The sequence below is a fragment of the Calonectris borealis genome, chromosome 3, assembly GCF_964195595.1.
Source record: "Calonectris borealis chromosome 3, bCalBor7.hap1.2, whole genome shotgun sequence".
In the NCBI taxonomy this organism is placed as follows: domain Eukaryota; kingdom Metazoa; phylum Chordata; class Aves; order Procellariiformes; family Procellariidae; genus Calonectris; species Calonectris borealis.
This window is the reverse complement of record NC_134314.1, coordinates 22,460,211-22,604,389: the sequence shown is the minus strand read 5'-3', so window position 1 is coordinate 22,604,389 and position 144,179 is coordinate 22,460,211. Positions and strand designations below refer to the sequence as shown.

The window sequence follows — 144,179 nt, the reverse complement described above, 5'->3', positions numbered from 1 at the left end:
TTTCCTGGCGTACTGAAGTAAAGTGATCCTGCCTGAACTCCTTAGCTCCATTTCCTCTTGAGAATTAATTTAGGATTTCAATTTTATATTTCGTGCAATGAATCAGTTTCTCTGCAGCTATATCTGAGAGAAGTATCGTGCCTTTTATTTTTAGATGAATTAAAATCAATTTATTGTGATTAGTGCTTCTCATTTTCTGAACTTCCTGCTTTCTCAGCTAACAACAATTAGTTTGCTAAGAATACCCAAGTGTTAGAGAGCAAAGTGCATAAAGCACTGATGTAGAGTCAAATTCTGCTTTCATTCATCTCACTCTACAGCCTTTTTTTATTCTGATTTCAAGACTCTGGCTCCAGTCATGCACCTGTTTGACTCAAGCTGGAGGATCTGACATGGCATTAGCCTCCTCACCACAGTTTGTCAAAGAAAAAGTGGCTGAGTGGGATTTTGCGTGTTCTGTAGGAACCTTCCACCCACCAGTGTCTCCTGCAGCAGAAATCTCCCCTATCCTGCTGAGGCCTTCCCCAGGGAGCTATTTCAGGGGGAGCAATTTCATTTGGTGCATACTGAGATTCTTGGTTTACTTTTCTAAGCTAACCCATATATGCATATTTAGCACAACTCTATTTAAAGGAATTGTTATTGACAGATGAATTTAATTCCTTTCTGTGCCCATTTACATGTGCCCCATGAAATGGTCTACCAGAGGGACTTCAAGTCACTGCTGATGGCACTGAATGAACCCCTTAGGCTCCTACAGTTAATGCCACTGCACTGGTGGACATGTGGATCCCAGTTCAATCAATGGGCTGTAAGATGGTACAAAGGTCTGTAACCATGCAGTGAGTTGTCAAAATAGGGCTTTTGTGCTTAAAAATATGTTAAGGGCAGAAGGGTAGTGTCTGAATTTACACTAATCACAGACCCCCCTTGACCACTTTACCTCGTTCGCCAGGGTATTATCTGAGTCATCATGTTGTTTTCAAGGCAAGATCAGCTTGCAAGACTGAACCTTTTCCTGTTTTATACTCCCAGGAAGATATCTTAATGCATATTAATTTTAATGTGAGGCATCGTCTTACTTTTTTAATTTGATCAATTTCATTTTTTCTTCTTTTACCTGAGTAGGTTTTTAACGGCTTTTAGGAAACGATGCCTAGATTTGCTGTCTGTGTTCTCTCCAAACATCTGTGTTAACAGTGGACAGATTGTACTTTTACAAACCATTTCTGTCTCCTTTTCCTCACCAGAGCAAAGACTTTGCCAAATATTGTTCCTATTTTTCCAACCTCATCTTGAAAAATGTGTTTCTTCCTATTTATCCTTACTGCCAAAATGAATTCTCAGCTTGAACGCTGCAGTCTCTTTCTTATACTTCATGCCTACTCATCTGAGTTCCATCAAAGCCTTCATTCTCTGCACCTCTAACACCGTCTCCTGCCTTGAAATGTTGCTCTGGCTTCCAGCCTCCACGGAGCTCATTTCTTGTCATCTCAAGTCTTGCTGTACTGTGTTAAGCTTTCAGACGTGATTGCTATTCACAGCATAGCTTGGGTTGAGAGCCAAACCAGCACTTAGGCAGCTTTCAGATACCTAAATTACAAGCTGTGAACCACAAATCTCTTTTCCTCTCCCACCCTTCCCCTCTACTTGAAAGCCCCTACTCCTGAAGACCCCTAAAAGATGACCGTGTAGCATCCAGAGACTCATTACTCTTCTCCAGTTCTTAAAGTGCCCTGAACTGCCCCATCTCAGCAGCTCCATGCCTAATCTTTGGACCATCCCCCAGTGCAGATATTCTCCTATATAATTTCTTTGGGAGGCCCCACACAGACAGAATTGGGCCCCTAGGCAAATACTTGGATGAAAGGGTGAGGGGATGTGTCCTCTTCTTAGTATCATTAAGTGACTCCCAAACTTTTCTGCCACAACCTCACTTCCAGTTGCAGTTTATGACCCAGCTGCTTGCCTCGGAGATGGGAGGGCTGATGTTTTCCAACACCTGAGATGGCTCACATCAGCACCCACCACTTCCCGAGATGTGTCCTAACCACAGCCCTAGGTTAGGGAGTCTTGTGCTAGCTCTATCCTCTGCCCTGTGCAATTTGTGCTCTTCACTGGGGAGTGATAACAGTTTTCACCATGAAGAGGAGCAACCCTGTTTTCTACACCCTAACCAGATACTTAGGGAACTCTCGTTGGAGGTCAGAGAGGTGGGCTTGACCCTGCTTATTTGACCTCCACTCCTAGTGAAAAGGGGAGGGGAGAGACTGAATCTTTTATTCACTGGTCGTGGTTTAAGCCATTAAACCAATATCTAAATATGGGATTCCATACTTTTCAGACTGCTGGAACAGTCCCCATACTCTACGGCAATCCATACTACCTTCAGGGGTCAGATATCACACCACCCAACTTGCTGTTACCTACCTCCTTCCCTGAATCTACACCTTCACCCCGATTTCAGCATTGACAAATTCTGCTTTGTTTCAACTGATGTGATTTAGGGAGTGGGAAGGATGAATGGCTTTTATTTCACATTAAACTGGCATTTCGCAAAGGGATATGGCTGGATTCCATTTCCATTATCTAGTTTGGTCATTATCTGACATTTCAGATGGAACTGATTTATTGAAATTATATTACCTCAGCACTCAGTGGTTACTCACTGCCTTCAATGGGAAATTGTTCAGATAATCCATTGGGACGTCATTTAAAAGGACTGTCTAGAGTACTCCTGCAAGTAAAGCAAGCAGGATTGGATCAGCATGGATAATGGCACCAAATGGGAGGCAAAGTTTTGTTGAAAAGGGTTGAAAAAGTAACAATTTATTTGAGAGGATTATCAGAAACAAACTGCAGTGTTCTTGAAACTAATCCTATTGATTCCCCCTTCTTTAGATCTTTACTATTTTCGCTATATCAGGCAAGTTGGAGGAATAAAAATGTGCTTCAGGTTCAGTTCATTCTTATTACTTGACTTATCTGTATTCTTCAGTCTCACATAGAGAAGTTAATCTTTTATTTATCTGAAGAATATTTTATATGTATTATCCCATAACAGCCTTTTCTACCACTGCAATAGTGTAAGTTCTATTGGCAATTGCTTTATGAACATACTAGCCTCATTTTTAAAAATGTAATTGCAAAAATATGGTCTGGGTTCAGACTCGATACTCAACTTCTCAATCAGAGGGCAATTAGGTTTTTTTAACAGTTTTTTAATGAAGATATTTGAGAAGGGGTAAAATTAAACCAGGAGGAATTTCAGAAGTAGTATTGCAAAAGAGGCTCTCCTACAGTAATGCAGAAGGTAACTACCGAGCGGAGACATCTGTAAATACCTAAAATGGGAACCAGCAGAAACAGTTTCAGTCTTCATGCCTACTCAGTGCAGTATGCTATTGAGCTAATTGAGAACATCTAAATGTAACTTTGCACTTAAGAGATCCTTACAATCACCTTTTAGTCCTTCTCTATTTTCAAACTTCATAAAGAAAGTGAAATCCATACATCTTAAAAGCTTAACTTTGATGGTCACAACTTGCACAGGGACTGTCTAAGCTTTAAAAACACATGCATCTGCATAAGCATTTCTCACCCTTTTCATATTAAGGTTTAGAGTGTTTGTGGCATTTTTTTTTTTTTGTCTACTCATTTTTAAGAGAGACCTAATTTTCTTATATCCATTATAGAAATTTAAAAATTCTATCAGTGATGTTAATCACAAGCCTATAAAATCTACATGTAGTCTGGGTGAGGTTTTTGTGAAAAATAGTATGAAGCTCACATTCAGATACTGTCTTTGGTTTATTAATAGTGTTAGATTGATAACACAATTTGAAAACCTTTATACAACCCCTCATTTGTCTTCTGGAGGCCACTTTGCATCACATCACACCAGGTGAGAAATGTTGCCGTAAGCTGACCAAAACTATTAGCTCTGGAAAAACTGGTCAATGGTATGCAGGAGCATTGTAATGGTTCCTTTTTGGCCTTAAAATGTAAGAAATGTACAGTCAAAGACCGTTCAAGGAAAGCTTAGCAGGAAACTCTGTATTGGTCTGCAGTGAGAAGAGAGAAGAAGAAACTTTTAATTTTGCAAAGTTCCAAATTGCTGAACCAGGCCAATTACTGTTAATAACACTTCATCTGAAAGTGGGTCTTAAAAAAATGTTTTCTTGTCCCCGAAGAAAAATCATGGTTTTAGAAGAAATAATTATATTGAGGTTTGTGATTACAACCATTAAAACTGCGTATTTATGAAGCAGAATAGTTGCCTTGTTATATGCTAGTAAAGTAGACTGTACTAAAATAACGGCACATCTTGTTGTAAATGAAAAAGTGGCTGCTGGCTTCATCAGTTTCCCCAGCTTCTCATTGAATCTCCCTTGGAGATAACACCTAGGTGTATCAAGATGTGTGCACTGTAGCCGCTGCTACTACAACAGCACTGAAGAGTCAATATGCTCCAAGCTAGTGTTTAGCTACTAGGGGAGGCACTGAAAATAATTCCGACCTCACTAAGGCCCCGCTGAGCTGAAGCAGAGGATGCCAGTGGTGAGGACCAGTGGTGCTGACTACGCCTGGAGGGGCTGGTGGCAAAGGGCTGTGGGGCTTTAATCTTCAGCACAAAGTGATCTTAACTGTCTTACATGCAGTTACCCGCTGTGAAGGAGCCTCCCTTTAATGGGAAGGAGAAGTTCTCTGGTGGGAGAGACTTTGGAGAAACCCTGCCAGGCAGGACATCTAGGGCAGGTAGGGGCATGGGTCTGGGAAGGAGAGGTGTGAGCAGGGGCCTGGGAAACCCTGGCTTAAGAGGATTGGGAGCTGTGTGCTTTTGGGCTAGGAGCCTGTGATTTGGGATGAAATTGAAGTTTCTAGCACAGTAGGGGAGGGAGCAAGGGATGCAGTGTGATAAAAGAGTTTAAGAACTCGCCATGAGACAGGTACCCCTAACGAGGAATACAAATGGTAAGCAAAGGTATAAACCACCAAAACATTTCTCTTCCTTGCCTCTAGCCCCCATCCTCTTTTTCTGGTGTCTGGCATATGGAAGTCCTGTTTTCAAAAGCTTAAATGCCCTTGGCATAAGGGGTGAACTGATCCTTATGATGCCCCTTAACTTCCAAAACCTTTTGATGATATTCCTCTCAAGTGACTCTTAGACATAATACGTTCATACTGGCTTAGAGGGAAGATCAGGTTTTTAACTAGCTAAGGATAAGAGTAAATGCTTAGATCACAACCATGAGCAGAAGCCTCTGAAGATCAGTGTCAGACTTTGTGCTGTTCAACATGTTCAGAATTAGCCCGGTATAAAGGCATTACTAGTGAGGTGAAGGTCTGCAGTGGATGCAAAATTATTCAGGGGGTTTAAAATTAAAGCTGAATGCAGAATGCTACTGAAGAAGTTCACAATATTAAAGACTAAATTGCAGTCTAAACGACAATGAAATTGGGAATTCACTTGGGGAAAAATATCCATAACTGTACACGCATAGTGATGGCTTCTAAATGAAGTTTTGGAGCTGTTGTGGCTAGTTCTCCTGAGACATCAGTCCAGTGCTTAGCTGTGATTGCAAAGGCACAATGCCTGTGAGGCACTATTAGAAAAGAATGAATCGGAGAACGTAATCATGGCACTTCTCATCGTGAATTCTTTACGCATTTCTTGTCACGCTATCTCAAGAAGAATATGGCAGAACTAGGCTCATCTACCTGCTAGATGACCTTCACCATTCATTTGTTCTGAACATAAGTGTCCGAATACTTGGGAGGCTACTGCTTCCCTTGTGCAGAAAGAAATTAGCTCTTCCATCACTGTCTTTGTTGGAGGAGCAGAAGCCATCCCACCTTGCCTCTTAGCTGGAAAGCTAAGGGTTGTTCACATTAAGGCAAACTTGCAGTCTGAAATAGATAAAGCTTGAAGTGGAAAGTCCACTCAGAGTTTGGGAAGTTATATTAACAGCAAGAATAGATTTCCTCAGAGATTTTGTGTGATACCAGGGCTACTAGTGTTGGTTAGTACTTCTTCTAGTTGGTTAGTACTACATCTAAGCAGTACAGTTTGTACTGGCAGCTGTGCTGGTTAGGGCAACGGGCAGCGACCTTGAAGTTGGTTCTTTCTCAACGTGTTTTTTTGCTCTGGCCAAAGGTGATATCTGTTACGCTCCCTTTGCCACCTTTGGGGACATCATAGGTTTAGCAATGACATAGCTTAACTATCTTGCATTCATGAATCTCTTTTTCTGAAGCTGGCAAATGACTTGAAGATGGCCACCGGGATGACAGCATCTGAATTCCTTTTAAAAAGTTTCAGGACAATGCAACCCTGAGATCTCGGTGGCCGCAGTCCTCTTAGGACTCTCTCTTCTCCTCACACCACCAATGACCTCTTCCCAGGTCACTTCTCCCTCCCCTGAATGCGAGGTGGGCACCACTGCTCCATAAATCTTATCGAAGCCAAGCAGCAGGACAATTTCTGTTGGTCCGGGGGTTGCCCTAGAGGAAATAATTAACATAAGAACATCTGTAGAGGAAGCAATCCACATGAAAGGCAAAGTATATTTTTCTAGGTTTTCTGCTTCTTTAATTTTAGTTTTGGTAGTCACCTATCAAATGTGATACTCGAATTCAGTAAATTCCTGCCTATACAGAAAAGCGTCAGTAAAATTTGCAAAATATTTATTTTAAGAACTTCAAAAAGTGAAAACAGAAAGTATGAAGTATTTTTAAAGTTTGGAATTTCAAGATCAGCATGAACTGTGCAGGGAGAACAGGACTGTCTAAAATGAAATATATGGACAGGCATGTTCATAGCTGGGTAACCCAAACCTAAAAGCCCATATGAAAATGTAAGACTGTGTGGTTTGTGGGTGAAATAACATAAGAATATCCATAAAGGAAAAATTCTGAATTACTCTTTCTTCTGGCCAATCCCAGGAAAACAAGGATAGGCTACAAATTACCCCCACAATAAATATGGTTCTTACAGGTGATTGACCATACTAAATAATTCCTTTGGAGATAAGTTTGAAGGGTAAAGATACAGTATCAAGTTGGAATATGGTTTTAGAAAGATTGGGAAGTCGGTCATCCATGGCAAGCTTATCTCCCTGTTTGTACATGCAGTTGAAGTGGTAACAATTCTTGTAATTCTATCTTAGGTTTTCTGATATTTTATAGCTTTCTTAAACCTCAGCTACGGAAGTCACAGGATCATGAAAAAAACCAACATTCATTAAAAACCAGAAATGTTTAAGACTTATGCCTTAAGAGAAAAGCCAGAAGGTATGACCAAAATATGCTCTAAAAATAGCAGAAAGAGAACAAACAGACAGCCACAACCTCCTAGTTAAATTGATCATACTTGGTTTTTTTTTTTCAGTGGATGGCTTAACTTTTGAAACTTTGGGGCTGGCAAAAGTCCAAAAGGATAACTTTTTAAACAAAAATCAAGTTTACCTGACTGACCGAGTAGCAGAAACTTCCACCAGACCGGAACCAACTTGTATAAAACTGATTCCTTATCTTGTACTGGATGCATGAATTGCATGGCAGAAAATGTATTGCACATGTCAGAACAATGTTTAGGGAAAAGCTACTGACTGAACATCAGATTTCCTAATGGTAGTTGGACCAAAAGTAATCTAAGTATCACCATATCATGGCTGAATTAATGGAAATCTCTCCGTGATACTAGAATGCATAACCTACTGTTTGCAATGTTTAAAGTAAGTTGAATGAACACAATTCACCCTTGGTCAAAATTCTTGGAAGCCTGTATAATTACAGTCGAGGTGATTTGGTTCACCAGGAACACTAAATGACATAAAATGTAATTACTACACCCGGCTATATTGTATGCAGCATATGCCTTCTATTTGGTATGTGTAAAAGAAAATTGGCCTCCAAAAGGCCAACTTTAAATGCGAACAAGGTATGGTGATTTCACTGTAGAAAGCTCTTGCACTGGCCAGTGCAGTATGAATAATATCTCAAGAAGTTTTGCAACCAGATATGACTCTAACTCCTCTCTTGGGTCTAGGTTTCTACCTCTTCTCTTGTATCTTGTGACCATGTATTATGGATACTCTTCGTGTTATAAACAAGCTCCCTTTTACAATTTTTGGTGTTGGGACTTCTGAATATCAAAAAAAGGCATTGCTTGGATAGGATATATTCAGGGTGGGGAAACTAGTCCTTGCCAAATGCTGACTACGCTTTTCAAAAACACTTTTAGGCCAAACATTAACCACAATTGTTTATCCAATAATAATGTGAAAAAAAGCACGTACTCACATGTCTTGGAAAATGAAGTCATGGGTTGAATTCAGGCCCTAAGGCCACAGGTTTTTTTACCCTTGTCATACTTCAAATTTAGTTGGGATTTTGTATCAAGCATATATTTTAGCAGACGGAAATTAGAAGCCTAAATGCCACTTTTGAAGCAAGTTCAGTGGTTATGAACCTTAGATGGATACTCTCTGAATTCACTATAGACATAGGCAATAAGATTCTAGTGTGCAAATGTAAATGAAGCTTTGTTTCCATAGCTATATATCTGTCTTATTTGAAACTATAAAAATATGAAAAGGCTAAATGCAAGCTAGTTTGTTCCTAGAAGCCAGTCCTGACCAGAAAGACAGGATTTAGGTTACTGTATGGCCCTATATTCACTAGCTAGTACTCATTTTAAGAGGACACTTTGGGAAAATATTGCCTGTATTTGTTTTTCTTCTAACCTTGTTTTTTGTCTTAGTTTGGTTTTCTTCTTTCTTTTTATTGTCTGCAAGGCAGACTCCATGTTGTTCAATATGCATGAAATGGTATGGAACAAAGATACCAGAAATCACAGTGAAGAACAAACTATTACATTTGCTTGCAATGCAAAAAAAATATATCCCTTAAAAAAAAAAAGTTAAAGTTTGTAAGTTGGGATTTACTTTGCATGTTACTGATAAAGAATAAGTCAGTGGTACTTGCCCGCCTACCATATGAGAAAAAAAAATAAAACAAAATAAAATCTCTAGGGCACAAAGTATGTGATATAGCCACTATAGCTGAAACACACTATGGAATAAAAAGGAATTGCAGATTGTGAGCCCTTTGTCATTTTTAAATTTGCTGACATTTAATTATTTGCTGCAATCAGTCTTCCGTTACATGAGTTAAGGGGATTGCACATATTGGTGTAAACGTTCTGCCTATAAGGTCATAAAGACTGAGCTGTTTTCCTCAGGACGGTTTGATGGGGGCTGAGCAGTTCTTAGGATGCCTCACCCCGTGCAATGTGCTAATGGGAAACTGAAGGGTGTTAGCATCTCCCCAAAGCAAAAAAGAAAAATTCAATCATTCTTGGCAATGCTCCAAGATGGTCTCCTTTCAAATTAATCTGTGCCATTCTTCAGTCTCATTAGGAATGAGGGACTCGCTGATTCCTGTCAATGTTAATATCACAGAGGGAGAAATAGCTTCTCCATAAAAAGCAGAAGAAATTACTGCAACAGAAATATTTGAGGCCAAACACTGCACTTAGTTACTCTTTGGTAAGGTTATTACAGAGTAGTGCTGATAAATGATATGCGGAAAATGGCTGATCTTGGTTAAATAATGCTGGCCTGATTCTCAGTGCTGCAGAGTGATTTTCAGCTGTGGGTATTTAATACTTCTGCAAAGGAACGTCCCAGGTCTCCATAGTATCCTTTCATTTGGAGTTGTATTTTTTTTTCTTACATTATATCATACGCTTTTTCTTCCAAATTCTCTTTTCCTTTGAAGTTTGTTATATGGAAAAAATAAAGCTGCTTAATGAAATTTTTATTACGTTGGTGCACTTTGCATGGTGAATTTGGGATTGAAAGACAAATCTGATTTGTCACTGTAGTAATCAGATGTAAAGGCAGTACATTGCTGTGCCTTTGATCCCAGATCATCAGCAGTCTCAAAGCGGCATGGCTGATCTTGCCTATAGAAAGATAGTTTTGATTTGCGCACTTGGAGTCCAGCATTAAACACTCTGCCACACATGCAGTGAAATTACAGCACTGACAGTGCCTGGCTGTAGAAAAAGAGGAAAGGTAATAGTTGTAAAGGATAAGGCGTGGGGGTTTGGTGGGGTTTTGATTTTGTTTTTTTAATGAGGGAACTATTTAAAACTCTAGGTTTTGCACAGTGTTTTAACGTGACGATTTAATAAGGCTTTAGTAACATGGAGTCAAACTGAAAAGAAAGGCAGCTACTATAGATAGAAGCCCACTGTATTTAAAATGGATTTTCTTTGGATTGAAATTGGGTTTTCTCTTTAAATATAGAGGTGGTGTCAAGTTGTTACGAGATTTGCAGTGGAATGTGGAAACAATTTAAATTTGCAATTATTTGAAATCATTCATTAAATCATAGAATTCCTAGGCTTGAAAAGGACTGGAGGAGATCATCTAGTCTATCCCCCTCTCCTCATGGATATCTCTGTCAAGCCACCTCTAACCATGCAGGCTCCACAAACCTCCACCTAATCAGTGCTTCACTACTCTGATGATTAGAAAAAAAAATTCCTAATGGTAAACTTGAATTTTTCCTGCTGCAACTTCAGCATGTTATTGCTTGCCCAGGTCATTGTGAGCATGGAGAACAGATTCTTCCCTTCTTTGCAACAGTTTTTTATATCTTCTCTTCTCATCCCAAGCAGCCCATCTTTTTTCATAGGGCAGAGGTTTCCAGACTTTTCATCATTCTCACTGCTTTTCTCTAGACCATCTCCAAGGAGGGCATACCACCAAGCACAGCAGTCTAACTTTAAACACAGTATTCCACATGGGGCCTTAATGCACGCTGAATCTTTTGGAGGCTAACCTCCTGTTCAAAGAGGAGCTTGCTTCTCCTGCAATGGCAAGACACCAGTCTCAGCCTGTGAGCTGCTGAAGCCTCTGCTCTGTTTTTGCAGGACTGCTACATAGCAACACGTTGCCTCGCCTGTATGTGTGGAGCTGGTTATTTCTGCCTCAGATCAGGACCTGAAATTTGTCTTCAGGGTTTATACAAACACTTTCCAGGATGTGTTACAGGTCCCCGAGGTCGGATGCTCGGTTCACAGGTAGCATGATTCCCAAAGCCACAGAGGTTTGGAAATTGCTTTTTGAAACAAACTCATCAAAAATGTTGGCGAGGGGCAGAAAGGAGGCAATGACAAAAATGTGTAACAACACAGACTTGTGCTTCTGCCTTTATTCAGTTGAAATGTCAAAAGTCCTCCCTGAAATATTACTCAGGTCCAACAGTAGCTCCTCGTCCCTGGTGATTTTTCACACATACCTCAGCACAAGGTGTAAACATAGCATTTTGTCTTACTCTGAACATGCTTAAGTGGAGTGTTTACTATAAGGTAACATAGGAAACAATATTGGTGCTAAAATAACGCAACATTAGCAGTAGTTTGGCTTGTATGGGCAACCATTGCAAGCATCTTCTGCAATCACAGTTTTCGTTAGGTTAATGGGAAATGAGATGCCAAGGGAACTCCGTAAGAGGCAGAAATGACCTGGGGCTTTCTGTGAGCAAAAAGTCAGAAAACCAGGTTGATTGCTATTAGCCAAGAGATATGATTTTCCCTTCTTTGCCTGATTTACAATCATCTTATCATATCCACTTATATAATATAGACTAAGATAATTTTATATTACTATTTAAGATAATGAAAAGAAGGTCCAGTGCTGACTTTGCAGCTGTGTTCATGTGATTATTCTTATCTGTAGATACTACAAACCCATAAAGTTACCTAAGTGGGGCAAGATTTTCTGCCCTAATAGCACTCTATTTATAACCCACCCTTAATTTTGTGGTTTTTTTTTCTTCTTACTTTTATGCTTGCTTTCATTAAATATCTATACAATAATTGACTGCATACATTTTTTATCATTATATTATATGCATTTTATATGCCATAACTATATTGCATTGTTCTTTAGTTTTTCATTGTACTGCATATTTAAAATATGAAATACAATTTATTTTATGTACTACCAGGAAAACTTTTTGGGACAGATTTCTTGAATCTTTTGCATCCTAAATTATGTGCAGGAGATCAACAAAAGGAGATGGAATGAAAGAACAAGGTCTGAACTTGTTCAGTGTTACAAAATAAATACAATTTTTTTAGTAAGTAGAAGACTAAGGAGTTCTGGGGAGGAGTAGAAAGTTTCCACCCATATTCAAGTGGCTGTGACTGGCTATTGTCAGAGAACTGGATGTAAACGTGCCAGAGTGACAACTGCAAATACCTGGTGATCTTTTCAAACCACTCTCCAGGAGTTGGCAGCGTTCACCAGCTGGCAAGTGCATCTCAGGTTTCTCACATAATCTCATTTTTCAAATGTGTACACACAACTAATTTTAGGTAATCTCCTTCACAAACATAAATGTATGCTGGAGACTTAAGAATTTCACTTCTCTGCTCTGGAGCTTTCCTTGCCTGCCCAAACTCAAAACTCAGGTCTTTTCAGATTTCCTGGGAATAAATCAGTACAGGTGTCAAAATCAGTACAGCCCATCGCACATGCTCCTCTGCGCATGCCTTCCTCCCTTAGTCATTGGGAACTCATCTTCCCTATCATACAGGCCCATAACACCGATTTTCTTCCACGACTTTGGATCCATATGTTTATATAAGCTTGTCCCTGAATTTTTGTGACTCTGTCTGCATCTGTAAGATAGATACTTCTATCCATCTATGCAGAAAAGATTTTCATTCAGGTTCCTACTATACCTCAACCATCGCAACGTCATCTCTAAGACCTTAGTGACACATTGGCTCTTCTATAGCCTTCCTCACTCAGCCAAAAATGACAGTCTCCATCACCTGCTTTTTATGTTTTTAAAGCAAACACTAACTTTCTTTCTCCTGTGATGCCTCCATCCCACCTTACCAAGACTCCCTAGAAACACCCTCAAACTTGCCCTGTTGCTCATTAGATGCCTCATGAGTGTTGCCTCAGGGACAAAGAGGTGAGCTGTCAGTATTAACAGCGGCAGATCATCTGCAGATGCGGTGCTGAGACCTTGAAGACCTCAGAGCTTATTGGGTCAAATTGGCTTTTTGCCCTCTGTAGAGCACATAGAGCACATGAGTCCAGTTTTGTGACTGGGTTCTTAGGCACTATTACAGTACAAAAAATAACAACTATTAATAATTAGTGTCCCAAGGGAATGATGGCATGAGAGCTGTAGAACAGAGTCATGCTTTGTGTGTGCTTTTGCAGTGCTGATGTTTACAGTAAATCCACACCTATGTATGTGAGTAGCTTTGATTTCCTATGACTCACCCCATGCCTGCTTCTTCCCAGCCATTTGTTGTATTGTTTTATTTCCATTTGGTACAGAAATAATACAAGAACTATATTAAATTGCTCTAATTTTGTCCGCCTAGACCCAGACTTGTCAGAGACAAACTAAATGCTTTGCTCCAGCAGCGCCAAATAAGCACAACCAGAGGTAGCTGAATTGCCGGTGAAGGATAAGGAAGAAAAGTTAAAGGAGAGCTAAACTTGTGCCATCCCAGTATGCTGAACAGAGCACTTAAGTAGTCAAGTAGTCAAGACAGTATAAGTTCAGGTATGATTTAATGCACTGTACAGAAAGTTGCCAGATGTCCTGACCTTGAGAATAAATCCTCAGACTTCTTTTTTTCTCTGGCAGTGAAGGCAGTGGTGTTTGACTAAGAGGGAGCCTGTAGCAGCAACAGCAACACCTACCTGGATTTGCTGGTGGAGCATGTGTCTGGTTTACAGCCTCTCTTCTGTAAGCACAAACCCCATGAGAGTTTTTTTGTTGCTTTTCTTTCTTACTTTAAATGTAGCCTCTTCTCACTTTCCATTTTAAACGGAACCTCTTTTCCACTTGGGAGGGTTTTTTATGTTTGCAAGTATTTTTCATTTTTATAAGGAAAAAGCCACTTGACTAACACATTTCATGCTATAAAGATCATTCCTTTTTGGGCTGCTTTGGGAGTCGAAGGAAATGCTAGATGTCGATAAGTGTAGATGATACCAGGGTATAGCATAGTTTATAGTATTGCAATGTAAAGGCAGATGATAAAAAATATCACGTGTCACATCTAACTGAAAATCTTCCCCATAGGCCTACTGTTTGTCAAAGGCAGACTCTTAACTAAAATTCTTGGTATGAAAGGGAGTTCTCTGTAGAGAATATACAGAAAATATACAGATACAATTCCACAGAGAATGTAATTAAAAGAGGAGGGCATAACAAGCTTTTTAAAAAAGAAACGTTACCAGGAAAGACCAAGGATTAACCACTGGATAAAAGTGTTGAAAACACACTTGAAAAAGAAACTAATAATTGACCATTCATGGCTATGCATAGCCCTTACACTTCCAAGCAAGGAAAAGCTTTAAAAGTTTAATCAACATTTTAAATAATTCAGACATTCCCTCCTCTATTTTATGTATTCCCTGTTTGGAGAGCAGGAGGAGACAGTATCTCCAGAGCTATAGGAGTAACAGCGCCAAGCCACAGCCTCACAAACAGCAGTGCAGTTACCCACACTGCTGATTTTTCAGAACAGTCTCTGATATAATTTTGGTCTGGATCAACCAGAAATCTTCTAAATTATTTTCAGGAGTGGTTGGGGTGTTATCACAGGCTGGGTGGTGATACCAAATGGCAGCTTGCATGCACTTGCAGTGCTTTGGAGAGAGCAGAAAGTATGAGCATGGGCTGCTCCGTACTGGTTGGCTTCAGTGCTGGAGCGTGGTCCCAGCATCTTTAATTGAGTCATGTTGGGACAGGGTAGAAAGCACTGTCATATAACACCACCAACTTACTTAATTTTAAAAAGTAGTGTGCTTACTGAGATGTTTCCTGTAATGCGTTACATCCAAAGTGTTGTTTCAGAAATAGGTAAAGAGGTGAAAAAATGCTACATTATGATGGTGATACTCATCAGGCAGCCACGGCATTGGAGAGACTGTGTAGATCTCACCTGAACTTGTTTCACGTGGTAAGAATGGGCCATCTCCCATGGCCACCATCCCAGGAAACTAAGACAAAACCTCAGACTATATTTAAAACCGAACACAGCTGCTGGGAAGGGCCATGGCTGGTGGCACCGACTGCTGCTCCCCACCACTCTCAGCCCTTGTGGGCTCTTATGGGACCGGGCACCTCTGGGAAGGAAAAGAAGGGCATGAGGTGTGGGTAAGCTGCAGCGGAAAAGTAATTTCATACAAGAAAAAGAAAGGGAGGGATTTTCAGAAGCACTGAAGGAACAGGAGTTTTCCTTCTCCATTGAAAAACTGCTGGATCAGGCTCTAAGTCACCTCCAGAAGGAGATGCAAACCACCTGGCAGGTCTGATGGAGCTCAGGAGCAAACCCAGCCATCCCCTAACATTGGTGCTTGAGCAGTTTGTCATACTCTAACTTTCCTAATTTTCAATATGCAATTATTTCACCACTGAAATGGAAGGCATAAATAAAAAAAAACAAAATTGAAAGCTATAATTTTCCAACTGGAAGAAATACATCGTGTCTCCAGAGTGAAGTGCTCGTCTGGTGCAAAACGTCTTGGTTCATATTTAAACCAGCCGTGGTATTTAGTGACATCTAGGGACTATCTTCGAGTATTACATTTTCTGGAAACGACATGTATCTCCATGTGTCTCCAAGCAGCAACCAGAGGCTTGAACTCTAAACTATTACTTCCAGCTGTGGTGGTAAATACTGAAGTCTGTGGATAGACATTTCCATCTTTGCAGTGACTGAGAAATGCAATTCTAAAGCTAAAACTGCTACCAGAATTTGGAACTGCACGGGCATGCTGCTGGGCTAAAAATTCATATCCAAGTATTTACTTACGGTGCATCCCTATGGAGAGTCGCTATTGCCTTACCTTTCAGTTCAGAAACCAAAACTACTAAATGCAATGGTCTCGAGACGTTTACATTTATTCCTGTAGTAAATAATAATTGTTATTTATTTTGTTATATGAATTAGATGTTATTAACTTGGAAACCATTGTTACATTAAATACTGCTAGTGCAAGACTGTAAGGACTAATCAGCATTCAATCTATATTAAACCTACACAACATTTATTTAAAAATGCTCAGTATTTTTAAGAGTGGGACTCTGTTCCTATGGGCAAAATAAAGACCCGTAACCCTTAGATTTAACCCCAGTGCTACTGGTGATTTTGCTATATGACTGCAAGGATGTCGTTTAATCTTTTTTTCCTAATGCTGCTCTCATTGGCACTGATGTCAGGGAACAGAAGCCAGCCAAGTGTGCTCTGAGGAGAGCTGGATGGCTAACTGCTCAAATCCTGCAGTTCTGCAAGCCTGAGCCGAGTGTCCCCGGGTTGGTGTCGGTGGTGGCATCTGACCCTTGGTGGCCGTGGGTGGCCAGGCCACCCCTGTGAGCAGTGTCCCAACCCGGCTGTGCGCAATGGCCCAGCCTCCAGCAGGTTTGCCCTGGGCTGCGCTCACCCCTCTGCAAGGCGCCGCGGGCAGGGGGAGACTTACTTACTCCATAGGTAGTAAATATAAGGTGATGCAGGCAGAGGGTGCTTGATCACATTTTAGAGTATATCTAAGTTATGAAATAACTTAAAGCATTATTGGTTAAGAAACAAGATTCTTGTTCATGAATTTCTCATTTGTATTCAACAACTGTAAGCAAATAAACATCAGTTTCTTCTTAACCGGCATTTCTCCTCTTTCAATCGCACTTTGGAGAGTTGGGGAAGCTGCTTTTAATTCAATTTACTCTTCGAGTCCCCTGCTGTTGGTATTTCCAGGCATCAGCCACTCGGGATGTTACTGCTGAGCTGGAGGACCAGGTCTGAACGTCACGTTACCTCCAGCCTCGTACCTCACCGCCAGCTACTCCTGACGGCATGGGAGGAGTTACAACGGGTATTTCAGGGCACGAGGGAAGGGCGAGCAGCATGCTGCTTACCCTGGGTGGTGGGGGGGCTCCTGGGGGTCCTGGCTGTGCTTGGCACAGGAGTGCAGCAGAAGCAGGTCATGGGCAGCACACATGTCAGGGACCACCAGTGCCTTCCTTAAACAGACCGCTGTGGGAGCCAACATGAACAGAGTGCATTCTTCACAAGGTATGTCCCAAACTAAAATGCCTCTACTAAAAACTGCTCCTTTTCCCCCACCCAAACCAGCTTGGGATTACAGAAATGAATGCAAAAACAGAGACCTTCGGCCATACCTTTCTGCACAAAAATTATTCTGGAGATTTAGCTCTCATAACAGGATTCTTTCAAACTCAGGATTACTTTGCTAAGAAGCCAGCTGTGCTGTAAATGCAAACATGTCCATGCTCGGAGGCAGGCCCTGTGTGTGGGAGAAACACCAGGGTGGACTGAACACCAGGATGGTGGTGGCATTGTGGCACCTTGCACTGCCACGATAATTGTATTGCCAGCACCCGCAATCCCTGGTAACCGTACCAGATGCTGTTCCTGCTAGGAAGTTTACTAGTTAAATAGAATGAATGACTAGAAGAGGCATGAGAGCACCTTGTAGTCTAAGGTCTCGGATAGGTTCTACATAACATCACCAGAGCCCATATCTATCTCCCTTTCCATATTTAGTGAGGGGTGTCAGAGCATTTCAGCGGTTCTCATCTATCTCAGCTGTGGAAGTCTCCTTCAGAACATGATTTAGGTATTTGGTGGGCAGCCTTTCCTCTGGCTGTTAAGGGAACTCAGGCGAGATGATGTGTAGGCCTTGTACCTTGCTCTACAAAAAAATGGCATGAATTTTGACCTACATCTCTGGCGTGGCAATCTCAGTAACCAGCTCTGCTGACAGTTCATTTCTCAGTAAGACATTATATACTGGGAGTAGTGGAGGATGACATGCTTACTTGTTTATTTGCTTTATTTTTAAACTCAGACATGTTTTTTAAATGTTGCCTGTAACACTATGCTGCTGGGAGGGATCCCAGTGCCTTTCATTCCTTGAGGTTTTCGGGTTCATGGTTACTCTGCTGGTCTCTGGAAAACATTTACTGCACATGCTTATGACCTGGGAGCCATTCATGCTATTACATATTGCTGATTAAATAACCCTGTTCCATTTTGAATTTCGTATTGCACATCTTCCCAGGGATACTCCGGCATTCAGTGCACACCAGGCAGGCCACGATGATGCTGCCCACTCCTGGACCGTTTAGCTCCTGGACCGCTCAGCTAAGCAGCAGTTACTCCATGGATCCGGGCAGTTGTGCATCCCTTTTGTGCTCCTGCTGCTCCACCAACAGCCCTACCAAGAGAACGGCTGGCTCCCGCTCCACATGGATGCGGCTCCCGCACCTTCCCGAGCAAAGCAGCTTGTGCCTGGTTGACCTTGGATGGAGGCGGAGAGGGCATGAAGCTGCCGGCACCACGTGCCCTTGCCCTGCTGTTCAGCGGTCACTTGAGGTTCCAGTTCTTCTCACTTCTGCCATCTGCTTCATATAGACTTTTCTCATGTTAATTACTAACCTACTTATTTGCTTATGAATAGGATAAATTATGTTTCTCCCTGGAGAAATCAAGTGCTCCCAATCTGAGGTTTCTTCAGAGACAAACCTGTGCCCAGGCTAGACAGAAATAATTGCCTTTGCCCCCGTGTAATGACAAAGAGATAAGCAATCTCTGCAGCCTGGCAGTTTAGTGAATCTATCTTCTCTTTCAAATGGCTGGATTAGAGGCTTTGTGCTCCCAGGCTCTGGAATAGTTTCCATCTCTCAGAGAATACAAACAATTGCTAAGAACAAACCATGCTATCACAGTTGTCATATATTTCTTGGTTGACTTATCAGCAATAACTTATCTATTATCCAAGGTTTATTGTTTTGGCACCTTTGGGAAACATACATGAAGCACAATGAATATAAATCATGTTGCATTTTGACAGTATCTTAAGATTTATGGAAAACCTAAAGAGAAAACAGAACCATTTTGTATGTGGAAAGGATGGGAAAATTATTGATTCAAAAAACACTTAGAATGGTCGGTCTGGTAAGATAATATGAACATAAGTTTAACTTCAGATCCATGGAATAATGCCAGTAACCTGAAAATAGTAAAGGATTTTTAAGCAGCTTCACTGAAGTCAATGGGGGGCATGGAGGGAAACGTTTTTGATTTCCAAAGTCACAGGCAGACTGACAGAGAATGCTTTGGAAAATCCTGCCTGAAATTCATGCCGTTTATAACATGCTAACAGTCACAAGAAGTCTTTTCTATTTGATTTTCAAGGAAAAATGTTTGCCGCCAGAACAGGGGGAACAGCTGAAATACAGGGAAGCCTGATTACACCCATGAATCTGTGTTCGACCCAGAGATCCTGAAGCTATAATGCCACTGCCATTTTCCCTGAAAAATATTTGAATTTTAGTCTCTCTTCTACAGACTCTTTGTTTCCTCCTGGGTCCTATAATACACCTCTAATCATTACGGTGATTCCCAGAGCATGGAAGTGAGTGACCTAATTCCTTATAAACTTTCTTCAGCCCATCTAAGTCCTAGGCAAAGATTTCAGCTTCGAATCAGATAGAATATACCTTGTGGCAGAAGTAGCTGCTTCTGTTGCCCCAACGCAACGAGGACAAGTTGACTGTCAGTCCTGCCCCTGGCTGTCAGTCCTGCCCCTGGCTGCTCGCTCAGCTAAAAGCGTTGGTCTCATGACATCCATCTCTGATAGCAGCACAGATCTGCATCCTCAAAAAGACACATCTTATCTTTACCTTGCTGCTCCAGTAAGATGGCACCTAGAATACCAGGTTGGTACATTTTGATGAATTAAAGTTTGATTCCAACTGAAAAATGCCATTGTGATAAAACCTGGATGGTTTGAAACAAATTAAATTGCTTTGGGTTGGATTAATGCCTACTCTGAGCAAAAGTGTTTTTTTTTTTTAAATATGCCAGTATTTCCATCTCCAAATTAGTAATTATATTAGGCTGGCCATAAACTTTCATCAACCTATATTTTAGAGGTCAGCCACTAAATCAAGTTATTAATTATGAACATAGACATAATTCTTAGTTTCTAAAATAGTGACAAAGTAATTAGAATTCAAAAAAAGAAGCAAAATGAAGAGAGCTTGATGAGGAGATTCCTAGAAAAACTAAACCAGAAGAAACAAATGTCTTAACCAGGTGATTATCACAGAAAAACACAAAACTAATGCTCCTTTGGACAGAGATGATGATTGAGGGTTTATTTAATGCACTATGCAACCAGATCTTTGATCATCGGTGACAGAAGGTACAAAAGTTTTCATTGCCTATAAAGGACAGTCTTAAACATCAAACATCACTTTGTCTACTCAATGACAGTTCTGTTTACAAGATTATTCCCATTATTTCCACTATTTTACAATCCTTAGGTATTATAGGAACTAACACCTAGGCTTATCTAGGCTCCCTTTCTCACGAAAGATTGGACCAGATGGTCTTTCAAGATTCCTTCCAACCTGGACTGTTCTGTGGTTCTATGATTTTATGAAAATATTTGTTTTCTTTTTTTTCTTCTACTTTAAGAGGTCTGTTTTATATGTACTGTTAAAATATTGAAATTCCTCAAAAAATTGCAAAGATTCTGGTTGTATGGCAGTCTGCAAACCTCTACACAGGTGAAAAAAACAAGAAATGCTTGGGATAAATGACCCTTTTTTGGGTCTGAGGTAGAAGTGACCAGAAAAGGTCAAGAACAGAATAAGAAAGGCTGAGAACAGAACAACTGCTCTGAGTTTAATTTAATTATTTTAATGAATTAGACAATTTGAAAAAAAGGAGTAGAATGGTAGAGGATTTTACAAGAGGACAGATGATGAAGTCATTAGTCCTAGTGGAATAAAAGGAGAGAAAAACATTGGTGGAAGAGAAAGTTTAATAGGAAGAAGTTTTTCTATTGTCTATAAAACAAGTGGAATTCTGAATTTCTTTTTTTTTTTTTGAAGGGGAATGGGGCTAAGAGCTCGAGGTCAAAGTGTCTGTTTTATGAAAAATACTCTCCCAATGCTAACCTGATGTTTATGTACATTAGTGAGGGTGTGTTCACCCTGTTGTATACAGCTTGGTTAGTTTTGTCCTCATAGCACCATTCTCTATTTGATACCTGGATGAAGCACATCACATTCAGAAAAGGACCAGTGAACTGTCTATACATTTCTTTAGCTCTGTTGGCAAGGGACACTTACTGTGATGGCTGTAGAGTGGTGTTGACTGGTTATAGGAATTAACAGGCATCATTTGGCATATCAAAGATAGCACCTCTTCCTACAGATCTTGCCTTTCCTCTGTTTTCAGACTGCTAGGGCTGTTACAATACAAAAAAACAAAATGAGAATAAGATATTTAGTGTTTTATCTTAGAGAGAGCAAACCCAAATATTTTCAGATACAGCCACCAACTTTTGGTCCTTCTGCCTCACACAGGCAAAACTAAATGGGATTTCACCTATGTATTAGACTTCTTTAGCTTTTGGCATAGTTACACCAAACTCTGGGAGCTTTCCAGCTTGCTTTACAGCTTGAAATGCAGTTACAGGACTTTCTCCTCATTCAGTTCACCTTGTTCACAGCAGAAGCAGCACAACTGGGAATCTTCCTTTAAGAGGCTGCCACACTTTGCTGGTGGTCACTAAAGCTCAGAAAGGTGCTTTAGGGGTGGTACAGTGGGGAAAAACTGCTTTAGTCTTTAGATCAGACTGATAGTCTTGTCCACTGGAATCGTTTCTGTACCATCTCCACTGAAGTCAAAGGTCAAAGGTAGGCATTAATGTTTGAACGGTGCCTGTGTTTGTTAAGCGCCTATCATAGTTGGCCCCTGCATCTTAAACTGAGGTCATTAGATACACACACACACACACAGAGTGCTTCCATCTAGCTCCGGCTGTATGTGTTCGCTGCACCTCAGCTCCTTACTGCATAAAGAGCTCAGGTATGTGTGGCAAAGTTGTGTTGGCTGACTACACCTTATTTCTGTCCCCCCATCCTAGAAAGTGTGTTGCAGGTGCCACGTAGTGCCATCTCCAGCCATTCACTCCCTTCTTTTCTTCACCCAACTCACCGCAGCCATTGAGACCTTGGAGAAAAGAAAATGGATGGCATTAGGCTGCCTTTGCCAGCGTTGTCAGCACCATCAGCGTCCCACTGTGTCATCAAGGCATTGCAAAGGATACAGGAGGAGCCAGGATCTGACCTTACACATTTGGTTTGTTCTTAGGGAATAAAATACTTAAAGTAATAAAAAAGCAAACCTTAATCTAAGACAACCCCATACATTCTCTCATTGGTTTAGGGGGAAAACATATTTGTAACCCTTTTCATCAACAATTTTAGCTATAACAACTGCATGGCTATTCATTAATAGCATTGTTTCAGGGTAGGCACTTCTGACACAAACACTGTCCATTTGCTTGTTAATCTTATCAGAAAAGCCTCTCTGTGATGCAAACACTGTAATTTTTAAGTAGTTGAAACCTTTTACTTACCTATGCCTGCACGAAGCATTTTTTTCAGTCTTTTTCGCACCTTGACTTCCATTAAACTATGGTCTCAATTAATTCTCCTTAATTTTAGGCTATTAACTGAATTAAGAGCTTGAGACACAGTGAGGCCGCTAAAATTACCCTCTAGAGATGTCCATTTCCCTGTGCAGCCATGGAGGGGACTCGGATGCCTCAGTCACAAGCCCAAGCAAAGCTGCATGGCTCTGGCTTAATACTGAAGTTACAGGGGAGGAAGGGATAGGGGTCGGGGTATTCTCCCTCTTCTACAACAGAATTTTTCCTTTGAGACTCTTGATTAACTCTGCAGTTGATAGCAGACAGTGTTTCCCTTCTTTAGACAATTAAAGTAATAGATTTCATGTGGCTGCGGAGGAGCAACTGATACATAACTATTTGTTTTCCTTCATTACCTTTCTAAAACATGGAGTCCCCATCCCTGCTAGAAAAGAACAGGGAATGGGGAGGAAGGGGGGAAATTTAAGTGGAAAGGGGATTCGAAAGACTTTTTATATTCATTGTAACTTGATGCTCTTCAGATTAAATAAAAGAGTTGATAGGGCTACAATCTAGTGTTGAGTGTGTTTGCATACCAGGCTGGAAACTTGCAACCTTCATTCAGGCTATGAATCAGATTGCGAAAGCTGATGTTCACATAACTAAACATTCTCCAAGCCAAATGCCATCTGTGGCTGCTGCCTGCCTCAGCTTGCTGTTCTGGAGAGGATATTCATAGCACTGACCCCAGGAGGGGCTTGGGGGAAGATACTCCCCAGCAGCTGAGGAATAGCAATATAAGAACTTCATGGCATGAAATGCAATGTTGGTGCCTTAGCCCTCTGAAAGGAGGGAACAATGGTGAATTTCTGTAATGTTGGGTCCATTACCTTCTTCCTCTGTGGCCTGCATTTCCCCCCACTTATAAAAATGATCTGAGAATGGAATAGCAGCAGAGCATTACCTTGGCTTGCCTTCTGGGATGGGAAGATTTCGGTCTCCTTGCCCAGAATCTCACATTCTGGGTGTAGTGTAAGCAGTGCCTACAGTGCCCTCTGCGCTCAGGAGCTGTTGGCAAAGCATCATCAGAAATATGTGGCATTCAAGCATGTGATACAAGCTCTCAAACATGGTCGTGATGCTTTGGTGCTCCTCTGTGTCTGTTGTTCCTGCCTTTTTGTTCACATTCCTTGTTCTTGTCGAGGGGGCAGGATGCAGGAACTCAGGCTGCAGCTAAATACCTGAACTACGCTTTAAACTGAGGTCATTTGAATCAGAGCTAGATAAACAAACTAGCTGAGGCTGCTAATACGTCCTGTAAATGTTTGTTTATTTACTGCATTCCAGTGGTGTGGCTTACACACTATCAAATCTACTTTTGTCAAAGAAAACCATTCTCCTCTGCACCGAGAGTCTGGAAGCCAAGTTTCTGTCTGGAACAACCTTGAGGGGCCGATTATAAATCCAGAAATACAGGTTTATGAAGGAAAAGCAGAGTGTCTCAATGCCCTACATACAAATGGGGATTGCTACATTGCCTTAAAAAGCAGAAACACAACACAAAACAAAATCCTCTAGAAGATGTTAATGATAAGTTTTTAATCTGTTATCTTTGAAGTTGTTCTTTTCCTTAAATGAAAAGGAGTGAAGGAGATCCCACTATCTTACTGGGTATCAAGCTTACCTGTCTGAAAACTATTCATAAAACCTGTGTTAGGGTTTACACATCCTTACAAGTGTAACTATTTTTCTCCCAAAAGCGCAGTCTTTGGGTAGCAATCTCATATGATTTCCTGAGATGGCGTATGTGAACATAAATTCAGAATTTAATTTTCCCATGGTGAGAAACTTCTACTCCTAAAATGAAGTGGCTCATTGTTTTCAATGGGAAGATTGTGTAGAAAATGGGGAGAGCTGACTTATGGATATGAATATTACTGTATACAAGATGGCAGAAAGTCTTAAATAGTTCACCACAGTTCAGCTGGAGAGACCAGATGATCCCAGAACATTGAGAGAACTGGAGCATGGAGCTGGAAGTCTCGTATAAACCATTATAAATACACCCATCACACTGACTGTCGTAGTTTTTGACTAGAGAATAATAAACTTACTAGCTATATTTAATGAAAGAAAAACACAAACCAAGCATTTACCGATCCATTTGTCAGTATTCATGATTTCAGAACAATTTTGAAGAAAAACATGAGTAAAGATGTGGAAGAAATGCAACAATACTTACCAAATATGGATTATGCAAGGCTTATCTGGCAGCTTTTGTGATAAGCTATTCCTGGATAAGGGTGATGAACCACAGCCAAACTATCCGGACTTGTCTAAAACACTTGCTATAGCCTTTGATCACATCCTACATGAGAACTGAACTGAGATGGAGAAGATGAGGAAAATGGAAAGTGATCACCAGAAAGGAAATACCAAATAGGGAGAAAGTGAGGTGTTGCTTCGAGTGGGTATCTATGGAGCTGAAAAGGGCTTTTTTTTACAGAGATTGGTCATGAGATGGGGCTGATTTAATATTTTAATTGATGGTCTTCCCACACAAAATGGGTACTTACAAACTTTGCTGGAAAAACAGAACACTGAGAAGCATTACAAGCACAGCGAGGGGTCAAGATCTGGACAATCTTGAGACCTGAATTTATAGAAATAGAGTGAGAGTTAACAGCACAGAGTGAAAGTTAGAGCACCAGGGGACTATGAATTAGCTTCAGAAGGAACATATTTTAAAGATTAAGCAGTGGAAGGTCCCCGGTGTTCTGATGACGAAGTAAAAACTGACTTTAAAAAGTCCAAAGGAGCATTTTCTTTCCTGCCAAACTGTTCTCAAAAAGATGGTTTTGCTGAATGAGCTTGGGTTTCGTGATATATTTGCCTGCTATTCTGCTTTCCTTCTTCAGTGGCGTATTTTTCTCTTTCTCAACTTCTGAGTATTTTGAAGATATTCTCATGGCAATCACTGGGAAGGAAAATGAAAAGCATAAAGAAATAAGAGGAAGAGCTTTTGTGTTTCAAGATAGCAGCAAAAATGAATAACCTGCCCGTTGAATGTTCCTTTGCCCTTTGGCAGGATTATGCAAAAAGCAGAAGAGAAGGACTTTTTTAAGAGGTAAGGCTAGAAAAGGTAGCACATAGACAGGGTTTCAGACAGCTCAACGGGGCCATGCATTTTCAGTGATGCACTACAAGAAAACCTCAACATGTATCAGTAACAGAGTTATTGAAGGATAAAGGCGCCAACGAGCACTGCTGCATACATTCAGCTTGCAGATGGGCTCAAGCAGCAGCTTGTGCAGGGTGAGATTGAGGGGGGGGAATGATCTTGCCACATCATCCAGGTCTCTTGTAACAGTTCCTGGACTTCACTGGTGGGAAAACTAGTTTTTGGGGGTACCCACAGGCAGTCAGGAGGATTACACTAATCAGTCCAGGTGCAGGGGACAAGGTCCGAGCAGTTTAATGAAGAACATGCTCAGGAAGAATCAAGGGGGTGTGTTTTCTTCTGGTGGGGATTTTTCAAGGGCAACCTGCCAAGCATTTCAGCAGCTAATTATATTGGGAGTTTATTTTTTGAAGTGTTTATAAGTGATCCAAAAAGAGGGAGGTTTGATTCTTCCACTTGACATGTGCCAAATATAATTGTAATGATCACACACTGGTCAATCTGTTGTCGCGAATGAACAAATTGGATTTGCAATTTTGGCAATCACCCAGCTTTTGAAAGGCCCTCTGGAAATCAGGATGGTTTGTTTCATGCAACGCTGACAGTTTGTGCACAAAAATGAATAGAAAAATAAGCACTTTCTTGCTAGACAAATAAGATCTAAGATGAAATCTTACTTTTTTGAAGTTGATGGCAAGATTCCCATTGGCCATGATTTCACCCCAAATCTTTCAGCAGTGAACCTAGTAGTTCCTAGTAGATCTGCAGAAAAAATGCTATGAAATGTAATCTGATAAAGTTATCTCTTCTCCTTGCAAGCATTCCCAGCTGTATATACTCTGCATGATCAAGCTGACATTGTCCTACCTATAAAAAGAAATTAAGAAGTGAGGGAAGCCAGTGCTTTCTTTAGGTGAATATCACAATGGCAGGGGACATGTCTAAAAGGACTTAAAACAAAGGCTGAGGACTTTTTCAGTCCTGTCTTTGATAGTCCTTTCTTGTCCATCTAGTCCCTTAACTTCATCAGCACATCATTCTGAAAGACTGGCTCAGGGTCAGTTGTTTCTGGTAATTTTTGTGCTTGTACTCCTTATGCACTCTTCTGAATTGTTTTCATCCTTCCTGTTTTCAAAATCTGTGAGGCTTGCTTTTTAAAAACCTAAAAGGAGAAACAGGAAATAAGTAATGATTTCTTGTTTTGTATTTTGCCATTTCATCTGTTCTCTTTTAAGTTCTTTTTTATTTTAGTATTTTCCCCATATTTTAATTAGAGATGAAAAAACTATACAACTAGAAAACTCTATTTTTTTTCTTTATAAAACTAATTCATTTAGGCCCTAGTTCAGCAAAGAAACTCAATTCCCTGTTAAATTTAAGCATTTATTAAAGTCCAGTGTGACTTAAGCGTGTTAAATGTATTTCTCAAGAGAAATGGAATATATCTATTCATCTTTCACCTATACAGCATCAGACTGTGCATTTCAGATTGCCACTGCCAATATCCAGTAACCTTCACTCTAGGTTCTCCAACTATCAGCTCAGCTCTTTTGACTCCAGTGGGAGCAAGATACATTTCTTTAGTTATTTCTCTCCGTGTCAGATGTTAGTTGTTAGAACTCAGGACAAAATCCAAAGTTCAAGAAAGGTCATTAACTTGTAAACCTTTCTCATTGATACATATTTGCCTTTGTGACAAATAGCAAAAGCGCAACAATTATTTAGTCTTCCTAAAAATGTCATTTATACATGGTATGTTCAAAATCGAAGAAAAATTACAAGTGTTTGTTCAAAGAAAATAAAAGGAATCCAAACCAAAAAACACTGTTGTAAAAGCAAAGTATGAATACCGACACGAGGATACAAGATTCCTTTCTAATTCAAACTTTCAATTTCAATGATCGCAAGTTTTTGTCAATGTAACAGTGGATGAAAAAATGCTTTCAAAACTGTTTATTAATCCAACTGCCTAGCAAGAAGCTCTATCTATCGAAAGCCAAGTTAACTATTGCTCGCTGGCTGCCACTGATGACAAAGTTTAGACTGTCTGAGAGCAAGACTCCCACTGAAATGAACTGAGCCATCAGAATTCTGCATTTTTGAATGGCAGCCAAACTATACTCAAAATTTGCTTCTTTCATGAAGACTTCATCCCTTGTTAAATTTCATTCCATAATGTGAAGTACTCAGTTAACGACCACGTAAACATAAAAATTTAAAAGCATATTAAAATCTATGGAGCTCTTACACATTAGCATTTTAACATCACATAAATTTGCGGAAAGGACTATCAGGTCATGTAAATAAATGAATTGTGTCAATTTTCTGTAGTTATAGAATCACCTGAGATGTCAAGATATTCTTTATGCTTCTCTTTCAAAAAAAAAAGTCTCCTTAGCTAGGCGTGGCCCCTGTAATCATAGTAGTGATGTGCCACAGTAGTATCTAAGAAGAAAAGTAACAATAACTATCTCTTTCCCTGTCTTGCCTGCGTGCTATATTTTTTATTGAGCTTAAAAGAGTATTTTTCTTTGATTCTGCAAAGAACAGACTTGATATACCAAAAGCAAGGGGAAAAAAAATATCCCAGGACAGTGAATGTGAAGAAATCAGTTTTTTACTTAGTTCTGATGGAACTCACATGCATTAGGAGTAGATGCGCGAAGTCCAAAAGGATTCATTGAGACTTGCACGGTCCATTGCTTACACGTTTGCTCATAGCTGAACGCTTTCTACTTACTGCTCATGCCATTATCGCGGCAGGCTCACCCTGATCAGCGCTCGGGGCGGCTATTAATAATCCACAGGAGGGAAAGTTTTGCTACCAAAAATTACAAACAGCCTTGCTTGAGACATCATTTTTCTTAAGAGGGCTTCCAAGTTTTAACCGTATTTCTGGCTTCGCAGAACACTTCACAGATTTCTGAGTAATCCTTCTGCAGGGGTCTTGCTAATCTCTGTCTTGTGCCAATTTTACGCTTTTGGCTTTATGGGAAGAGGATAAGGAGAAATAAAGGGATGTTTAATATCATAGGGAACTCAATAGAATAACAGACATCTCTTCCATTTAAACTTAGTTTATGGGAGCAAATGGACTGTTCAGTTCTTCTGCTATCTTCCTCCTAGGCCCTTAAAGATGACTCCCAAAATAAAATGAGGCTGACACACTAACTGTAAAACATTGTGATTAATTAATTGGTGGTGCAAGTTTTCTGATACAATCCTTTTTCACTCTCTCTATTCTACAGCTTCTTCACAAGTTCATGCCTTCCCTTCCTACATGGCCCAGCTCCTCCTTTTCTCACAAATTCCACTGTTCTCTGAGAGTACCACTGCAGCTCCTCTTTACTGAAGCAGACTCATAAGACCATATTAACTGGTTAGATACTTATTTATCTTCTCTATTTATCTGGAATCACAAGATCTTCTTCCAGTAGTGACATATCCCTTACTCTTCTCCCTTTGTCCCACACGACTTGGGCTTTGACTCTTCCTGTTCCATGTGCATGAGGAAACTGGTATCTGGGCAGTAGTGTCTTGTATGTCTCACAAACACTTATCAAGAAGCTTTGATCAGCTTCTCATATTGTCCCAATGATATTAATTTAATTTAGAACATTTAAAGTATTAGAAAAAAAACCCCAAAAGATACGAGAATGGCAAACATGGGTACTCTTGAGCTAATATAGAGCCCACTGCTGTTCTTGCTGACATAGATGGTATCTTTCGTCTGTAATTTGCCTGGGGCTGTGACTGCTGTAACTCTATGGATGTTGACAAATTAGCCAACAGCTCTGTAAATTAAATGCCCTTTACTTTACCCCAAATTCTTCAAATATGTTCAGTGAGGCAGCTCATTTCTTAAAAGAAGAATGTCCTTAGGCATTCAATATAAAACTCTCTAAAGTTAATTCCTAATGATTTCAAGAGCAATTGGATCAAACCTTTTTAGCATATAAGCTATTTTAATCTAGTTTCCTGTGGGGGGGTTTGGTTTTTTTCCTTTGTTTGTTTATTTTTATTTCAGAATTTACTAAAGGACTTCTAGGACCACAATGGAAAAGCAGCAAAAATCAGCCTTTTATTTCTTGCATTCTTTTTTTTGTGATGAGAACCTCCTATTCTGTATTCATCATTCATGTGATACTTCTACTTTCCACAGATGGTTCAAGTTAAATAGGATATGTAGCATCTGTATACTCCCACCAGCAAACAGCCAGCATCCAAACTTGCCAAACTAGAAGGTGTGTTTGTTTGGCCGGGTCTCCTGTTGGCTTTGGACCTAGTAAGCATGAACTATGGCCATTTTTAGCGTCTCTGAGACAGACCTATTTGCTCTCTGTTTGCTTTAGCGTAAGTCAGGCAGGTGGTCAGGCGACGGTGCCTTTCTAAACAAAATAGGCATGTACACGACAGAACCTTCCACAGACTTCCACTCTGCCGCGGAGGAGAGGTGCTCCCTTCATTGCTCTTCCCTCACCGTGTTCCCACAGTACAGATGCTTATTTTATTTTTTTTTTTCCTTTCCCACGTTCTTGCTTCTTTTTGTTAACATACATATAATTGTGAAAATATAAAGGGGCCAAAGGTTTGCTTTTGGAGTGGTGGATGCCTAGGGCAGCCGGGTTTACCCAAGATGGCAAGTCTTCTCTAGGATACAGCTTCGACTATTTTGTGGGCACTTAGCAATATTACAACTAATTTGCTTTCACTTTCTTTAACACCATGGAGACCACAGGGAGCTCTGCATATTACTGTGCTGTCCCCTAAAATAAATGACTAGTCCAAAACGACTGCACACAAGCAGTAAGTTGAACAGTGCTGCCAAGGTACCAACACAGAGAATCTAACTGAAGTGGTTTAGAAATACACTTTCATCTTTCAAATGTGCCTGTGTTCAGTTCCTTTCATGTGTTAGTCCTTGAAGTGTTTTAAACACACGATGTTCCTCACTTTGCACGTGGGAAAGAGTAAGTAGTGAGGCTGGCTCAACCAAGAGATTATATCTGGCAAGTGGCAGATTGGTGAGCTGAATGGACACAAATGCCCAGCTTTTTTCTCTCTGCCTGCTGCTTTGCCTTTTTCCCCATCTGGCATTCTGGTCCTTGGTCACTTCTGTTTGCGAAAAAGGTATGACCAAAACTTAATCTTCTGGTTTAAGATTACCCTGATGCCACTGCCTCTGCTGTGAAAGCTGTATATAACACCTGAATTCAGGAGTATAAAAGACAAGGTTGTCCTACTTTGAGAACAAACTTACCTGTATTTGCCCAGAGAAGATAAAATTTTAACAGGGGTTACTGACATTTCTGTGCTGACCTTAGAAAATCACTTTATTCTTACTTAAAGAAAGAATTTTTCTGTGCCAGTTCACTCTTTAGCCTCCTTGCTGAGTACACTAACCTGGAAGTTTATTTCATCTATAGGGACGTAATAGACGACTTATAGTAGAAAGTAACACTATTTGGTTTGGTTCTGGTTTGGATTCATGGGATAACATTGGTGAAGGAATTATACCCAGTCACTCAAATTAAAATCAGGCCTACATCATATCTTCACCCTGAGTTATATTTGGCAATGTACAAGTATTTTGAAAGTCATGGGAAGTGAACAGACCTTGAAAAAATATGGATACTCCAAATGTTGATATCATTGCTGTAAACTTTTTCATTGCTCTGGTATTTGGAGTACTCTACACTGTTTAATTTGGGCTATTAACATTCCAAACGAAAGTAGCAAGAACGCCACCAAAAGTTTATCTTTCTTTGACTAATCTTAACATGCACCCAAGTCTCTGTCTAAGCTTTCCAAGAACCACATAGTATGGTTATATTTCAGAAGCACATTATCTACGCTGTCTGCTTTAGCCATTTTACTGACACTGCCTAAGTGGCCCCCCTGGAAGCACTTACCTCTCTCTAGTGACTATGTAGGGAGTTTGCTCTTCTAATTTTTCTCTTCTGAATCAGAGCAAAATTAGATCTTACAGTAGACTAAACCAAACGATGCCAATATGTCCACCAGTGTCAAGTTAGAGTTTTGATCCTTTAAATCTTATTCATGCAAGTAAATCAGCGGTGCTGACTGTGGAGTGGAAAAGAAGCAAATCTATGTTATTAAAGGTCACAGGACCAGGGCTTCAGAATATCTATGGCTTTTGCCCCACTCAGCCTTAAAATTCCCATGCTCAGCCCCCTCCCACCATTGCTGTATTTTAGCCAATTTCTAAGTAATATTCCCAGCACAATATAATCCTGAACTTCAAAGCAGGCTCTTTTTTTTTTTTTTTCAGATGTAGTAAAAGCAGAGTTATGAAAATAAACATCAGCTAATAATATAATAATGATGGAAAGGGCAAGACACAATATAATCCAATCAAAGAGGTTCAGTCCAGCATTACTTCTTCACCAAGTACTACATATAGATACACACACATGCAGAGGCACTCATGAAAACTGCTACACAGAATCTACCCTTAGCTTACCCAGTCCCTCCACTTTAATACCTACTGATGCAGTAAAGCCTTTTGGCATTAATTTAATAAATGCAATACTTATAAAAAAGATACCAAACAACTGGATTTGAAAGAATCTTCTTTCTCTGCAACCACAGTTTCAGCTGGCTTCAGTGTATTTTCCTTTAACAGTCAAACCTGACACGTCAGTGCATAGGGGAATGTTTGTGTTTTCTTTACTACAGACAATTACTAGACTGTTGTACTGTTAGTGCAAGAAAAATGATGCCAGGTGAAGAAAAAAGGAAGGAAAGGACTATAATTATGAAGTGCACATTTACAGCTTTTTGTATCTCTGACACACACATTCTACTGCAGGGATTTAAATCCTTTTTCGTTTCAGTAGTTAAGTTTCTTTGCTCTGAAAGGCCGTGAAATGCATAAACACAAATCTAAGAGCGATATGTATGAAAATTACTGAAAGACTGTAGGATGACAAAACTACTGGGAACAGTTGAAGAAAAGTCTCAGGGGGCTGGAACACCTGAAACACACTTGAAAAAAAATTTACTTTTCCCTATTTTTACTGAAATTATCCTTCAACCTTTTTTTCACATTTTTTTGGGGAAAAAAGTAAATCTAAAAACTTTCTATTTTAAAGAATTTTAAAAATGGACAATTCTTGTAAAAGGGAGGATTTTGTGGAAAATTCCCTTCTGTTGAAAAAATGACTTTTGTCAAAACCAAACCCACAGCTGTGATTCAAAGAATCAGAGGAGACCACATACCAAGAAGAGCACATTCCCCTTTCAAGACCCAGAAACTGGGACACTGGCCTCCATGCACTTCTCAATACTTATGCAAGGATAGTCCCTTGCCGTCATCATTTCAGTTACGTAGGTCTGCACATGGTATGCAGATAACTGTATATCTGGGGTGGAGCTCCGGTAAAATGCAATGCAGGGAAAAAAATCTGTAGGTGGTTAGCATAAGTGCTTGCAGCATGCTGCATTTATAATTGTTCAGCCTTTATTCTGAGGGAACTGAAATTCACGAGCTGGAAAAAACAGATTTGAATAAACATTAATTAACACATTCACCTTTCCCACATAAATAGTGGAAATTCATACTAACATACGTTGACTTGTTTCACAAAGCATAGATACCATTGCCATCCTTGTGTGTGTAATACTTCACTTAAGGTGATCCTGTTCCAGTACTAGAAGTCCTGCAACAGATTCTTCACAATCTTTTTATTTAAGTTTGGCCATCATTTGAGTGGTACTTGGGTAGGTTTCATCTCGCTTCAGTAAAGGCTCGTTGTTTTGTACCTCATGAAGCACGCATGGGACAAAGACACTTACAGCTTCCTTGCACTCAAAGTATCTGCTGACCTCATCTGCTGAACTAAAGATCTGTTTTAAACATTGTCATTTGGATTAAAGTTAATTATGACACAAAAGAAAAACACACAATATACCCCATCTATTTTAGGCACATCTAATTCATTGATCTTATTAGGAGTTGGCCATCGAATTCCTTTTAGCAGTAGAAAGTAGTGGGATACCCACAGTATTATTTTACGCAGTTATGCAAACTGAAAGGCTTTGTAGTGAGAAAAGATAAAGACAGCTATAGACAACTTAAATACAAGTGCTAGATTTAAAAGGGAAGATGCTGTTTCAGGATGCCAGCCATGTCATACAGCTGTTTTTCCAAGACAGGAATGCAAGTGTCGAAGGGACCCTGCAAAATCCCTTGGGGAAAGAAAGGTGAAGTGAATACTTGGTGGCTGCCTGAGAGGAAATGGGGAGCAGGCTGAAAGAGGGGGGAAAGGCAAAAGAAAAAAATGTAGCTGGGCAATTTGAAAAGCACAAAGGCAACACTACACAGACTTTGGAGAACATACAAGCATGGAATAAACATTTAGGTAAGAGAGAGGAATAAGGGTTTCTCGACTTTTTAACCCTTTCCTGCACGTATCTCTGAATGAGTAAGAGACTGTTTGAAGAAAGCCAATTTCGCATGACTGGTCATAGGTTCTTAGATGAAGGGATATTTTTTGTGGTGTCAAATACAGCTGAGTTTATCTTGTCATGCCATCTGGAAGCAGAGAAGAGCAACCATGGGATTCAGGTTTAAGATTGAAAAAGCTGTGATGATATTCCTGCCCACAAAAGGATGAGAGTGCAGACTCACCCTGGAGCCCTGACAATTTTCAAAAGCTTTCCACCATTTTCATTTATCACATTAAAATGTATCTTGTTTCCTTAGACGTTCAGCTTTCAGTCACACTCCAGAGGAAGAATTTCCTTTTCCTTCCTTATTCCAAAAGTTACTGAAGGACATAATATATTCATGAGCCAAGGCACCAGGAGGGATTAACCACACTGTAGATGCTTTCAGTTGACTCTACTTACCTTTCACTGCACCATATAAGTATAAATACCCATTGCAAAGCTTAACTCTATAATGGAAGGTAGAATCTACATTCAGAAAACAAAGAAAATACCTGCATAGGAAGAAGACATCTTTGTGGTTCAGTAAAGTGTGAAGTTCTCTAGTTTTTGAGCAGCGCACAGGACAATTACAGAAAGGAGGTATAGACCCCTGACAACCCATTTCCAGGAGGAAATGCGAAAAAGGTCTTGTGGAGAACCTGAAAATTCTATTTTCTTCCAGGAAATCAGTTGGAAAAGTCTTCAACAATTTTTGAAATAAACATAGCCCAAAATCATGCTTCCACTGAAGCCAATGGCAATGCTCCTGCAGATTTCAGTGGCTATAAAATCAAGATGTGACTGCTGATACAGAAGATAGTGCTACATAATTCATTTTGTGCTTAAAGATTTCAGACCAGATTTGTTAAGATGTTCTAATTGCTCAGCTGCCATTCAACTAAGTAGAGGCAGGTAGTGTAACAGTACTCTTCTGTAATATCTGAATCAGATTAGAGGACTTAAAGCCATTGTATAAATCCCTATGATCAACTAACACTTCAGATCACTGAAACTGATCATGTTCATATTTTTAATTCAAGCAGTAGCCTCAAATGTACAATGATTTTTTCATCCAAGGGCATATGTTTGTTATCAATTGGTATCTATTTTCTTGGTTTAGCTTTTGCTACCTGCAGAAAACGTTGAAAAACAAACACAGCCAATCTATGGAAATTATGCATTTATTTAGACATGTCAGAATTTTAAGGCTTATTAATCTGCTGATTCTATTAACCTTTACTTATCTCATAGGCTACATTGTTCAGACACCTATTCTGGTTTTCACGGCAGCTTATAAAGTACTTTCATTAAAATCCAGAAAGGAACTCTCCATCTATCACTGGAGGTGCATGACTCTCTTTAAAAACTACAGCCTAGGCTTTGCTAGGGAAGAATGACTTTTTATCTTTGTAACAGAAATCCCAGCTGACAGCCCTGTTTACGCTACAGAAAATAATGACTGCTGACAGTCTCAAGGACCACCCGGTGGTTATTTACATTTGAAACATTTGAAATCAACTCTGTTTAGATAATGTTTCAGTTTTGCATCTGGCTTGCCTGCACATGTTGCTTATGCAACAATCAATAATGTCCAAGTTTCATACTGTCAGCCAGGATCTATTAATGTGAAACTGCTGAGTTTCCTGTTAAACATTTTGTTCATTTGGATTTTGGAGCCCAGTTGTTAACAGAAAACTCTTCATGTTTAAGAAAACTGGCATTTTTTAAATGTAAATGAACAACATTTAGGCTTTGTATTCTGATATCACCCTCAGGAGAAGAAAATAAATATAATTTTTTAATATTATAACATGTAAAAGAAAGATATTCCAGGCTACCTGAATTCCCTTAGGCTTGGTATATTAGATATCATCAACAATTAATATTGTTAAATTAAAAGCCCTAGATTAAGATAATGCATTTAGCAACGTATGATTTGAACAATTTTAAGAAATAACAACTTTTTATGTGGTCTGTATTTTCTTCAGTTCAGGAAGTTCTCTTTTCAACTCACTATTTTCCACGTCTTTGTTTTGCCAACAATATTTCTAAACTGATCAAAAGAAGAATAACTCTAAGGGTGTTCTATTAATCTAAAACAATTCTCTGAATATCAAGTTAGATAGATACATATTTTTATCCAGCATTTGTCTTAGTACCAAAAAAGGCAATGATGAAATAAGCAGATAGCTTTAGTGTGTCAAAACTAGAGACTAAGATTAATATCCTGTATTAATTCCTATTACTGAAGTAGATATGAACTTATATTGCTGTTAATTATATCCTTCCCTTTCTTAGATTTTCCATTCTTCATTCACAGTGGCAGTGATCCATAGTTTCAGTTCACGTTCCAGTTTGGAAACTTTTGTCAATAGGATTTGAAATTGTGTCTCCTTGCTTAATTTAGTAGGTCAGGGAGAAAAAATCATACTTATTTCTGAAATGCAAGAATTTTTATATACAGAGATCATCCTAAAGGATTGCCAACAAAATGACATTAGGATGACAGTTTCAAGGAACAAGTTAATCTTCTCTACTACAGACTCCAGAAACCACTTTAGAAGGCATTTCATGCAACCTACCTCTCTCGACTGACTGCTTTAACAAAACAGACATCTAATGTGGGAGGACTCCTAATCTACCTGAACAGATACCTGAAAGTAGATGGCACAAATCTAGGTATGTTTTCAAAAATAAAAATGGTGCTGAATATCTTTCCCCTCCACTTTTGTTTTTTTTTTTTTTTTTAATATTTATCAGCAATGCAGCAATGAGTGCTACTCTACAGAAGGGCACCTCTGCGTATCAGAAGAAAAAGCCTTGCTACAAGAAGAAAATTTTTGACATCATGAAATACTCTAACTTAAGCTAAGGTAATGTTCCAAACCTTGAGAAGGCAAAACAAGGAAATAGCTATAGGATTTTACTTTTTATAAGGCAAATTCTTTTTTATGCTATCCAAAGAGCAATTGTGATTAGGAAACTTCAAAAAGAAAGTCTGTTTCCTTTGGCTGCCATGCTCATGACCATACTCCAAGGGATCTATAGGAAAAGATGCCGGCAACCTGCACAGGAATCTGCAAAGAAGGTCAGGGCTGCTTCAGAGCTTCAGCTGTAATTGGCTTCAATCATGTGAGATGTATCGGATGGCTTTTTAAATGACAGAAGTAATTGACCAGAAGAACACATAGATGGTGATATAGGAAAAAAAATACTTACCATGGACTGATGCAAAGTTAGTATCCTTTCTGCTAGGAATGTGAGCTACTGGAAAGCTACATTGAGAGTATGTATTGCTTGAGAGTGTGATGGCATGGAGAAAATACTGACTGGATTGTTCTCAGAGGCATATAAATACATCAATAATCTCTGTCTTACACTGTAATTTGAGCAGCAACCTGGCTCCTAGTAAAGTCAGCAGAGTAATGTAGCACCATTTAACATTTAAAGTCTACCTCAAAGCTACCAAAAGAATCCCACTGATGTAAAATCAGCTGGAACAGGCCCAAGTATTTTCAGCATTGCCAGCAGGAAACAAGGGGTTAGTCTGAAAAGCATAAAATCAGATATGCAAAAGAAGTGATCCAAAACACATCAAACACAATCTTAGGATGCGAAATCTTAGAGCAGCTTGTCCCAGTTCACATTTGTAAGAATCTGATGGCTGACAAGAAACCAATTAGAATAAAAGACCGATGTTTTGAATTTCTGGCTTAACTGTGGCCTTAATTTTGACATAAAATATGACAGAAGGAAATTGGAAACATTAAAATACAAGACACACTAAAGGGAATACCAGGCTGAGAGCAAGTAATAGCCTGAGACAGGTTTTAAAAGGTGATGGGCAGATCCAGTTTCCACAAAAAACAACCACCACAGAATGTATAACTCAAATTAAAACCAATATTTTAACAGACATCTCCTCTGCTTAAAAAAAGATCATTTTGAGCCAGATTTCTGCAGTTGGTAAAATCTTACAGAATGGCACCTATTTAAGTGACTTGATACTGTAGTAATCAAAAATGTCTCCCAAGCAGCTGGAACTGTCAATCTATGACAATACTTTTACATCCAGGTGCTTTATTTATTTCCCTCAACAGCATTATCTAAATTTATTGTGAGGCATAACTCACATTAATTGTGTAAAAATTAGAGACTGAAATGATTTAAAACCCTTGGAGAAAAGGATTTGACTAAAATTTGCATTTGGAAAATAAAATAAAAAAGTCTGAAAGCATAAAAGGCACTGCATATATTGTGAAATCAGGATATTCAGAAACTCCGAATTCTAATACTGTTTGTTGTGAGACCATATTTCTGATTTGACAGAACAACAACTTTCATTTACAGGAATGATGTGAGAATGGAGGCTGCCAAAGCCAGTTAACTAGTCTCTTCTTTTTTTTTTTTTTTCCCAACTAACTAACTATTTGGTACAGTGGTTAACATTACTCAAGTGTTTAGAGGAAGGCCACAGGAAGGTTAGGTTTAGTTGCCCTGGACACCATCAAATGTAGTCCTTGAGCATTCAGCAAGTCAGATACTAAAAGGCCATGCATAGCACAGGAGTAGTACAAGGCTGGAGAAGGATACACAGGTGGAAAAGAAGAAGCGAGGAGGGGAAATTCTTTGTCTCAAAAATTCTTAAACAATAAGATTAACTATTATTATTGTTCTTGTGAATGGAATTAATTGTATTCAATAGTTTATGGAAACACTTCATATACTTAAAATTACCTTCAGGCTCATATTACCACCACAATGTCCTCAGGTTCAACAAGCAAGCAGCTCCTGGTTCTTCGGCTAGGCAAATCTTCTGTGTGGTAGACAGCTACGTTTAGCTCCTCTAGGCACTGCCTGGCTTGCTTTCTCCGCCTTTCATATAGACTTTTGTATAAAACAAATTCCAGCTTTAGGCTAGAAACATGCATAAGTGTGCTAGGAGTATTTGCCTTTTCCATAAGGTTAAATGGAAGGTAAACTTTGCCAGGTAAAAGGTTCAAGAACTGCTTTTATAAAGGCAGATGCAAAGACTCATCTTAGTGATGCAGATGGCAGAATTCCTCTGAAGTCTACAGTTACAGGAATATTTATTTCTACTGTTAAAAAAAAAATACATAGGTAAAGAATTACAGGATGGATCGCAGATATAGAAGTGGATATCAATCTAGCATTAGGGTTAGTATGCATTACTTCATCCACTTCTGACATTTAGGGAACTATTTGCACTTAATTTTGGATGAAATTAACTAAAACCTTTTCCAAAGAATGAAGCTTGCTATTTCGTTTTATGTATTTTTCTTACATTAGTTATGGCATGGGAAAAGCCCAGAAGGTTTTCTTTGCAGTATTTCTAATTCAATTAAGAGCAAGAACCAATTAAAAACTCACAAAAGGTTTCCCACGAACTTTTAGACTGAAATGCTGGATAAATTTAGATTCTCAATACAACCTAATTTGATTTCAAAATGTTCTGGCCAAGTTCTTTAGAAATAGATGCCTATAGGTAGGATGCTGTGCCTATATTTAGGTAACACAGAAGAAAGGTCTACATTTCAAAAGTTCTGTGCATCTAAGTACCCGCAATAAATCAACATAAGCAGCTGCAGTTCAGCTTCCTTCAGATCAGACAATTCTTTTAAAGATCTACTGCAAAGGCTACATAAATGACTATTTTTGTCTTCCTTATGAACATATAGGTATAAGCTGTGTACAGAATTGTTAGAAATGTACGCAATATGGATTTAAGACCATAAAGTTTGACACAATTTGTAAAAATCCAGTTTAAAAAAATTGTGCAAGTATGATTAGTGCTGCTATAGAAATTTATTGAGCTTTTAAAGGAGAAACTCAGTCATTTTTCAAGTAGATGCCAGTACTCAATCCTGAGGAATTTCCACCTGCCATCTTACTCCCAATTTATTAAGGGAAACAGAACAGAACATCACTGAGGAAGACATTCAGTTGGACTGAGCTGGTCCTTGTCCAAACATGGATCCAAAATAACCACCCAGTGCATGTGTGTGTGTGTGTGTATGCACACATACAGAAAGAGTGAAATAGAACAGTTAATCAGGAAAAACAGGCCTGAGATGTTTTTGTGGAAGGTTCAATAAACAGGAATATTTAGCCTGATATGGGAAGGGAGAGTGGGATTACATGTTTACTTGTTGCTGAAGAACTGGAAATATTAGCCACGATGGAAATTTACACCTATACCTAACAGAAGTGTTTTTTGGTCAGGAATGGCCTGCAAGGAAAAAAAAGAACGAAGGAAAATGTCAGATCAAAAGTTTTGCAGTTATACTTATTACCAAAGTTAATTTTTAAAATTAAGACTTAAAGTTAAATTGCTAGTAAATTAACAGGTTTTTACAAAACAGATATTGTAAAGAATAGAATTTGAACACACTGTAATTATGATTTTGGTCATGTACTTAAAAATTTCACAAACAAACAAAAATGGACAAAATTATGTTGGCTGCCAGAGAGATGTGTTAGGAATAAACTGAATAAGGTTTACAAAACCTTTTAAAATTGCTGAAAGCAGAGATACCATTTTAAATAGTTAACTAAAGTGGATGCATTAATTGAAACAGATGTGCAAGAAAGATCTCTTGATAACAGTTGCATGTGGTTTCTGTTTAACGATTAGCAGATGAAATGCCAGTAAGATTTTCATTTTTCATTTTTTCCCCTGCATTTTCTATCTTTGGCTGGTATCAGGATAAAATGAGTATTTTGGGTTTTAAGCTAATCTTAATGGTTTAAAGATAAACTTTAAAATGTATCATCCTGTCCCATTACCATAAGCAGAATACTTTTCTTATTTATATCATTTCTTGACAGGCAGTTGCCTAAATACTCTGAATACTGAAAATTCTGGAAGCATGGAACTGTCAGATATTCTTGTTTCACCTTACAAACATTATGTAAAACTTAGTGGTTTTAATAATTACGGTGTTTTTCTGAGGTTTTCAAAGGATTCTCCTTGCAAAACTAACAGATCCAGTAGTCAGTGAATGTAAATTTTGCTAAATACTGATATAAACCAGATATCAAGTCTTTTCAAGTTTTATTGTATGGAAAGAGTGGATTTGAAGAAACTGAGCTGTCATATGACTTGAAACAACCTAAAACAAAGAAGAAAAAGAGTCTTGATCCAAAAGCTGATAAGGAGATTGTATGCACTAGGATCTTCCTGTGAGCTTGTCCTGGTTTTGATTGGGATAGAGTTAAATTTCTTCCTAGTGCTGTGTTTTGGATTTAGTATGAGAAGAATGTTGATAACACACTGATGTTTTCAGTTGTTGCTAAGTACCCTGCTAGTCAAGGACTTTTCAGCTTCCCATGCTCTGGCACGTGCACAAGAAGCTGGGAAAGAGCATAGCCAGGACAGCTAACGCAAGTGGCCAACGGGGTATTCCATACCATGTGACATCATGCTCAGTGTATAAATAGGAGGCATGGTCCAGGAAGTAGAGATCGCTGCTTGGTTATCGGTTAGCCGGTGGTGAGCAATTGCATTGTGCATCACTCACTTTGTATATTCTATCATTATTATTATTATTATTATTATTATTATTATTATTATTATTATTATTATTATTTTCCCTTCCTTTTCTGTTCCATTAAACTTTATCTCAACCCACAAGTTTTTCTCACTCTTACCCTTCTGATTCTCTCCCTGTCACACTGGGGTGGGGGGGGTGGGGGAGTGAGCAAGCGGCTGCGTGGTATTTGGCTGCCTGCCAGGTTAAACCATGGCAGTCCTTTTTGGCACCCAACATGGGGCTCGAAGGGCTGAGATAATGACACATCTGACCCGAACGGGTTAAAACAAATTGGTTATAAGCATTCATTATATCAGTTTAGTAGTCGCTGGTCACAATATTGGTTTATTTGCCCTCAGATTTGTTGGATCTGTTCTTGGAGTTTTGGTATGTAGGACCTTACTGGCTGTATATACTGCTGATTGTCAGTATTTTTGTGGGGTTGGTCATCTCTGGGAAATGGATTAAGGTCATCGCTTTGCTATACTGTGTGACACTGGTTTACGTTGATAAAATTATTGATCAGGAGACTGTACTCAGCACTGCCGTCATTCCTGTTCTTCGGGAGCTATCTCTTGGAAACTATTAATAATTACACTTTTTACCTCTTCTGCTAGGAGAGCCAATTTACAGGGGAGACAGCTTCCTTCACCTTCCCCTTCTCCTCCAGGCTGATTAAAACAGCTCTTGAGGATTTTGAATATCCTTGGGAGGTTCAAACCAGCATGTTCCCATTGGTATGTCTCCTGAACGTGTTTCAGGCCTTGTGTAAGGTTAAACAACTATTTAAGAATACCCCCCAGAGATCTGCCCCGAGGCTGGATAGTTATGAGTGGCAGGGTGTGTGGGATAGTATGGGCAAGTACCTAGGACAGTGGTCACCTCCAGTGTTTTGGAGCTTCACCCCTGAACAAGTGCAGAATCCTGAAAAACTAGTAAAATATTTGGAAAACGTATGCTGTCACCCGGGCAATTCCAGAGAGACCCAGATTACTGCAACGTGCTGGGGCCTGGCCCCTGCCTACCGAGCCCTGTTCAACGCTATTCAGAGCCCTCAAGGGGGAGAGAAGGTCTCTGGATCTGATGACAAAACGACGGGCACTGCAGCTACTCCAACCCCTGTGACGGGCACTGCGGCAACTCCAAGCCCCGTGATGAGCACTGCGGCTGAACCAGAGAACCAACTTGCTGGTATCAGTCGCCCCTGTACATAAAAGGAAATCTTGGAAGCCAAAGTCAGGTCTTTTAGAAAGGGATGATGGAAAAGCAGGGCCATCACGAGGAGAGGAGGAGGAAGAGGAAGAACTCATAAACGAGACAGAAACCACCCGATCCCTTTCTCTAAGTGAGCTGCGAGATATGCGGAAAGATTTCAGCCGTCGTCCAGACGAACATATTATATTACCTGGCTGCTCTGATGCTGGGATAATGGGGCCAGTAGCCTGGAGTCAGAGGGTAAGGAGGCCAAACAGCTGGGATCCTTTTCCAGGGAAGGGGGCATTGACAAAGTGATTGGAAAGGGGACACAAGCCCTCAGCCTCTGGAGGCAACTACTGTCAGGCGTGAAGGAAAGGTATCCCTTCAAGGAAGATGTTATATATCGCCCAGGCAAATGGACCACTATGGAGAGAGGTATCCAGTACCTGAGAGAACTAGGTGTGCTGGAAGTGGTTTATAGTGACCTGGACAACGACCAAACGCCCAAAGATCCAGATGACGTCCAGTGCATGCGACCCATGTGGCAGAAATTGGTATGGAGCGCACCAGCGTCGCATGCTAATGCGTTGGCAGTACTGTGCTGGAAAGATGAAGAACCACCAACGGTGGATGATGTGGTTGGCAGACTCCGGAATTTCGAAGAAACTATCTCCTCCTCCCTTGTCTCGGCTGTGGAGAAACTGTCCTGGAAGGTCCAGCAACTCAAAGAGGATAGGTCCTATTCTCCACCTGTATGGACCAGTATCTCAGCCATTAGGAGTCAGCGTTTTTCTCCTCAAGAGAGAGAATATAGAAAGTACACACCACGGGGCACCCTGTGGTTTTACCTGCGTGACCACGGAGAGGACATGAGGCAGTGGGATGGAAAACCTACCTTGACCCTAGAGGCACGGGTACGTGAGTTGCAAGGAAAAACAATCACTCAAACACCAGAGGGTTCTGCCAGGAAAAATGCTGCTCCAGTTTTCAGGAAAAACCTGTCTCACGATAGTCCAGTTTCCAGTGAACAGTTCCCCAGACAGAGTAGAAGGGCTCATCTTTGGATTGCAATGAAGAAATTCTTGACTCGCGTTTGCAAGAAGTAAGAAACGGATACTATGGCCAGAACTAGAGGGGCCCTGCAACTGGCCAGGTGGAGGAAAGGGACAACCGGGTTTACTGGACTGTGTGGATTCGATGGCCTGGCACATCAGACCCACAGGAGTATAAGGCTCTCGTAGACACCGGTGCACAGTGTACCCTGATGCCATCAAGCTATAAAGGGGCAGAACCCATTTGTATTTCTGGAGTGACAGGGGGATCCCAAGAGTTAACTGTATTGGAGGCCGAAGTGAGCCTAACCGGGAACGAGTGGCAGAAGCACCCCATCGTGACTGGCCCAGAGGCTCCGTGCATCCTTGGCATAGATTACCTCAGGAGAGGGTATTTCAAGGACCCAAAAGGGTACTGGTGGGCTTTTGGTATAGCTGCCTTGGAGACGGAGGAAACTAAACAGCTGTCCACCTTGCCCGGTCTCTCAGAGGATCCTTCTGTTGTGGGGTTGTTGAGGGTTGAAGAACAACAGGTACCAATCGCTACCACAACAGTGCACTGGCGGCAATATCGCACCAACCGAGATTCCCTGATCCCTATCCATGAGCTGATTCGTCGACTGGAGAGCCAAGGAGTGATCAGCAAGACTCGCTCACCCTTCAACAGTCCCATATGGCCAGTGCGAAAGTCTAATGGAGAGTGGAGACTAACAGTAGACTACCGTGGCCTGAACGAAGTCACGCCGCCACTGAATGCTGCTGTGCCGGACATGCTAGAACTTCAATACGAACTGGAGTCAAAGGCAGACAAGTGGTACGCCACCATTGATAACGCTAATGCGTTCTTCTCCATCCCTTTGGCGGCAGAGTGCAGGCCACAGTTTGCTTTCACTTGGAGGGGCGTCCAGTACACCTGGAACTGACTGCCCCAGGGGTGGAAACACAGCCCTACCGTTTGCCATGGACTGATCCACACTGCACTGGAACAGGGTGAGGCTCCAGAACACCTGCAATACATTGATGACATCATCGTATGGGGCAACACAGCAGAAGAACTTTTTGAGAAAGGGGAGAGAATAGTCCAAATCCTTCTGAAGGCCGGTTTTGCCATAAAACAAAGTAAGGTCAAGGGACCTGCACAGGAGATCCAGTTTTTAGGAATAAAATGGCAAGATGGACGTTGTCAGATTCCAATGGATGTGATCAACAAAATAACAGCCATGCCCCCACCAACTAGCAAAAAGGAAACACAAGCTTTCTTAGGCGTTGTGGGCTTTTGGAGAATGCATATTCCAGATTACAGCCTGATTGTAAGCCCTCTCTATCAAGTGACTTGGAAGAAGAACGATTTCAAATGGGGCCCTGAGCAACAACAAGCCTTTGAACAAATTAAACAGGAGATAGTTCATGCAGTAGCCCTTGGGCCAGTCCAGGCAGGACAAGATGTAAAGAATGTGCTCTACACCGCAGCCAGGGAGAATGGCCCTACCTGGAGCCTCTGGCAGAAAGCACCAGGGGAGACTCGAGGTCGACCCTTAGGGTTCTGGAGTCGGGGATACAGAGGATCCGAGGCCCGCTACACTCCAACTGAGAAGGAGATATTGGCAGCATATGAAGGGATTCGAGCTGCTTCAGAAGTGGTTGGTACGGAAGCACAGCTCCTCCTGGCACCCCGACTGCCGGTGCTGGGCTGGATGTTCAAAGGGAGGGTCCCCTCTACACATCATGCAACCGATGCTACGTGGAGTAAGTGGGTCGCACTGATCACACAACGGGCCCGAATAGGAAACCCCAGTCGCCCGGGAATCTTGGAGGTGATCACGAGCTGGCCAGAAGGCAAAGATTTTGGAATATCCCCAGAGGAGGAGGTGATGCGTGCTGAAGAGGTCCCACTGTATCATAAACTACCAGAAAACGAGAAGCAATATGCCCTGTTCACGGATGGGTCCTGTCACCTTGTGGGAAAACATCGGAGGTGGAAAGCTGTGGTATGGAGTCCTATACGCCAAGTTGCAGAAACTGCTGAAGGAGAAGGTGAATTGAGCCATTTTGCAGAGGTGAAAGCCATCCAGCTGGCCTTGGACATTGCTGAACAAGAAAAATGGCCAGAACTTTATCTCTATACTGACTCAGGGATGGTGGCAAATGCCCTGTGGGGGTGGTTGCAGCAGTGGAAGCAGAACAACTGGCAGCGCAGAGGTAAACCCATCTGGGCTGCCGCATTGTGGCAAGATATTGCTGCCCGGGTAGAGAACCTGACTGTAAAAGTACGTCACGTAGATGCTCATGTACCCAAGAGTCGGGCCACTGAAGAACATCAAAACAACCAGCGGGTGGACCAGGCTGCTAAGATTGAAGTGGCTCAGGTGGATCTGGACTGGCAACATAAGGGTGAACTGTTTATAGTTCGGTGGGCCCATGACGCCTCAGGCCATCAAGGAAGAGATGCAACATATAGATGGGCTCGTGATCAAGGGGTGGACTTGACCATGGACGCTATTGCACAGGTTATCCATGAACGTGAAACATGTGCTGCAATCAAACAGGCCAAGCAAGTAAAGTCTCTTTGGTATGGAGGACGATGGTTGAAATACAAATATGGGGAGGCCTGGCAGATTGATTATATCACACTCCCACAAACCCGCCATGGCAAGCGCTATGTGCTCACCATGGTGGAAGCAACCACCAGATGGCTAGAAACATAGCCCATGCCCCATGCCACTGCCCGGAACACCATCTTGGGCCTTGAAAAGCAAGTCCTATGGCGACATGGCACCCCAGAAAGAATTGAGTCAGACAACGGGACTCATTTCCGCAACACCCTCATAGACACCTGGGCCAAAAAGCATGGCATTGAGTGGGTCTATCACATCCCCTGCCATGCATGGGCCTCTGGGAAAATCGAACAATACAATGAACTGCTAAAGACTACTCTGAGAGCAATGGGTGGTGGGACATTCAAGCATCGGGATACACATTTAGCAAAAGCCACCTGGTTAGTCAACACTAGGGGATCTTTCAGTCGAGCTGGCCCTGCCCAATCAAGACTCTTACGTACTGTAGATGGAGATAAAGTCCCTGTCGTGCACATAAGAATATGCTGGGGAAGACGGTCTGGGTTACTCCTGCCTCTGGCAAGGGAAAACCCATCTGTGGGATTGCTTTTGCTCAAGGACCTGGGTGCACTTGGTGGGTGATGCGAAAGGATGGGGAAGTCCGGTGTGTACCTCGAGGGGATTTGATTCTGGGTGAAAATGGCCAATGAACTGAATTGTATGATGTTAATTGTTCTATGATATTGTATATCATTATTACTATGGTTGCTATCAATGGTATAGCAGTAAAAATCACCCAGATTAATAAAGAATGAACTCCGATGAAACTGAGCGAAGTGCATCAATGATAGAACCGGACAAGCACAGCAAGAATGGAATCAGAATTGGCTTCAGGATGCAACAATCCAATACCACACACCATCTCTCCTGCCCTGAAAGACTGTTATGACAGATGGAGCCCAAAGTCATGGACTAAATGAACTCAATGGACATTTCAGAGGGATGGCCCATAGACTAAGGGAATGATATCTCTGTGTGTGTATATATATATAAAGACAAGAAAGGTGGTGGTGATTAATTGGAATGTATTGAAAAATGTGAGACTAGGCATGACGTAAATGGTATAGAATAAGGGGTGGATACTGTCCTGGTTTCGGTTAAATTTTGAGTTAATTAGAGTTAAATTTCTTCCTAGTGCTGTGTTTTGGATTTAGTATGAGGAGAATGTTGATAACACACTGATGTTTTCAGTTGTTGCTAAGTACCCTGCTAGTCAAGGACATTCAGGTTCCATGCTTTACCAAGCATGCAGGGGGCTAGAAGGGAGCATAGCCAGGACAGCTGGCCCAGCTGGCCAACAGGGTATTCCATGGCATGTGACGTCATGCTCAGTATATGAATGGTAGGCGTGTTCTAGGAAGTAGTGATCACTACTTGGTTATCGGTCAGTGCGGGTGGTGAGCAATTGCATTGTGCATCACTCATTTTGTATATTCTATCACTATTATCACTATTATTATTATTATTATTATTATTATTATTATTACTACTACTACTACTACTACTACTACTACTACTACTACTACTGCTATTTTCCCTTCCTTTTCTGTTCCATTAAACTGTCTTTATCTCAACCTACAAGTTTTTCTCACTCTTACCCTTCCGATTCTCTCCCCATCCCACTGGCTGCGTGGTGTTTGGCTGCCTGCTGGGTTAAACCACGACAGAGCTGAACTTTTGCTGGATAGACTTGGTAGATAGAGTCTTGTTACCATCAATGTATATTCTGCGGTATGCTTTTATTCTGGAAAAAAGAGTTAGCTGGATGACAGTAAATTGGACAGTGAACAGCCTCACAAGGAAAAACTTGCATGCACTGAACAAACTCAGACCAGTGAAGAAGCTACATCATCTTAACACACATCTAAGGCTCTAGAAGTGCTTTCCTATAGGTGATAGAGAGAGCTTAGGAACTAATTAGAACTCAGGTTTGAAAATATGGGTAGGGGGAAAACACAGTTTAGGGAGACTACGGAAACTGTTAACAGAGGAACAAGACTACTTCCCTTTACCTTTCTCCAGTTAAAAGCAATGAAAGTTATCACAAATGAATATAGATGGTAAGGCTTTAATCATCTCGGACTTACCTCAAAAAAACTTATTTAGGCCTCTAAACTATTATGAGGAATATTTCTGAGTCCACTGGAAACCAAGCAAAATACAAACTCATGCTGAGGGTGAGAATAAATTAAGTTTGCATTCTTTTTGTCCTTCAACTGTGACATTTACAACAAGCATTTCAGTGCCCGAAAGAATAAACCTTAGGCCACAGACAGCAGGGAAGATGCATTCAAATGCTCCTAGCAGACAAATCATTTGATATTTTATAAAATGGGTAAAAACTTTCTTGCAAACTTGTCATCAATACGTGTATGTATTAGTGAAAACACACCAGCTAGACATGTCAGAAGGAAGATTCTTTGTAGTGCACATTGCAAAACTGATCTGCTGGTCCAGACCCATCGGTAATCACATCCAGAGAAAAATGCTCAGAGGTGCAACAGAAAAAAATATTTCTGGACACCATGGAATTCAAAATTTGAAGCCTATAATATGGTAATCCATAAGATTTCCTCCAAGAAAGAATTCTACTTTGACTATTTAGGATGGTGAAACATTTAATGTTAAAATCATTTATGATCAAATTACCTGATGATGTTGAACACAGAGCATACAGTCCTAACTATTACACTTTGGGAATTACCTTGCTCAAAATAAAGCCCACGAAGACTGACAGGAAATTGGGCTGCCATATATAAAATATAGTCACAAAATAAATATAGAAAGTACCTGTATTATATATAGAGAAATTACTATTGCCTGATTAACTATGCTTGAGCAATAAAAATAGTTGGTTTATATGCTGAAGGTAACTGCTTATATGAGCAAGATGATGAATTGAACCTGCTCAACACCACAGCAGAAGTACTTTGCCTGTAATCTCTGTACCTCTTATTAAGTATCCCCTTGAGGGAACCCCATGGCTCCATAACCCATTTTTTCTCTTCTAGTACAGATACCTACTGATTTGGTCCTACAGACATCTATCCTACCAACCCCCCACGAAAAACCAGATGCCAGGCACCTCATAACTGGTCTACAAACACATTTAATACTTTGTGCTAGAGGCACCATCTTCTTCAATATCTTCTTTTTCTTCTGGATCTGGGTCAGGTATCCTGTAGCAAAGGAACACACGGACTTTCTTTCATGGAAAACCTCTCTTACCAGAACGTAAGCATCTCTTGGGTGCCTCTGTTTATCTCTTGGTTTTTGTTCCTAGACCTACTGCAGAAAACCTGCTACATAACTACCTGTTCCTTACAGAATCATGCACACTGCCTTTTACTGTAAAGCTCATAACTAAACCACTTTCGGAATTAGTCTAAGCCCACTGACATGGGTTGATCCAGCCTGTGTCAAAGGCATGTAGAATCAGGCAGTAGAGTTCTGTAGTGCTTCAAGGTTTGTTTTTGACAACCAATGGCTTTTCTTGCATTAGGCTAATCCACCGAATCTTCTCTTTCCCATATTATATTTAGAGGAAGAAGGGAATTTTGCAGGTATGAGATACACTTCCCATTTAATATTTGCCCTTCAAAATGTGGCTTGGATTTAGTAATTAATCAGTAATTAATTTAGTAATTAATCAGTACTATCCTGCAGAGTCTACAGACTACCATGAACACTTACATTAGACAACCTTCATTTTTCCCGAATTAAGCTAAGTCAATCCAAGAAACTGAATTTACATAAACAATAAAAAGATTTAACTGTGCAAGTTCATAAATTCTGACAGTGTCATGGAAGCAGACACTTGGGATGAGTAAAGAAGCTTTAACAACTCTACGCAAAGGCAAGTATACTGGCAGAAAAAGCAGCCAGCATTCTGGAAATGACTAATGAATTACTACAGCACAATTCTGCTAGTGGATGCTTCAGCTTGTACTGCATAACTAAAGTGCAGCAACAGGGTATAATAAGTGCAGGCATGATTCTTTGTGAATATGTGGCATAGCTTCTGAGTCTATGATATTATTATTAATCCTGTTCACTGCGTCTTGATATTAGATGATTCAGTGTTTCCTTGCTTAATAAGCAATAGATGCAGTCTCTGAAAGATAGGCAAACACAGAATTTGCTTTCTCACCTCAAATTGGCAGATGCTACAACAGTTCTTCTGAAGGCATATATTAACACTCCATTCAGCTACATAAGGTTATGTAACTCTTTCCAACTGGTCGGAAAATACTTTCTATAAAAATACCTGCGAGCAGTATGGATCCGTTTGGTGGTGGGATCCGTCTGAACACAGATCACATACATCGGTCTTGTCTATGAGACAAAGAATATGAAGGATTTTCACTGAAAGGTAGTAAACACATTTGACTATAACTTCAGTCTCTTCTGTCTCATATTGAGTTTGTTTATCAAAAATGTGTGGCCCAGTCTAAAAGAAATCCAGAAACTTTTGCCAATAAGTGGAGCGGAATGATTTTTGCCAATGAGTGGAGTGGATTTCTAGAATGATCCGGAAACTTTTGTCAATGAGTGGAGTGGAATGATTTTCTAATGATGATAAGTCTTCCTCTATACTAGGCTTAATCTTGCCATTCAGATGGGATAACTTAAAGCTAAACAGTACCTGATAGATTAGTAGATTATAACAGCAGATCAACTGCAACTTGGTTGCTGGAAAGATCACACAAACTAATTTTCCATCTGATACTCATGGCACTGTTAGAAGAAACAGTGGATTTAACAAAATATATTTTCAAGTGGGGAAAAGCCGAGACTGAAGAAGCATCATTATCATCTTGGCATTAACTCCATGTAAGAGGCAACTTCAGCATAACCAGCAATGAGAAGGAAACTAAACTGGTTCTCGAAAACTCCAAGTCTCATTCTCACCTCTGCTCTGATTTGTCACGTCAACTTTCAAGTCAATATCTGCATCTGTAAGATGAAGTTGATTTACAAAAATATTCAAAATTAAGGTGAAATCTGAGAATGATAGTGCTATACATCACTACTACATATATCCTACAGAAATATCTTCCCTATCATACTGTTAATAATTTACTCTACTTACTCAGTAATTTACTCTATGTTGCTCTTTCCTTAAGGATTAAACATTCAAAAAATCTTAAATGGGAAGAAGCAGGAAGAGTTGTGCAAGCTCACTTGTGAACCAGAGAAGATTTCTCTATCTTGCTTTCCGTCTGTGGAACAAGTTCCTACAGGAATCAAGGGACATCATAAGCTTATATATTTTCTGGGAGATACTATTAATGCATTTTATTAAACAAACTTTCACAAGTGCTTAAATTCTTCAAAGGTGAGGACAATGTAAGACAAGCTATCAGAGAAGCTGAACCGCTTAACTATTACACAGTTGTTTAAAAAAAGGTCTTTGTAGGCCTAACAAGGACAAACATTTGGGACCAGACTAAAGTACTACTAAAGTAGTTACTAAGAAAACTTGCAATGCCTAAAGTGATTTTAAAAACTAAATATAAAGGTAATTTCTTCTGTTATACCTGCGAAAAAATATCTGTGTTTAGTAAAAGTAAAGAACTCCAACTCAGAGATGGTTTGAAGCAAATCTGAGAGCATTTATTACAGAAAGAGACCATAAATTATAATTTAATAGAAATCAGTATTTTTTCAGCATGTCTAGTTTTAAATTGTTTGTAATTTTTCCCTCATGTAAAAAATAAATCCATATAGCAAGACAGAATTGAAACTAGACACAAACTGGAGTACTTTTTATACAGCAACTTGCTCAAAAATAAAACTTCATCATAAATTGACTATCACCTACTGTTTATTTAAGAAATAAGTTTAGGGGAAAGTTAAGGTCATTTAATGTGTTTCAATTTTGTATTAGAATAGTCTTGATCAAGAATCTCATTTTAATAAAATCTGAAAAGTTAAAATATATTTTTCAGTTTAAATATATTACTGCTTCAACATTTTCTTCTATACAAGTTTAGTTGTTACTTATGGCAACGTAATTGGCTGGAAAGATGCCAGTTTGTCCTCCTATTCTTCCTTCCCACCAATCAAACTGGGAATCTGTTTTGGTTGTGACTGTGATTTTGTCTCCAGCTTTGAAAGTCAAATCACCCGGCTGTTGTCCTTCGAATGAATAAAGGGCTGTCACTTCTACTGGATTGCTCCAAGAGTTACCTGAAGTGAAAGAAACGAAATAAAAAGGAAATTACTAAACTGCACATACAGTAAGTCCTTAAATACAATATTCTTAGATGACACTAGAAAACAATCACGAAGACACCAAAATAATTTATCTGAGCATATAAACCACTGATAAAAAACCACTTCATTTCCACTACACTCTTAGGTAAGTGCAATTTGGATTCTAGCCTACCAGCACAGTCTATTTAATAAACCAAGTGGTACTCTACACAAAATAAAGGTCAGCAATTTTTTCTATAAGCCTCATACAGTCAAACAGAGACAGCGGGAACAAAAGTGGTGCGTTGAAGAAAGTGTGAGTACTTCCTGAAAGATTGCTGAACAGAACAACTTTCAGATTTTAGTTTTGGTATGTATTCTCCGTGACAGTTTCTGCAGAGAAATTACAAAAACTTAAAGCAGGGATTTTTTAACAATATTCAGAATATAGGATGGTAAAATACAAAATAACCACAGTACTTCCCTTCTCTTTCCACAGAGTTTTTTAACAATATTCAGAATACAGTTTGGTAAAATACAAAATAACCACAGCATTTCCCTTCTCTTTCCATAGGGTTTTTTAACAATATTCAGAATACAGGATGGTAAAATACAAAATAACCACAGCACTTCCCTTCTCTTTCCATAGGGTTTGCAGTGTCTAGGATTTTGGTGTATCTCACACATTGAATGAAACACACAAAATGTGCTTGCGGAAAGAATGGATTATGGTTTGACCTACTGGAAGCAACTTGGCTCACACAGTGGTATTTTAGACCACATATACAGATGGCTTTTATTCTCTCTCCACCAGGCTCCTACATAACTATTTCAGTCCTTAAGTAGGGTTGGAATCGTGCCATGAGTCTTCTGATCTAGAGCTAAAATCACCCAAAGTCTTGGATACCATTGTCCAGACTCCACTCCTGTTGACACTTTTTTTAGCCCATATCGCAATGTTTATTACTATTGAACTTTCAATCTAAGTAAGTATCTTCAATTTGCTAATAATTATGTTTGCTCTCAATTCCTTTAACTGTCTGAACTATACAAGGTAGTTACATTTGTTTAATGTTGATTTAGAAAACAGTTAAATCTCTCATATGAATGCATCTAAAAGTGAAAAATGGAAGGTGCAATGGAAGACTAGTTAAGAGGAAATAATGAAGAGGTCTACAGAGTCAGGTGAAGAGATTTCAGGATGTATTGCTCCTATGGACATGATGGCTGCACAAATGCTCAAGGCATGCAAGACTAAAGGCTTTTAGCATTAGCTGCACCTGCTTGCTGCCAGAACTGTGTTGCAAAAGGGGAAACTTAAGCTCTTCTTAGTCTACACATTACAAGTACAGAGCTAGAAAGGATGGTGAGAGAAGCACCAATACAACTTTTCTTTTGGCAGTCTGTCGTCAACAACTGACACCCACAGAACTTTTCTTCCAGTTGCTTTTATCACTTCAAAAGAAAGCAGAAAAAACCTTTTTCCCTCAAGCCTCCTGTCCCGGTTTCGGCTGGGATAGGGTTAAATTTCTTCCTAGTGCTGTGTTTTGGATTTAGTATGAGGAGAATGTTGATAACACACTGATGTTTTCAGTTGTTGCTAAGTGCCCTCCTAGTCCAAGGACAGCTCCCGTGCCTACTGACTGAGCTAGGTACACAAGATGGGAGGGAACATAATCAGGACAGCCAGCCCAGCTGGCCAATGGGGTATTCCATGCCATGTGACGTCATGCTCAGTATATGAATGGTAGCCATGATGCAGGAAGTACCGATCGCTACTTGGTTATCGGTCAGCGTGGGTGGTGAGCAATTGCATTGTGCATCACTCATTTTGTATATTTTATCATTATTATTTTCCCTTTTTTTTTTTTCCCTGTTCTATTAAACTGTCTGTCTCAACCCATGAGTTTTTCTCACTCTTACCCTTCCGATTCTCTCCCCGTCCCGCTGGGGGGGCGGGGGGAGTGAGTGAGCGGCTGCGTGGTATTTGGCTGCCTGCCAGGTTAAACCACGACACCTCCCAAACACAAACTGTAGCCAAAACACGACAGATAGAGAAGAATAATGGACTACAAATGTATGCATAAACAGCATAGATTTTTCTTCCCAGCATCTGTCAATATATGTTCATTCAGTAAGCCAGTTCTTTCCCTCCATGATCTGCATTTGTAGCAATCATCAAAGCTTAATACAAAATTCTTTGGCCATGTGCTGGGAGAGTGTTGGTTGCAGAGAAGTCAAATGCTGTCTTCCTTGATCACACAGTCTCTCTCTCCTGATATCTATATTCATGATCTAAAGTCACACACCACTATTTCTTATGATATGAAAACAAAACCAGATGAGAATACCCATGTTTATCAGGTCCTTATCTCCACCAATTACACCTACCAAAAAAAGGCAGCAATACAGCTTTTCTAAATATCTTTTTTTCCACTCTTGAAACCCTGACAGACTGAGTATTCAGCAATTACATGATCCTCCTCCAAGAATTCAAGCATTTGATGCAGTCAGGATGATACAATGTGTTCCCATGCAAAGTGTGGTTTGAAGCTAGATATTTTGTTTGAGGAAATCATAGCAAAAACCACAAAAGTAAAAGACACTTTGACTTTTAACTCCCTAGTTTTAATTGAAGAACAGTAAGAAAACACTGTGGCTCAGGACTCTTCAGGTGCTAAGGCATGAAAACAGTTATGACTCAGTCACATATAAAAAGGAAGATGTGTGTTTTCCCTGTGCTGCATTGAGGCAGCACGCATGGGTAAAAGTGCATTTTATGTTACAATGAAGGCTACAAATTCTTACACTTTGAGTTCTTAACCACATGAGTTTCCATCACCTAAACGTTCAAATGGATAATCACTCAAGGAGAATTAGAGTTACTATACATTTATAACTGCCCAAACTCTGTTAATATACTTGGAAAAATTAGATCATTGACATCACAAAAGAAGAGACTGAAAGTGCTAAAAGTGACTGTGAGAGTTTTTTTTCATTACATTCAATAGAAGAACTGTCACCCCACTTTAATATGCTGGATTCGTAGCAATGGCAGGAAGTAGTAGTTACCTCCTCCATGGTTGAACTTGCATTAAGACTATAATTCCTTTTACATAAACTATTGAGTATACTGAAATTGGCTAAGTAAAAGTAGGAAGAAAAATGAAGGGAAACTAGATGCAAATTAAAGCATGAAAAGGTGGAACAAAAGAAGTATGTATGAGATATTAAAGTGTAGGAGTGCATTTGATGCACCACAATCATGCCTCCAATCATTGTTTGCTCTGTCATATGAACAAGATTTTTACGTGTTTCCCTTCCCACTTTTTGCACCTGTGCATGTGTATCTTTCCAAACACACAGAAACCTCAAAGCACTATAGCTGATTATCAACATTGATTTCTGAGTCCTTGCCCCATTTGCTACCTGCTATCACTTAAAAGCATTTTCCAGCTTTATACCTGACAGCTATTTCATAAAAATTCCTACTTAATTTTCCCTAGCAGCTCTTTCCCATACTATAGTTTCATTTTATTTCTCACAAAGATTCTAATCTCTGTGCTTTACTTCTGTATTTTTGTAGCATAAAACAGATAGAATGCATATTTATTGCATCCAGATTGCAGCATCCCATGCCTCATATTTGTACGGATCATCCTAACAAACAGGTATCTTAAATGAATGCACTGTTATGAAATCTAGCACACATATTATAAGGAGGAGCTACTTCATGGTCTTGTTTCCCCATTTCAGTTTTACGTAAAAGGGTTTTAAGTAAAATTGTTACAGTCCACATGAAGATTGCTGACTGCATATATTGAAACTACATTTGCAGCTCACACAAGATGGTGCTACAGTGCTACATACAGCATATGATACTGAAATCATTGAGATTTATGACTATGCACACTGGAATAAAAACAAATTACATTGTGGAAAATCCTTAATTAATGGTATCTGAATACACACAGCACACTTCTACAAACACAGTGGTCAAAACAGAAATACAGAAATTTTGGCTGAAGATCAATTAGTGCAGCAGCCAGCATACATATTCAGTGCTCTAGCATACATGGGTATGGCGTATGCTGGATAACAAACTGCTCTGACCACAACATCCTGTCATTTTTATTCATCTTTACATACCATAATGATTTGAACTTTTTGCTAAGGACTACTGCTATGGATTAAGGACTTGATGAGGCATAAACTAGAGTGAATTTACGGCCTCTTGGGCACGCTGCAGTACCAGCCCCAGAGTGAATGAGAACGTGATACAACTATCTTTAATTACAGAACATTTACCACAGAATGAAAGCATTCTCCAGAAAGTTGCTATAGAACAGATATACTGGCTACATTTATATTAATCAGTTGAAGAGTGCCAGAGCCTTTCTTTGACTTTGAGTCCCACTGGCATAGACTGGCCACATATATACTAGTAAATGCTCACCATCCAGAGAGGAGAGCCACATCCAAACTACCTACTGGTTTCTATACTGGAGTAACTTCTAAACCACATCTATGAATTATCCAGGAAAGTGCTAGGTGAGAATAATGCCAAGGAACTTTCTAACAACACAACCACATAGGTAACTGAGTTATAGTGCTTGGGCCAATACCTTCACACTGTTTAACTGACTAGTAGGCGTAGCCACTAGTTTCACATTCTAATGTGAACCTATAAAATATTTGTAAACGCATAGCCTGATTCTAAGACTGGTTTTTAGAGAAGAACAAGCATTTTACATCATTTTGGGTTCAGTTTATTAAGCTTTCAAAAACTAAATCCAAGTTGGAAGACAGAATAATACAGTCCAGCTGTGGGTTCCAAATTTAATTTTACTGGCATAGATGTATATCCCATAGCCACTGAATGTCTCATGCTGAAGAACTTGCAGAAGAATTATATAGAAACTTTGAAGTGCTGCATTTGGCCATTTACACAGCAATAAAACTGAAATAAGTTTTATGTGCTTGAGGTTAGTGGCGAGATTACTAAACATCCACTTTGCAAAATTCACTAATTGTCAGCAATTAGAGAGCTAGCAGGATCTTTGTGGGTCATGTGTGCACCTAGATGATAGAAACTGTAACACAAATTGAATTAACACAAACTGTTACTGCTGGTTTGGGGTTCATCCAAATCATATTAAGAAGCTTGCAAAAAAGGAGCCCTGTGACTCAATTGTTACTGCCAATGAGCCGTCTGATCAAGGGTACTGATGACTGACAGGGCAATCCTATTGCTGATTGTCCATATATTATGCACTTTCTGCTAAATCTCTACTTTGGTAAATGGCTTGTGGGTCTGGTTTCTTTTGAAGTTGAAAGGTTATAACATTGCTTCTATTTGGATGCAACATACCATATGAAAATGTGATTGTCTAGGTAGATATATTTTTTCTTGAAACTGAATAGTCTCTCTACCTTACTCAAATATTTTGTGCAACCTTTAAAATGCATGGCTACAGTTTTTGTTATTTAAAAATCAATGTGAATGAGCAACACATTCAACATACTAACTTCTACTTTCTCTGTTTTTTGTAAAGAAGTAGAGAGAAGTGACTGGAATGGCCACACAAAATGTTAAAGTCAGATGAGCATCAGAGATGACAGAAGTTGTCCAGTGCTGGCATAAAAGCTCCACCAAGAAGTGTCAGCTTACAGAAAAGCTGCAATAGCATTCTCATTGATTAAATGGAGACCCAGAAAACTAAGCAACCACATAGAACCCTGACTGTGCAGCAGAAATAAGAGAAAAACAATAAACAGACCAAATGATGGAAAACAACTAATGGATCTAGGCAGATGCAAACATGTATGCTTTAAAAACAAATATATCAAGTATCAAAAAGGTTTATGATCACTAGTGCAGTGTTCAAAGGCATTGAAAGCCTTGGTTATTACTCACAGGTTTAGACGAGAGTTGTAGCTAACAGTGAACAGACAGAAATCTTAGTTCTTTACCTGTTATGGGACACTGGGCTTTTGTTTGGAAAGGATTAGTATTGAGTTTATAATTAGAGTTCAGGAAAGAATCCAAAGTAGGCTGAAGAACTAGGTCACTTACCGGGTCTTGCAAATCTCTGAGTAAAAAATGATAGTTGGTGCCAGCAACAATGAAGAGTTTATAGGAGATTTTAGTGGCCACCTTTAGGAAATGGCCTGGACAACATGGCCTGCTAAGATATGACTGTGAGTGTGAATAGTATGTGTGTATACGTATATTAATTGTCTGAAGGATGTTTGCTCCAAATTATCATATTAAAAAGGAAGATTATTATCAGGCTCCGACTGGACACGTTAAAGAGGAAAACAACCATTAGCTTGGTTCAACAGCTTTACATGAGCCAGCAACATGCCGTTGCAGCAAAGAAGGTGAATGGTACCTTGGGCTGCATTAGGCAAAAGCATTGCCAGCACGTCAAGGGAGGTGATCCTTCCCCTCCACTCACCACTGGTGAGGCCACACCTGGAATGCTGGGTCCAGTTCTGAGCGCCTCAGTACAAGAGACATGGACATGCTGGAGAGAGTCCAGCAAAGGGCCATGGGGATGATGAAGGGACTGAAGCACCTCTCCTGTGAAGACAGGCTGAGAGCTGGCACTGTTCAGCCTAGGGAAGAGAAGGCTCAGGGGAGATCTCATCGATGTCTATAAATATCTGAAGGGAGGGTGGAAAGAGGATGGAGCCAGGCTCTTTTCAGTGGTGACCAGAGGCAATGGGCACAAACTGGAACACAGGACGTTCCCTCTGAACATCAGGAAACACTTTTTTACTGAGGGTGACTAAGCACTGGAACATGTTGCCCAGAGAGGTGGTAGGGTTTCCATCCTTGGAGGTATTCAAAAGCCGTCTGGACACAGTCCTGGGCAACTGGCCCTTGGTGGCCCTGCTTGAGCAAGGAGGTTGGACCAGATGACCTCCAGAGGTCGTTTCCAGTGTCAACCATTCTGTGATTCGGTGAAAAACTTCAAAGAGACTTTTGAAACAAAGTTACCTTTAAGTATAAAAGCAGCCTGAAAATTTGTAATGGGGGGTGGGGAGAGAGTCTGGACTGGAAACAGCAGTAATGAAAACCCAAGCTGATACAAATAGAAGTCACCTTGCCAGCATCACCTCTGTCTAAGCCAGACAGAGCAGCCTCCCTGTCAGACGCTGTGACTAGCCTGCGCTCAGCTAGAGGAGTGACAGCATGCAGTGCAACTGTCTCTTTATGCATATACAACCTTGTGGTGGGGCTTTCTTGCCAACATATGGATCAGTGGGTTGTAAGGAGCTGCACGAGCACACATAGAGTTGGAGTACCCACATCTCCAACAAGAGGTTTGTGCAAGTAGGAGAACCTGCACTGCAAGAATAGATTGTGTGTGCTCATAACCCATACTACCTGTGAGAGGCGATGTGCATGAATGTAAAGCTCTGTACATGTAACACTTCACATGCATGCAAGCCTGCAAGTGCAACTGAAACTTTGGAGGTTGCGTTTAGAAACTTCAGGTGTTTGTTAACATTTTGTAGTTGTCTAATATTGTGGTTTATTTGTTGTAATGCTGATATTGATCCTGAATATATACTTAACAGATTACAGCTAATTATCTGTCATTAGTAAATTAATAAAGCACTTTGATCCTGATTTTGGTTTAAGCTATATGAACTGAGCAATCTTTCCCTGCGACAGTTCTAGCAAAAGTGTCAAGATTAGGGTTCAGGCTGAATGCCTCATGGCTATTGCTGAGCTTTAACTAATAATTATAATGAAAGAACTTAACTGCTGGTCTAGTAACAAAGGCAAGTATGTGTTGTGATGATAAAGCTAGCCGAGAGCAGGAATTCGAATACATAATAAAAAGCTAAGCTTAGTACCAGTCCCATGAGAAGCTAGGATGGCTGTTCTTTTTGCAAAAACAAATCAGTTTAGCCTAGGACTGACAGAGGGACTGGGCTACCGTTAGGGTTAAGACTAGGATCAGAGATTAATAAATTAAGGGGCTGAAGAGAAAGATTCATTGGTGGACAAGCAATATCAGGAATGAGATGAGGCATTAAATGGCAAGAGTAAATATCTTACAGATATTTCTGGATTTGTTGTGCTTATCAACCAATAGAGCTAGATCTGGAAGCTTTTCGTATCTCTTTTAGAGATACCATTGGATCCTTGCAGGACAAGTGAAGGATGGAATAAGAGCCACAAATGACTTATGGTTCATTCTGAGGTGGATATGAGTTACTGCATTAGAGTCAAAGTTAGCTTTAAGGGTGGAACTAGAATTTGGGTATGGAATCCAGTGAGCAACAGTTATTCAGCTTCTACACTACCTGTCATGGGGTTTGAACATGTCCAGTTTTTACAGTTATTCCTGCCCCTCCTCCTTCATATTTTCAGACTTGAGGCTTATTGAGCTATATTTTGGGTAGGATTTGGGTAGGAACTGCAAGCACCAAAGAAATACTTTTCCTGCTGGATCCAGCACACTGTGCATTAGAATGTGGAAGGCAAGGGGTGTGCAAAGGAAATAGCATGTAGTAAATTCTGAAGGCATCGGGGTCACTACTAATGACAGGGGTAGCTTCTGAATTAGTGCTAGGCCTCAGGATAGTAGAAACTAGAGACGTAAAATTTTGACTTGAGGAATGCAGCAGCATCAGGGTACGATGATGCCTAAAGGCAGGCAGAGAAATGGCTTAAGTTTAACTTTGAAGTAGCAGGTGAACCATTAAGTTCAATCTGTAATACTCACAAGAATGGGATGAAAGCTGGATCTGGCAGGGAGTGCTTTTGGTTCTGTTTGAGCTCAAAGATACTTAACGTGAGAGTTAGTGGAGGAATGTAAAGAGAATGATACGGGCAAAGTGATAGGGCAGGAAATTAACTTTGAAGCAAGAACTGAATGAGAGTAAAGGAATATTGAATTTGCAAAGGTCAGAGGGAAGGATGTTGCAACAACTGAATCATAACAGGACAAAAGCCTGGAGAAAAGTGGAGACAGAAAGAAAAGGCTGCATCTTTGAAATGGTATTCATAGAACAATCTATAGGACTCATATTGCTCAGAAATTGAGAACTAAAGAAATTCAATGTGAAGATCACACGTGCTCTTCAGTGGTCAGCAACAGGCAGTTTCAGATTCTATTTGATCATTTTTAGCTTGAATTCATAATTCATTAACAAATGAGTACCAGAGCAAGGCAGGAAGAGATGGATCTGGAAGAAAGGTAGTTATGAGGTGTCTGCAGAAAACGTTATCTAGCAAATGAAAAGGGCAAAACAACAGCTAGCTGGGAAATCTTAACAGAAAAATGGAGGGCTAGTAAGGACGCCTTCTCAGTGACACACTGGAAATACAGATGTAAAGGCAATTACAGACATAGCCCAGCAATGCCATTCAGGGAGCACAAGTATTACCAAAGAAAACAGAAGATGATAATTACCATATCAGGTTAAGGGAAGACGGAATGCACTTTCTAATACGTGGTTATAAAGAGGTCACCAGAGATTTGGAAGTACCGGTTACATTTACATCAGTGAATGTAGTAGTACCAAGGCCAACTGCCAGTCTGGCCCTGTCCATGCTATTAAACTCCATGTCTCCAAATCAGAGTAGCTTCATTCATATTGACTACTGGGGACAGACTCTGGCTCATGCTAACTTCCAAACTACTAAGGAATCATTTGTCAGCCTACTACCTTTCCCAGAACAAAATCATACCAGGAACCTGTTAACAATTAATGGAATAAATGATAAAGTTTTAGTACCCAAGCACATTCCCTGGCAATGTTTAATTTATCAGCATAGATAGAGCCAATGGCTTGAACTGGGTGCACGAGAAACTGCTTTAAAGAGAGTCCAGCATAGTACTGAAGTACTCCAAACAACAAGATAAAAGAAGATTAGGTAACAGCAATATGATCAACTATGGGCTTAATAAGATGAAAGAGGATGAGATGCTGACACTGGGAAGAGATATTACTGGATGAGATCGAGAGTTTAATAGTCAAATAGAAGCAACAAGATAGGATGGATACCTGGGGAAAATGGAGACAGAGGGCACAAAACAATGAGAATCTTCTGCATGTGTGAAAGCTATAAAGTTTAGAGAAGATATGAGCTGAGGACGAGTAGAACCATCATATCCGTATCAGTATCCTCCTGAAAAATACCCAGTGTGGACTGGTAAGAGGGGACAGACACTGGCTAGGACCTAAAGAATGATCTAGTAATGCAAGACCTCCAGACAGATGAGATTGGGAGCATGTAACTAAATAAAGCACACTCTCTGAGACTTAGGTCAGAGTCTGGTGTGTTGCCAGACATTAAACCACCTTTTTGGCCACTCCTCTTTTTGCCCCCATTAGTCATCTGGGGAGGCTATTTCAAAGCCCTACTCCCCCATTTGGTAAGAAAGCTTCTTAATGTCCAGCTTCAAGTAATTCACTACTAGTTTACATCTATTTTTTTTGTTTGTTGACATTGGCCTTTGGCTGAAACCCTTCTTTCTTGGCATTTACATTCCTTATGCTTTTATAGTCAAACAACATTTTTTAAACCTTCAGACTGTTACACTAAAAATAACTTAGCTACCCCATATCAGTGACTCCTTGCTCCACTCATTGTACTTATTCTTCTCCACATCTATTCAATTTTACCTAATTTTTCTTGAAAATGAGTGAACAGAATATTACCATAAGGTAAGAGGCCTGTAGGTAACTGACTTCTCACACACTACCATTAAGTGCAGAGCTGATTAAATAGAAGGGTGACAGAACTGAAGGAACAGAGAACTCATTTTGTGGAGATCATGGATTTATTTCTGAATGTGAAAATAAAAAAATATTTGGGATGAATCAGCACAAATCTGTCAGAACAGATCTTTTGATGAGGAGATAAAGTCATGAACGAAGAAATCAGCAAATAAAAAATGGAAGGGAAAGGAGAGTAGAGAATACTGGAGCTGAGGTACACGAACGAGAGAAGTATTAGTGACGTAGCAGAGCCATTCTTTTACCTGAAGGCTGAGCTGAACCAAGGCTGCAGAATAAATGATAAAGCTAGACAACACAGAGCTAAGGGGTCAAATGCATTTAGAAGAATGATAATGAAGTTACAAAAACTAACAATGAAGATTGAGAGAAATCAAAATAAAGGAGATGTGTACATAACTTAAAGAAACTTCAATATTGAGAGCTATAGATTTTGAATATGAATGGATGTATTCCAAATCCCAGAACTCTAAACCCAGAGCCATATTAGAAATTCAACATAATATAATATTGAACACAAATGTTACTCATTAGTTTGGTGATCATTAATCCAACAAAAAGTCATCAGTTCTATAAACTGTTTTAATATTAGCTGGTTTTGAGAGAAGAGAAGTCTCTGTACACAATAAAGGAACCTGTTCCAAGGTTATTGAAGACAAAAAGGGAAGCTAGCAAACAGAAGACTAGAGGGATGCAAAGTTAGGAGGGAAAAGAAAGATGTCTTTGTGATTAATGCCTTTATCTGTTCCCTGACCATAGGAAGAAATACCAGCACATGTATTAAATGGTGCAGCTATTTCAAAGAGACTAACGAAATGGGCCTAAAACTGACCTTTTGATATTAATTTAGAAAACAGTTAAGATCAGGATTAATCAGGTTGAAGTCAAAGCACTAATTGTGTGCTGGACCAGCAATATGGAGAGAGAAATTGGATGGTGTGTTGTCTGATATAATGCTAATTCTTTAGCTCTCTTTTCTCCAAAGAATTATGAAGCTGAAACTAGTAATAGTCTCAGTGATACAGCACCTTTTTCAAGAACATGAGGCAAATCCAACATCTTGGTTATATATGATCAGTCATACTGGGGAGTATCTACCTTTTACTACATCTAAACTTACCCTCTTGGTTTCCATTATATTTTACATCTATTTCTGAACTATTATGTTAAACAGCAGCTATGAAAATAACTTATGAACATAAAGTTATGCCCTACAGAGATTTGATTTCTTAGGCGAATTGTGTCAGGGATAGTCAAAGAAGCATTGGAAGAGAACTGAGAGGGAGTGTGTGGAAGAAAGATGTAAGGCTTAGTGCTGGATTTTTGAGGAAACCACTAATTATTCTTACATGCCAATTTCCTGCAAGCTGTTCAGTCCTCTAATTTTAAGTATCTCATGCCTTACGTCACTACTACATTTTGTAATTGCTTTTAAGTGAGAGTTTTAAAACAAGAATGAATACTAGTTTTAAATTCAAGATGTGTGAATTAACAGTGGTTTTGATCATAATAATTCTAATGAGTCACACTCTAATGAGTTAGAACAAAGAAACAATTGAAGACACACTTTGATGATATTCTAAAAGACAATCTTAGAGATAGTTCAGCTGTTTGAAAGCATGAATGTATGCCCCTAAACTTGTCTCCTTAGACACAAAACAATGGAAACTATTTCATTTATGTTATTATAACAGTGAAAAATGCACAGAATACTTCTGAAAACATGGAAAAAGATACTCTAGGATGTAAGGAAATAAATCTACAAAAGTACGTAATTGTATGTTAATTACATACACATACAACAAAAAAATCCTTTGTTACAACTGATTTTTTCACTCAGCGTTTAGAAAGCAATCGAAATGATGAAAACTGCAACAGAAAACAGTATTCTGTTATTGAAATAGAAAATATATGGCTTGCAATTGATGTGACTACCAGTTTGAGTATTTCCTCAAATTTAGAAACCTCTTGCATATATTATGTAATTCCTTTATTAAAAAGGACTGATTTACTTGCTAGAATGTAAACATAGAAAAAAATATTTCTACAGTAATGCTGTAAAATATTGAAACAACATTGCCGCAAAATATCCACTTTATGACCACATGCAATAATAAAAACATGACAGATATAGTATCTTATTCCATGTGACTTTTGGAAAATTGGCATCTTGGAGATTAAGACCTCATTAGGTATAGTCCACTGGATACTTATACTTCGTAATGTTTTACGGATGTAGAAGTTTAATGCAATTAATAGTCCGTGCTTTGGTGATAATCGAATTCCAAGACTTTGCTATTCCTAAGTAGTTTCTAATAAATACTGTTTAGGTAATGTGAACTTTGGCTCAAAGTTGGGGCTCAGACCCACAAAGATGATGTTGAGTTCATGTTCACAGCTACGTTGCACAAAAGTTAAGTCGGATTACTGAGTTACCTAGGTTACAATGTCACGATAAGCAGAAACAAAATACCTTATAATGTTAAGATTTGCTTACTGGGTAGCTTATTGGGCAATGTCCATTCTCAGGCTTTATCATTCACTATGCCTGGTGATAGGCCTAAAACAGCAGCATCTTTGGAAAGTGACGACTGGTCTATGTTTAAAGACTTAAGATGGAAGTGAAGTAAGAAAAGTCGGAGAAGAGATGAAAGGAAGTGCCATATGAGTTATTCCACAGAGAAGAAGAGGGCAGTACACTAAAAGATGTCATGGCTTTCTTCTCTCAGGGCAAGACTAAACATCAGCCAGTGGGGGGTGGGGAAAAGGCAGTAAAGCAGAAGCATGTTGTAGTATGTTACACACTGGGACTTGCTGAAGAAATTAACTTTTCAGGTCCTGTATGGCAACAAATTATTACATGTGCTAATGCTTAGAAAAAAGTCTCCATGCAACTCTCATTCAGGAAAAAAAAAAGTAGCCCAACTGTATCCTAAATACTAGAAGTCATTAAAATAATTTCAGTTCTTGAATCACACCAGTATACAGATCAGTTCTTTTTTCAACCTAATGTGCTTCATTTTCCATATTCTGAGATCACACCTATCAGCCTTTAACCAAAGAAGAAAGGGTTTTATCTCAGCTTCTAGAGCAGAACAGACATATACCTACTTACAAATTTCATTTTAGTTGTTTCTGGACAAATTACAAACCAAGTGTTTGTTCAATCTTACAAGTGAAATCTCAAATGTCGTATCCACATTAAACTACTAATTTCCTTAATGGCCTTTTTTATTTTGTTTTTTAAATGTAGACTCACCTCAAAAAAACCCTCAGCATACACAAAACAACAACCTCAGATCTCACTGAACAGATGTTTGGGAAGGCCTAAATATGCACGGTAGATTTGACATTTTATATCTACAGGTAATAATCTGCTATAATCAGATATAAGCATAAATCTTTCTGTACAGATACTTGAAGTATGTCATATGCCACCATTGATCCAATTAATCTCCAATAATGCTCATCTGATCAAAGGTCAGCAGACATGATATTCAGCAAATCACGCTCAGAACAAATAATCTCTTGCCTTAGCTGTTGTTTTGCTACTAACTATGGCTTGTTTTGGGTAAGTAAACAAAACCACTTGTCTTTCTCTACTTTCTGAAAAAAAGCTTCTGAAGATTCTCAAAGTATTTAAATTCAACATTGAAATCTGAAAACAATTCCTTCTTCATAACTAAGAAAATGAGGATGGACTTTTTGGGGTAACTGAGTTTCACTGACTCTGCAGTAAAGCAGTACCCTTTAAATGCCCACATAAATGCCTATTTGTGCTATCAGTTACACAAACCTGCTCTGAAAAGGGAGGGCAGGCACCAGTTCATAGAATCATAGAATAGTTTGGATTGGAAGGGACCTTTAAAGGTCATCTAGTCCAACCCCCCTGCTGTGGGCAGCAACATCTTCAACTAGGTCAGGTTGCTCAGAGCCCCGACCAACCTGACCTTGAATGTTTCCAGGGATGGACATCTACCACTTCTCTGGGCAACCTGTGCCAGTGTTTCACCATCCTCATTGTAAAAAATTTCTTCCTTATATCTAGTCTAAATCTACCCTCTCTTAGTTTAAAACCATTACCCCTTGTCCTATCACAACAGGCCCTGCTAAAAAGTTTGTCCCCATCTTTCTTATAAGCCCCCTTTAAGTACTGAAAGACCGCAATAAGGTCTCCCTGAAGCCTTCTCTTCTCCAGGCTGAACAACCCCAACTCTCTCAGCCCTTCTTCGTAGGAGAGACGTTCCATCCCCCTGATCATTTTTGTGGCCTTCCTCTGGACCCACTCCAACAGGTCCATGTCTTTCTTGTGCTGAGGGCTCCAGATCTGGAGGCAGTACTCCAGGTGGGGTCTCACCAGAGCGGAGTAGAGGGGCAGAATCACCTCCCTTGACCAGCTGATCACGCTTCTTTTGATGCAGCGCAGGATATAGTTGGCCTTCTGGGCTGTGAGTGTACGTTGCCAGCTCATGTCCAGCTTTTCATCCACCAATACCCCCAAGTCCTTCTCGGCAGGGCTGCGCTCAATCCCTTCATCTCCCAGCCTGTATTGATACCAGGGGTTGCCCCAATCCAGGTGCAGGACCCTCCACTTGGCCTTGTTGAACCTCATGAGCTTCACACAGGCCCACTTCTCGAGCTTTAGGAAGTGGCTTTGTTCTATTCTACAATCACTTACAGGCAAAGAAGTGTCCTATATCCAGAAGACCTGGTGTCTGTTTTGTTACAGCAGCTGTAGATTTAAGGCAATTTCAAAACGTTTGAGGTACCTTGGATAATATCAAGGAAGGCCTGTATCATTCCAGGAACTACACTCTTTAATACCTCTCGGTACTAAATGTACACACCAGTCCTGGAAAGGAGTGCAAAACCAAATACTAAGCCCTCTTCCACTTCCATGGGAACTGTCTCAGCAAATCCTATTTTCTGAATCAGTTGCAGAGCTAGACGTTATGTATTACTTCAAGTAGGTTCTTTGTCCAGGTTTCCAGTGTTACAAAGCCCTCCAGTCGATTTCTGGAATAACTTAATAATTACATTCTCCATTAACAAAGAAATGGTGGCTGGAAAAAACTATTTCATGTTTAATACTTGTTGTTAAAGAGAGCACAAGGCAAATTTAGACACAGATGTTCCGTACAAGGTACGCTACCCTCAATTTTGCTCCAGAGCCTCAACAGATAAGAAATTCATCATCAGCTGCAAATCTGTATGCATGGAATGGAGATATTATACACACTTTTATAATAGACTCACAAAACCCAGAAAAAGGCTGAAGTATTTTTGACCTTTTCCACATAAGCTGGAAATGGACCATTTCAAAGCAGCTTTTATGTCACTAACTTGTGTCACTACTGAACAGTGTCACGTCTAGCAAACAAAACCGGTGGTTTCATTGGTGGTTGAAACAGACTTGACTATATTTAAAGTTTAAGTTACTGTGCAAATTAAGCTCATTCAGTATGAAACATATTTCACTGTTTTTGAGTTTCTGGCCTACTGGGGAACATGCTGGCTCATCATCTTCATCTGCTGATGGAATGCTTTCTATCTTTGTTTCAGCACACTCAGCTTTTGCATTAAAGAAGTGCCTTTTTCGTAAAGCATCTGTGGATGGATTTGATATTTAGGATATAAAAAACCCACCTCCTGCTTGCAAGAGTCAATTCCGTAACAGTACTTTTGCTGATTACTTTTTCGATTTTTCTGCCTTTTCAAAAAACATTTAAATTTTCATTCAAACTGAAATGGTCAAATAAACTGTATCAATGTCAAGGGCTTTATTATGTTCAAGACTACATTAATGCAAATAATACCTGTGCTGAAATCATACTGCAAAAGCTGAGATGCAATGCTAAGCATAACCTTCATATTCTAAAAAGTACAGTACAGTAACAAGAACTGAGCACTGTTTTATTCAGGTCAAACTGACTGTTTAGGAATGATTTGCAGATCTTTTATTATGTTGACAAGCTTCTCCATGTTTCCTCTACGCAGACTGAGTTAACATCTCAACCTGAATACACTGTCTCTGCATTTTGCTTCTCAAATCTCTGTACTGTCAATTCAAAAGTTCTGCTAATGTGTTATTAGTACATGAGCTAGTTCACTTGATGTAAGTCTTAGCTTTTACCCCAGTCTGGGAAACAACCTACAGCCACAAAAAAAACCCCTCAAAACAAAAAAAAAACCCCCAAAACCCCACAAACAAACAAAAAACCAAACTAGTAAACCCAACTTAACTCTATACAGTTTCTGCCAGCTTCTAGGGTAATGTTTTGTGAAATATCGATTGAAAATTTTTTTCAGCCTTTCATGGGGAAAAACTTCTCTGCACTGATTAGAAAAAATGGTTAAAAATAATAAAATTATATGAGACAAAGAGGTATCTCATATGGAAACATACAAAATAATATTATTGTACAAGGCCTCATTTGAAGTGCTGTTGACAATCCTCATCACCAATGTTTAAAACTGGATAAGGAATAGGATGACCAGGAACAGAAAGCCTGTTTTCAAGGGGAAATTAAAATGAGTTAAACAGAATAAAACTCAGATGAAAGAGGTTACTAACTACCAGACAAAGGAATAAAACAGAAAAGTATTTTAGCTAAAGAACAGGAAAGCATGAGACAAAACTGATTTAATCTTGCTAAGAATAAATTTAGATGAAAAGCAGAAAGAAGTTTCAAGTCATTAAAAAAGAAAGATTCAGAAACTGCTTTCTGTAAAAAAAGCTGGTGAGCATCTCCTAACTATTTTAATACAAAATCTACCACTTTCATGGTAACATATTTATATTATGTGAACACCTGCTAACAAGAAAACTCTTGTTAACTTTAGTTGGGTTAAGGGGTTCGGGGGCTGTTGAAATTTATGCTAGGATTTATTCTTGCCATAATTACTTATTCTCATTGCTATTATGTTACTCTACCACCAGTACAGCCATTATTAACTCTACCTATACCACGGGCTACATCAGCTTATAACTTCAGAAGGTATTCAACAGGTGTTCCCTTCCTCTGCCAAATGGTGACCCAAGCAATTGTACTTCCACTTATAGTATCCCATGGCACAATCCTTTATCATTAGATCACAGTATAAACTGGTAGGAGAAAGGTAGATACCCCTACTTTATCACAGAACAACTTCAGTAAGAGCTAGAAACAGCACAGATCCATGAACTAGAGCCTAAACTTATCAGTGCAAACTCTGCAACTTGCAACCTCCACCCTCATGAGGATGAAGCATCTTGGACTGCCACCATCACCCAACCTGCGTTCACGTTACACTTCCCAGGCTAGCACAGCCAACCTTTGCTGAATAGTCATTACATCAGCCTGGCCAAAAAGTACACAGTTATGATAAAGTTCATGAAATGAAACAGCAAACAGTGCTGCAATTTTCAGTTAAAATTTAAGAATGGTATTGACAGTATTCTTCATACTTTTATGAACATGATGCAATGCTACGTATGCTTTTAGGTCAAGTGAAATATTGGATGTGTAGATGCTCCTTCAAAAGAAAAAGCTTATAGTAACTACATTGGTGAAAAAAATATCCCTTAGTTCAAGTATGAGGAAATTCTGGCTTGCAGATGGGATTCAGCCACTAACTCCAATTTGTCCAATGTGCAAGAAACATGAAGCAAGATTTTTCCCTCAACAGCACCTCCAAACTTTCTCTGCTGCCCTATACCCAGCTGTACCACTAATCTCAAATTCCTCCTCATCCTTCTGTAGTAGTTCACAAATGGCAGAACTGGTAGAAGGAGTAGGGAAGAGACAGTCTGAACCTTATGGCAGGGACCAATACATGAAATTGAGTACCAGAGCAAGTTTTTCCTTTCTATTTTTCCTTACAGAAGAGTTTTCTATTTTCTTATTTTTTATCTTCTTTTGATTCCTTCCTTGCTAAATAATAAAGGATCTGCTAAGAACACAAACATGCACCACTGAGAGGAAAGGGGGAAGAGGGGTGCAAGTCTCACAGTGTATGAACAAAATAATAATACCTCACTTCCTTTCCACAAGAGTAGAAGTTGTTTCCATTGAGCTTCTTAAAGAACCAAACAACTGGAAAAAGGGTATGTAAAGGTTGCCTAATATGGCAATAAAATTGTTAATGAGAAAGAGAAACCCAAAGGAATATAACCAGAGAAGCCTCAATGAAATCTTTGCCAGACCTCCCCATGAACAGGTAAGAGGTTTCTTGAAACCGTATCTTTTTGTAAAAGTAAAAAGCATTATTATACCTTTCTATTTATACCATTTCTAGAACAGTTATTTGTCATACTAATTTAGTTTATCTTAGTGTTTGCCTTATTGATTTATTTTTGCAAGGCCTCCTGTTTCTTATTCAGGAACTGACAGATTTTCCACAAAATGTGAATGACCTTCTTGGTTCAATCAGCTGGCTGATCTGCACGATGTAACGCTGAACTAGCACAGCCAAGGTAGACCAGGTCCCTCCACGAGAGAGAACACATCACTTTTTGGGGAACCATGGCACTTAATTTTACTGCTCATGGAAAAAATATATTAAAAGTGGTTGTTCCATCAGGGTAAAAACTAATTAATCCCCAAAGAAAGGAAAGTATTATCAGAGTCTTCCATTAGCACTTAGTATAAAGTAGATGTTCAGTATCCTTCCAGGAACGGATATGCAGCATTTCCTCCCATCTCCTTCCTGCCTCTCACCAGAGATAAGAGGAGTGGTGGGGACTGTGTGGAAGACAGGATGTTCTCAAACATGCAGTCTTCAGATGTAGTGAAGTTTCTTGTCCCTGCTATCAAGATGGATCTGTAAAGCTTCACCCTACCATTACTGCACAACAATCTCCATTTCTTAGATCAGTGTTAGCTTTCATCTCAAGTCAATCAAGCACAGGGCATTTTGCCACAGTCTGGACAGAAATCCTGTATATCTATCACTTCCTTGAGGTACTTAAAAGTCCTGTTTGGTTTCTGTTACTATTAATGAAGCAGAAGATCCCATACTCCCAAAGCCTTTTCTAAATAAATAGATAGGAAAGCAATTTAAACTTGCCTTTGTCCTGCTACTTGAACAACACAGAAAGAAAATACTATCTAAGGCAGTACACAGCTTTGAAACAACTTTTTAAGCATAGATTTCATAAATATGCTAAAACTTAAGCTGCATGCTTTACAAGGGCCTCAGACAAAAGACTTTAACCTATATCATTTAACATTTGTACGTTCACATGAACAATTTCACATTTTAAGTGCTGTGAATCAGAATTATCGCCTTAATGGTGCTTTACACTTAAAAAATAAGCGTAGATTGCACTGAGATTTTCCTATGATTTAGCTCTAATTTCCTAATTTTTATTCCAAGCCATTAAAAAATGCCAAGAAAAAATATTGTTCCCCATGCCAGTATATCTGGTTCATATTTAGTATAACAGCTCTCTGCCAATGCATGCACACATCAGAAAGACCCCAATTTCATCCTAGCATGTCTGACCTCAATCTCTCTGTGCCTTGTATTTTGAGTTAGCTGATTATACGCAGTAAGTTATTTGTTTCAGTATGATCAGTGAAGTCTTGCATGCTATATATTTTCCTCTCAGCTTGCCACAACATAAGCCATAAGCAGCTTGATTATCTGACTTATTACATTCACGATAGTAATAGTACGATCCTAGTAAAAGTGAATCAGGGATAAAAATAGTCTCAAAAATAATTTCCTGGGATTTCCTGGGTTTGGTTAGTATTAAGAGTGAGCTCATAATAGCAAGAAAATTAATACTGTGGGGGACCACCAGATGGATGTTTTATTTTTCCAGTAACTAAATATAAATCATGTCGCAAGCCTTGCCACGAAAAACACAAAAATAGACTAAGCTTAGCTAAAACTCTTAAAAGCAAACAAACAAAAAAAGGTACTTTCCAGGGGGTTAACTTCTTCATGTTTACTAAATTAGTAGACAATGTCATGAAGGATTATGACAGATACATCATGTATCTCACTTTGTAAAAATTTTCTAAAACAAATATCTATTAGTCACACTGAGCTGCCTTATTTGATTTTACCGTTTATAATCTGCTAGAGTTCCTCCTCAAATTATAGTACAGAAGGAACAGATTACTGCACAGCTTGGTGAGGGTTCTTGCTTACAATGTGAAATACTACTACTTGATCCTGCAGTAAATCTCTGCCTTTCTTGCAAAAGGAATAATTATGAACTGAAGAATGAAAAGTGGCTTTTTTTCAGTTCCAAATACACAGCACACATCCACAGCACCTAAAGGAATATGCACGTATCTGATTTTATCTGAGTTTGTTATTTTAATTATTTTATCCAGTTTTCAGTTAATTATTGAAATCAGTATCTTTTATTCACCATAGAAAATGTCTACTCCACTTCCCCATGAAGACACACAATGAGAGAACACTTTCATTAACCAGTTAACTTCCTTATCTACAGGGAGTGAGTAACAGCACAGAAACATCACAGGAAAATATGGGAAGCTCAACTGAAAGAACGGCTTCCTTTATCAGCACTCCATCAGGTGGAGCAGATTATTCTGTTTATCTCCGATTTCTCATCCCCCCGTTAATGAACAGACTTTTAAAAGTGTACAATTTAATGCCTGTGAAAATGACTCAAGGGCAACATTTCTGAAATATCAGCCAGTCTCAGTGACAGAAATAAATCATGTTTCCATGGATTATTTCATTTCTAGATGAAGTCACAAGTAAAAATTATGCTATTGTCCTCAGAGAGCTGCAAAACAGATTTTCTTTAAAGCTTTTTACCTCAGAAGCAGTCTATGAGTTCTTAGTCCATATAATTGTGTTCGCTTAGTTAACACGTTTTTAACCGGCCACAAAAAAAACCATAATGTACTAACAAAAAGAAATTCACATGCAGACCCTCAAGTTTCCTTGACAAAATACACTTCAGGAGGCATGAAAATCTGTCTTGGAATTCTCACAGCAAACAGATTTTCATAGATCTACTGAACCATCTGGCATTCATAGATTACTGAAAGAAACATTGAGATCATCTCCAAAATTATAGAGAATTGGGCCAGACCTGATTCCTGGAGAACTGTAACCATGAAAAGCAGCATCTCCAAGAGGGATTTAGTTAACACAAACCGAATCTACCACAACTTCATGGTACCACCTGATCAGAAAGGGTTGATACTGTCTCAATTGTTTTAACATAGAGTAGCAATATGTAAGAAGGTTGAAGTAAATAAATGAATAGATAAACAATAAAAAAGGTAGGGACTGAAGTTTAGTCCAAATTCATTATGGGTTTGAGGAGCCCAAATCTTATTGATCTCAGTGAGCTCACATCTCAGAATTTGCTTTGTAGCACCATTTAAAATCCAAGAGGAAAGAGAAAATGATTTACGACAAAAAGTTCATCAATCTGTTTAGCAATCAAAAGAAAGATCAAGGAAGATCAAAAGGTGATTTGATTACAGCACAATTATCTCAAAGGGAACAAGAGGGGAACAAAAAAAACCTCCTGGGCAAGAAAGAGCTCTTTAATATCGTGAAGAAAGGCACAACAATCATCATTGTTAAAAAGCTGCAGACAAATTCATATGGGAAGGCATGAATTTTTAATAATGAGGTTGACAAATCACTCAAACCATCATTGGAGGAAGGAGTTTTTTTAGGTTCTTAAAAACGTGACAAATTTCTCATCTGCCTCCGCGTCTTCATCAATAGGCTTGATATAGCACTTCGTTCACTATGTAAGAATACAGTATATGCCTAATGGGGCAGTAACAATCTGTTAACATTTTCATATTAATTTCAAAGTGAAAAGTTTCTGCTGAAAAAACTAGTTACAATTCATATTTTGATTTTTGCAAAGTTCTACCGTAATCAAGTTCGGGTGTGATGATTTTATGCACAATAGTCTTAAGGGTTCAATGTCTGTGGATAGATAATTTATTCAGTTCAAAAATCAAAAGAAGGCGGCACACATTTTCCCCACGACAAAATTAAATTTAAAAATATTTAGCTCAATACTTGTGGAAGGTAAGAAAGCCAATGTTTCTGAGAGAAATCTAAAAAAAACCTTGAACATTTAGGCTTTATAGGCACAAGTTCTTATGAGTTTTTTAAGCAAATCATATGACTGCTTAAAAGATGCAAAGAGCATCATTACTTTCTCCTAATTATGACAAAATACTTACACTGTTATAAAGAGAAGTGCTTTTGTGTTTATGATGAGCATTCTGTCTTACAGTGTTGTAGCTGTAGACCCACCCTCTTGTTCATAAACATTCCCGAAAGGGAACATATTATTGAGCAGAGGTAGAATGAAACACTAAGCAAGTATACATTTTCAAGGACAGAGAACTCAAGCCCATGATGATTTTTGATAACTGTGTGAATGAACAGTGAAAGAACAGTGTTTGGAACGGGAAAGTTTTTTGCATTTTCATTCCCATTCCTGCCTCAAGTCTGTTTCCTGATTGTTTCAGCATCTTGGCAATTTTAAGTGATTCTTTTCCAAACATGTGAACCAGTCCTTTTCTGATTCTGAACTAATTGCCTGTTAATGATTCAGTTCTCACCAACATTCACTTTAGCCCAGCTCCTGCTTTTACTAGGGGATAGCTACTCCTGCTGCTACCAGTTCAGTTGGGAAACCATATCACTGCAACATTTTCAGAATTGTATAGTATTCAGCAACCTGTTAGGAGGATAGACAGGTAAGTCAAGTAACCGTTCATCTACAGTTTTGGTTGCTTGCTGCTCCATGGCAGAACGCCAAGTAGAAATAACTAGAAAACACAACAACAATGAAAAATTAATATCTAGGATTAGATATTCTGGTGTGATAAACTATCAACCTAATATATCTAAAAAAATTGTCCTAATAAAATAAACTTCTCCTGAGCCTACAATGCCCAAATAGTCCACTAAAGAACCACGGGTCATTTATATTACAGACGTCGTACAGCACTCTGCAGAAACCTTCTATCCAGATAAAGTACAGCTAGATCGTGGCAATGAAGCTCGGAAGGACCAGTTCGCCCTTTTATTAGATTGTACAACTTAGAGGGGACAAGTAGAAAAATGAAGCTGCAAATCTCTAATTCTAGTAAGGCATGAACTTTCATACTCATAAGCAAATCTAATTTCTTTATCTGAACAGTCTCCAGAAAAATCTCTACTACTGTAGAAACTTCATACTTCACTGAATCACAATAACTATATCAGCTATGAGTTGGTGTTTTTCCAGAATTGTAAAAGGTCTCTGCAAATTATTATTTTTTTAAAATAACATTTGTGGTATTTCCAAGTTTCTGGAAACATTTTAAAGCATTACTGAACCTCATTTTACAACTAAAGGCATTACCTTAAGTATTATTCAGTTACATGAAAACAATGTACATGCATCGGAGTTCAAGTATCACATCATCAGTTTAGAAATACATGTTTTTCATTTAACATTCTTCTTGCATTTGAAAACAGGTTATATTACATTACCTGTCTAGATAATTCAGATCCACATAAAATAATTAAAAATGTTTCATCCACAAATCTAGCTCTTCTTCCATCTAATGAAAATTATTACTGTTTCAACCTTTCTACTATTGTAGTAACTGTAGCAAAACCAAAATCTCGTAACACAATGCCAACATCCCCTCTCCCCACCCAAAAGCAAGTCCTTACTACTGGCAATCCAGACAGGCTTGTTGCTCAATATCAAAACCTATCCCTGCACAAACCATTATATCTAAAATGTAGCTTTCTAAAGATTAGTTTCATGCACTCTTCTATTAATTATCTAATAACTTTTTTTTTTTTAAAACTAGCAAGATGTAAAAAATGTTTAACATTTTTTTCAGATCACTGTAGAACATCCGTTGCAGCAACTAATCCTGCAATAAAGATTGGCTAGTGTGAGCTATAGCTGCTAGGCAGCTCTGCTGAAATCATCTGGACTATAAACAGGCAGGAAGAGATTGTTGACAGGAGGTATGGCCTTAAGGCTCCTTCTATTCCATCACCCAGCATTAATACACCCTTTGTTACTGATGTGAAAGGGACTGGAACTCTTTTCCAGCCTCCCATCAACACGGTGTATGCTACAGTATTGAGGCACTCAGGAGAACTGACTTCAACCTTGATTTTTCCCTGTGATAAGAACAATTCTTTAGCCTTTAGAAACATATAGTACTTCTGTGGATTCAGATAGCATTTGAACTGTTACCTATAGAAACACAACCTGCAACAGAAGGCAAAATATACCATGCCAAGCTTGTAAGGTAAACAAAAATTTACCATAAGACAACATTTCTTGCAGGAAGTGTCATTTACACAAGATCCTACTGCCTATTGCACTCTTCAAAGATAAGCTTGTGTATTTCTAGAAATCGTTAGGAATCCTCAGTAGTAGACTGACTGAGTCTACATTTTGATTTCAAAGAATCTTGAAAGCTAACAACAAGATTTCTACCTTGTCACTTGCACCTGAATGGAAGAACACTCCCTTTAATATAGTAAATGTGTGTGCAAGCTTTTCCTACTGCTTTACAAACCTCTTCTCAGTTGGTCAGGGTTTTGTTTAAGACTGGGAAAGTTTAGTTTTAATGGCCAGGAAACAAATTTTTCTTTCTGTTTGAATGACAGCTGCTGAGTACAGATCACTAGAGACATCATTCTTTTCCTGGTACAAGTCCTGAAGCACACCAGCAAATTTTGATTCTCAGGAAGTCTCTTGATCTGCAGAAGTTACATCAACAGGTCAGCTTAAGATCCGCCTATGTTGGTCCCTTAAACACCCCCCCCCCCCCCAACAACATATATGGAGAGAAGATATGAAGGAGAATGTAAAAACAATGACACATACAATTTATCTTAATTTTTAGTGAAAATCTCTAATTACATGAACCAAGAAATGAAAAATACAATCATGATTTTGGCCTTCAGACAACAGAGTTTAAATACTGTGTTAAATACTCTGCCTGAAATAGACTTTTCACTGTGATCTATTATCCAGCTTGATTTTAGCTCCATTTTCAAAAGCAAAAAAGACATCTTTTGTTTCATTTTGTTTTTAAATGGTGCACGCAATATGTGAAAATGTGCATACATATTCATACATTTATACACATATATATGTAATATAGAATGCCTTGGTCTTGGTTTTGATCCTAGCAGAGACCACTAAAACATTTATCAAATGCACAATACGTTTCATGGGAGAAATAATTTATTTCACTGACGTTGAAACAGCTAACAGTCTTTTACCTGTGAAAGATGAGACTCCTGGTGGAACAGAACACTATAGCAGTCAAATGAAATAACCACTTTGATAATAGAATTTTTCCTAACAGATCACAAGTTTTCAGATGATGGGCCCCACAGTTCAAGAGTTACATTGCAAATACTATAGAGTAAGATTCTCCTGTTAGAGCTGAAACTGCTTTAAGCTTAAGAGAATCAGAATAGAACAACATACAAGTAGTATCTTTTTAGTATAATGCAGAGTTATCTCAACTCAATACAAAAACCTCAAGGAGTATAACTGCAATGGAAATCTGTGTTTATGCCAGCATAATCAGATATGACCTGTGGAAGCACTTTTTAATTAAAACTGGAGTTATAGTATCTTGCATAAGGACTTGGACACAAGCTTGTTTTATCAGCTTTCTTTTTGACTTCAATTAGGTGGTAACGTAAAACAATTTTACTACTTTCAGTGCATTTTTCAAGCTCACTGAATAAAGCAAAAGAACTTTTGCTGTTCAGAAAAAGAACATCGTTGTTGGAATGTAAAGCCAGGGAATAAGATTCACATTTATGAAATATTTTCAGGAGAGCATACAAGACCTGTATCTCATTTTAACACATGGACAATAAAGAAAAATACATATAGCCAAATATTGTTAGATTGTCTTCCAAATACTTTTAGGACTTTCCGGATTCCACACTGCATTAATGAAATATGTGTAAGCTTAGTACTTACCCACAGAGGCATAATCATTTGGAAGTTCAGGGTAAAGTTTGTTTGTATTCTTTTTAGCTGAAAGAGAAAATTAAGTAGCAAGTTATATGATATACTAACATGTATTGTTATGTTTCATATACTGCTTTTCTAATATACGTTCAATAGTTATAAAATGATTGCAGTTATCCAAGGAGCAGTATAGAAGAAAGAAATAAGGACTTTGCCTTATATCCTTGTCCAGAGAAATAAATCAAGTTAACAACAGGAGCTGCACAGTAAAGCCTCACTTTCAATAAGAGCACTTTGGTAGACAAACTGTTATGGAGCCAAAACTCTGCCTCTTCTACTCTACTGTAAGACCTCCACCTATTAAAAGATAATGACAACCTAAAAGAGAAATTTTAGTTTTCTAGAAACCAGAAGTTTCTACAAGGAGGACTAGCAGTTTCTAGTAGCACTGTTCTTACTAAGAAGTTTCATTGTACCATGAGGCTTCTATGTATCCAATAAACATGAATGCTTCCTTTGAACTATTACATGCTTCTCTAACTATGCAAACACTACTTCTATAGCAAATCTGTCAGACAAAAAGGTTTGTTAATATAAAACAAACAAACAAAACCTTTACCCTTTATTGCTCATGGCACTATCCCAACATGCTTTCAGTGTTTGCCCAAGGAAGGGTATTAACAAAATATTTTTATAGAGAAAGCTACTACTATAATAATTGCATAACATTCATTAGCTTTAATGCTCTAATTTTATATAGAGAATAAATTAATCATTACCAAAATGTTTTCTAACCTGGTGGTGTTGGCCTAACAGTGGGTTTAGGTGGCTCTGGTCTCGATGATGGTCTAGCAGGTGGGTCATTTACCTAAAATGCACAAATTTTTTTAAAAAAAACTGCATCACACCTGGAAGTGGATTGTAACTTCAGAGCCTGGAGGTATGTCAAGTTACACTGAAAAAAAAAAACCCTCTTTTTTTGTATGAACTCAGGAAGCACACTAAAGAACTAGTGACATACACATGACTGTAAAGTAATTCAACATAGATTTAACAAAGGTGAAAGTAAACGATTGTCTACCAGTAACATCAACATCTACAAGAAAACATCTCCTACAGTTCTCAGTATTGTATTGTAAAGGTGATCATTTGAATGGAAGACATAAAAAGTAGAAGAACGAAGAGTATCCACATCAAACCTGGTATGATCATTATTTACAGATTAACTTGATTAGGAATAGTTGAACAAACTTTTCTAATCATCACCTCAGATCTGATTACGCACTATTATAAGAACAAGGATATATTTTGTTATTCTGGAGGATGCAAAGCAAAACCAGCAACATTCTTGTCCAGAAGAGCTGTGCTGGTTTTGGCTGGGATGGAGTTAATTTTCTTCATAGTAGCTAGTATGGGGCTATGTTTTGGATTTGCGCTGAAAACAGTGTTGATGATACAGGGATGTTTCAGTTACTGATGAGCAGTGCTTGCACAGAGTCAAGGACTTTTTAGCTTCTCGTGCTCAGTACATAAGCTGGGAGGGAGCATAGCCAGGACAGCTGACCCCAACGGACCAAAGGGATATTCCATACCATATGACATCATGCTCAGCATATAAAGCTGGGGGAAGAAGAAGGAAAGGGGGGAGCGTTCGGAGTGATGGCGTTTGTCTTCCCAAGTAACCGTTACGCGTGATGGAGCCCTGCTTTCCTGGAGATGGCTGAACACCTGCCTGCCAACGGGAAGTAATGAATGAATTCTTTGTTTTGCTTTGCTTGCATGCGTGACTTTTACTTCACCTATTAAACTGTCCTTACGTCAACCCATGAGTTTTCTCACTTTTACTGTTCTGATTCTCTCCCCCATCCCACTGGGGGGGTGTTAGCAAGCGGTTGTGTGGGGCTTAGTTGCTGGCTGGGGTTAAACCACGACAAGAGCCTACCAGGGCAATACCTGAAGGAATGTGTTACTCACATGCAGTATCTGCAATGTGTTACGCCTTTAAGCATCCAATAGGGAACTTAAGAATGCCACATGAACATCAACATCAACATTGCCACTGACTAGAAACAGTTCAGGAACAGATAAAGCCTATGTGAAAAAGAGGTGCACAAACCCTTCTTTGTTCCCTTACAGCTTTTCCTGGATTATTTTTTTGCTCTTCATTTTCATATACTTCAGTGAAGGATGCTAGAGTTTCATAAAGATCTTCTGCTTGAGCAGGAAAAGGCACATCACCAAGCAAGATGGCACTAGCCCGAATATCCTGCCCATAAAACCTGATACAAAAGAAAAGATGCCAGGTATTTGATCACCATAACATTCAATATCTAGATGAACCCATCTTGTGCAAATGTTCTTCACCCCTCCCCAGCCTCGCATTTCTCCTACTGATCATCTATTGAGAAATGACAGAACTAGATCAATGCTGTAAATTTTGAATGAGAAGTAATTGCAGAAAACTTGAATGCCTACCTACCACCTTATTTCAAAATTTTCTTTACCAGTAATATTCTGTTCCTGGTCATGCAGAATGCATTAGCTAGACCATTTGAAAGCCAATCACACAGCAATCACACACTACTTTTGCAAAACATTGTAATAGATTCCTTAATGATGTAGTAAAACTCCTTAATGGAAGCACTGGAACCTCAATTTTATGAGTGGAGATAGCTGAAAGTTACCGACTGGCATTAAAATCAGCATTAGTCTTTGCTGATATTAGCAGAATCCAAGTTTTCACAAACACAGAACATATAAGTGCAAGACACTCAGCGGTTCCTTGGATTTTAAGCTTAACAGGCTGCACAAAGGAAGCAGCATTTCATAAGCGGGGTATTTTCTCAAATTCAGTGATGCTCTAAACCAGATTTTTTTGGCGTCAAGTGGCCTAAAAAAATATTTCATATTAAGCAGTAAATACCTCAATAGCTATCTTCTATGATATTATACTGGGTTTATTATACTGGGTTACTGCAAGGTTTTGGTAGGGGATGGTGCTGCAGGGGTGGCTTCTGTGAGAAGATGCCAGAAGCTGCCCCATGTCAGACAGAGCCAGTTCCAGCCTTCTCCAAGATGGACCCACCACTGGCCAAAGCTGAGCCCGTATTTAAGAAAGGGTAAAAAGAGCTGCGCAACAGCAATTGGGAGAGAGAAGTGAGAATATGTGAAACAACTCTGCAGACACCAAGGTCAGTGAAGAAGGAGAGGGAGGAGGTGCTTCAGGCACTGGAGCAGAGATTCCCCTGCAGTCTGTGGTGAAGACCATGGTGATACAGGTTGTGCCCCTGCAGCCCATGGAGGTCCACAGTGGAGCAGATATCCACCTGCAGCCCACGGAGGACCCCACGCCAGAGCAGGTGGAGGTGCCCTGAAGGAGGCTGTGACCCCGTGAAGAGCTCCTGGCAGGACCTGTGGCCTGTGGAGAGAAGCCCACACTGGAGTAGGTTTGCTGGCAGGACTTGTGGACCCATAGGGGACTCATGCTGGAGCAGTCTGTTCCTGAAGGACTGCACCCCATGGAAGGGACCCATGCTGGAGCAGTTCTTTAAGAACTGCAGCCTGGGGGAAGGACCCACATCGAAGAAGTTCATGTAGGAACTCGAGGGAGAGGGACCCCACACTGGAGCAGGGGAACACCATGAGGACGAAGAAGTGGCAGAGACAAAACTTTATGAACTGACCACAATTCCCATTGCCCACCCTCCTGTGCCGTTCAGGTGGAGGAGGTAGAGAAGTTTGGAGTGAAGTTGAGCGCAGAAAGATGGAAGGGGTGGGGAGAAGGTGTTTTTTAGATTTGTTCTTATTTCTCATTATCCTACTCTCTTATTAACTGGCAATAAATTAAACTAATTTCCCCAAGCCGAGTCTGTTTTGCCTCTGACAGTAATTGGTAAGTGATCTCCCTGTCCTTATCTCAACACATGAGCTTTTCATTGTGTTTTTTCTCCCCCCATCCTGTTAAGGAGGGGGAGTGACAGAGCAGCTTGGTGGGCATCTGGCAGCTAGCCAAGGTCAACCCACCACAGATATATAATCTTTAAACATTCAGCATCTTCTCAATACCATTGCATGATGTCTAAATTGAAGACACTGTTGCCCCTCAGGAAACTCTAAACCCATCACAGTACGTTCTCACAACAAACTCTTTTTCCAAATTTAATGTGTTCTAGTTCATTTTGTCACTATGCCTTCACTGAATCATCTAGACTTGAAGAGAACTTACTTGCGATTTGTTTCTTTCCTTTCAATTAAACAGGTTCCTTCCAGAGATACACCTGCAAACAGTCCTCGAGATTTGCAGTATGTATAGACAGCAGCAGAGCTTCTCAGGGCAACATCCCCTTCTAAGTTTCTAGAAGAAAAAAAGTTTTGGTTGATATTCTTCAATATGGCTTTGCAACATGAATAGCAATTGTCTTTTTATTTTAGTCCTACCAAAAGCCAGCAAGAGTTTCACTTCTCTCTGTTCTTACAAACTCTACTGAATATATTCAGCTCGGTAAGACTTGAAATCCATTTTCAATTCTTATTTCAGACAGGACCTAGTACAAAGTAATTAATTTCTTTGATAAGGTTTCCTCTGAAGCACAGAACAATGTTCCCCCATCTGAATGCTCCATGTTAGACCTTCTCTTGCATTCAGCAGTCCGAAAATGATTAACTCATGTTTTAATCATGTTTAAAAACAATCTGATTACATTTGTGGTGACTTGGAACCCTATCCAATATATCCAAATCTTCCTTGATTTTATGGTGCCCAAAACAGCACAAAATATTTCAAGTAAGGCCTTATCAGACCTCAATAGAACTGGAAGATTACAATGTTTGTCCTACACAGGATCAGAGAATATTTTAGGTTTGAAGACACCTCAGGCAGTCCGCCAGTCCAACCTCCTGCTCAATATCGAATTGAGATCAGGTTGCTCTGGGCTTTGTCTAGCCAATTTTTGAAGACTTCCAAGGAGACAGATTCCAGAGACAATCTGAGCAACCTGTGTCAACGCTCAATTATACTAATATTGAATTTTTTTTTCTCATATCCAGTCAGAATCTTCCTTGTTTCAATTTATGACTGCCATCTCTCACTATCTTGCCATACACCTCAGTAAAGAGTTGGGGTCTGTCTTCTTGGTAATCCTCTGTTGGAAATGCAGCCTCTTAGAAGATGTCAAGGTCTTCTCTCCTCTAGGTTAAATATGCTGAGCTCTCCCAGCCTCCTAGTTCATGTGCTCCATGACCCTGGCCATCTTGGTAGCCTTCCGCTGGACGCACTCAAGTTCATAAACATCTTTCTTGTACTGCAGGGCCCAAATTGGGCACAATATTCTAGGCACAGTCTATGAAGTGCCAAGTAAAGGGGAGCAATCACTTCCCTTATCTACTGGTTGCAGCTCTGTTCATGCGGCCCCCTACGCTGTTCGCTGCCTTTGCTGTCAGGACACACTGCTGACTCAGCCTGCTGCCTACCAGGATCCCCGCACGTTCTCAGTAGGGCAGCTGCCCAGCCTGGCAGGCCCTGCCTACATAACTGCAGAGGGTTCAACCAGCCAAGGGTGCAGGACTTAGCATTTGTCCTTGTTTAATTTCATGAGGTTTCCTGTTGGAACTTTCCTCTACACTCTCTAGGTCCATCACTCTGAATGGTGGCCCTTTTCTGAAGTGTATTGGCTGCACCCTCTGATTTGGTGTCATCCACAAATTTGAAAAGCCTATTTTACATCAGCTCCTCCAAGTCACTGATAAAAATATCAAGCAGGAGAGGTCCCTGAAGAGTCTTCTGAAGAATTCCACAGGAACCTGGCCTCTGAGTACAACATGAATAATTTACCACTATTCTTCAAGCCTGATGATCTGGTTTTTCACTTATTTGCTAGTATGCCCCACCCTGACACCTAGGCCACAGGGATGTTGCAGGAAAGCATACTGAACGCCTTGCAAGGCAGATGACATCCCCTGCCCTCCCCGATCCACAGATCTCTCTCATCTGTGGAACAGGTATCATCTTATCCTTTTATTTTTTCAGAAAAGATTACGAAACATCAGTAAAAACATCTTAAAAACAAAGGTGTAAGGAGGCGTACGTCCCATGAGAAGAGTCTCAGGCAACTGGGCTTGGTTAGCCTGGAGAAGAGAAGACTTAGGGGGGGCCTAACAGCAGCCTTCAAGTATCTATGAAGAGGCAATCAAGAATATGAAGCCAGGCTCTTTACAGCAGTGCATGGTGGAAGGACAAGAAGCTATGGACATAAATTGAAACAAGAAAGGTTTTGATTGGATGTAAGACAAAACTTTTCACAATGAGGACAGCTGAGCAGTAGAACAAATTGCCCAGAGAGCCTGAGGTGTCTCCACCTTTGGAGGTTTTCAAGACTCAACTGGAAAAAAGGCCTGAGCAACCTGATCTAAGTCATAACAGACCTTGCTTTGAGCAGAAGATTGGACTAGAGATCTCCTAAGGTGCTTTCCAAATTAAATTATTCTGTCATTATATAATCTCATCCTTCAAAGCAAGCTGGATTAACCACTTTGGGTTTAAAAGTAATTATTTGGTGTATTTTTTATTTATTGTCAGGCAGATTTGTGGTGACAGAAAGCACATGCCCATAGGTCAATGAAAATAATAGTTGTCAGGCACAGTAGCACCTGTGCTCTTTATTGAACCCAGCCAAGCAGTCTCCTGCAAAAAGAGAATAAGCATCAGAACACCTTCCTTCTACCAATAAATGCCTTTATCAGGAAAGAAAAAAAAGCAAAAAAAAAAAGGTATAACACTACAAGAACAATATGGTCCAGTCAATATATACGTTGCACAGGTTGTTTTGTAATATATCAAAAAAAGTCATGTGAATGTTTATAAATAGCTTTAAAAACTATCTTCCATATTTAATTCTACCCCATATTAGGAAAGTATTTTACTCACCTCCCCAGAGGTCCAATTGCCACAGTAAGATTTCCTCCAAGTGTAAGATTCCCTCCTTTGGCAAAAGCTTCTACTGCTCTTTCATGATTCAATATTATCACTAAGTCTGAAACCTATAAAATATTAAATAAAACTACTATACTTTTTAAAAAGAAAGTTCGAATGGCATGGGAAAAGAATCGTATGATTTGCAGGAAAACAGGTGGGAGCATCGAAGATATTCCCTTCCCCAAATGAAAACTAGCTCCAGATTTATCAAGGTTTTAATTCAAGCGAGAATCTCTCAGAGAATTACTTCCTTTCTTGCAAAGTATTCTTTTGAAACAGTTTTCATAACAAAGTTGATACTTTTTCTGCAAGATATTTAGAAACTAAGAGTCCTTTCACTTACATTTTTAAACAAATTTGACTTTTTTTTCAAGTGCAGATATGGTCAGTATGTGATAGACAACAGCTGTAACAGAAACACTATTTTAATTCAAAATTTCCCAATTAACAAGTTTTTATTTTCTATGGCTTTTGCAAACAATTATGAAGGCATTTTCAGATTAAGAAAACCATTCTGATCCTTCCATAATTGAATTAGTAACAGCAAGACAGAACTTAGTAAACAAAAATTACTTGTTTGTCTGTCCAAAGAATAAGCAACAATAAAAAGAATACAGGTTTTCCCATTATTGACAAAATTTTATTTTCTTGATCGAAAATTAGGGGTTTAATATATATCTAAGTCTGTGTATATATATGAATTAATATTTATTTTTTTAAGACTTGAATATATGAGATGTAGCCAATTTCTTCAAGAAACTATTAAACCAAATAACTGGAGAGCTAACAAAGTATTTTTGAAAGATTCAAATGCAAAATAAAAAAAAAAAGAAAATCACTATTTTTGAAAGACTTTATTTGCCTGGATATGGAAACAAAATGCATGTATCGAAGAACTTTTACTACTATTTAAGTTGATGCCTATTACCATCAGTACTGTAAAAATATCACTCTCTTCAATTTAACAAATTTCAACAGAAGTCTCAACTCTTTTCCCAAACTATGAAGCATTTTAAAGTAGGAAAAAGTCTTTCAAACACAAGCATAATCCTATAAAGATCACTCTATCTTACCTGAAAGCTCAGTAAACACACTACAAGTATTTAAAAAACCAAAAAAACCTGCAGCAGTACCAGCCTGTTCAACAGAGTAGATTACACTTTTGTAGCTTACTGTGATGGATTATTTTTTAAACAGATGTGCCCAGGAACTAGTGCCTGATCTTTCATCTGATGGACTTGATTGAAAGCCAGGTTCAGAAAAAACTTTCAACTTACCCCAAATTCCAAACAGTGACAGCAGGGAATACAAAAGGAAATACCAGATTATTTGCAAAACAAGGCTGGCCCAGAAGTATTACACACAGCGTAAAAGAGGCCTTTGTTATTAGCCCCCTGGTAACCTCCACTCCATCCCAAACAAAAGATGGCTGACATGAGTAGTTTCTGAATCATCCAGGAATGGAGAGAGAATGTCATTCAGGATGCTGCTACCTCCTCTTACCCATTAAGAGGATGCTTATTCATTAGCTAAAGCTAAATGAATCCATAGTGAGAAAACCTTCAAGGAAAGCATTTACATGAATTTTAAAATTGGTCTTTAATTTGAGGTACCAAGTTGTTTCACTTGGAAAAACATGCAAATACTATGACTTCTGAAGTCTGTGATTTCCTTCTTGTTGTTTAAAACCACCCATAAGTACCACTACAACTATGTCAACTATAATCTCTCCTACAGGAATAAAATTCAACCAATTTCTACAAGTTTTAAGTTTATATATTTCATAGAATCATTAAGGCTGGAAAAGACCTCTAAGATCATCGTGTCCAACCATCAACCCAACACACCATGTCCACTACACCATGTCCCTAAGCGCCTCATCTACACGTCTTTTAAATACTACCAGGGATGGTGACTCCACCACTTCCCTGGGCAGCCTGTTCCAAGGCCTGATCACTCTTTCAGTAAAGAAATTTCTCCTAATCTCCAATCTAAACCTCCCTTGGCGCAACTTGAGGCCATTTCCTCTCGTCCCATCGCTAGTTACTTGGCAGAAGAGACCAACACCCACCTCACTACAACCTCCTTTCAGGTAGTTGTAGAGCGCAATGAGGTCTCCCCTCAGTCTCCTCTTCTCCAGACTAAACAACCCCAGTTCCCTCAGCCGCTCCTCTTTACTGGATACAGTATTAAGTATAGGATACTTTTAATTAACTCCTATTGGCTTAAATGTGAACACTGACTGGAAGTTTTCCATAAGGGAAAAATTCAGTCTGCTAGAAGTGAGAAATCAAGGAAATAGCTATTATGCCACTTCTCTTCCTTTAAATCTCTCCAAGCAATTAGACTGATCAAAAGCCCGTATTTTGTTTGTCTTGTATAAATGAATTTATAATAGCTTTTTTACACAGAAAAATGGATCCTACTATCTCACCAACATTTAGATCTTTGTCAATGCATTTTAATTTCTTGCAAAAAAAGTTACCAACAAGTCATTTCAAATGCGAAATTATACCTCAATTCCAATTTCAAATCCACCACCAAGGCCAGCAATTCCTATTGCAGAAGGAGCAGACCAGGCTGTCATGCAAAACAAGACAAATTTACAGAAGTTTTAACACATTATAACAATTTTATTATTAGAGTTCAAAAATGCTAACAAGTTCTCTATTTAAAATTATGTTCACAACCACCAGAACGCAATCACATAATTATACTGATTTATCCCACTGGTAGGAATGTAAGAAATACAAACCCTCATTTAAACAAATCTTTGTTACAAATTATTTATCATACAGTTGTCCATGACTGGATATAATTCATTATTCTGATTAATGTTAAACTATAGGCTTTTCTATTTCAGACTTTTCTACACAGATACTGAAAGCATTATTTAAATCTGGCACAAAATTTTGAAGACAACTTTCAAACCAAACATTGTCACCTGCTGGCTTGACTCCTCACACGTCTCGTGTTTTATGCTATGAAAAGAAATAATGAAGAAAAAAATTTTTTTTTTCCTTTTAATTCTGCCATGAAGTACAAAAGGAAAATATTCACTTACTTCCATTAGGAAGACGAGCTAATACAATTCCACTTCCGCCTCGAGCGGTCACCAAAAATCCAGCTTTGATAACAGACAAAACTGCAAGGCCTTTGGCTTTAGCTATTACATGGGCTGAAACAGCAAAATCATTTATTCAAGATCTTGTAAGAGTAGTTCAAAGAGAAGGGGAAAGTAACAATTTTGAACACATAAGAGTCAAATAATCGAAGCAAAAGCTTAAAGAAAACTGTAATAAAGCTGAACTAATAATGACACCTCCACACCACAGTCAACCACAAAGCTAGTCACAGGTTACATTAGCCTGCGCTGATCTCTACGCTGCCACAACTGCTTCACCCATCCCAGTTAGCTCATACAGAATTAGTTTGCTTATTGTCACGAACATCGTGTGTGAGTACCCTTAGCAAGATAACGAGGCAGTAAATAGTTGACATTCATGTCTCTACAGATTTTTGGAGGAGAGGAGTCCGACTTTAAATCACAGCAACACACAGCAGCATAATCAGCTTATATCATTAGACAGTGTTTGTGGCAAATAAAATGTCATCATCCTACAAGTCTTATTACAGGCCTTCTGGAACATAATAGTTATAAATTCAAAGCCACAACCAGCAACACCAGATGAAGAAAGACACTAGGAGAAACACAGAATAACAACTGCAAAAATAAAGAGGACAGAAGCAAACAAGAGTGCTTAATCTGTATCAAAGGGGAAATGTACCCTGATCTCTTTCCTTCAACTTATTTTCACCTAGCTAATTCTGATAAACACAGATATTCAAGGACTAGAGCTACTATTCCATGTTCTCCCTTAAGAACAGACATTCACAGGGTGAGCATGAGACAGTCCACCCACCCCAGAGAGAAGCCTTCCTGTGCAGATACCCTATGGTTGGAAACACGTAAAAGATCTCTCTCAGTAAGTAATGTCTGCCTAGAATACAGCAAACTGAACCCCTTTACTTCCAAAATATTTTCACAAAAGTTATGGCACCCTAGATCTTCATTCCTCCCTAAGTTATGGTCAGTGAAAACAGATGGAATTGATAAAGAGAGCAGGATTTCAAACCAGGGGAGCACTGGAGGTTTTAGCTGAATCGAAACATTTTCTTTACTTACGAGGTATGATTTTATCAGGTCCATTTCTGGAAGTTATTTCTGTGAATTCTCGTAATATTTTAGCTGCCTTTTTAGCTTCTGACTTCAAGTTGGAAGGTATAGGGTTATTCACTGTAAAACATGAAAGAAATAAGAAATTATGTCTATGGTTAGTTCAGGATAGCTCATATAAAAATAAGACAGTGTGATTTGTATGGGAAAAGTGATTCTTTACAAATGAAGAGTAAACCAAACGAACCAGGAAACAGCAAATATAAGAAATTATTTTCTGCATCAGATCCACATTTTGTCTCTAATGGTAGTAACAGAAGATGCCACTTAGAAAGAGCACACAAGCCCAGAGGAAAAGGACCTGGGGGTGCTGGTTGACAGCCGGCTGAACATGAGCCGGCAGTGTGCCCAGGTGGCCAAGAAGGCCAACGGCATCCTGGCCTGTATCAGAAATAGTGTGGCCAGCAGGAGTAGGGAGGTGATCGTGCCCCTGTACTCGGCACTGGTGAGGCCGCACCTCGAATCCTGTGTTCAGTGTTGGGCCCCTCACTACAAGAAGGACATGGAGGTGCTGGAGCGTGTCCAGAGGAGGGCAAGAAAGCTGGTGAAGGGCCTGGAGCACAAGTCTTATGAGGAGCGGCTGAGGGAACTGGGACTGTTTAGCCTGGAGAAGAGGAGGCTGAGGGGAGACCTCATCGCGCTCTACAACTACCTGAAAGGAGGTTGTAGCGAGGTGGGTGTTGGTCTCTTCTGCCAAGTAACTAGCGATAGAACGAGAGGAAATGGCCTCAAGTTGCGCCAAGGGAGGTTTAGATTGGACATTAGGAGAAATTCTTTTACTGAAAGAGTGGTCAGGCCTTGGAACAGGCTGCCCAGGGAATGGTTGAGTCACCATCCCTGGAAGTATTTAAAAGATGTGTAGATGAGGCGCTTAGAGACATGGTGTAGTGGGCATGGTGGTGTTGAGTTGACGGTTGGACTCGATGATCTTAGAGGTCTTTTCCAACCTTAATGATTCTATGATTCTTTTCCTCAATCTTGTAATTCCTCAGAATCCACACTGATAAGAGCAAGGATGTTGGAGATACATCCTCAGTTGTTCTTGTCACTATTTATTTATGGGCTTGTGGCATATGAATTTGTCTAATACCTTTTCAAACCTGCTGATATTCTACAGTAGCAGTTGACTACCTGCTACTTAAAGAAATACTTGATCTATTTTAACTAATAGTTACAGTGAATGTCTGCTAGTTCAAATCTCATGAATTCTGGTGAACAACTATTGCATCCAACCCATCCGCTACCTTCATGCTTTTATAAATAGCCACAGCCCCCCAGCCTTTTCCACTTCTTCAGGAGTCCCAGCCTTCTCAGTCTCTCCTCAAGGTAGTTGCTCCATCACTCTGATCACTCTAATTGCTCTTCTCTGTACCATCATCAACTCTGCTGTCCTTCAAACCTGCAACTGTTGACCAATGAACATACAGCACTAAAATATTAACATCTCTGCTTTCTCTTCACATTAATGAATGGTATTTCCTTTCTCCTCACGAGATTTCTCTTACAGAGCTAAACTTGCAGCATGTTCTGAAAGTAAACAAAGTTCTGTTTCAGACCAAGCAATTTCCTTTAGAAACCTATTTCCTGTTGAAGTGCTTATCAATATTTTCTCTCCAATGTGATCCAACATAAGCACCTCTGTAGATTTCAACTGTAGAAAAAGTAGGGATTAGGAATAGATTAGGTTTGATTTATAAAGTCATAGACAACAGTGGCAAAGAAAAAAATCTTGAAATTTACCCGCCCAAATCCACGAGATCATAAATTCTGCACAAGAGTGTTGATTCCATTTAGATCTACCAGATCTGCTGCCATTAATCAACTACTGAACAGAATCAAGTATTATAAGATATTAATATTCTGCAACAGTACAAATGCCATTTTATGTATGAAGAGTATTGTTTCACCTGTAGATTTGCAAAACGAGGCCTTAGGGCAGATAAAAAGATATGAGTCAGTCTTGATTCTTACATCTACTAAAACCCCTCAAAGCTCATTAACCCCTCATTTAAATTATTCTTGTTTTCCTGTCTGGACATATCAACACCCACCATTTCCAAGTTTATCAGCAACAAATCGTCCCAGTAATACATGAATATATTGTCAGACCAAAGATGCATCTAGCCTCACATCTTATCTCTGAAAAGAACTAGCAACAGTATTTCCAAAAAATTCCACTGTTCTTAAATTTACAAAAGCATAGAAAAGACCGTGCACAGAGAAAAAAAAACTTTCAGTCAAAAGTAGCCTAGATTTTTAACCGGTATTCCCTGATCATTCATTCACCTCTTCACTCTGGGCAACATTCCCACCCAAAGCCATGAAGGTGAGGACTAAATACATTTTAGTCAATGAAGCTTGGAGAGCAATTCAGCTCAGACTAAGTGAAACACCTAGCAGCAAGTCAGCTGAAATTTCTGTCCAGGCTCCATTGACTAGAATAGGAATTACACCTCTACTTTTCAAAGTGAAGTATATTCCTCTAGTATGTTCTCCAAGCAAGAAAGAAGACTCCCAGAACAAGAAAGATTTTGACAGCTGAGACTTTGAACTAGCTTCCCCTGTGAAAGCTTGTAGCAATACTTGGCTTTGGTGAAAATGCAGCATGTGTAACATTGGAGAGTTTCAAGTAACAGCAGCCATCACAAGGTTGTGCAGAAATATCAGCCTCGGGAAACAGAAGGAAATAGATACATAGAATGCAACAGACTAAACTGTGTTGTGGTAACAGAGAGAAGACATACTAATTCTGTCTCCTAATCATCCCTTCTGTTTTCAGAAAGTTAAGATGATGGCCAAGTCCTGATGCGTGAAGGGATAAGGGAAGGTGAAGCTCTAAACTCTAAGAGCTCAGGACTTTCAGAAAAAACTATTGGCATGTGCAATTTTCTCTGACTGTTAAGGCACTAAAATTGTAAGCTAGCTTGCAGGAGTTTTGAACACGCATTTCTTCCTTGGGTCACCAGGCTGGAACTTGGCTACATGGACACAGGAAGAAGAGAGGCCAGTGTAGCCCAAACAAAACATGAATGGATAATTGCTTTTGGTAGATTAACAAACTGGGCTGGAGCAAATGTCTCCATTACTTCTGTTGTTTGTACCTGACGCTACATTTTCAAGGTCAGAGGGGAAACACTGCCAGCATGTTGTAAGAGAAAAATAGGAAGATTTTTGCTTTTCTACGGAGATACATTGAGGCAGTCACAAAAAGCATATTGCAACACCATTCTTCTCAAGAAGGCATGAATAATACACTTCTGGCATATTATAACTTATAATACACAATTGATATTGTAACACACAATGCGTGTCCATTTGCATAATCAGGTGAACACTTTTGTATGTAGGTTTTCACTTAACATATTTTATAAGTTTAGAGGTCTCAATTTTGAGGACAGTAACCTACCCAGTCTTCTCAAGATACATATTTCATGGTACTTAATTCTTCTTACTATTCAATAAGATTAAAGTGGAAGATATGCTTCATTTTAACTGTGGTAAAATGGACAGTTACATCCCTGACCATGCAGGACTCCCTAGCAAAGTGATCAATGAAAATAAGATGTGTGCACACTGGAGATAAAATACATTACGGACATAAAAAACATTACAGAACAAAAGTAAGCATTATCCAGCTTCTAGATTACAGAGAAATAAAATACACTTCTATGCTCCTCTCACTGTCCTCTTCCTTATCTTTGCATGCATTCCGGCCTCCCCTTTGCTTCTCTTTGGCCAATCTCAGATTTTGAGGAACATCTCCAATTCATTTCTTCTTACTACTAAAAAGGAAAAAAAAAAAAGCTCTTATTTCAAACAGATTAGGAGAGAAATCCCTTAGCTAAGTCCACTGAGAAAACATGAGATGTTTTGAGATCTAAAAGTCTGCAAACAAGAAGAGATGAGTTTAAAAAAAAAAAAAAAATCAATTTACAGTTTTCATATGCATTTTCAAATTCAGAATTGCTTCAAAAATATTTGACGGTTACCAGAAAACAGTGTGTGTATGTTTATGTGCATGCAGGAATTACTATTTAATTGAAGACAACTCAAAGCTGAACTTCATGAGCCAGCAAAAGTAATACTGTTACTACATCACTGTCTCTTCAACTCTCAATACATAATTGGTTTCAAAATCAGGCTTTGGTCACACCTTGGGGCAGGAGGATGTCAAAGTAACTCTCTTCAGTGTTTACTTTGAAAGTTTCTCAAGATACCTAGGCTGACTCCATGATTTTCCTACCTGGCTTATTTTTATGCTGGTGGTGCAATTTAGCTGCACTAGGATTCTAAACATCATATTCCCAAATGCAAAATTCACACAGAAGAATAGCATTGCTTGAGCAAACTGAAAATTATGTATTTCCAATCCCTCTAAAAGGGTATTCTTTGTGCCACATGTTGTGGGGTTTCTTTACTACCACGGAATAGGGGAGATGAAGAGACATTCCTCATCTAAATGTACACAGATGGAGCCAGATTTGTCCGTTTTCAGAAGCGGGCTAAGAAATGGATGATATTTCTAAAGCACAGCAGAGATACAGGGAGGGGAGAGGTAAGGAAAAAAGGAAGAGGTTGAACGCACTGCCAACTGAAGAGCTCAAAGCTACACCTTGTAGAGAAGGGTTGCAAGTAAGATGACTTACATCCAGATTTTAATTTAGACAGCAGCAGGTACAAAAATTAAAGCGACTTTAATTGGCAAGCAAGCATGGCACTGAAAGGTTTTAATAACAATGGACAGGATCAACAAGCCAACTGATTAAACACTTTCATTGCTGAAAACCAACACAGTTACTCAAAGTGGCTACCATATGATTCTTTCCATAGTGTTTTGAGTTTTGAGTTCCTTTATTTACTTCCATAATGTTATGTAGATACTAAGGAACTAGCAGGATGCCTACAAGGGTCTTGAGGAACTGACAATTTGTTTTTAAAAAAAAAAACAAACCAAAACAACAACCAAAAACAAGCCTACGCCCTGACCTTAATTACAGCTAATATGATGCTTGATAAAGCCTGTCTGGACTCCCATTTTGCTAAGATTGCTAAAGCCACAGCAAAAGAAATCTAATATTTTTATCGCTGAGGAAAGGGGGAGGTTTGGCTCTCCCTGTTAGGCTATGCCACATTCAAGATTTTGTTGACAGAATTCAAGATTAAATAAGGACACAGACAACAATCAACATTAAAAGGCAAAGTTTAATGGTTAGCTATATAGCGTGGGTGAGGCCTCGCTCTTACTATCAAATTTTAGATCAATCAGTTTTGTAAAACTTTGTCCAAAGGCAAAGGACATTACAAATTTTTCATTAAAAAAACAAATAAAGGGAAAATTGCACAAATATGTGGAAGACAATTCAAAACTACTTTTTTTTTTAAAATAAGTACATGGAGGTTTGCACTATAAAATGGTGGTCTTTGCCCCAAAATACAATAGAAATAAAATTACTAAAGATTATAGTGAAGGTTAGGGACAAAATCTTGTTTCTACTTATTTTAATCATTGTATAAACAGACAAAACCATAAGTGGGATTTCTGGGACATCAAAAATGGTTTAAACTTCTGTTCACCTACCAAATTGTCCTCCTTCTCCTCAAGCTTACCTTAGGATTTGAACTGTAAAATTCTTTTCTTAAAACCCAATGTAATATTGAAACTTCACTGAACAGACATTACAGAAATATCTGCTCTTTAATAAAAATATTGTACTAAATATTTAGAAACAAGCAGAATTTCCATGTTCAGTTTACCCCTTCAGTAACATAAGGAATAATCCTGTAGCACTGTCTCCATTATTAGCTTTTAAGTATGCATATATAATTGTCTGTTTTGTATTCAACCAGTGCTCAGGGAAGAGGTAACCAGGAGCAATAAGACAAGAATATCTATCAGGAGGATATACTGACTGATGGATTTGGAATGGCGTGACCAGCGAATGCTCAGCTGGGAGCAAGCTTCATTTGCACTGCTGCTTGTTGTTGAAAAGAAAAGATATTGAGCATATGTGAGTCAGCAACACAAACCCCACGGGGGAATATCACACCAAAATTGATTAACTGCTTAATTTGTAAGCTGATGAGGCAAGTGCGTCAGCCTCTAATTTACATTCTGACTAACAGTAATAATGTGTTGGCTGAACATTTGGTGAAATTATCTGAGCAAGGTGTAATAAAGAATAAATAAAGCCTTTTTACTTAAAAGCTATAACTAATTCTGATATAATCAAAATTCTGCTGAATATGAACAGATGAAATAAAGCATGGTGGCATTATGAGAAGCTGAACATCAAAAGCACAGTTTCAAAGAAGATCAATGATGAAGTGGAGACAAAGCCTCACATGCAGATTTCATACATACATTGCTCATGTATGTATGAGCTTTGAAGTATTTTGGTGGAAGGTGATTTTGGTTTTTTTTGGTTACAAAAAGAAGAAAAAACAATGGCAAATATCTTCTATGAGCCTCAGACAGTAATTCAGTCTTCACTTTCACTTCACTAAAAAGTTCAGAAACAGCACAAGAACACATTAAAACATAGCTGATTTGCAAATATCCATGGTTATAGCAGCAACATCAACGCTAAAAAGCTAGTATGAACAGAGAACATTCAAAATTATAAATTAAGAACATTCATAAACGAGAACTAGCATAGTTGAGAAAGGTTAAGGAAGAACATCTAATGGGAAAGAGAAACCTGAAAAGCAAGACAGTGCAGTGTTGGACAAGAGCCTAAACAAGAGATTTCAATTCAGCATTACAATTAAAGAGATGAATGTAATTTTGGTTTCACAAATGTGTAACATCGTGGTACTGTGGCAGCCAGCTCCAGCCTTGGGATTCATCTGGTACTTGGAAGTCCTAGAACAGCGTGTAAGACGTGCATTGTAAGCATTTTACCTAGCCCAAGAAAAAGTGAAGTTGTTTTTTTAAAGGAGTGGATGACAAGCAGCAGACTATGTTAAACGTGTTCCCATCAGTCTTCCTTCATTTACTACTTCCAACACTTGAAGCCAAAGGTAGACAGCAAAGCAGCCCAGGTCAATGAAAAGTCAAGAAAAGTTCTGTGGAGTCCAAGGAAATAGTGGCAGAAGTTGAAAAGGAACCTGAAGGAAAAGGATGGAATAAAATAATGGCAATAAGCAGCCCCTTTAGTTGAGACCCAGCAGGCTCCTTCTGTCAGAGCCTGAGCTCCATACTCCTGGTTTTGGAGCCAACACCAACAAGCAGATACTGTTTCCTTGAAACTCCAAGGAGCATGGAAAAGGCAAGCCTCAGAACGTGCACTTTGATCATCCTGCTGGAAAGCACTAATGATACGGCAAAAAGGAGTCTAGGAGAGCAGTAGCAAGGAATGAGAAAGTAGCAATTATTGACAGAGAGGTTCATGCCAATTGTGTATGTTCTACAATTCCGCCACAGGCAGCTGGAGAACAGAAAGGGAGACAAGACAACAGAGAATACATTGGTGTAAGGCAACGAAAGCAAAGCTGAAAAGGCGAAAACAGCATGTCTCTGTACAGTGAAGCCTTACACTAACCTCATGCATTTCTACCATGCTCCTCATCACTTGGATTCCTGAAATTTTACCAATTTTCACACAGTACTGTTCCTCAACAAGCTTAGTGTGAGTAGTAATTCAAGGGGGAAAAAAATGAGAAATGCTATTTTAAAGATTAGTACTTCTGAAAACCTGTATGGAATCTAGCATTGCATCTGTATGCTTATTCCAAGACAGTGAAGAAGTCAGACAACAATGATGACAAACCCAGTCATCTACATTTGGATTTTGGTATGCAAATACACAGTATGAAGTCAAACCAAAACCTACAGAATCACTAGTCTTTAGTCAAAAAAGAACTACTTCAAACACAGAAGCCTTTCCATTCATAGAAAGTAATGGAGATAGAGAGTGGATTTCTTCCTTTGTTCTCATCTTTGTAAGCCTGTGTTTTTCAGTTTTTGGAAGTTTTTTTGGGTGTTTTTTTTTTAAATACTGTGAGTTATGGAAATCAAAATGTCTCTGAAGATAACTCGAAGGAAGCCAGTATTATTGGAAGCATGTAACTGTGGTAACTCTGAACCTGTAGAGGGAAACTGCCCCACCTCTAACCTGCACTTGTACTACTTTTCCTATTATCCGGTGTTCCAAGGCAAATTGCTCTTTGCAGCCTTTATAAGCACCTAACTTCGGTTTAGGGCTTTCTGCTATGACTTTTTTTAAAGGCAAAAACTTGTCCTTCCTAGTCAAGTTTTTAAGCTGTTGTCCTCTAAGCACAGGGATTTTGTAAACTCAAGCTTATAGAGACACAAACTGAGATGTTAGCCAATGACCTTCCTGAAAGCAAAGCAAAATTTTTTTGAAATGCAGTAATTACATAAAATAACACATCCAAAAATAAGCTTAGCCTCTGCACAGGCTATCTGAATAAATTAAATTGTATGAAATGTGACAAAAATATTTATGCCTGTTAGCTATGTTAGTGTCAATATTGTCATGCCTAGTGTCCAAAATCATACAAGGTTTTTGGTCAGCTGCTAGTGTTGACAAGCTGCCCTTGCAGATTTTGCTACCAATTATGTATGCACTTCTAGACCATGGGAGCTCAGTATTTTTCACATGGAATATCCATTTTGTTAATGCTAAAAAAACCCCACAACACACAAAAACCCCCATGCCTGTCGTTTCATTGTGTGCATATTTTTTATTACTTTTCTCAACAAAGAGGAAAGGACTTAACTAACCCAAACACAAAGTGCATCACTTGGTACTTAATCAGTCCTCAATCCCACTTTGAATTAACTATTTCTTTGAGAAAAGTCAAGGAATTTGAAAAAACCCTGTAACACACAGAGCCACCCACATTATCAAAAGCATTTGATGACTTGGGTTCCTAGCAGTTTTTGTAGTGAAGTCAGCTTGGAGGAAATTCTAAACAGACATGCTGACTTTCCTCTCATCTCTCAGAAGGATGAACTTTCTGGTGAGAGTTGGAACGTATCAGGGTAAAATGATACTGACATAGCTGAAATTTGATTTCCATAGCACTTTAAAGAAAAATGTGTTCCCTTTGTAATGCAAGATTTTTCAACTAGGTGAGGTCTCCTCATTTCTAAGGAACTGTGGCATATGAAGACAGTCGCTACCACTCTGAGGCATAGCTGAATCAGAGGATTGGTTCCAAAAGGCACATCAGACATCTGTCCAACTGCACAGGAGGCAGAGCAGTGGAACACCTGTAGCTAAAAGTCTTCAAAAATCCTTGTAATTTTTGGCAATGACAAGAACGCTAAAATACTGAGTCCACAGTTCTACAACTGAGTTGCAGCCTTTGCGCTAGGAGAGAGGATAAACACAAGAGGCATGAGGAAGAAATCACTCAGTTTGTACAAAGATAGTCAGAAAACAGCATTTTCAAGAATAGAGAGACAGTGGTACACTCTACAACAAGAACCACAGGCAGAGTTACCTTGGGGGTTGTTTGAGACTAACAAGTGAACGCTTCCAAGAATTTGTATTACAAGAATTGCAGGCTTTTGCTCAAAACACGCCACCACACCTATCCACTCTGCCACCCAAGCCCTGGGAAACTGTCTACCTGAAACCCTTTTAGCAAGTCTTTCATATACACGTATTGTAATATGTTTGATGTGTAAACAGTTGGTACCAAAAGGGTTGGGTGCTGCCCACCAAGCCAGATAAGTAGTATGACCGAAGCTAAGTGAGAGCTAGGAATTCAGTTCTGCCTGTCTCTCCTCATGTTGATACAAGAGTTAGTATGATATGTGAAATTTAGACATGGGGGTAAGGGGAAAATCCCAAAGGGAATCCCAACTTCGGCTTGCTAACTCTATTTTAATCATGAAGAATACTCTTCAAGGCAATCCAAGCAGGTAAATAAGTACATTAATCTTTACACAAGAAAGCTTTAACTAAAACAAAGCTGTGCTTTTAAGAACAAAATCCTAAAAAACATCTTGTTTATCTTCTCACCAGGGACAGAAGCATAGCGAGGACAAAAAACGTGACAGACTACAATCCCAATGTGCACTACACAATAGCCCCGTATGCTATAATAATAAACTAAATGAAAAAATGTTTGGGTACCTTAACAAAATACAGACTTCAGCCATTTCCTGCAGAAAATATTTAACATTCTTATCAGTAAAACTGCCACTATCATTCTGTCCCTCTCATTTCCCCCTTTCATACACATCCCAATTCCCTGTGTGCGGCGGTCAAATCTAACAAGTTACTAATTCCCACAATGAATAATTTCTACAATTAATCACACAAGAAATATTTCTTCAAACTAAAAGGAATAATGAACATCTAAAAAAAAAAAAAAAACCAAAACAAAAACCCCCAGGAAGTATAAGTGCTTGATATTTATTAATCAAGACTTCGAAGACTTCTACTTAAGCTCTTAGAATGTCCTGTTCACAATAGTGTTTCTCGCCCACTAAGTCATACAGCCTATTCCTCATAGCAGCCTTGCATTACAGGCTCTTTTACAACAATGTAATGGATGTTTAAAAACCCCCAAAATATAGAGAGCTTATCACATCAGAAATAGTAATTCTTAGTGGTGAGAAACCATGATACAAGACAAAGAACAACGGTGAATTCTGTTACAGTTAATTTCAAAGGTATGAAGTTGACATAAACTGAAGAAGGTACAGACTATGACTCTTCCGATACTGAGGGCTGAGAACGCAGAACAATGCTTAAGACAACAATCCTCCCCGCACCCTTCCCAAAGAGATGGAAACATGAAATACTTCATCTCAAAGTTAGAGCTAGGCATGTGCCTACATGTAACATACACACATACAAATACTGGGTTTTATATGAAGTCCAGAATGGTATTTCATAGCATGCATTTCTACATACAGCCTCATCTCCCCCTGACCCACAAATGCATAGAAGGGTGGTGGTGGCAGGGAATCTATTTCCTATACTGACACCTCAAGGCAATCCACTTGATAGAAAGCAGGAATAAAGGCGCTCTACGCTGCGTGGCAGAGCTACCTGTGAGAATTACACAACAGACTCCTCTCGCCCTTCTCGCCTTTGCTGAGGCCACATCTGGTAGCTGAGCGGTGCCATGGCCTCCTTCTGGCCCCACCACCTCGCACTCCTGACACCTGCAAGCCCGCCTGCGCAACAGCAGAGTGCTGCAGCGCACGAGGAGAGGAATGCTGGATAGAGGATGAATATTTCTGATTACCAGTAATTTCCACTGCAAAGTTAAATAAATGAATACCACAAAATGCAGTTGTACAACTGCATTTACGAAAAAAGTGATGTATGCAGGCTAGCATATGAAGTGTGCTATTTGTTCCATTGCACAGAAAATGCTATATATAAGCTTTTCAGTTATAATGGTTAATTAGTCATCATTTTCATTTGAAAGTCACAGATTTGGCACAAAATTTAGAATCTGGCATTTTTATTTAACCTCCAAAGTGCTGCATTTTGACTGAAAAACAAGGCAAACAAGTCTTAAAAGCAGCAGAGGAATCCAGCCCCGGCCACACCCTGCCATTGCAGGGCCGGCAGCCAGCGTTACAAAACCCAGCCAGGTACATAGGATATCCCAACAGGTGAAGCCAGATACAAAAAAACCACTCAAGCTCTTCTGGAAAATGAAGAGCGTGTGTGCTCAACTTCACCAGCAGCCTGGCGAGGCCAACGCCGTATTCGACGCTTCTTAAATTTCAACTCGGAGGATGCGCCACATGCCGCAACGTTGGGCGAGAAGAGAAATCAATGGAAAAACTAAGCGTTGCTCGCCGTGTAAGAGCACGTTTGCTTAGCCTGCGGTGAGAGCCCGACCGGCTCAGCGCGGCAGAGACCCTCGGGGGCAGGAACCCGAGCGGCCCGCCAAGGGCTGACCGACCTCGTAGCGCCCTGCGCCCTTCTGGGGGGCTTCTGCAGCGACAGGGGAGGCGGGCGGCTTCCTTCCCCCCGCCATGCCCGCCGCAGCGGCTCGCCGGACAGACAGCCGCCAACCCGGCCGCCCGGGAGGAGAAGGAGGAGGCGGCGGGCAGGACAGAGCGGGCCGCCGCCTCAGCAGGGGAAGTCCCGGCAGCGGCCGAGGAGGGCGGGAGCCCCCCGCCACCGATCCCCCGCTGAGGCGCCCGCCTGCCCCCCGCGGGGATACTCACTCCTGCCTGGGCCGGGACGCACCCGCTTCGCTTCGCTTCTCCTCGCCGCACTGGGCCGCGCAGGGGCGGCCCCGCCGAGCCGCGCACCTGCCGCAGGTGAGGCGGGCGGGGCCCAGGCGGCCGCCAACCGCCTGCCTGCCTGCGTGCCGCCCCCGCGCACGCGTGCGGCGGCGGCGCCGTCCCGTCCCGTCCCGTCCCGTCCCGAGTACACACACTTGTGCTTGGCAGAGTTTCACTGTTCGCCCTTTTTTCTCAAATCAGGCAAAAAATGTAGCCGGCTCTAACGGCCGGTGCCGTAAAGCGAGGCGCAGGCGGCGCGACAGCGGGGAAGGACCCCTCCCCGGGTAGCTGGCTGGCCCCGAGCGAAGATGGCGGCGGGGGAGGTGAAGTCGGTGCTCTTCGTGTGCCTGGGTGAGCCGGGCGAGGGGAGAGGCGGGTCTTCTCCCACTCTCTTCCCGCCGCTCTTCGGTGGGGGGCACCGGGAGGGGGTGTAGGGAGCGCGGTGAGGCGGGGGCCGCTGCCGGGGGAGCGGTCCCGCCCGGCGGGGTTGTGGGTAGGCCTGCCCCGGTAGCCGCAGGCATCCCGCCCGAGAGTGGCTCTGTGGGTGTCGGCCTTCTCGGGGAGGGCCGGAGTAGCAGCTGAGGAGGGAGGCAGAAAGCGGTGTCCCATCTCCTTCCCATTTGTCTTTGTGATAGGTCGGAGTGACCAGTAGGAAATAACACGTGAAATCCGGTATTGATAACCGCGAAGGTTATGTGTGGGGAAGAGCGGCTCCCAAATACGCATAAACCAACGTGCGCTCTGAATTAACTACCGCTGCTCCAGAGCAGCGCTGACTGGTGGTTGTGAAACAGGCTGCTCAGTGCTTAGCTTCTAGGCGAGCGAGGAGGGAACTGAGAACCCGCCAGCAAGGTCTGGGCGCTTCATGTCTGCAGCGGTACCTCGTGGGCGTGGTTTGCTGTTCTGGGCGCCTGACATTAAAAAGGGAGAGAAAACGGTGACAAGAATGACTGAAGTTAATGGCACAGTCTCTGTAAGAAGAGGGAAATATGTTAGGACTTCAAGTAAGAAAAAGAACTTGGTGGAGAGTGAAGATGATTTTCATGATTATGGCCATCAAGAAAAGGAGTGAAAAGAATAAGACTTTTTTGAAGGGCTACCTAAAGGAAGAACGAGGAAACTTTTTTTTTTAAAAAAAAGGTATTCTATGTGTTTAAGTTGTGAATCTCATGTCATGAGAAGTCATGGAAAACAGAAGTGTAAATGGGATCAGAAAAGGTTTGGATGCTTTCCTGAAGCTTCAGACAATTGATTACTGATAAGCAAGATGATTTTCTGCATCTTCACAACCAACAAATTGCTAACCTGACTACACAGATTACAGGGCTGTGCCCCATTTCGTACATGCTTTCTCTAAATATCTGCTTCTGCTTCTTTTGGAGATAGCAAGCTAGATGGCTCTTTGCTGTAATGTAGGAGGGCTTTTAACATTATCTGCTTCCTAGCCCTTCAAATCTTACCTGTGTACTGAGAGTTGATCCCTGTGAATCCCTGGCATTTTGCCAGTTCTATTACAAAACGATTGATTAATATGTGTTTTTTTTTGCTATCTGCTTTTCTGTTGTAATAGGAGAAATGCAGATTAATTGAATAGCAAAACAAGAGTTTAGTTTTGTGAAATATGTTCTGATGTTAACCTTAGAGTAAAATCAGCCCCTAGTAATAATTTAGGGAAAACATTCTTTAGTAAGGGATTATCAATTGCTGTATGTTTGGGAGCCAGTGGCCTAGACAAACATTTTTGAATAAAAACATCTAATTAATATGCATCCTTCTTTCCAAACACTACGTTCTAAAGGCAGTAGTAATCCTCACAAAACGATTCATATGTATCTATGGGTCTGTAAGCCCACAATGGTGATTTGCACTGTAACAAGTCCCTAATCCAGTTGAGTCTCTGAGGAACTCTTACTAGTGGAAGATAATATAATAATTTAGGTATGGAGTGAAATTATTAATATTAAGCTTGAGGAAAGGGTGAACAAGTCAGGGCCGATGTTAATGGGGTGGATTTTTTTAAACAAATGTTGTAAATACCCTTTAAATTTCCTCTTCTCTGTTACTGGGTTATAAAAAAATAACCATAATGGTATGTGGCATGTGACATAAAATCTAATTGACATGACAAGCACTTCTTTTTTCCAGTCAAATATATACTCTTTTCAGTTAAGTTTTGAAGGCAACTTGTTTCTTCTTCCTGCTTTAAGTTTGCTTAATATTTTTTTGTTAGTTTTGAAGAGTGACACTTAGGCCTTAATAGATTTTTTTCTTCTTAAATTGTATTAGAAATAATACCTATGGTTATTGCTGAAAAGAGTACTAAACAGATTTCTAGAACTGCATTTATCTGTAGTATTCTGTGCTGGTTAATGAAGCACATTAATTCTGAAGTTTGCCACATTCAGTAAGAGCTGATCCCAGAAGCTACAAGCCTTCATGAAAAATTACATTTTTTTCTACATTATTTTGAAAGAAGCCTATTACTGAGATATCTATTGAATGTGTTTTTTGTTTGTAATGAGATAAGCAGATATTAATTACACAACAAAATACAATCTAGTTAATGTGCATGACTACGTTAATGATAAGGGTTCCTCATCACTGAGAAATAAATGAAGCACCCAGCAACATGCTTAATTACAGTATATGAAAAGGCACCAGGAGAGAATTTTTTTTTCATTTAAGGCAAAGAAGTAATTAAAACTGGAGGTGAACCAAAATGCAGTTTGCTCTTTTTACACTTACGTAGCTCATCTAATTAATGGTTGAGCTCCAGAAATTAGCTTAATATGATGCTGTGTTACATAAGTCAGCCTCTTTCTCTCTGATGACTTGTCCATGATAACATAACAAACTGCATGGGCATCTTAGACCGGGCACTGGCTTACTGATCTCCTCCATGTGTGGAGGAACAGTTGTAAGTCAAGTGAACAATAAGCAAAGTGGTTTTGGCTGGGTCCTGAGAAAATTGATACTTGTTGTGAACCACTGAGTATGAGTATTGCCATCAGAGATCTAGACTGCATAAAATAATTTCTAAAATGACAATTAATTTATTGGGTATGAGAAAATTAGGTAACAGTTACAGAGAGATCTGAGTTTCCTAGTTCAGTTGTCACAATCCATTATATGCGTTTAGATATAGCCAAATACAAGGTTTCATGGGACGAAATGCCATTTATAGCTGCAGAATGGGAAAGCAATAGGTTGGATAAGACATTGAAGAAGTCATGGAAAACAGCTGCTGTAATGAGGGTTCTTAGCAAGCTGACGAAGTAATGCCATTTTTTGGATAAAGAAGAGAGTTAGATAAATGTAAGGAAAATACCTTTCTTCTGTGCAGCATTGGTAAGATAGATGTAAGAATACAATGCCTTATTTAATCTGTGTTTCAGAATGATGCAGAAGTACTAGGGAGTTGAAAGCACAGTTGTAAAAGCGATCTTGGAATTGGAAAATAAGATTAAGATGTATGCTTAAAAAATGTTAAGAGTCCAATTGTTGTTGTGAGTAGGTGCTTATGTGTTGAAAACTTTTATTTTTACTGGGGAACCTTTAGGTTGCTGAGAAAAGCATAATGTTCCATAAAGTTAGTTGATAACTCAGTATAATTAATCTTCCTGCAGGGAAAGATCTTTAAAATGTGAACATTCAGCTAATTAGCTGATGGTTTGACTACCATGAATCCTGGCAAGTGATATTGCTATTGACATTGATTACTTTGACTAAACCTTGACTGGCTAGGGACTTTGAAACCTAGTGCTCTTGTAGACATCCCTATTTACGTATCTTGAGCCAAAATTAAGTTCTGCTTAGAGAGAGAGATACATATAGAGAGAGACATACACACACATATGCTAATATTTCACTTCTGAGAGAAATCCCTGTGTTGGTAGTGGGAGGATGTGTGGAAGTTAGATGATGTCATTTAGGTAGATATATACTTGAGTGTTTCAGATAAAGAGTGTAAGTATTCAGTGAAATTGACTATGAATGGAAAGCCCAGGGAATCCGAACTAAGATCAGAACCTTGAATGGTTCCTTACAAAGCTAATTGAATGCTGAGAGTGACAAGATAGACTTAACTGGAAAGAATTAGGAATCATGAAGTTCAGACAGGAATTTGAGTACAGAACAGAATAGAATGAGTAGTAAGTTTTAAACACTTGCTTATGAAGGGGACCTGATGGATGATGAAAATGATACTGGGAAGCAGTATTACAGTCACTCAGATGAACTGACCATGCATGGAAAGATAAGTAGAGTTAAAAGCAGGTTTTTAAATGTGAGAGGACGAAAGCTAATACAACTTCTGTTACAAACAACAAACAGAAAACCAAAGGAGGAAGAGAAAAACATCTGTTTGCATTTGGGGAAGGTCTCAAAGAGTTAGAGAGCTGAATAAGGAACAATGAAGATACAAAAACAATGGAGAGAATAGATGATTAGATCAACAGTACCTAGAGAGGAGCTATGGACCTAAGCATGAAATGGATTCAAGTTGTTTTTCCTGTCAGTAGAAGCAATGCTTCCATTTCTGTATGGGAATGGGTAAAAGATTAATGCAGAGACTGGAGTAAGAACTCAAAAAAATAAGCATTGGCTTGGAGGACCGTTAGTGGAGTCCTTGTCCCTGGAAAATGAGTGAGAAAGCATGACTCTAAGAGTGATCAGCAAATGGTTCCAGTACTGATTCTGTGATTGAAATTTAAGTCTCTTATCCTTGAATCATCATATTTGGAGATGTTTGTAGGATTTATTTCAATGGGCAGACTCTGTCTAGGTACCTTGGGTACTAGTTTTCTATGACTAAAAATGTCACTACAACTTAAAGAGCTTGAAATTTAAAAAAATGAAGGGGGAAGATGGAGATTCAGGGAACTTTAATACTGTTATCTTCTATGTAAAAAGAGCATGATCAGATCAATCAGAAATAGAACAAAGGAGAAAGGAACACCAGAGGAGGATAGGTAGCAAAGATAAGGTGTAGATACATCTAAGGAAGATATGGTTCAAGTCCAAGGAGGAAGGTAATCTCCCTATGAATCTTTTCGTGAGATTTCCCCTTTCATTCCCCAATTATGGCTGTCAATCCATAACTTAGGAAATATGGTGCATCTGTGAGGAACCTCAACAAAGCCTGGAAAGACAGATGGGTGATATGAAATTGATAGAAATTATAGTGGGAAAGGGACAATGACTGGAAAATGAGGATTGAAGTTTGCATATGTCGGTGAGATAAGGTAGGGCTTTACATTAATGATGAGATGAACGATTACAGTCGCAAGGAGTAGCATGGGTAAATAGAGTTGGTTAGGATGAAAATAATATTGTAGAGTATGCGGAGAAAAGAGCTCCTATTAAGTCAGTTCTGCGATTATGTCTATAGCCTCCAATAATAGATTTGAATGGTGATTGCAGTTCCATAATAGTGTTAATACCTCCGGTAATATCTGGAATGTGTCATCGTGGAAGACATTAACTTTTAAGTCACAAACTAGGTTATGTGTTTGTTTCAAAAAGAATGTAACTGCAGTTTCTAGTCATTGCTAGAAGTGGTAGTTAATATATTTAATCAGTCAGTCATCATGGTGCCATTCATGATGATATTTGATATCATCAAAGATGGTATTTATGGCATTTATTTTAAGTAGTGAGCAGGTTACAGAAGAGTGAAAATTTGGAAAAAGTCATTCAATCCAGGTAAAGCAGAAGGTTAAACAAATGAAAAAGCCATAAAGGATTTATTTCAAAAGTCCCATTTTGAAATTTTGGGAATTAGTTAATGAATTAGTAGGACCAATAGTATTAATCTTTGCTTATTACTGAAATTTTAAGAATGAAACTTACTGTTCATGCACAGTTGCGTGGGATCATTCATACAGAGGAAAAAAATTGTACAGGAAGAAGTCGATGGCCTCAACAGCTGGTGTAATGGAAACAGAATGTAATAGTTTAGAAAGAAGACTTAAAGGTCACCTGTTTGAAACAACATAGAAAGAGAGGCAATGAACAAATTAGCAGTAGGGGATTGGGATCGCAAATTTGATACTCGTGAAGGAGTCAAATGTGTTGTAGAAGTTATCTCAGGTTATTTTCAAAAGAGCTATGTAAGTATTTCAGACTTTTTTTTCTTTTATAAAACAAATTGGTAGAAACTTTTCCTGCAAGTGTAGTCTGTGGTTCTATTTGTCAATATTCAAGAAAAACAAATTCAAATTAGAAGAAGTGCAGAGTTGGCTTAACTCTATGATTAGTGATTAGATAAGGGTCAGGTATTTTCATGAGGAGGCTGAGAGCTTGGTTTGTTTAGTTTAGCACAGCTATGCTTGACAAAGATGCTGTATCTGTTGAAGGAAAGAAAGGTTTTTAAGATAGACAGTGATGTTAACCAAGATCAGTTGATCATAGACTTCCAAGAATAAATATTAAGTAGAAATTGGAAGGTTTTTGGCTACCACAAGAAATGAGTATCTGGAATAGCCTTTTAAGATAAATGATGCTTTTTAAAAGAGTGCTTGATGTGTTTGTAAGAGGAGCGGTGCTGTATATACCTGCAATATCAAAGGATTGGGCTCATTGATTATGAAGGTTCTTTTCTGTTGTATGTTACTGTGTTCCCTCTGTTTCCTATTAGAATTATATTGTTTAATGCTGAACTCGCTTACTCAATTAAAGAAGTGAGATTTATTTTTTAATTTATTACCATATTCTTTAACATTGTTATAATTAATAAGTACTAACCTGTTTTCTCACTTACTTTATAAATAAAACCAACTTTTTCCTTCTTTATTTTTCTTCCAAGACCGATTTAGTTTCTCTGCTTGGAATAAATTAGTTCAAACAAAGGAAATAGTATGCTTTCTCCTGGAAGAAGATCTACTGCCATCAAAATTCACTTAATGTTTCAGCAAGATCAGTTTTTCAATGGTTAGCCAGTTCCTTTTGCACATTTAGTGATTTGATGTTCTCTAAATCTTTGACAACAAATTTGTATTACTTCAGTGGTTTACTTCCCACTTAGGGTTTTTTTTATAGTTGGCATGATTGACAGCAAGTTATTAAATGCCTGGATCATAGTGGCTTCTTTCTCTTTAGCAGTGAAGTATCTACCTTGATATTTTGTTTGAAAATATAGGCATGAAAATGAGGCTAAGTGCCTGATCTGAAAATTTATTTTTGCTGCTGGAAGTTTAGCTTTGTTCATGGGCATTTCATTTTTTTACTGTTTGAAATTTGGAAAGAATTTAACCAATGGTAGAAGAGTGATTTATTTAAAGGTATAGAAATGAGTGTTGCCATTTGTGATATTTTATACTTATCTGCTCAAGAGTCAGGGATGAGCAAAGTCATACATTCTCTTTGATGGAAAGTGACGAATTGTTTGTATGATTTATTGTGCATCTGGGTGACGTATCAAATATTATGAATATCCATCTAGTTACTCAGAACTTCTGAAGGGTGAAAAGGTAGAAAGAGTCCAAGTAATAGTTGAATAGACTTTTTATTGTTGTTGAGATGTTCCATTCTTTTTCAAATAATATGTATTTTTGCATGCATGTTTGAGATGTCTACCTTAGATGGTTAACTTAATTACAGCTTCAGCAGTGGAGCAAAAGTGCTGTAGATCCATTACTTCTAGTTTTTAACGGGGCAGTATTTCATTGTTGAAATAGGTTCTTACTGAAAATAAGATCAGATCAAGTGGCTAGTGCAATTGGAGGCCATTGGAAGGGAAGACTGATTATGTATTTATATAATTAAGTACCTTAACTGTTTGTTGGCTGATGGACAGCACTTCAGCTTTGCCATCAGTCCTCCAAATCCTCCAAATTTTGGACCAAAAAAAATTTGGAAAATTTGTTTTACTGAAGTGTTTTTAGCGCTTGTGTAATTGATTTCTTTTGGGGGGTTTTGGAATCAGTATCTGGAAACTGCGGTTGACCAGGGTTCAGTTTGACCTGCAGTGACTTCACTTCAGTGGTCAGGAGCATTTCTACTACAGGTTGTTCAGCCATTTTACTACATTGGTTCCACAGTGGTAGTGGCTGTGTTTTGGAATAGTCCAAAAGTTTTTGTTAACAGGTAGGTAGTAATGTAAATACTTTGGGCAAATATACATGATTCTCCAGTAAAGAATTAGTTGAAATTTGCCAGTGTGTAGGAAGATTTGAAGATAAAGATGATTTGCTGCCAGTAAATTCCCTAATTTTGCCTGGTCTTCTGTGATCACGGCTTCTTTGTGGAGGAGAAGAAAAGAGCAATGTGCTTACACAATACTCCTATTTATTTTAATAAGTTATATCTTTTCATATAATAATACGCATTTCAAGAGACTGATGTGTAGTATAGAATCATAGAATGGTTTGGGTGGGAAGGGACCTTCAAAGATAATCTAGTCCAACCCCCCTGCCATGGGCAGGGACATCTTCCACTACCTCAGGTTGCTCAAACCCCCATCCAGCCTGATTTTGAACACTTCCGATGATGGGGCATCCACAACTTCTCTGGGCAACCTGTTCCAGTGTGTTACCATCCTCACTGTAAAAAAAATTTCTTCCTTATGTCCAATATACATCTACTCTCTTTCAGTTTAAAATCGTTGACCCTTGTCCTGTCACTACAGCCCCCTTTACACATTGAAAGGCCGCAATAAGATCTCCCCAGTCCTTCTCTTTTCCAGGCTGCACAACCCCAATTCTCACTCAGAGGTGTTCCAGCCCTCTGACCATTTTTGTGGCCCTCCTCTGGACCCGCTCCAACAGGTCCATGTCCTTCATGTGCTGAGGGTTCCAGAGCTGAACGCAGGACTCCAGGTGGGGTCTCACCAGAGTAGAGTAGAGGGGCAGAATCACCTCCCTCGACCTGCTGGCCACGCTTCTTTTGATGCAGCCCAGGATACGGTTGGCTTTCTGGGCTACAAGCATACATCGCTAGCTCATATCCAATTTTTCACCCACCAGTATCCCCAAGTCCCTCTCCTCAGAGCTGCTCTCAATCCCTTCATCCCCCAGCCTGCATTGATACTGGAGATTGCCCCCACCCAGGTGCAGGACTCTGGGTTTCCACCCTTGCAGAATCTCTTGCATTATAATAACATAAGCAAGCCACATTCTACCTAAGTAAATAAAAATCTTTTATCTGATCTGTGCTGACAAATCCACACAGTTACTGATTTTTTGTTTTTAATCGTCTCAAATTTCACTTTAATCTCCTGTTTCTGTAGGAAACATTTGTCGGTCTCCAATAGCTGAAGCAGTTTTTAGAAAACTTGTAACTGATGAAAAAGTTGAAAATAAGGTAAGCTATTTATTTCTGTCCTGCCTAAGAAATAACGGTCTTGTAACCAATTAGTAGAAATATAAGCAGTGAGAAAGGAAACATAAAAATATAAATTTGTTTTTCTGTAGTGGAGGATAGACAGTGCAGCAACATCTACCTATGAAATAGGAAGCCCTCCTGACTATCGAGGACAGACTTGCATGAAGAAGCATGGCATTACCATGAATCATATTGCCAGGCAGGTACTGTACTTTAATTTTCTTTAAATATGTGTATGTATTTGTTTTGTTGTTACAGTGGATGACAGACAGTGCTGCTGTTTCAGACTGGAACGTGGGGCGCTCCCCAGATGCAAGGGCTTTAAGCTGTCTAAGAAATCATGGCATTGAGACAGCACATAAAGCACGGCAGGTAGAAGAGAGTATATTTTCTTTTTTATTCACACCCATGCTTTGTTTAGCTCTTACCATTACAATCACAGAAGTCATTTGACCAGTGCATGGTTAAGCATCAAGTAATAAATACTATGTGCACTTTTTCAAAGGACTCCAGGGTGGCCTAACTCTTCTAGTTGATGTTAGTGAGTTTGTTGTTATTAAGCTTCATTGGAAGTACAACTAGGAAGCATTAGAGCAGTTTCTGCATTATAGAAAAATCCTGCCTTCAAATGTTTAGTAATTTGGGCATTTTTCTGAAACGTTTTTTTTAGTACTTTTTAAAAATGGGCTTACTGCAGTAATCTGTGATGCTTCTTTCAGCAAGGAATTGTATTTTTATTTAGCAGGTCCAAAAAGAAGTAGAATACCTGTTCACCCATCACAAAAAGCTTCTGCTCTTGCATGAAGATCTTTTAAAAAATTTAGAATGCTAAAACCCAAGATTAGTAGCACAGTTGGTGGTAACTTCAGAGAAAAAACGTACCCTTGAAGCATTCTTAAGTCAAAGACAGGTTTGTCATTTAGTGAAATCCTCTAAGTTTTACCAAAACCCACCTCAGTTTTCATTAACAGAAGAATGTGTATTTCCATGCTGCGTTCCAGAGAGATTGGAAATAAATGTGTCTGCATCTATTTAAATCATTCAGACACTCAAATAAATGCACATAACTTACTTCAGTTAACTATTCTCTGGATATAAGATACTCCTTTAGGGCTTGACCTTTACTTAGCTTGAGTTTATGCCACTAGTTCTTGCACTGACAAAAAGATCAAGTAGTCTTGTTATTATCTTCCATTTCTGTTCCCTTCAGAATTTTACTAGACCTTACTGAGGTCATACTTACTTTCTTCACTTTCAAAGACTACATGTTTAGTTTTTTAACTTTTTAACATAAATTCCCTCAATTACTCAATTGCCCTCTGCTGACGTTTCCTGATGCTAATCTCTGTTATATAATACGACAAACAGGATTGAGCACAACATTGTTTCAGATTTTCAATGTTTTACTATTAGAATAATTGCTAGAAAAAAATCTGCTGTGATCTTTTCCTGTTACACGTTCTGGATTTACTATTTATCAGTGCTTACAAACAGCATTATTTATCATTATACAAGCTAAATGGTACTCAAACCAATCAGTCAGTGTTTCAGTCACAGTAGTGTAACATGTTTGTATTCGTAAAAGATAAGCCTGGGAAACTTGAGAACTGTTCTTGGATATTACTAGAGTGGTTTATGAGCAGTTAAACTAAAGCAAAGCATCCAAAACCAGTTGATGCTCTGCCTTGAAACAAATCTATATATCTTCCTTTGGCAGAGAGGTAATGAAAACACTTTAATGAAGACATTTGCTTATACATTCTGGCAAATGAAGAGATTTTTAAAGCAGAAGAGCCTAAAATGTCACATATACAGGGAGACGAAATTAACAAGAATGAGACAATAAAATGAAAGACTAACAGGATGAAAATTTGTCTAAAACATTGCAGTACAAGCAGTTTCTTTTATAAAGAAAATTTTCAAATCCCTGAAACTGTTCATTTTGCACTGATATTAACTATGTAACTCCAATATTTTTTTTCAAACTTCTGTCAAATCGTCTCTGCTGATTCTCTAAGCTGTGTGCACCTGATATAGTCTCTGGAAAGAGAGGGACTCAACAGTGTAGAATAGGACTTTTCAGAGTGGTCAGATTAGTACAAGTGGAAGTGTATTTGTTTCACTATTAGAGACAAACTCAAGGATAGAACAGATTAAGAAAGATTTAATACAGAAGCTGCAGAAATAGGAGGGATTTGTCTTCTGTTGCCTTCAAATACTGTCATAAGATGACTACCTCATGCAATTATCCTCTTTGCTCCTGTGGAAAACTGTTACCCACCCAGTGAAAGGCACTTTCTTTATGCACAATTTTGTGCATAATTATGATAATCATGGATTGTATCTTTTTTTATTCAAAACTGACATAAATGCTACAAGAATGATTTATGTAAGAGAGAATGTTAAATTGGTTACATCCTACCATCGTATACAGTGATCATTTAAGTGAATTTTAAGTGAAAAGTGAAGTATAAAAATAAATGTATATATTTATAAAATAAAGTTTGTTAACATTTTAGTTGATGGTAGGTTGCTGTATGTTTATGCACCCATTAGAAATTCTCTAAGCTCTTAGTCTTCATGCACAAAACAGATAGTATTAATCAGTTTCACTTTTATTCATGCTGAGGCCAAAATTGATTTCTGTATGACTCATACTGTGCATTTGCCTTAAATATGAAATTGAGATTAGAGGAAGGTTGTATTAAACACTGTTTCACAACTGGATAAATTTGAGGACTACTGCATCTCTTTGGTTTTTAGACAGAGAAAAGATTTCCTCTCTGTAAACAAAGGGAAATGTTTAACAAATAAATTGGCATGATGATGTGTTTCTCCATTGATGGTCTTTAATAATGATTATATGCAATTTTTTAATGTAAAGGTATTGTTATCTGTGTAGTTCCATCCAACGTTGACTACCTGAGCTCTCCACTACTCTTCTCAAAATGTACATAAATTTTTATGTCCTCAATTTCTTCCCCCAAAATACTAGTTTTCGTAGTTTTGAGGAATATCTTCAGTTCACTGGAGTTTGCTCAATTAAACTTTTTGTATCTGATATTACTTTAGGGCTTAAGAGCACAAGCCAACCAGTAATCTTGGTTTTAGGACTACATTTGTGTCTGTGTTAGTGCTGGTTCATAGGATAATAACTGTCAAGTTATCAAGTATACCAGGAGTGTGGGAAGTGTGGCAGGTGTGTTTTTCCTTTTCACTGTTTTTTATTTTGTTCTTACATATGTCTGTACTACAAAGAAATCTATGCCCATGTATTTTCGCAGAGCCAGTGTTTAGTGTGTAGAGCAACCAGCAGCAGTTTGTAGAGGTACTGCTTAGGGTTGCCAGGAAAACAGAGCTATTTCCACTGCAAAAATATTTTCATAGGTCAAAGGCACTGCATGAATACAGCAAATATTTTTACATTGAAAATAAACAAGTCTGCATTAGCTTTCACCATTAACCCTTTCTTTTCGAATGCTCCCCTCCTCCCCACCTCACCCCTCCAATTCTCCTTGTGTGAAATGTTTCATTTATGGCTTTAGTCTGGTGATAATTTCTATAGATCTTTTCTTACTCCCTTACGGGAGATTAATCAGTATCTGTTTGCTGTTTGCACAAAAAAAAGTGGTTTTTTGCCATCTAAAACTTTTTTTGAATATGTAAATAATTTTTACAAGTTAAAACTCTGACTTCTAGGATAATGTGTTTTGCCCTTTTGTCTGTTTACTTACTTACTCTCTTCTCTAGCCCATCCTTCCCAGAGATGCCTGCCAGAAAAACCTATACTGAACAAACTTTCCAAGTGTCTTGGTTACAATACTACACATAGGACTATGCGTGAAATGCAGTCGTAATGTGAACTAACTATAGATTTTATTACATTTATTCATCCTCATTATGGACACTTGGTTCAGAGATCTTAGCTAGCATACTATGCATTGTGGGGTCTGGGTAGATTTTACCCTAAACTAAGGCTTAAATGTAAACTATGTAGGTATACTGGTAAAACTCTACAGCTATCCTTACTCCGATACAGATAACAGCAGTACTACAAGTGGTTTATCTGCAATGTTTGCCTACCTGACTCTGAAGTTGGATCTCTGAATTTAGTTAATATTCATGTTTAGGAGTCAGTAAGCTACAGGAAAGAAAAAGAACACATGGTGTGACTGTAGGAAGATGTACGATAGATCCCAGATTTTTTCATATCATAAATTTTTTGAACTTATATGGCCTAAAATACTGTGAATGCATTTGTTTTTAAGAGATTGTAAGTCATACCATCATACGTTAGCTTTGAATTTCACTTGGTATCTTTTTCTGTTTAGTGACAGATTTCTAGATTGGAAGTATTGCAACTGATTCCAGGTTACCTACATTTTTGTTTTCCTATCAGGAAAGTAATTTGTCTACATTTTTATTGCATGGTTTCTATGACTGGAAACCTGGTTTAGTTTTAGTAATTGGAAAGCATTAGAAATGTCACTTGTAATGATGTTTCTAAGTTGATGCATGAGATGATTAAAAAAAAAAAATTGGTAAAATAGCTAACTTGGTGGGTTTTGTGGAAAACTTGCAGAAATGGATAAATAATCATGGCAGGGTATATTTAAAATACCTTAAATTACTGTAGAAGTTGATGAAGGTACATAGTTCTATTCTTCCCACTTGCGTCTCTTTTAATAAATCAGAACTACAAAATTTGAAAATACTTCTTTCCCCCTTTTTATAAATCAAACACAGTGTGTAGGCTAAAGCACATATTTTTAATTCTAGGTTACTAAAGATGATTTCCAGACCTTTGATTATATACTGTGTATGGATGAGAGCAATCTAAGGTAACGTATGAAAAAGATGGAACAAATTCATACGGATTACTTGTAGTGATGTCTCATGAGTCACTTTTGAAAACAGATGTCATGTTTTACTGCTTAGCTTGTCTTGGGTTTTTGGGGGTTTTTTTTTGTATGTCTGTGTGAATGATATCCAAATAGATGGATTCTTTACTTCTAATATGTTTAATGAGCTAGAATTCAATAGTTTATTTGTGTGATCCATGCCACTCAAGGATTAAGGACATGGAAATTTAGTATATGTTGTGCTATAGATGTGCAGCTGATGCCTGTGTAGTTAAGAATGAGGACGTACTGTCTTTTGATTGAAGTGATCTATTTTTCTAATTGTTTGGGATCTAAAAGACACTGTGGAAACTCGGAAGGGGTTAAATATGGTGTGGGGTTTTTTCTTTTTTCTTTTTTAATAGAAACAGAGTGAGCTCTGAAATAAGTAAGGTGGTTAGCTTAGGGAAATCTTGTTTGTTACTGTTAGCCATGTTCTAATTAAGTATATCTTTGAGACAATTTATGCTTAAGAAAGATTTGGTGAAGTAGCTGCCTAGTGTGAAAATTTGGATATCATTAGCAAAATTTCTGCTTAATTACATTGATGATTGGGGTTAAGGGGCTGAGCTTTAATAAACTACAAGTGTCAAAGTGCTTGTAAGGGCTATTACTGGTAAAGTTAGTTTAAAAAAAAAAACAACCCCAAAACACCACAACCAACAACAAAACAAAAAACAAATAAAACCCTATTAGTAGCACATAAAGATTTTTAGAAGCAGCACCACTTGACTGAAAGAAGTATCATTTTGTTGAATTTTCTAGAATGTTTTGAATGATTTGAATGTTTTCAATGACCTCTCTTATACAGCCTGCATGAATGAAGGGTATATAACAGTTGGCTTGATTGCAGCGTGTCAGGCTAAGATGTGACTAGGCTTAGTTCTATTTTCACTTTAATTCTTAAAAGAAAACTTACTTCTGTATTAACAATTTATATGATATGAGCTGTAGAGCGAAACGTCACAACTATAATAGGGGTATTGCTACTGCTACACTTAAGTTTCACCTTAAACTTGCACCCAATTCAGCCATTTTGCCTGGGAACGCCTGTTCGTAGCACTAGGAGGGCAAGCTGATTCCAGGTGTTGATGGAGTGCCTGTCATATCAGAAAAGGAAGATTTGGGACATCCCTTTTCCTTAGTAACAGAGCCACCTGGCCCTCTCCTGTTCATTAAGTGGTATGCCAAAAGCCTTGAAGGAAATGGTTAGACATTTTTTTAATAATAAAAGACTAGAGAATTTATTGAAAATCTGTAAATTCAAGCAATAACTTCTTGGTTGATAGAGGAGTCCTGATTTTTCTTCAAGGAAAAATACTATTGCAGTCTCACTGCTATTTTGTCTTTCTAAACTATCTGAAATTAATTTCTTAATTAGAATTAATTAATAATTAGAATTTCTTAAAACTGATTATGCTTATGACTGTAAGTATTTACAGAGGTTTTTGCCTTTTTTAATGCTGGGTAAGTAAAATGATGATTTGATATGGAGATGTCTAATATTAAAAGAATTTAATATGTTCTGGCTGTTCAGTATGGTGAAAATCATAGTACTGAGCTGCTTTTAATCTGAAGGTGATGAGAGGTACGTTTTAACTGCATTTGGGATAATGGATGGCCATTTGTAAGTAGGTGGGGAAGATACCATCTCAAAACCAGTATGTTTTATCAATGGGGGGCAATGTAGAAGAAAGAGGATGTGACAACTGATGAAATGTTACAGTATGTCAAAGGGAAGACAGGTCTTGCTCACCGATTTACCATTTTCTGTTAACTGAATGTAGTAGGACTTCACATGAGTTAGAGGCAGTATTGAGAGAGAGAGAGAATTTGCAGCATACCAATTTAAAACATGGATTTTGAACAGATGGGAGAATCTTACTCGTACTTCTGGAAAAATATCTAGATAATTTTTATTATTTGTGTTCAATACAAGCTAAAGGTGGATACTGAAAGTACTAATGATTGATTTGAGGAAGAAGTTGATGAACTTACTGTTACAAAGTTCTGTTAAGCCTTAGGTTGAGTGCCTGACTGCTTGTTTATGCTCTGAGTTTATGTATATGTCCTCCATACTCAATTAAAAAAACCCCACACAACAAGAAACAAATGAAAACAAGCAGCAGCATAGAGGGTCCACAGAATTAACTGAGTCCAGACGCATACTATTTTCCTGTGTTCTCTAGAAATGGTCATGAGCATCTCATGCTGATGCCAAAAAAGTTCTGAAGAAAAATTCATGGGAAAATTTTATTTTCTCTTTTACAGAGATCTGAAAAGGAAAAGCAACCAAGTTAAAGATTGCAAGGCCAAAATTGAACTGCTTGGAACTTATGATCCACAGAAACAACTTATCATTGAAGATCCATACTATGTATGTGTAAGAAATTCTTTGGGTGGCTTGATTAAAAATTGTGTATGTATAGTATCTAATCTTTCCAGATCCCACAGTTAACATGTGACATATAATCTGATGTTATATAAAGCCAAGTGTAAACATTTTTTTTTAAATGACCTAACAAAACAATATAAATTATTGGGATAGAAAAGTAAAACATGTCTTTATGCTTATAACAAGTATTTAAATTTAAATAAGGCAGTGCACCTATATTTTCAATATTGGGTGAAGCCCTGGTTGGTCAGCCTCCTTGCAAAGAGGATGTAATCAGGAAAGATAGAGACAAAGACATGGACAGAGATGGTCAAGTAAGTTGAATAATACCAGCCAAGAGCAACCAATTAGATTAAGATTCTTCAGTTAAGAAAGAGAAGTAGATGAAGATGCAGTAGGGTTCTTGATATCATGGGAAAAGGTGAATAAGGAATTGCTATTCATTACCCAAGAAGCAGAGAATATCAAATGGCATTAGTGGGAAGCAGGTTCAAAACAAAAAGAGGTATTGTTTTTTTTCCACACAGTGCTTCATTAAACTGTGAAACTCAACATGACAGCTTACTGTGAATGTAAAGAAAAAAAGAAAAAGCTTATAAGGGCTCAAAAAGTGAATGGAAAAAATAGTGAAGGAAAGTTCATCCAGGACTGTTGAGCACAAAGTCACAGTGTTTTGCTGGAAATTCCTGAGCTACAGGTAGTTCAAATTAGGGAGAAATATGCAAAAACTATCACCAAGTATTTGTACTGTTCTTATTCTTCCCTAATGTCAGTTATTTGCCATTACTGATAGCTGGAAACTAGTTTGCAAAAATTTTTTGTTTGAGCCAGTATTGCTGTTCTTACATTCTTTTTCCTCTGTTCTTTTCTAGGGGAATGAAAAGGACTTTGAAACTGTTTATGAGCAGTGTGTTAGATGCTGTAAAGCATTTTTGGAGAAGTCTCATTAATGTTTCATCATTTTATTTCTAAAAGAAAATAATTAGCTTCTCCTGAAATATGTAAGGTTTACTTGATTGATGTATTTAAATTGTGAAATTATGCCTCAGTAGGTTCAAAACTTTTTTAGTTTGATTTCATATTTTAGCTTTTCTGTCATGTAATTAAAAAATATAGAGAAGTTTGAATTGGATTAGATGATAAACCATTTTGTCACACATCAATGTAATAATAAAGTACATCATTCAGAATAAATTTATCTGTAAACTTTTCCAGTGCGTTCTCACAAGCGCTGCAAAAGTAATGTCTTGCTTCTTTATGTGCTGTACTAACTAAACTGAGGTCTTCTCATTGTGCCCTTAGTGAGTTCATTTAAATCAATTTTCAGTGGATGTCTGTGAGATAATAGATCATGTATGCTAACTTAGGCATGTCATCCTAGTATCATTAGACAGCCTTTGGACTGAAGGTGTTTCGTATTGAGCCTGCTAGACGAAAAGAACTGCCTGCTCCCAGACAGACACTCTTAGCATTATGACAAAGCTTAAGCAAGCAAAACCTCAATGTGTGTCATCAGCGTCCTGTGAAAATGGGTTTTTATATAAGTATAAATGCTCAGTTATTCCAAGAAGAAATAATTTTTGTTCTGGTAGATTTTTAAACTAATTAAGATCAACTCAGTTCAGAAATAGCGATTGATGTTAATAGGACTTCTCTGGCTAGTCTTCCTTTGGTCTTGTGGTCAATTCCTAGCACACTGATACAAGTACCTGTAACATAGCATTTACTTTGAGGACAAAACAGGTCAGCTTAAAAGCCTAAATGTGAATTGTACATTTTCTATCTTACAGTAGTAAAATACTCAAATCCATGCAATATAATCAATGAGAAATTTGCTATAATCCCAGTTCCTATGTGGGCATCAGACAATATTTTCAGGTTTACGCAGGAGAATGGATAGCCTGTCAAAAGTGTTCTCTGAGCTGAAGACAGGCCATCTGTAATAGAAGACAAAATTAACAGAAGGCCAGTAAGTAGAAAGTTCTGCTCTTGGTCAAAAATTGAATGCTTTGTAAAAATCCATGCCTGTTTGTCTGAACATCACCTTTCATTTCTGCCTTAGAAACGTAAATGTACGGAGATCAGTAATGTAACTGATACCATGATAATTTTCCTATTTTGAATAATACCAACATTGGTATGAACCAGCATTACCACATTATCTGTAAAACTGGGTCTGTAAAACTTTCTTTCTTATTTATTTAGCCTTGTATTTGCCTTTGTCTGCCTTCCAAACTAGTAGAGAAGCCTCTGTATTTGTCACACACTCTCTCTTCTGGGAGAGGGATGCATTTCAATAGAGGACCCTGTTATTCCTGGGGAGGGAGGAATCCTGGTGTCACTTTTGGTGTGCTGCAGCCTGCACACTGGCGATTAAGTTTCCTGGGACTCCTGCTGCAGGGCAGCTGTGTTTGTGTTAATGAGGTTTCTGGTTTGTGCTAAAATTTCAGACATAAAACTTAAGAACCTGCTTAAAAAAAAGCAAGTGGTAGATGGAACACTTAAATACAGAAATTGGGATCTTTGTGCATTATTGCATTACCAATAGTTTTGACTTTTAAAGAACAAGCTAGGAATTTGCAAGTTAATAGCTGTTTCACTTCAGGGACAAAGTAATATATGTAATATTTCAGGTCAGATCAAGCACTGACTCTGGAAAAAAAATTATTTTCCATTTCTTTTATGAATGCATTGACAAAATAAATGAGGGAAAATGATGGGCAGGTAGGGACAAACCATCTTAAATGTGGTTTTATGCACTAACCTCGGAAGTGGAAGTATTTAGGCGTAATCTAATGTTATTCTTTGCCAGAATGACCATTTAAAATATTCCAATGAAAGTAAAATAACTGAGAAGATTGAGAACGTGATGGTTTGTGCTTTCCCATTCATGGCTGAGTAGGAATTGAACCTATAGTTTCCTACATATTAAAGTTTAAGATTTAAAAGTCTTAAATCTTTATCTTTGAGCTGCTGGGATAACAGAAGGGAGATAAAAGGGTATAGTTGTTTACCTTCACTAGGCTTAGGAATCTTCCTGTGAAGTGATACCAAGTCAAAACTATTTGTGTTAAATTCAGTTCAGATTTTAAAAGTTTCAGCCTTGCAGTATATTTTCAGCAAGTAATCTGTTGGCTAAATAATTCACCAGCTCTACTAGGAGGAAAAAGCTGATTAATGGATTGGTTTTACCCTTAGTGGATATCCTTTTGGAGGAGGGGAAGGAGAGCACCATGGTATTTTAAAAGAATCTGTAGAATACAGGAATACAGAACAGGAATTGCCTTCAGAAAGGACAGTTGCACTACTGTTATTTGGGGTCAAAGAGAAGCAGTGAACATAGGATTAGTACACAAACCGTGTATCATACAGATGACTAAGCTCTTACAGGTTTAAAATACCACTCATGAAAAAAAAGTAATGTTTGTAATGAAAAAATACAGTACTGACTCCTCCTTTCCCCTCTCCCCCACCATGGTAAGACTAAATAAAAAAAAAATCTGCAATAGTATAGTTGTGTCTTCTGTCAAAGCACGCTAACTTCTGCTAAATCTAGAGAAAACTTCCATGGGATTAACTTATTTATATTCATTTATTAAGTCATTAAATAAATTACTATTTTCCTTTTGCAAGGAAATTTTCTAGAAGTTTTTTATTTAACCAGATTTCAGGTGTCCTACTACAAAAAGAAAGTTTTATACTAATTTAAACTCCCATGTTAAGTAATATGTTGTGATCTGATTCAGTCAGTGGAACCACAGAGAAGCAGAGAGTTCCACCCACATGTTCACTGCAGATGAGAGCTAAGTGAATCCTGTAGCAGTAGATTCCTTTAACTACCAGTTTTTCAGTATACATGTATTACTTCCATTGAGAAATGAAACTTCAGCATTTAGTGATCACTGAAAGCAAATGCAAAACTTGTACTTCTCCCTTACTAAATACAGCCATGTTCTAGGATGGGATTTTGTACTTACGCCATTTTTTTCTTTTTCCTTCTAAAGAGCTAGATGCTGAAGGCTCTCAAGTGTGAATTTCAAGAATCCCAGCTCCTAGCTATTTCTCAGGGTGGGGAGGGGTGTGTTTGGTTTTGTTTTTACATTTTGTGGTTTGAATTGAGGATAAAATGGAAGCTAAATGCCAGTATTAAGATAAAAGTACCTGAGGTTCATCTACAGATCACACGTGAAAATTTTCTTCCTGTTTGAGCCATTTTATTATGACAACTGGATTTAATATCTGATTTAAGGAAGAAGGGGAAATGTGTATCAAGGCTTCTTGAGTAAGCGTTCACTGACTCAAAAGTTTTATGATACTAAAATGATTTATTGGACATTCACTGATTATATCGCCTTGCAGTATCATGAATAGACTGCAGAGTTTTTTGGAAAAAAAAACCAAACAACCGTTTGTCATAAAAAAAGATTCAAATTTATAATGCTATAGAGACTTGGAGCAGCTTGTGGTCTGGACATTTTGTGGGACTGGAACACAGAGATCTGTCCGTCCTCACAAATCCAAAAAGAGTGTCCAAATTACTGAACTTCTCTGAGGTGGGTGTACCTTTCTTTCTTACTCTACCAAACTCTTATTGGGAAGAAGTTTAAGTGTAGATAAACGATAATAGCTACCGGAAGATAGCTTGTTTATCAAATTCTAGATTCAGTGAACAGAGAGGAAACTGAGGACAACTTAATACCAAACACTTTATTACTTACGCTGGTTATTTACAGTATTTACATATTGCACGTTCGCTGGAATGTTTTATACATTTATTATATAAAGTAAATTAATGGCAGCTTGTGTTTGTGTACAAAATCCATGCTCCACTGTCCCAAAAAATACGTCTACTTGGAATTATGTTCCTGCTTGTCATGCAATTTGTACTCCTAGGGTACAATGTGACCCCAATGCAAGTCTGTTTTAACCAAACTTTTAAAAAATTGCATAAGCATGAAGGATTATCAAGTGGCCACAACTACTGTGGAGCAGATCTTTAGTAGTTCTAGATATACAAACAAACATTCCTTAAAATTGTAGAATTAAGCAATAGAACATCAATTTTCTTGGTGAAATATTTGTGTTCACATAATTTTTGGCAGCATTACATGTCAGTTGTAAAGTGTGTTTTTAAGTATGGAGCATCAAGTACTACTGGCAGTTATGCTACTGTAAAGAATGTCAATCTGCAAACTGTTAACAACATACAAAATGCATGTTAAAAGAAGTATGGGAAGTAGTCTGTCAATCTGCAAAAATAAATCTCTTGTTCACAATGGAATATGTTATAAAGGTAATAAGTTCTATTTCCCTGTTGGTTTCCAAGGCACTTCTCTTGGTTCTTGGTGTTTCTTTTCATGGTAATAACATCTGGTGGATTAAAAGAAAGAAGAAAATTGCATTTCATCATTTTTATACTTGCATACATGTGTTTAAGAATGTATTTATCATATTCAAAATAGTAAATAAAACTGGAGAATTCAGTAGTAACTTTGGAAAAATCCAGTACTGTATTTTTGATTTAGCTCAGTTTAGTTCGTATCAGCCTGACTGCTGAATTACTCCTTTGTTAATCAAGACTGAAATTTTGGAAATTGTCCCTTTTTTGTGGTGGTTCATTTTAGGTAGACAGATTTGGAAAATACAGTTCTACCTATTCAAAAATGTGCTCATAGGCATGTTTAGCCTGTTCCTATGAATGCAGCTGTGAAGCCAAGAAGTGCACAAACCTCAAGGATAGTATTAACAGATTGCAAATTTCTGTCTTAATGTCTTGGTGTCAGGAAGCTGTTGATGTGCAGTAATATAAATCTGGCAAGGTAAGGTTTGAAGGATCTAGGAAGGATTTGATGTTTCATTGGGCCCATTAGTGAAGAAGCTTGGACTCTCATAAACAAGAAACAAGCAGAAGTAACTTTCTGAGATTTGGTCATGTAAGCATAGCCCCTGGGATCTGCCAACACTGAGGCAACGCAAATGGAGTAGGAGCTGCAGTGGTTCGATTTGCTGCCTGTTCTATTAACTCTTCCCAGAATAGTTTCCTGGAATGAAATCAAAACCACTTCTGTGACATTGGTATCAAAATCACTGACACGAAATTACAGGTTTCCGCATTGCTTATGTACGTATCTAGAAATCCATTGTCTCTCCAGTAACTGCTGAGTTTGTTTTCTGCAACCACATTTTCTAGACAGGTGACCATTGATTGCTGCATGTCTGTCTACCCAGTTTCATGTGTTTCTAAGGCAACCTGTTAATGCCCTTATTTTGAAGTAAAAAATGCACTATGTCTTATTAGTCAACAGGAACTGCACATGTGAAAGACACTGCTCTTACATGCAAACAGATTCAGCTGAAGCTTGTATGTCTCACGGACACCAAAAGCCCACGTGGAAGATAAAAACAGTGGGTTCTCGGATACTAGAGTTCTGCTGATATCATTTTTCACAGTTAAAACTTTCATACTGTCTGTCTGAACATATGTATCTGTCTTTCCCATGATCAGAGTGAATTCTCTGCTATTTTGAGTTTCTCTACATTTTCTACTGCTTAAGTATAATTTGTAATAGAATCATTTGAATGCAAAGTCAGTCAGACTTGACATAATCCATTGGAAATCAAGCTAAACATTCAAGGTCAGGTTGGACGGGGCTCTGAGCAACCTGATCGAGTTGAAGATGTCCCTGCTCCCTGCAGGGAGGTTGGACTAGATGACCTTTAAAGGTCCCTTCCAACCCAAACCATTCTATGATTCTATTGATGCATACAGAAATACTTGTTAGTAGTATTTAAACATACTTAGTTTTGCAATTTTTTTAAAGCTATTAGGAAATGTAATAATGTTACAGAAAAGATTAATGTAATTTAGTTTTTTTCTGGCTTTGCAGATAGAAGAAATACTACTTTTTTTTTTTTTAAATGTCCTTCCTTAAGAGGGGACACTGACGTAAATTTTCCTTTCCTTGTTTTTTTTTTTTCCTATTTTCTCTATGTATGCCCCTACTGTATCCTATTTAAGCTGTGATGTTTAAAAGTGATGATTAAAAACAAATTAACATGCTGTTGGTCTGATCAGTGTGTGGTACAACTGACAAGTTAAACACTGAGAATTTAATAGTGTTTTCATTACTAATACTAATGAGAATATGCAGCTCACTGAGGGTGGAAAACTGGAAGTGGATACGATGCTCCTTTGTCATGTCATCTATACCTGCTTTTGTATGGATATCTGATCAAAAGCCATGGGTCTTAGATTCGTAGTGCTCAGCTAAATTGCAGTTTTCTAAATCCCTAGCATTTTCAGAAACGCTTGAAAAGGCCCCAGATTTTTAGCATTGATCAATCTGTTGTTGTACTATTTTTTTTATTTCACATAGTCTATTTTATATGCATCAGTCTAGGAAAATTAGACTGGAATTTAGCTGAAGGATGGCAGGTAGTATTCTTAGTGCAGATCCTGCATACTATTTGACTGCAGTCTCTGTTGAGAACATAGGTAGCCATACAACTCCATTCTCTTCTTGCTAATGCAAAGAAAAAAAAAGAAAAGGAAAAAAAAAACCCAAACCAAACCACAGACCCAACCAGCAATATTAACTGAACCAACCGAACCATGCACTTGTTCCGATTTTAAAAAGCACAAATGAAGGATATTTTAAAGGCATATTACAGCTTTCCAAATTTGGATCTAGTCATTATCTGTACATGATTGTAGAGATAAACTCAAGTAAGAAAAAGCTAATCTATATAAGAGAGGAATTTAGTGGTTTAAATATTGATATAAACTTTGAACTACTGTGCCAGTAGGATTTTGTAGCAGAATGTCCACATGCTAACGTCAAAAATTCCTTCCCCAAGTGTGAATGCCCGGGTGTTAAGTCCGCTCTAATGTGAGCATCAGACCAGAGATCCGTGCATTGAAGATGATAAAGCTCTTAATGTTGTATCTGGTGCTAGTAGCCACAGACATCCCCTAGTAAGGAAAACTCAGAATTGCCTCTTAATAAAGTTAGACTATGCCACACTAGTAACCATGTACTCTGGCTGGCTATTTAATTCAAAGCAATAGTTCCGATAAAAGTCTTAAATTCGTTACCTTGGGAACTACTTCCTGTCACCAAGCATAGGTGATTGAACATGTCATGGGAAGTTGTATATGATGGATCAAGCTATACTTTCTGGAAAAAAAGGGTCTTCCTTCACTGAGTAATATGCAAAACCCGTATCTTAATTCCACCTTCACTTCTTTTATGAAGTGAAAGTGTCTGTCATTCCTTGAGTGCACTTGATGTTAGTCTTAATAAGAAACTGTGTGAGAAAGAAAGCAATTGAGGGCTGCTGTTTCCATTGTTACAAAACACTTGAAACAAAACTTAAGTTAAAGCCCAAATATTATTTTGGTTTAAGAATAGTTAGAAAAAAAGGATATATAATACAGTGTACACGAATGGGATATTTACTGTAGTATTTCAGTTTTCTCTTTATGTATTTAAAGTTCCCAAGTTTATTTCGTATTTTCAGCTTCTTTTAACATATATTATTAGTATGGTCAATACATCTTGAGGAGTTTACACAGATTTTTCTGAGTTCCAAAGGAAATTTCAGTTATCAGTGTGCTTTAGCTTATTAGGAGTTTTATAAAGAATCTTTGACCTTTGTATGTATATACATTCTTGCCCTATCATGTACTTTCAGCAAGAAATACTGTTTCTATTGCTTTTCCTCTAAATATTGTTAATTATATCTGCTTCTCTAGGAAACAAGCAAATGGTAGATTATTTTTCATGCACTTTTTATAGTATATAAAGCACGTTTTCTCTGCTCAGCCCGAGATTCCTACTACTTGCATATTTCTTATATTTCTTAGTGTAAAATTTTTTTGTGTCACTAGTTTTATTTTGTTCATTTGAAATAACTGTAGAAACTTTAAAAAGTTAAAAATACATAAATACTTGTCAGTACAGCAATTAGAAGAAATCTTCACAACGGAAGTATGTAATCATACGTGATATTGCAGTCCTTAGTCCTTAAACTACTCCTTATGGTATAAGGAGATTTTAAGCATACATTGTGAGATCAGTGTTGGTCTCTAGCAAACACTTAATGAACAGATAAAGGAAAAGGGAGGGCACCAACAGTAGCACCTGCAATTTTCAAACAAAAGCAGTAAAATCTGTATGACTGTAGCCAAAGTGATTGTGACAAATGCTGTCAAAGAGGCCAGCTTTTCTTTTTCAGATTCATCACCATCTGCCACAGGAAATCCCCAAGATCTGAATTGGGAACTTTAAGTGAAGGCTTCAGGAATCTTGTTCCTGACATTTCTTACCTGCTGCAGATATGGACAACGTAATGGTTGTTGGCTGTATCTGCATGGGGTGGAGCAAAGCAAGCATGGAGTACAGGAACTATGAGGAAACTGGGAGAAAAATGAGGCTGAAGGACAGAACTCTAGCATAGAGTGTGTTGAACAGGAGAAGGAGAACGTGTTACAGAATAAAACTAGTCAGAGACGGAGCTGGTGGCAACCAGAGAACATGGCCTGGGTTGCTAATTGGAAAAAAAAGGACTACTGAGTGATGTGGCAATACAAATATGCTACTCTGGTTTCACTCATGCAATCTCAGCAAGTAAAACGTCTGTTACTGGGCCCCTGCACTGCTTGTATCTGTGGGACAGGCAAAATATGACCCTACGCACTAAAAGAAGAGAAGATGGAGCCCAGTTACATATGTGTAGGATAAATGAGAAAAAGTGAAGGCTGCGTAAGACACATTGTATCACACATACACGCGCACACACACCCCCCTTAGGTACATACTGTGATAGTAACAGATGCCCAATTCCTGTTTTCACATCTTATTTTCTTGTTTGATCTTAGCACTGAGTTTCAATGTCTTGTGTGCTTTAAAGCTATGATAGTCCAAAATGCCTTTTAGATTTTATTTTTATTTGTACCTATCTTTTTTTTTTCTTTCTTTTTCTTCCTCCCAAATTGATCTCTAAACATGGACAGATGTCCATGGATCTGAAAAATGCACCAGAACTACTAGTTTTCCAAAGTATCAAAAAGCCCAGCCCACTGATAAGCCTCCAATGAAACGAAGATCGGCTACTGAGCAAAACAGGAAATCTAATTTGTTGGGGAAAAAAAAAGTAGGTGTTGATAATTAACAGTGTGTTATTTTACTGGTTTATAATATAGGAGTTTGAAAAGATTTTTTTAAATGTATTTGTCATTATAATTAATATAAATGGTCAAATTCTACTTGTGGAGTAGTATCTCGTAAGAAGATTTTGTTGTCCAATATTCAGGAGTTAGTCTGAGCTTTAGAACTGATACTAACTAGTAGCCTTATGGCAGAGACCTGAAGTGTTTACCTATTGCCAGACTATAAGTAAACTCTTTCACTAGAGAGCCATCTTAAGTAAGACATGGCTTTGAATTCTTGTCTTGCTATGTGTAAGTGGTACTATGTTCAAAACTTTGCAACTTCTTGGAAACACCTTGGATTAATGATAACTATACACTTTGTGGGGAAAAAGAATGGTTTGGTAAGTGGGAAAATACAAGAAGAACCCATTTTTCTACAGCTCAGTCCATGAAATGATGAAAACAAATAAAGCCTGCATTATGCTTTTCTGTGAGAGGGGATGTCTAATCCACACAAATTGAACTGATGCAGTGGAAAAGCTTTGAGGAGGAAGGATGCTTAATTTTATGGAGGCATCTGTAGATCTCAAGGCATATGTGGTAGAGAATAGCCTTCCTTTCTACTCACAGAGGCTGCTTAAGAGTTCTGATACTATTAATGATTTGTGACTGGAGAGTAACAGAAGTGGAGGCTTGCTACGTTGAAACATGCCTGCTAGTTGAGCAAAGGAGTTGTGTGGCAAAATGAGATGGATTTTTTTAAAATAGACTCCCAGCTTGAGATGTGAACTACTTTAGTTACTGTTCCTTCATATTATGAGTTTGTGTTTACATGATAGGATGTAAAGATACAGATAAAACTTTCTAAGGAAAGGGAGAAAAGAATTCCCATCTCTGATGTATCTGCTTACTAGTACTGGTAATAACATTATTCACCTATCTTTCACAGGTGAGTATCATTATATAATAGCTAATCTGTTCCTTGCTTTCTGGATTGTACAACTGAAAGGCTGAATCCCTGGCATTTCGCCTAGTTAGATCAAAGGATTTACCTATTTGCTAACTTTTATTTGTCCTAATACTATATGCAATTGTTTCCATGATTCCATCCCTGAACACACAAGGTATGAATAAGACTCCTCTCCACGGCTGCATATTTCAAATTAAGACAAGTAATGTAAGAGTTATTGGACATTAGAAACATTCTGCATGGAAGCTGGGCTAGTTTAGGTTTATTTTAGGAAGTCAGGCAGAAAATACTTAAAGAAATGTTGAGGAGTTTAGCATAAAGTCAGGATGCTGAATTACATCTAATGATTTAATATATTCCTCTGCCCCTTAATATATTCCTTTGCAACAAGAGCCGGAATCCTCTCTTGTTGCAAAGTGAAACAAGTTATGTCTTACTTATCCACACTGGATAGAGACAATGGCTTGTAGCCACTTTTTATGAAATTGAATAGCTCCATCGTGTTTTCCTGCAGTTGTCTTTTCTTTAGATTAAATAATCCCAATTCCTTTTAGCTGTTTTTGTAAATTGAGTTTTCTAGGTCTTTGGTCATCCATGTTGCTCTTCTTTGGACTCTTACAAGAAGCACCCATATGTCTTCGTGGTGTCCGTAATTACAGTATTCCAGCAACTGATTATTTCAGGTGTTTTATAAACAATGATTCTATTTATAAATTGCAGTATGTTGTTTGTCTTTTTTCATTGTGACATGGTTGACATGATTAGTTTGTGATCCACTACAACTCCTACCTTTTCTACAGAATGATCTGTCTAGCTATTAGCAACTTGCCATGTATTTCTGCAGTTGTTTACTCCTGCATGACTTCATAATTCTATTCTTTCCTTTAAATTTTATCCTATTTTTAGATTATTCAGCTAATTTTCCAAGATTATTTTCAATTTCAAGATTGTACTCTATCATGGTTGCTTCTCCTACACTACTGTCATCCATAAATACAGTGTCTTCTATCACCCAAGTTATTAATGAAAACATTGAACAATACCATACCCGTAATGAAACTGCGTGACTCTGCTAAATACATTTTTCCAGGTTGACAGTGAAGCACTAATAACTTATTTGTATCTTTTTTCCAGCCATTTTTACATTTATCTTGATCACATTTCCCTAGCTTGCTTGTGAGAATGCCGTGCAAAACAGCATCAATGCTTTAAAAAAATAAACTAAGATGCCTAACATTTATTGCTTTTTCTCACTGACTCTCTCCACAAGATGTGTATTTTGTCACAGAGTTAAAATATCTTGATTTGACAGCATTTGTTACTGACAAATCCATACCGGTTATTATTTATCCCTTTGTCAGAGGTCACTCAGGTAAAGCTTGAGGACAGAATGTAAATTAGTCCTTTTGTATTCTTATGTGTCAGTTTTCTAGAAATATAGATCATTTGGAAGTACTTTTTTGTTTGGTTCGTTGGTTTTTGTTTTTATTTTGGTGCATGGTGAAATTTCCAACATATTTGTAGGAACTAGAGGTACATCTAGGCAAAAAGGGAGGGAATAAACCCATAGACATGAGAGGTGAACACAATGAAAATCCCAAGAAATCCGAGTAGCTTAAAGTTAGTTTATCAATGCTAATAATAATACATTTTAATTTAATTACTATAAAAGCACCTGCAACCTATCTGCATTTATAAAGCTTTCATGTGTATAGCTATGTATGTATTAACTCATACTAAAACGTACACCATAGATCTACAGCTGCACACATAAAAGGGCTGCTGCTGCCAATACAGGCAATTGTGTACTGAGTCAACTCTTGAAAAATAAGCTACAGCTGTTGTATTTTGTTCTGTATCAACACATTCACTATCTGCTAACTGTATGCTGCTATGAATAATTCACAGCTGATGCACATAGGCTTTTATATAATGACTTCCAGTAGGGGGTACCATTTATTTATTGCCAATATTTGCCAGATTAAGCCAGTTATTTCAAGTCCTCTGAAAGGGGAATACCTTAGCCAAAGGACGATTCTTACTACACTCCCATGAATTTTCATGTATGAAACACAAAATCCACTGCTTTGCTATGCAGTAGAATGTCATTACTGCTATGAAAAAGCTTACCTTTATCCTTCCATGCACATTGGGCTTACTGCCAACCGAGTAAGAAGCCTGGCACATCTTTTATAGTCTGTCATGAAAAAAGAGCATAAATAGATTACTAAAGTAACCAATTTTGCCTTTAAAAATCAAAATTGATAATGGTGTACAAATTATTGTTGTATTAAAGTTCAATAAACACCTTAGTTTGCACCAGTATAGAAATCAGCTCCTTAGACTTAGAAATGGAGCGTGTAAAAATTTCGTAACTGAAAGCCATGTCTAATGACACATGTAACTATGCAACTGACTTCTGCATCCGTACTATCTATAAACAAATAGCATGAATGTGCTTGGAGGCTTTCCAAGCGTATGCATGTATGAAAATTTATACATCTGTGTCTGTGCTTAAATGTGGGTTCTAAACATGTGGCTGTAGTATTTCCATATTAGAGGAAGAACAAGTAGTGCTCATCCATCTTTGAAATCCAGCCCTCAGTGAGCAAGTCTATCAACTTAATACTAGGTAATGCAACTCTCCAATAAATTTTCTTCCTGGAAAAACTGTTAAATTAGACAAATAACATCTCCTAGTCATAGGAATCATAGAATCATTAAGGTTGGAAAAGACCTCTAAGATCATCAAGTCCAACCGTCAACCCAACACCACCATGCCCACTACACCATGTCCCTAAGCGCGTCATCTACACATCTTTTAAATACCTCCAGGGATGGTGACTCAACCACTTCCCTGGACAGGTTGTTCCAAGGCCTGACCACTCTTTCAGTAAAGAAATTTCTCCTAATGTCCAATCTAAACCTCCCTTGGTGCAACTTGAAGGCATTTCCTCTCGTCCTATCGCTAGTTACTTGGGAGAAGAGATCAACACCCACCTCGCTACAACCTCCTTTCAGGTAGTTGTAGAGTGCGATGAGGTCTCCCCTCAGCCTCCTCTTCTCCAGGCTAAACAACCCCAGTTCCCTCAGCCGCTCCTCATAAGACTTGTGCTCCAGGCCCTTCACCAGCTTCGTTGCCCTTCTCTGGACACGCTCCAGCACCTCCATGTCCTTCTTGTAGTGAGGGGCCCAAAACTGAACACAGTATTCGAGGTGCGGCCTCACCGGTGCCAAGTACAGGGGCACGATCACCTCCCTGCTCCTGCTGGCCACACTATTTCTGATACAGGCCAGGATGCTGTTGGCCTTCTTGGCCATCTGGGCACACTGCCGGCTCATGTTCAGCCGGCTGTCAACCAGCACCCCCAGGTCCTTTTCCTCTGGGCAGCTTTCCAGCCACTCTTCCCCAAGCCTGTAGCGTTGCATGGGGTTGTTGTGGCCCAAGTGCAGGACCCGGCACTTGGCCTTGTTGAACCTCATACAGTTGGCCTCGGCCCATCGATCCAGCCTGTCCAGGTCCCTCTGCAGAGCCTTCCTGCCCTCCAGCAGATCAACACTCCCGCCCAACTTGGTGTCGTCTGCAAACTTACTGAGGGAGCACTCAATCCCCTCATCCAGATCATTGATAAAGATATTGAACAGGACCGGCCCCAAAACTGAGCCCTGGGGAACACCGCTCGTGACCGGCCGCCAACTGGATTTAACTCCATTCACCACAACTCTCTGGGCTCAGCCATCAAGCCAGTTTTTTACCCAGCGAAGAGTGTACCTGTCTAAGCCATGTTAAGTCCAATCTGAGTAGGTGACCACATCATACAAATTCTTTCATAACTGTATCGAGTTTCATCTTAAAACTAGTAAAATTGTGTTTTCCACAGTAGTCCTATTGTTAGTAGTTCTTATTTTAGGTATCTTCTGCTTTTTGATGCATTCATAAAGGGCAGAACCAATGCAAAACTGAAAAATTAACATGGCAAACTGAAAGCAAATTTTGTGAAAGTTGGTTATGGACAGACAGCAGAGTAAATTACTTTTTAGGTGCCAATGCTACTATGCTGTACAAAGTACTAGAAGGTATGCCAACAAAATGCTTTTGTACTGGCTACCACTGTGTTGCAGCATCATAGATGCTTTTAATTTCTTTGTTGTTTGGCCTTTGAATTTCTACATAGAATTAACAGTATTACCTGAAATCAGGATATTATCAAAAAGTAACATCATACTATGTATGAAGAATTAAAGCAGGTTGTTTACCTCATTTTCCTAGAAGAAAGTTACTTTAAGGAGACGCTAGTCAGTCCAGTCTGGTGACTGATGTTGATTTTCGTTAGGCATTATTTCATTAATGAGTAACTACATCTAATGTTTCCTAGGGATGCAATGTTAACAATCCCTACCTCATAGCATAGATATGCTATAATTGCCATTCATACAAATTATCCAGACATTATATTAGTGGGTGTGTCACCTGTCAGGAGGAAAAGGCTAATTCAGACTTTAAGATCAACTAGCTTTTAGCTTCACAGCTTGGAGTACTCATTAGTACTGAGTCAAATGATGTTTGTGTTGTGATCCTTATGAAAAAAGTAATATGACCATTTGCTTGTTCAAAATAGACTAGTTATGAACAACTTCCATCTCCATCCATGTAAACGGAACGTGATGTGGTTAGCCAATATCTATAAATCCTTATCTTTCCAAGGTATTCCTAATCTGAAGCCTTACAAATAGGGAGAAAGTCTGCAATTCTTACCAAATATGCCTTTAAAATATATTGGGGCTGAAATATTTATTAATATGTGAAACTTGGAATTTGTAACTCTTGTTTCTATTCCCAGCTCTGCTACTGACCCAACTGGTTGACCTCAGACAAGTAAAATAAAGTGTGCTTCCATTCTGAAAAGGCTGTACTAAAATAGCATCTGCTTACTCAACAGGTCACCTCAGTATGAATCTAGAGTCACATCTACTGACTGATAAATATCAGTGTTTGATTTTAATTTTTTTTAATTCTCTGTGCTGCCAACGCTGATGAGATATCATAAGCTGAATTTGCTTATTTGTGTCCATCAGCACTTTTCTTTTTTTTTTGACTAAGCCAAAAAAGTTATACTTCTGTAATTCACTGAATACAAGGATTGCAAAGACTCACTGTCAACATCACTGGTAGATGGGTAGCTGAACAGTCAAAATATAAAATGTTTATAAAATAAATTCTACATAAATAATCAATGAAAAGGAAATAGCCCCACCTGGATTTCTGATCCTGTCTTGAATTTGCAGCACTAGAAATCAAATATGAGAGGTTTGCGAGAAGAGTCATGTGTTCCTATGAAAAGCAAACACCTTTGGTTTGGAACCAAAGAGTCATATACATCAGTACCTAAGGAAGCAGTGTTTACAGCCATTCTAAGCAATATACTTGCAGTGAAAAAGTTGTGTTTCCATTTTCCTCACTGTGATGCTGGTGGTGTTCTAGCAATGCTGTACATGCTTAGTACATTTTAGAGCACTCCAAATTCTTCATTGCAAGGAATGTATTCTAACATTGTATCACTACTGCTACCTCATAGAGCTATCAATTTTAGAGTTTTCTGTTGTTTTATGAAAGTCTCTGGTTTTGGCACTTACATGCTGGGATGGTGCAGTCCCTTGTATTGTGATAAAGCCGATGAAAGTGTTTACTACATTTTGGGCTAAAGTAGAGTGGACCTGAAATATAAAGAAAAAACAAGTTATGAATCAGCACAGCTCACAGGAAGAAGAGTGCAGCTTATGGTATGTATGTGAAATGATGGATACCAATGCAAAATTAAAACATACCTGTTAAATGCTTTAAGAACTTGTCTTTCATCCTCAGATCTCTGGGAACTATTTCTGTTGGACAGAAAAAAGAACAGTCACTCTGCTACACTGGAACTTTGCTTGCCAAGCATAGTATGGGGAAAGGGAATAAAATCTGTCCAGCAAACATCACCACTATGTCTTGACAGATGCACAGAGGTCAAAAGTCCTTTGCATACAGCAGGCCAAATTGGAAGCATTTGTTTTACGTAAGAAGCCACTGTAAAATGCACTGTGAAACACACTGTGATGATGAAACCAGTAATGTCTGTTAAGTGTGCAGTCATTAATGATGATGACAGTTAACGAGTCAGATTTTAGCTCTCTATGAATTACATTATCAAGTTTACCTAGATGTAAATTCTTCCAAAAATTTTAGTTCATGGTTGCTCAGAAAGGGCATATTCCGCTAGTGGTAAAGACCCGAAGATATATTTAGGTTTGGTTTAGTGTCTTCTAGTTCTCTTATACAAATATATCCACTCTTTTGTCACAGGTATGTTTGTACAAGCACTGTCCTGCTGTAATCATGAAACTGGACTGATCTACTTACAGGAATCCTTTTTTCCCCCCTCTAGCAGTAAATAAAATTCACAGGAAATGATCCCAAGCAAATTGCTCTCTTCTGGCTCCCTATGTTTGTGGTTTACCGCCTTGCGTTTTATGTTCAGCAGATGGCAAAATGAAACTGGTTTACTGAAATCCATTTTAGCCCTAACCCTTGCTTGTGATTTACAGCTATCTGTGATTGTTTTCTGTTACGAACTCTATGCTGATAGCTTAGTGTTGATTGTGTATGATACACTACATGGTGCTTTATTTATTTGACCATAAATGGCTGAGCAGCGTTCTTCATTCCCCTGGCACCTCTTATCAGATATAAAGCAGAGAGCATTTCCATCCAGATCTGATTCAATTGTGAGGTTAGACACTTCTCGAAAGTCATTCTTCATTTACTTCTAACTTTAGTCAGTGTAAGTAAAATTGACCTTATCATATTTGACCTAATTATGTCATGAAGAGCATTAAAAACACACATGCTTCACTAAGAAATTTCCCATAGGACAGGCTCACTGGGAAAGTGATGCCAAAACTGAAATGAAAGACTCTAAGCAGTAGTTCCTTTTCAGAGTTGCTGGATATTAGCTCCATTATAATAACAGAATGAAAAATTCTGCTTAGGAGTCAATGACACCACCACCAACTAATCTCCTCTGAAGTAGGTTTATTATTTACACAGATAACTGTTCAGCACAAACCAGATGTTTTGCACCAATATGCTGATGTAGGGTGGCCAAAAACTATGCCCGTGTTCCATGCTGAGATTTAGAGTTGTGCAGATCAGGGTTCCCTGCTTAGTCTGGCCTCTTTAACTTTTCAACATTAATAAACAAAATGTTCTCACTATGCTGATCTTAAGTGGAACAAAATTGTCTTCCTTTGTATATTCATTAATCATCCAGATGGAGAAGTAACATTTTCATGACAGCCACCAACAAATGCAAATCATGAGGATATTTGAATATGAATGAGAATGAAGAAAAGGTACAATGAAGCTTTATGAGATCAAGAAAGGCAGAATAAATAGCATACTATCAAAATGAAAGCCAGTTTGGAAAAAGGTGAGTAGACATCTGGAAAATATTCAGAAAGTCACTGTCAGTAAGAGGGGTACGATGAGCAGCAGTAATGCTGTAGGGGTTTGGGAGTGACAGTGACAAGTAAATTAGACATGGCAGCAGGAGAAACCAAATCAACTTTCAACTGGATGCACAGAAGTACATCACAAAACTGAACGGTAACTATCCATCACTATGTGCCTTGGTACCACTGCTTCTGGACTGCTCTATGCAACCCTGAACGTCTAACAAACAAACAAACCTGGGCTTTCACTGGAGCTTAGAGAAGAGCCGTTCAACGAGTAGAAGGATGACTGCAGGGGTGTCCCAAAGTATCATAGGTTGTACAGTGACCAAGGAGTACTCTGTTTCAGTTCCCTAGTATTTCAAAGGAGTACAAAAGGGACTAACAAGCAGGGCGAAAAGTTCAATGAGGCTAAGCTGCAGGAAAGACTTCTAGATGTGGTATCTACAAGAACATACTATAGTCCTGCAGAAGAATTCTTGCTAGGGTCATTCCCAGGAAACACTTAAACCAAGCACATTTTAGAAAGTGGTAAACTTCCAGGAAACAGAGCATTTTCATCCCTTATTTCTTTGGTCTTGGCCCATTTCAGTCTTTTCTCTTATTAATAGGTTTTGTTCAAAGCCAGCACACAGAAAGTCGGACTTTCAGTTGAGTACACATTATCCAGAGCAAGAAACTCTGAGATGTTAATGGAGTTTCTCTATTCCAAATTTGTCGTCTCTGTCAGTTTCTGATACCAAAGGGAATCTGCAGGTATTTTGAGCGGTGAATTCTCGATATAAAATTAGTAACCTGATGTGATGTCTGATTCACCAAGGCACCCTATAGAAAAAAAAAAGATCTCCTAAGTCATAACTTACCAACTCTCTGCTCGTCCTGGTATCCTCCGTAGTCGGCCACTTCCCTTCGATCTAAGTTATAGTCGTGCTTGGAGAAGTACTGTACCCCACTGTCCTTCTCCAGGTGGTACCTTTTCAGTTCCTGAATGATCTCCATGATCAGACTTAAGAGACTTTGCCTGTCCTTCAAATCTGCAGAGTCAGTTTTCTCTTTGCAATGTCCTGCTGAGAGCATTAAGAGCACCAGCCCCAACAGCCCCGGAGACCTCAGTCCACTCATTGCAGTCTGACCCGAAGGGTGCAGGAGCAGATGAAAAGGAAGGATCCGCTGCAGTGGGAGGCCTTCTACTTCACTGGAAGAGAAAAACGGGGGTGGATCGGAGGTGGGGAAGCTCATGGGGGTGAAATCGCAAACGTTACGGGAGGAAAGCGCGGAGACCGCTTCGCAGGTCACACAACGCGGGAGCCCAGCCCGCTCCGGCAGCCCCGCGCCGGGCTGCGGGGGCGCGCCGCCGGGGTAGCGCCCCGCTCAGCCGCAGCGCCCGACCCGCCTCACCGCCCCGCGGAGAGAGCCGCCCCGGCGCCCCGGGCCGCGCCCGCCCGCCCGGCAGCCTGCGCCCACGGGGACCCCGCGGCAGGGCGGGCTACGCAGCCCCGGCGCGGGGCGAGGTGAGAGGGGCCTCGGCGGGCTCCCCTCGCCCTGCGCCCTGGCGGAGCGGATCCCCGGTCGCGGCGGGCCAGCGGCGCGTACCGCCCCGCCCGCGGCTGCGGAGCGGTGCGGAGGGGCGCGGGGGAGGGGCGCCAACTTTCCCCGAAGTTTTTTGCCGGGGAGCCGCGGCGGCTGCGCACCGAGCGAGTCCACCCACCCTCGCTGCGGGGCTGCGCGCCGGGGCTGCGGGCAGGAGCGGCGGGACGGGCGGTGCGCGGCTGGGGGGCAGCCGTCCGGGGGCGGGGAACGGCAACGCCGGCCTTCCCTTTCTCTGCCCTTTTTCCCTCCCAGCTCGGGAAAGGGGCGCGGGCGGCCGCGGCCGCGGCCACGGCCACCTCCACAGGGAGTAGCAGGGAGCGGCGGGGGACGCTGCCTTATCCCCGGAGCCGCTCGCCTTCGGACGGCTGACGGCCCCCTCCGCCGGGTGCCGGGGGCGGCGGGCCCACGCACACGGCTGCTCCGTGTGGCGGCTCTCCCCTGCCAACTTCGCTCCCGCCCGCGGGCTGTCACCGGCGTGGCCCCGCGGTGCCGCCGACCCCGCCGCACGCAGCGCTCCGGCTCAGCGGGGCAAGAAGGGTGGGGGCGTGGGGAGGGCGGCGGGGAGGAAGGAGGGTAGCTGGCCCTTCGCGGCCGCTTTACCTGTCTCTCCGTCCCAGAAGCCGAGGTGTCTTCCCCCCGGGAGCCGCTCCCCGGCTCTCCCCGGACGGCAGCAGCCCGCGAGCGGCGGGGAGTCCAAGTTTTCCGCGGCTGGCCCGCCCGCCCCCCTCCCGTCCCTGTGCTCCTGCCGTATCCACAAACTACTCCATCGCCGCCAGCCCCAGCGCAGCCGCTTATATAGGCTATAGGATGGACATGAGACGGCAGACAGTATCGACTTGGAAGTGGGTGGAAAACAATAAAAGTCCACTTGGCAACCTCGGGAGCGTCGCTGCTCGCACAAGCCCCCCCTTTCCCGCCCTCCCTCCCCTCCCGCCCCGGTCCCCCCGTCCCTCCCCCTCGCTCGGCTCTCCCGGGCAGGGCTCAGTCACTCCTTCGCCTCGCTCCGACGTAAGGAGACGGTCCCCAGTGTGTGTGGAGTGGGAGGGGGCGGCGGCGGGAAGATGGGGACGGGCGAGGGGGGGCGCGCTGCGCCCGAGCCTTTAATTAGAAACGCGCTGAGGAGCCTCTGAAATATTGATGGCCTTGGCGCGGCTCCCCGTCAGGCGGGTCCCCGGCCCCGCGGCCGCAGCCGCCGCGCTCGCTGCCGTCCCCCGCGGGAGGCCGCGTGGTGGGGGCGGGCGGGGAAGCCGCCTGTTTACCGGGAACTCCGGGCCCGGCTGCGGCGGGGAAGGGGACGTGTTGGGGCGGGGTGAGCTGCCGGGGGAGAGGAAGGCTATTTTCTGCTCCCGCCGACCGGGAAGCCCGCGGAGGGGTGGCTGGAGCGGGGTCTGGGTGGAAGAGGCGGGCGTGTCGCCTTCCTCGCCGATTCTTGGCAAGGGCCGTCCCGGGTGGCGAGGCAGCTTCCTGGGCACTCGGCGCGGCGCTGCCTGGAAGCGCTCCCAGCGGGGCCGGGTGGGGTGAGGAGGAGGAGGAGGAGGAGGGCGAAGGCAGTGCCACCGGCCGTAGAGCCCTGCCGGCTCCTTCAGCCGCCGGCTCCCTCAGAAGAGGGTGACAGCCCGAGCGAAGGGGAGGTGGTGGCGTGGGGGAGCGGACGGCGGAGGGCGAGGGGGACCACAGCCTCCTGCAAGCGTCGCGCTTCCCTGTGAAAGCGAGACCCCCTGCTGCGAGAGCCGTCTCCCCAAAACAAACGACCTGGGCCCGCATCCCCCGCGGCGCTCCCCGCGGAGCCCCTCGGAACGTGTGGCGCGGAGGGGGTGAAACACGATCCGGCCGAACTTTCCTGTTTACTTTGACTGTGTGGATAAACCTCTCCCTTGGCAGCTGAAGCGGGCACATACGGAGCAGGATCGCGTGCCGGGCCTACCTCCCACACCCCGGCAGACGGCGGGGTGGGAGCGGGCGGCGCTCGGGCCCGCCTCCCCAGGAGGCAGCGGCGGCGGACCCGCGGGGCGCGGCCGGTAACAGCGGGCAGGGCTGCCCGCCCTGCGCTGCCCCGAGGGCACCGCGGACAGGTAGCGCGCGCCGCCGGCCCCTCCTCAGGCGGCGGCAACGGCGACCCCCAGCGGCCGCGGCCGGGCCTGAGCCCGGCGCTGCCGCCTACCGCCGCCAGGCGGCGCTGAGGGGCGCGGCCGCCTCGCGGGGTCTGCTGCCCGCGCGCGAGGGGCTGGCGGGCGGCCGTTAGCGGTCGTCGCCGCTGCCCCTCTGAGGAGCCGCCGCTTCCCGCCGGGCAAAGGGCGGGCAGGAGGAGCTGTACGGGTAGACTTCTGCGAGCTGTCAGGCAGATTAAAGAAAAAACGAGGATTTCCCTTTCACAGCGCTCCCTGAATGTCTCTTATTTTATGCAATTGTATTCCCTAACTACCACTTTATTATTCATCTTTCCTTTAAAAACAACATATAAATGGCATGTATGTCTACTGCTACAAAAATCTTAGCCCATGGTGTCACAATGAAGTTACTGAAAAAGAAAAAGGGAAAAATACACAACATGATGAAGAAAGACACCCAGAAGCAAGACTGAGCAAGAACGCTTTGTCAGGAGTCCAGAATCCTGCCTCCTCTTTGGCTTCATGGTTTGTTTCCAGTCACCTTAAGACTCGGAAAAAAATAAATTGAACAAGCAATTCAACAGTGAGAAAGAACGTCCCTTTGCATGAGATAACTTGGTATGGCTGTATTTACAAGTTAAATATTGACACATGAGGGTCACCTAATGGAGATAGGGAAGATGGAAAACGAGCCAGGTAGTATACAGCCTGGTGTTCTGTTTCTACGATTTCAGATAGTCCTTCACCAAAGTAATCTCTTTGGAAAAAGGTAGATACAGCTGCAAAACTGAAAGAGGTGTTCGGGAAGTCAACTAAACACCTGGATGGATTCTCCCCTAGCTTACAACTACAATTTCTGTGTCATTTTTGGTCACCATCCTGTAAGGATGTTTCGAGTACACACCAGTTCAACTTAGGAATGTCAGGCTGCATCTTTCCTAGTAGGTTAGATGTACCCAGACATGTCGACTATGTCTGACATGGACAAGTGGCATGGAACGACCTGTGAATTGTTGAATAATATGGTTTATGTAGCTTTCCTCCTATTGAAGAGACAGTGGACATTATCAGAAACTGCATTAATCCCTCTTAGGAGGTAATTCCACCATGAGCCTGGGAATGGAATAGCTGGCATGGGCCAAAGACACACCAAGGACAAATTAACATCATAGACAATTTCATTCCAGTGGTCAGGAATATTCCTTTAATTTCCTAGTATAGAGGTAGACTCAAAGTACAATAGAGATATTAACTGAGATACCAGGTAGATAAATAAACAGTCTGTTGCCTTTTTATGCATGCAGAAACTGAGGCAAGAGTCTATTCTGATTTGTTTACACTGAATTATACAAAGATATGTAATAACTCCCATGACTTCAGTTATGGAGTTAATTGAAATTCACACTGATAGATTTAGGATGATAATTTAATGTTCCAACAGGTTACATTTTCTTAAGTAAGTTTTCTTAGGGCTCCATCTAAGCTAACCATTTAGATGCTAACCACCTAAATGCTACCAAGCTCCTACTCTGCATATATATTGCCAAAACTGCAATCCCCAAGACTTCCACGCACCCTCAGTCTGACTCCTGAGGCTTCTAAAGGGAGTAGGTGCACTGTTTGCCATGACCACTCACAAGTTCTTGGACTTCTTCCCTGGATACCGGGAAGTGCCTGACTCTTGTCAACACTAAGCAGCCAGGATGGTGAAGAAAGCATTCTTCCAGGATTTACAAGATGTAAGTTTTAATCCCTTCAGGCAGAGATGAAAGATGAACACACCTTCCCAGCCAGGACAAAAACCTGCTTGCTTTCCTTGAAAGAAGGCGGAGAAGGAGATATGAAACCCAGTCTCAAAAAGCAACATGAACCTGGGAGAGCAGATCATTAGAGGTAATGCTATACAATGAGTATTTTGGCTTGTCCTGGAGAGGCAGATTTCATATAAAAACACCTGGTGTGATTTTTAGTCTTATTTTTACAGGACATCAAGTTAGTGAACTCTTCTGCAATCAAAATCTATGAATAGATCAATCTACAATGTTATTAAAAATGCCCTATCTTTAAAGTAAACATCGTGATCATCAGAATAAGGACCTTGTGAAGTAAGCGTACACAAATGAGAAGATCAAATGCAGTATTTGGTGGATAGTTTTAACTGGTGTACTGTTCCATGTTCCCTTGGTGGTTATGGAACAGAGGCACTACATTTGGGATTTGGAACAAATGCCAGGCAGAATTTCTAGCTTTGTTAAATAACACACGTTAGTCACTGTTTTCACCAATTCCATTCTATTATGCCAT

The 144,179-nt window shown here is 39.5% G+C and overlaps 3 protein-coding genes across 10 annotated transcripts; 1 reads left to right on the top strand and 2 right to left on the bottom strand.

Annotated features, from left to right (window-relative positions):
* Positions 1-52,170: 52,170 nt before the first annotated feature.
* Positions 52,171-103,074, bottom strand: SH3YL1 (SH3 and SYLF domain containing 1). Of its 2 annotated transcripts, none has more exons than XM_075145146.1 (10): positions 102,887-103,074; positions 90,664-90,774; positions 89,542-89,655; positions 88,993-89,057; positions 86,430-86,542; positions 83,733-83,861; positions 81,642-81,786; positions 80,303-80,375; positions 79,517-79,573; positions 52,171-52,770 (listed from the first exon to the last, which is right to left on the bottom strand). In XM_075145146.1, coding segments are annotated over exons 1-10 (1,008 nt in total). In that variant the 5' UTR covers positions 102,888-103,074; the 3' UTR covers positions 52,171-52,570. The 2 variants fall into 2 exon arrangements, with proteins under 2 accessions (XP_075001247.1, XP_075001246.1); XM_075145145.1 differs by having other exon boundaries at positions 52,177-52,770; positions 81,624-81,786.
* Positions 103,037-126,623, top strand: ACP1 (acid phosphatase 1). 7 transcript variants are annotated; one of them, XM_075145152.1, is made up of 7 exons: positions 103,234-103,297; positions 110,895-111,031; positions 112,173-112,246; positions 112,526-112,639; positions 117,047-117,108; positions 119,440-119,587; positions 120,436-126,623. In XM_075145152.1, exons 4-7 carry the CDS (start codon positions 112,529-112,531, stop codon positions 120,511-120,513), a joined length of 399 nt encoding a protein of 132 aa, XP_075001253.1. In that variant the 5' UTR covers positions 103,234-103,297; positions 110,895-111,031; positions 112,173-112,246; positions 112,526-112,528; the 3' UTR covers positions 120,514-126,623. The 7 variants fall into 7 exon arrangements, with proteins under 7 accessions (XP_075001251.1, XP_075001250.1, XP_075001249.1 ...); XM_075145150.1 differs by lacking the exons at positions 110,895-111,031; positions 112,526-112,639 and adding an exon at positions 112,357-112,470 and having other exon boundaries at positions 103,037-103,297; positions 119,440-119,545; XM_075145149.1 differs by lacking the exon at positions 110,895-111,031 and having other exon boundaries at positions 103,114-103,297.
* A 5,464-nt stretch (positions 126,624-132,087) lies between these two features.
* ALKAL2 (ALK and LTK ligand 2) lies at positions 132,088-139,299 on the bottom strand. Its single transcript, XM_075148025.1, has 4 exons — positions 139,041-139,299; positions 136,513-136,566; positions 136,321-136,401; positions 132,088-132,883 (listed from the first exon to the last, which is right to left on the bottom strand). Exons 1-4 carry the CDS (start codon positions 139,297-139,299, stop codon positions 132,819-132,821), a joined length of 459 nt encoding a protein of 152 aa, XP_075004126.1. The 3' UTR covers positions 132,088-132,818.
* Between the last annotated feature and the right edge of the window lie 4,880 nt (positions 139,300-144,179).

Excerpts from the sequence above, each read along its gene's own strand:
- SH3YL1 (XM_075145145.1), bottom strand. Across the intron at positions 89,656-90,663 it reads ACCTGATAAAATCATACCTC|CCCATGTAATAGCTAAAGCC; the intron begins GTAAGTAAAGAA and ends TTGCTGTTTCAG. Across the intron at positions 52,771-79,516 it reads AAATGATTATGCCTCTGTGG|GTAACTCTTGGAGCAATCCA; the intron begins GTAAGTACTAAG and ends CTTTCACTTCAG.
- ACP1 (XM_075145149.1), top strand. The coding sequence starts at position 103,255 with ATGGCGGCGGGGGAGGTGAAGTCGGTGCTCTTCGTGTGCCTGG. Across the intron at positions 103,298-112,172 it reads GGTGCTCTTCGTGTGCCTGG|GAAACATTTGTCGGTCTCCA; the intron begins GTGAGCCGGGCG and ends CTGTTTCTGTAG. Across the intron at positions 119,588-120,435 it reads GTGGCTTGATTAAAAATTGT|GGGAATGAAAAGGACTTTGA; the intron begins GTATGTATAGTA and ends GTTCTTTTCTAG.
- ALKAL2 (XM_075148025.1), bottom strand. The coding sequence starts at position 139,299 with ATGAGTGGACTGAGGTCTCCGGGGCTGTTGGGGCTGGTGCTCTTAATG. Across the intron at positions 136,402-136,512 it reads GTTCTTAAAGCATTTAACAG|GTCCACTCTACTTTAGCCCA; the intron begins GTATGTTTTAAT and ends TTTATATTTCAG. Across the intron at positions 132,884-136,320 it reads GGACTGCACCATCCCAGCAT|ACTATAAAAGATGTGCCAGG; the intron begins GTAAGTGCCAAA and ends TTTTCATGACAG.